The 144179-nt window shown below is 40.0% G+C and overlaps 1 protein-coding gene across 1 annotated transcript; it reads left to right on the forward strand.

The window, feature by feature from the left end:
* The first annotated feature begins 7979 nt into the window (after nucleotides 1–7979).
* PLA2G4A (phospholipase A2 group IVA) lies at nucleotides 7980–93845 on the forward strand. Its single transcript, XM_087733616.1, has 19 exons — nucleotides 7980–8112; nucleotides 25198–25296; nucleotides 25462–25602; nucleotides 32626–32707; nucleotides 48974–49122; nucleotides 52761–52874; nucleotides 56181–56218; nucleotides 58382–58523; nucleotides 67281–67417; nucleotides 71307–71529; nucleotides 72965–73079; nucleotides 77904–78041; nucleotides 78364–78456; nucleotides 80980–81051; nucleotides 83033–83275; nucleotides 88383–88567; nucleotides 91043–91238; nucleotides 91454–91611; nucleotides 92628–93845. The coding sequence occupies exons 3-19, from the start codon at nucleotides 25570–25572 to the stop codon at nucleotides 92757–92759; spliced, it is 2250 nt and encodes a 749-aa protein (XP_087589742.1). The 5' UTR covers nucleotides 7980–8112; nucleotides 25198–25296; nucleotides 25462–25569; the 3' UTR covers nucleotides 92760–93845.
* The last annotated feature ends 50334 nt before the right edge of the window (nucleotides 93846–144179 follow it).

Consider the following 144179-nt stretch of genomic DNA (forward strand, 5'->3'; position numbering starts at 1 on the left):
GTGTTCAGTTTTTGTAACTGAGAGTGGTAACCAGTGGAACCTCTTGCTGCAGCCTGTGCTATTTAATATATTCATTCAGCAAAAAAAAAGTTTAATAGTGAAGGAACCAGCTTTGCAGCTAACAGAATTATTCCGTGTAGCTAGAACTGCAGTACATATACACAGATGTAGATCCAAATTCAGTATTACTGTTTCGGAGGAGAGCTGGTCATCACTGTGGCTAGCTCAGCAGTCAGCAAAAAGCAAGTAGGAAGTTAAAAATAGTTAGGAAAGAAACAGAAAACAAGCAAAACCCTTGTTACTGTATGAACTCACAGTTAGCCTATGTTTTGAATGGCGCATGTCATTCTACTTGGCCATCTTACGAAGAATATAGAAAACAGAAAATGTAAATGAAAGACCAGTGACTTATGCACCTCAAGAAAAGAACTAAACAAACATAGATTCTTCAGCTTGGAAACGAGGTGACAGACAAAATTACAGGAAATTACTCGCTGTTACAGCACGAAAACTCAGCTTCAGCCAGTAAATGACCAACCTGTAGACAAACAAACAAAAGAAAGTAAGCTTTCTATCGACTCAAATTGTGGAATTTCTAGACATAGGAAGGTACAGAGACTGAAGGTATTCCATCAAAAAGATTACACAGATATGATAAGAGTTATATCCACAGACAGCTATTTAAAAATCATGGTCCTGGTGCAACCCCAAGGGGAGGAAGTGCCTAGTTTGCACATTGCTGTCAGGGAAAGGAGCACGTTACACCCTTTCTGGTTCCTACATTTTTTCCTTAAGTTCCACTACTGGTCACAGTTGAAGACAAGATACTGGGCAAGAAGGAAGGTGGGAAATTGCAGTGAGGACAGCAGATCTTCAGAATAATGAACTCCATACCATTCATGTTGTTAAAATGATTTTTTTTTGTCTATTCCTTCTTTTTGTGACTGATTTTTGTTTAGACCGAGGCAACTTTATTTACTTCTATAATGTAAATGGTACTCCAGGGTATAATTTAATAAAATATTTGGTCCTGTACTCATCTTTTTTAAAATGAATGCTTTTAAGTGGTTCTATTATAAATAAGATCAGCTTAATGTATAATTATTCTAATTTGTTGAAAAGTCACATGATTTTCCTGTCAAGCATGTGGCAAAGAAGCTAGTAATACTGTGTATGAGTTTTATATGATGTAAAAGTACCTTGAAACATCAACTGCTGTGAGATTACTTAAACTGACCTGGTAGCTCACAAACTGGCTATGTGGAGAGTTCAGCTGGCCCTTTGGGTTGCACTGATTCGGGGGGAATCCAAGTGATGTGTCACTTTGTGATAGACATGGCTGTTCACCAGTTCAGGATCCAATGTGAAGTAGAACAGCTCTGCCTGCGGGGAGGGGATCGAGAAGATGGAGCCAGGTCCTTCACAGTGATACATGCCAGGGAGACGTTAGACAATGGGTGTGAGTTGAAGCAAGAGGTGTGCAGAATGGATCTAAAGAGAAACTTTTCCTCCACAATGACAGTCCAGCCACGGCACAGGCTGCCCAGAGAGGTTGTGCCATCTCTGTCCTTGGAGCTTTTCAAGTTCCCACTGGATCAAGCCCTGGGCAACCTGGTCTGACCCCAGAGCTGCCTCTGCTTTGAGCAGGAGGTTGGACTTTCCAGCCAGAGTTATCCTACGATCCTATCATTTTATGAAGTCAGACATTATAGACATAATAGTAGACAATTACAGAGACAAACTGCTTTCTTAATATGAAGGTTTCACCTGATGTGCTGTACTTCAAGCTCTCAGAAGATATTTCAGGATTGCAGGATTGTGTCTGAAACCTGCTGTTATTTTAGCCCTTCATGTTTGTTTCCATAACTGCCATGGGTGACTTGACCACAACCCCAGAAAACCACTGTGTAGGTGGAAGAAGGGACAGAAAGAAGGGGTCTGCCAAGGAATCAGACACCTGGGCAGAATTCCCTTCGGGTGCAAATTTTCCTCATTTGCAGTGGAAAGTCCTCCAGAATGATTAGTTATTTTTTAAGTGACAGGGGAAACGTTTGCATGTGGATGTGAGGGAGTAAGTACAGAGGGAAACTGGCTTAGAGGAAATTTCACTTTTCTGCTGTACTGATATGTCTGATAAATTGTCTTACAGGAGCAAACTGGAAATTAAGAGTGCATTTATTCTGCCAAATGTCAATGATAGGAGGCACTGGATAGCTGCTGCTAGCTGAAAATCCAGCTTTAGGCAGGGACCCAGCTACACTATTTCAGGTTATGCAATTGATAAGCAAATGGCTATTTGTCACTAGAAGCAATCTTAATAGCATTGTAAATCTTCAATTTTTCCCCACTGTGGCGTTATATACAATGGATTAAATTATTTTCACTACAGAGAGATATTTTATCTTGACAAGAGTGAATGTCTCAGGCCTCATGGAGGCCTCAGGAACGTGGAGCAGGAGGTAGTCCTCTGTGGAATAGCTGAGGTTTGTAAGCATGATCAAAGAGTGATTTTTTTCTGATACATTGTGAAGTGTCTGTGTTTAAAAATGACTGGAAGAAAACACTGGCTTTGTGTTAAGCATCTGGCAAAATATCCCTTTTTGTTTACTTAGTTGCTTGTTTGTCCTAATATGCCCAGTCTCACTTTTCCATGGTTTGCCTGAAGTTGTGACTGAGCTTTGACGCTCTTGAGCAGGACACAAAACCGGCCTCTGTAATTTGTCATAGCTTCCCTTAGAAGTCTGCTTCAGAATAGACCTTTGTCTGCTTTGTACTTCACAATGCCATTTTCCACACTCTCTAATTGCCTCACCGCAGTTCATGGCTTGTTTCCACTGTGGACCAGCCTGTCAGGGAGAAAAGCTAAGGAGGCAGCTTGTGGTCTGGGGGCTCTGGCAGATCGAAACATACATACAGCACGTGTTGATCAGTGGAAGGCAGCAGTGATATCTCGCACTGTGGGGTATTGCAGAATGAACAGCAGCAGCAGGTAGTTGTTAGTGGGTTGAAATAATCTGAAATAAACAAAAGCATAACATAAAAGAGAATGGAAGGAGGTTTCTTAACCCATATCATTCAGAGCTTAGTTGATGAGGCACCCCACAAAATCTTACACAGGTGAGGTGAGTAAGGAGCTGCAGTGTGTGGGGAAGAATGAGAGATGGGGGAAGGCATCTGCTAAACTTTTGTCACAAGAAAAAAAATGTCATGAAACCTTACCTGTAATTTTCTTGAAGAAATAGGATTAAGACCAAAAATAACTTTCATAATATTATATGAAATAACAGGAACAGTCATAATGTAAAAGAAAGCTTTTCATTTCTTCTTGCGTCAAAAGAAGGGAAGAGGAATTTTTGCTTGCTAGTTAGTCAGCTCCTTATCAGGAGTCTGCGTTATTTCCTTGGACAGGGAGAAATTGGAGTTTTGCTACTCAGAACTAAGTCAGGGAGCTTTGGCAGAAATACTGGAGTTCCCCTGTTTGTTGGGTTTTGTGTTTATTTTTGCATTTGCTATCTGTAAAGCCACAAAGAAAGAATATAACCAGAGCCATACCCTGGGAATTGTGTTTTGCATAAATTTAAAATGCCAGGATAGAGAGTTGGAGATTAAGTCTCAATTTGCAGATAACCCTTCCTTGGCACAATTCAGGGACAGCTAATCAAGCCTGTCAGCAACATGTGGCTCCACAGAAGTTTGCATGTGGCTGGAGCAGGATTGTACCAGGATGGAGATGCCTGGGAGAAAGCTGAGCAACAAGACATAGCTCATACCTGGGCTGGAGTGGTGGGAGAGGTGCATATGTCTCACCTCTGAGACATATGCACCTTCTGGAAACTCTGCCTCTCCAGCATTCAGCAGTATGTAGTACACATCTTGGACACTTCAAAATAAGAAAATTTGGGGGATTTAGAGCACAGGAAAGGTGGTCATAGCCGTAGCCTTGCCAAATCAATCACCAGTCAAAGGGAAGAAAGTAACTAACTTGCTAAGAGCAATCATATTCATACCTTTTGTCATTTCTACATGTCTCAAGACCATTAGTGAGCTCTTCTGACACATTTTAAAGAGTCCTTTCCTACCAAAAGATGAGTTGATGGTGATCTTCAGACAGTAGTTGACTTGGAAGACAAAGGGACCTGAATAATGACACCATTGTGGTTTTGCTGCATTTTTCTGCTTAATGTTCCCTCAAATAGGCACGATGAGGAAGTGAGTGAAGAGGTTGTCCACATCAAGTAAGTGCTTTCTGAGCTGGCAGTCCTAGGTTTGCTTTCTAAACATAAACTTGCCCTTCTTTGTGACAGCACTTGCAGGACAGCACTTTCCTACCATGCCTTTTTTCCTTAAAAGATGAGACAGAAAACTAGGTTAAAAGTAATGGCCAGAGTTGCTCAGCTCTTGCAGTGCATCATAGCAGGAGACCAGTAAGATGATGGAGAAAATGAGGTTTCTGGCTTGCATTGCTGTGCACCGAGGAGTGGCTTGCTGTCCTCTAGTTGTGGCTACCAGTTTACCACACATTAAGGAACCTTGTTAACAGAATGTGAATGCCACTTATTTACCTCTCACTTGTGGAAGTGTACCCTTTGGTTTTCTGTGCTTTGAGGAGGTCCTAGTTGAGTCATTTAAGCCATTTTTTTCTTTTATCTCTGCTTTTTTTATGGCCACATTTTTCAAAGAAGTGAGTTCCTATTTACACACTAAGTATGTGCAAAGCCCCAGCAAATTCCATCATAAAACTTAAAACTGGGTATTTGGAAAGAGCTTGATGTCAACATCAAAGTGAAACTCAGTCTCATCTTTTGATGTCTCTAGAGAAGAACGGGCTTCTTTGAGATCTGTTGAGAGCACTAGTTATGGGCAAGCAGCAGCTGAGGTTCAAGCCTGTCAGGTTCTCCCACTGACTCACTGTGAAGTCCACAAACGCAGATGGGAAGTATTTATTTGCGTGTTAATGATGCAGCAAATAATACAATACTTCAATTTATAAATATACTTCAGTATATATCAAAATACTTCAATTTTAAATCCTTTAAAGCAAAACAGAAAAAGTGTGGAAGGGAACTTTAAGGTCATCTTAAATCTTCACAAAGGGCAAAAGTCATAGCATTAATAAAAATGACTGTGTTGCCATTAAAAACAACCAAAACCAGACAGCTGCTTCCCTTAATCCCCTGCTTCCCACCTCCCCTTCCTCCAGGAAAGACCATTGCACACAGCCAAAATGCGCATCTTTTAATTTCATACGTGCTAGATGAGAAGCCAGTGGCATAATTTGAATGAGGCATGATGGGGGTTTGGTTCAGACTAAAATCTTTAATAATGCTGAAGTGTGAGGGGAAGCAGTAGCCTGACAGTGAAAAGACTTACAGTGACAAGGACTGACTCCCATGTGTGCATAAGCTCAGCTGCTTTGCATTTGTAAGCCTTAGGGTGGTAAAATACTAACTTGAAAGTCAGGTTCTGCACTGTAGAGACTTTCTTCTCACTGAGCTGAAGGATTTCTATGTGGACCAAGACAAGACACAGAGACCTTGCAGGCAGCCAGCAAGCCCATGTGTGTGTCTCTCAGTGCGGAGCCATGCAGGTACGCTAGGCTGGGCTTAGGCAGTGGAGCCATGGGTATGGGGTACTGACCCCAAATACCTCGTGTCCCTGGTAGTGTACACTGTTGGTATAGAGCTTCTGGATCCAAACTGCCTGTTTACTGATTTACCGTGAAACCAATTTAGCTATCTCTGCATTGAAGTGGGCATAATTTCATTCTGTCAGTCTCCTACTTTGATGCCTTTTTTTGTAATTCAGACCCATGGAAGGGAGAGGAAGCATCACCTGACAGTTTTAAAAAGAGATTGTGGTATGTGTTGTGTTTAATGGACTGAATTGCCATTCCTGTCCATAGCTCTGAGGATTTTGGATGCTTTTTGAGTCCTATAAACCCCTGGTGTGAGGCCCAAAGCATGCTGCTGGGTCACGGACCAGAAGGCTGGTGCTTTCCACCTGCATCGGGAAGCGGTCACAAGCTGAGGTGGCTGCATCAGGTCAGGAGATTCACACCGGTGACAGGCAGGACTCGGGCACTTCAGCCTCCCAGGCACTGCAGAGGACAGTACCGCTGCCCTAATACGCTGGGGACCAGCTGCTGAATAAGGGCTTAGCCACCATGAGCGGCTTTTCCCCTATTCCCACAGCACCCAATGCAGTGCTGCTGCAGGCACTTGGGGAGCAAATACATACAGTATTGAATAACACACATTTATCATAGAATGCTTTGGGATGGAAGGGACCTTTAAAGGTCATCTAGTCCAACCCCCTTGGAATAAGCAGGGACATCTTCACCTAGATCAGGTTGCTCAGAGCCCCATCCAGCCTGGCCTTGAATGTTTCCAAGGATGGGGCATCTACCACCTCTCTGGGCAACCCGTTCCAGTGTTTCACCACCCTCATTGTGAATAATTTTTTCCTTGTGTTCAGCCTAAATCTACCCTCCTTTAGTTTAAAACCATTACCCCTTGTCCTGTCGCAGCAGGCCTTGCTAAAAAGTCTGTCCCCATCTTTCTTGTAGGCCCCCTTTAAGTACTGAAAGGCCGCAATAAGGTCTCCCCGCAGCCTTCTCTTCTGCAGGCTGAACAACCCCAGCTCTTTCAGCCTTTCCTCATAGAAAAGGTGCTCCATCCCTCTGATCATTTTTGTGGCCCTCCTCTGGACCCTCTCCAACAGGTCCATGTCCTTCCTGTGCTGAGGACCCCAGAGCTGGACACAGCACTCCAGGTGGGGTCTCACCAGAGCAGAGTAGAGGGGCAGAATCACCTCCCTTGACCTGCTGGCCACACTTCTTTTGATGCAGCCCAGGATACAGTTGGCTTTCTGGGCTGCAAGCGCACATTGCTGGCTCATGTCCTGCCTTTCATCTATCAGTACCCATAAGTCCTTCTCCGCAGGGCTGCTCTCAATCCCTTCATCCCCCAGCCTCTATTGATATGGGGATTGCCCTGATCCATGTGCAGGACCTTGCACTTGGCCTTGTTGAACCTCATGAGGTTCACACAGGCCCACTTCTCCAGCTTGTCCAGGTCCCTCTGGGTGTCATCCCATCCCTCAGGTGTGTCGACTGCACCACTCAGCTTGGGGTCATCTGCAAACTTGCTGAGGGTGCACTCGATCTCGCTGTCTATGTCATTGATGAAGATATTGAAGAGCACTGGCCCCAGTACAGACCCCTGAGGGACACCACTTGTCACTGTTCTCCATCTGGACATTGAGCGTTGACCACTACCCTTTGGAGGTGACCATCCAGCCCGTTAGCTATCCACCGAACAGTCAGCCCATCAAATCCATATCCTTCCAATTAAGAGAGAAGGATGTTGTGGGGGACTGTGTCAAAGGCCTTACAGAAGTCCAGATAGATGACATCCATAGCTCTTCCCTTGTCCACTGATGCAGTCACTCCGTTTATTCCCACGTGAATATCCACAGATTGTCACTGCAGCAATGAAAGATGTGGATTTCTTTTTAAAGTTATTTTAATGCAAACTTCCATTTAGCTGCCTGTTAGATAAGAATTTTGGTTTTTGGTTTGTTTGTTTGTTTGGTTTTTGGTTTTTTTTTTTTTTTTTTTTTTTTTTTGGTCGCAGTCAGTACCTGGTTGCTTTCTACGGCTTCAACTTAACGCTGCTCCTGAAAAGGCCCCGCGGAGAGCCGGTATCCCCCCCAGCAGGGGCAGCAGCGCCCGTGCCGCCCGCCCGGCAGCTGCCGCCGCTCCTCTCCTCACGGGAGCGCGGGCCGCAGCCATTAGGCGGGCAGGTCGCCCTTAAGGCTGTCTGCTGCTCCTCGAGGCTGCCTTCCCTTCCGCGGAGGCTGACCGCCGCACCCCGCCATCGCCGTGCGAGCTTCCTAAGCGGCCGAAGCTAGAAAACCGTGCCAAAACTCCGCGCTTTCCCCCCACAGCCGCCTCGGCCGGCCGGCGCCTCACGCCTCCTTAAGAGGCGGTGGTCAGCTGACGGCTGGCACCTCCCCGGCCGCGCGGGTGAAAAGTGCCGTATGCCTGCAATGGGGAACGGGATCGTGCGCTAGCCCGGAGGGATGGCCGAGCCCGCGGGACCCCAGGCAACCGTAAGCGCGGTGCCTCCTTCTTACGCGCTCAACAGCGGCTCCTCCGCGGGATGGGAGGGGAGGGCTGACAGGGCAGGGGGTGCGCGACTGCTGTACCCGGCCCCGCGGGCAGGCAGGGTGCGAAGGGCCTGGGCTTAGGCGGTTGAAGCACCCGCCGGGGCGGACGAGAGCGCGGCCGTGAGGAGAGGTGCCCGCCGCCCTCTCCCGCGGCAGGGCAGGCGGCTGGTCGAACCCGCTTCTCTGCGGGACGCCGAGAAGAGCGGCCGGGGTCGGGGGAGCGCCGGGCGGCGCGGAGCGGCGTCTTCCTGCGGGTGCCGCGTCAGGCACCTGCCGCCGCGCTGCCCGCCCGGCCCTGCCTGCGCCCCGTTCCGCGCAGCGCGGTCGTGGCTGCCGAGGAAGGCGCGCTGTCCGCTCGCCTCTTTGGCAGAAACACAGTCGCTGTATGGCGTCCGCCGTCCCCAAGCGCATCCGCGCGTAAAATGAAGCTTTCATGAGGTAAAAGAAAGGCAGCGAGGGGTAAAAAAGCATTTGCGTTGCTCGCTATGTGTGCCAGAGCAGCACAACGTGTGCAGCGAGAGGTACGAGGGCATGCCTGTGGCGATCGTGCAGCAAATGGAAGGAGGGACTGCAAAAGTTACATAAACAGCATTACCCATTATCAGTTCCTGAGTCTTGGGGTGCTAGGTTCATGCTTGACTTCATCCAGTGTCACTGGAACTGATTTTGGCAACTATTACTATGAACTCTGCCATCTCATTTACTTATCCCCACATAGTATGCACGATGAAGCAATCCATTTTGAAATTTAGAGGGAAGTAAAATGATACATCTGTTAAGGAAAAATTTCACAAAATGTCTGCAACAGCAGCTTTTCTTTTGGGTCTGATATGAAAAAAATGTGCATAAGAGGTCCTGTTTGTGACTTATAACAGGCATCTGTTAGCATATATTAGAAGTATGATCACAGACTATAATTCCTTGTTTTCACGGGGCTATATGTTCCTCTTTGGGAACAAACTTGCACACTTTTACTGGTAGAGGTTAATTTGTTGTCCTGGTTGACCTCTGGTCAGTCCTGCTGCATGATTTGGAGAAGCTGCTGGCTCAGTGGTATGACCAGTTCCTGTGCTGGTGGTTGTGCTTCCCCCCCCAGTAGCTCAGTGGTGTGCATTGGTATAAACTCAGTCTCCTTCCCTTGAGCAGCCACTGAAACTGGGTTTGAACTACTGTGCTGGGCTGTGAACTGGAGCTGCTGAGGCTCCAGCATATGTTGGCTGTGTGACTGACCGCTGCAGAGCTGGTCAGAGCTCCTCTGTTGGCACATTGTGTCCTACCTTTGGGGAAAAATCCCTTTGGCCACTTGAACTGTGGAGTATGAAAGTTTCAATTTGGAGGCTTCTTGCAGATGAAGGCATGCAGATTCTGAAACTAGATAAAGATCTAATCCCAAGTGAGGAGCAATGGTGTGGGTAGGAGTTCTAACTGCAGTGGATATTGCTGGCAGGAAGGTGGTCTTCTGCACCTCAGTAGGCTCAGATACTTACTGTATATTAACTATGTAAGTTCATAGGATCAGCTTCTTTGTGGTTACTCAGAGTTGTTCAGTATACTAAGACTTTCAGAGAGAAAACGTGAACCTAAAACTGATGTGCTTATTTTATTTTCTTTCTGTTAGGGGGAAGGTTTTGATTATACAGTGTGGAGTTAAGTGGTCCTCTGCCATTGTTGTCTCTCAAAATCTCCACCTTGTCCCTTTATGACCACCTTTCTGCGCTCCCTTGTTCTGCTATGGCAGGGATACATAACAAAAGAGAAATGAAAACATTTATGCTTGAATCACTTAATTTAATCTCCTCCTGCATGGCCAGTTAATCTGCACTGGAAAAGTTTGACTCTTGGCACCAAGTGCTGTTAATGACTTGTTTTTCTGAGAAGAATTAGACAAAAAAGAAAAAAAAATCCAGTGCTGTTGCTTCACTAAGATTGCATACTTGATTTTGTCTTAACTTCAGTGTGTTTTATTGAACATAGTTATCATAAGGTGCACTTCTTGAATTTTCATGATACTTTGAATAGATTACTTTTGTCAGCTGGCCTAAAATAGCCAGAATGGGAAATGTTTCAGCCAATCTGTTTTTGCCTTAGTGTACTTCAGTGCTTAGCTTTTAGTCATACATAGGGGAAAATGAGTATGGAGTGAGCCCTGACTATTTCCTTCAGAGGTATTCCTGCAAAGCCATTGAGCAGGCTTCACTGCTATTTTGGGTAACCTCTACTCTCTTCCTTGGCATGTTTTCCTGACAATACCAAGGGACTGAATCCAGTGCAATGACTTTCTAGGGGCACATCTCTTCGAATCTGTTTTAATTGACATGCAATATTCAGGTATGTGGCAACTTCTGTGACTTGCATATAGATTGGAAGAGGACAGCATTGGCAGTAGAACTGAAGCCATTCTAGATACTTGGGAACTGTGAATTCAAATTGAATTGAGTTAGGTGACCGGCTTGGACTGGAAAATAACAGGGACAGACTTGCATAGCAGCCAGAGAAGGAGGTGTCTCCTGCTTGTACCCAGAAGTTCAAGCATATGACGACTACAAAATACAAGAAAATACTTAGTTTCCCATGGAAACTTTCTAGAACAACAGGTAGAAGCTTAGAATACAGTATGGCCCATGGTTAGTGTGTGGAGTTGAGAGATGGGAGATTAAGTTCAAATTTATACTTTACCTGATACAAAATACTGATGTGGATCAAAGTCTCCTTATCCTTCAGGACAGTATCCTAACAAGGGGAATGACCTTGAGGGAGCAAAACCGAATTTTTAACTAACTGTTTACTTGACATTCATGGGGAAGCCCACGTTTCAGTGGTTGCTCTGAAGAGAAGTACACATCAAAAATATGTGTGACTTACAGTCTGGATGTGGTTTAACCAATAAAGTCAAGTATTTTCCTACACCTCTGGTTCAGCTGGTGTTTCAGCTCCTAGCTAAAGCCTGGGGGACCAGTCATGAGACACATTTTTAAACTTGAGTTTACAATGGGTCTGTTTTTGTTTCATTTGTCTCTTTCTAAACAGAACCTCCATGTAATTTGTGGAAGGATTTGTCTTTGACTTCATGGGCAGTGGCAGCAGAATTGGCTATCATCTTTCTCAGAGGTGATGAACTCTCTCGTGTGTGTTTGCCATGCCTCAGTGATATAACTGCGTCTTTCTCACTAGCCATAAAAATAAATCCCAGAACCTGTCTTAGTAATGGAAATGATCTCATTGCTGCCCTAGGTTATAATAACGTGATGCAGTAACAGAATACTTTCAAAAGAACTTTCTCTTTTTTTAAAAAAAACAACAAAAAAAAAAAAAAACGCAACAAAAAAGACCCAAACCACCCTGGTATTCAGACTTTCCTGATGGCTTTCATTTACTGTTTACCTCAGAGAAATGATATGAATTTCCTGACTGTACCAGTTTCCAGTAGCCTGTGTGTCAATGTCTGGAGCAGTATTACTCAGCCCGTGGTACAGGGATGGGGAGTGGTCTGTAGGACATGTGAAAGTGGTCCACAAAGCAGGAGCAAACAAAGCACCAAGAAGCCCCCCCAATTTTTTTTTTTTTTTAAACAGGTTGTGGGGAAAGTAAAAGTAACTAATGAACATTTAAACTTCAGCCTAATTTTTTAAAATAGAAAATATTGTGGCAGTACTGCAAGAGAGAATTTGTGGACTTTCCTTAGAAAGATCAAGTAGTTCTTCAGCTTTAAAGTATTGTATGGAATGAGATGATTTCTATAAAAAATAAGATCACAGTGTTGGTGAGGGGAAAAATATCAGACATATATTGATAGATGATGGGGCCATCACTGTACAGATTTTACTCATTTTCTCTGATGTTCATAATGAAATCCATGGGCTGTTGCCAGTGGTAACTCTCAAGCCTGTGTTGGTCCTGTAACAATTGTTGGGTGGGCAGGGGCACAGACACTGGAGTTTTTCTCCCAATACATTTTCTTTTCCCAGAAAGGCAGTTGCTGAGATGACACTTTCCATCTTAGCTCATGATTTAGCTGCATGCTGGGGCTTCCAAGACTGTCAGTGTGTGTAGTTGCGGAAGCTTTTGGGTTCTGGACTGACAAATACAGACATAGTAGAAGTTGCTGTGTGAGTGAGTTGCCCAGACTCTTCAAGTAATCCCTGGAGGAAAAACAGGCACTTCCAGGATAAAATTAACATGATCCTAAAGCAGATATCCAACAGGCCACATAAATTAGGTGCTAGGAGCGCCTCTATCTCTCCACTAGCTAAGCACAGATGCAGACTTTTATACTGTAGGCGTTTGAAGTTAAGTGAGGTGAATGCTGCCTCTGGGATCTGTGTCTCTGAGCACAGTAGTCTCCTGTGCAGACTACACAGCTCTGTTTGCAAGCACTCTTTTTGAGATGCAATCTCCTTTCAAATGAGTGGTAACATTGGTAATGGTGCATCCTAAGGCTGAGTGCAAAGAGTATAGTGATTCTTTTTTCTGCTGATAACAAAATTACTTTGGCAGACACTTACAGGCTTAAGTACTAAATTAAATGTTGTTCATTGCTAATTTTCACCACCTTAGCATGCTGAAAGCATATTTTTTGACATATAAAGTAGGCTGTTCACAAACAGGAATCCTTGTCTCTCCATCATTCCAGCTTCCATTCCTAAATATGCAGATTTAGGAAGGAGACAAAGTGTAGGGTCAAAAGCTTCCACATACACAAATTCAGAACTATACATGATTTGACTCAGTCAGTTCTGTGTTTTTTGTGGTTATCTGATAGTAAAGCCATTGAACTGACTCATCTTTGATATTTATTTAATATTTTCCTTAAAATGATCTCAGCATAAATCAGTAAGACTTTTATTTCTTTTCCTACTGGTATTATCAGCCAGTTATAGCAGTGTTTATATGCCTAGCCAAGATCTGTAGGGATGTACACTTTCATAATAAATTATCCTTTTATATTTACAGTGATTATAAAGTTACATATTTATTTGCACACACACAGAGGTTATAATAAGATCTCTACAAATGTGAATTTATTGTAATAAGTGGCAGTCACAGCCCCCAAGGGATTGCATTGTAGAAGACGTGTGATGAACAAGACTGATAAGTGGAATGTTGGGGCAGATGGAGATGATGGAGTAAGACGCATGGTGAATGCATTTGTATGGGCTGTCTCATCCTTCTGGTCCATTGCATTGGCCAGACTATTTAATAGAAAGATCTGGCTTTTGGAAAGCCTTGTATGTTAAATGTGGGGTTGTTTTTGCAGTTTGTTCCCTGCCCCGCCCCCTGCCCCGCCATTACTCTGTCTGTATCTTCAGGATATAGTCTCTAAATGGGGCTTAACTACTAGAACTGTATTTCTCATGCATTTAACTTACTGCATTGTCAATCAGACACTGAAAATAAATGTCCCCAAGTAGAGGATTCATTTTGGCCTGTTCCAAAACCCATTAACATCAGTGGGAAAACAAACAACATTCATGCGGAGGAGCTCTCACTGTGGCCTGAACCATTACTTTGCATGCTCTGTCAGAAAAATTGTGCCTTTGTACTCAACATGCAAAAGTGTAACTCTATGCAAAATCAGCAGCTGCTGCCTAACGTTGCAGTTCTGTTAGGAAAAAAACCCACAGAACTACAAATAATTTTGGGGAGAAGGTGACTGTGTAGACCCTTGGAATGTAACTCATTAGAGGTTTTCTGGTCTTGTGTACCATCTTTTAAAAATAACCTATAATGGAGAATTGTAAAAGATAATGCACTTTTGAGGCACTTCTGTTCTTAAAAGTTTCATAAATACGGATGCCTGCTTAAATGAACATCTGGAATAATGATGATAACTTGGCATAGGCAATTTCTATAAAATATGAAACTAACCATTCTTATGTTGCTGTTTTGTTTGAATCCTTTTTCCTCCTAATCCAAAAAGAATTGATAATGAGTTTCTAACCGTAGCACTAAGTGCAACACCCCTTTATCTTTTGATGAAGGCATGAATCTGGTAAGTTGTCGCAACCATGGTGTTTTTGGACTGTTGTCTTATGTGGAAAAATACTTTTTCTTCATGTAACCAAAACTCTGCAACTATGAATCAAGGACAGTGCTAGTGAAAAACCTCAAGACAAACAAGAATAGTAACTTGTACAACATCTAACAGGAAGATGGTAGGAAGCAAGTCCTAGCTTTTCTTATATCCAGTTTATTTTTATGAGTTTGTGTGTGTTCAGCAGTGATACTTGAAGACTTTTTTTTTTTTTTTTTTTTTAATTTTAAACCAAGCAGTTTAAGGTTCCTGTAGGAAGTTGGTGATGTCTGTCCTTACAGTAATGAAAACCATTTTTTTTCTAATTGCAAAATCTGCCAACATCTTGTATTTCTCTGGCATTTTCCTCTTTGAATAGCACGTGCTCACACAGACCTTCCTGGTAAGTGACTGATTACATTTAACTATGACAAACTTCCAAGTATTATTTTCCTTTTTATACTTAAATTCCTTTTGCCAGGACTCCCAAATTTATTAATTTAATGAGCTCCTCAACTCTTGTGTGGCCTAGTGAATATAAGTTTAATTTTTATAAGGGTGTTTTTGATATAGAGAAATTTAAATAGCTTCTTCCTAGTCATTAAGTCAAATCTGAAGCAAAATTATGTATAAAAACCTGAAACCATGTCTCGTAGTCTCACCTTAGACATTCTCCCCTCCCAAATCCACAGTGTGGTGAAAAAATGGCCACTATAATTATGGTGAATTTTATTAGGTATTGTTGTCTGAAAAATACTAAGGCATAAGTTTTTTTTGTTTGTTTGATTTTTGGCTTATCTTTTATGTGCTTCTGAGGATTAGCTCTTGTAATTTAGGAGATGAAATAATGCAAGCATGGAAAAAGATGTTTGATATGGCTAAAGCAGAAAGAAAACAGGTTTTGTTGCTTGTAAAACTTTTTTTTCACCAGTGAATGCAAAGAGGATCATATGAACTGAGCTTGGCTTCTCCCTCCAGTTCCTTCTTCTCTTTAAAATTACTATTTTACATAGGTCTGCCTATGATCAGCTGTAACGTTGTATAAACGTTTCTGAAAGAATCTCAGAAAAAACTGACGGTGCTAAGTAGAGCAGAGCAGGACAGTGCTGGCTAACACGCTCCTGTGTGCAGGAGGAGAGCAGTGTCCTATCTGTTCTCTGCATAGTTCAGATGAAGAATTTGACCCTGAATTTTTTGCATGCTAGAGAAGAAGATATGCTTGGTTGTGGGGCAGTCCTGCTTCTTGGTATCACTCGCTATGCATAAATGAAGGGCCAGAGGAAGAACAAGCATTGGGGATGAGGGAGAACAAAATTCATATGCGTGCTCTGAAATGAGTAGTGTGGCAAGGTGAGCATTAATCTCCCCCAGCTGAGAGTGACCTGGCCACATACAGACTGGCTATTTTGAATTAACTTCAGTTTTGAGTATAGATGTGACAAACTCTCCCAAAAAGAGTCTTATTAAAACCGATGTAGTTCTTTAATAGTGGCTTTTTGCTTTGGCAAATCGACATTTTCTGAACAAAAACTCTTGTTGAAAAGTGCTTGCACATCTCCACTGGGTGTTCCTCTGTCCGGTAATATGTATCAGTCATTTTCATTTCAGCACAGAGTGGGCACATCAACTGGTGTTTTAATATGCTGAGAGAGAGTTCGAGTAGGCAAGGGAGGTAGTAAGCCCTCCATGTCTTAAGAAATAGTTAAATTGAAAGCTTAGACGGTTTGGTAAGAGAGTAGTCATAGTTCATCTAAGTTTCGCTGAACTTTCTCTGGCTGACCAATCCTCTATGCCTCAGAGAAGAGTATGAAAGTCCCCCTTATGTCCCTAATTTTGCAAAGCTATTCTAACAAGGGAATATGCAAATTTGGGGTTTCTTCCTGACTTTGCTGTCCGTTTATTTCTTGAGTCATTGTTTGTGGCTCCTTAGTGAATTAGATTGTGTTGCATTCCTGAAGGCCACATTTAAGGTCTGGGTAGCTAGCAGTTACTGCTTTTTTGTTAGTTTTGTGGGTTTTGTTCGCTTTATGTAACCATTGGTGTAGCTAACCTTTTGGAACTGGTAGAATCGGATTACAGTAAGGTTTGACATATCTTCTTGCTTATGATAAATGGAAAAATTTCCAATAATTGTATTAAATCAAAATGTTATTTTCAGTTTTAAGCCATCTCCAAAGCCTTAGTTGGTAATGTTGTGCATCTGTTAATAGTGGCTTAGATCCTTCCCCTCATCCTTTTAGGGTCTGGCTGTGTTGTTAACAGTAGCACTTGAGGTAGATGTCTAAAAATGAAGCAAGCATCACACGATTCAAAGCTTTCTTCCGAAATCTGCAGAGAAATTGTGGTAGAGCTCTTGCAGCAGCTTGGCGTTTTTGCTGTTGTTACTCTTAACTCAGTGGAAATGGTGGGGCATAAAATTCAAGCCATTTTGATGCTGCTACTATAGCCCTGGGAAAAGAGCAGGCGCAGGTACTTGGCTGGAGCACGGATGGCAGAGATCACCAGGGAACAGACAGCACCTCAGAAAAGTCGTGAGAAGCATGGTACAGAAAGAGGAAGCTCCAGAAGGGGCAGAATAACGTGCCACTTCCTTGTGCAGTCGCCAAGCAGGAAGATAGCTTGCTGCTTACCCTCTCGTGCTGGGAGAGGAGGCCTGCGGAGGAGGTGCTACAGTCTTACTTGAATATGTAGAGAAAATCAAAACACCTGAATAAATGCTTTGCTGATGTAAGTTTGGCTTCAAACGCAAGCTGGTAACTCGGGAGCTGTTTTGTAACTGCTCAAATCCGGCACTGATGGCCCCACTGGCTAGAGGCGTGGCTGCATGGGGATAGGCAGGCTTTGCCCCAGGCTGTTTTTGGCTTTGCCTGGAAGCTGCGTGTTAGATACGAGAACATCAACGGTATTGATGCACTTTCTATTGCAAAAGTGTCCCACTGCAGACTTCTCAGGAAAATGGATAGGGCAGTTGGGCTATCCTGCTAGGTCTAGTATTTATTTATTAAATCAGATGATTATAAAATTGTTTATATATGAAAAATGCAAAGAAATCTTTCATAGTGTAAGCTTACCACTTAGTTTCTCCTCTCAAGAATATAATATACGCAGTAGGGATGTTTACATTTGCCTTTGTGTCTATGTGTTTGTGTCTAAAATGTAGGTTTATATTACTTAAACTCCAGCTTGGCAATAACCATAAAATATTTCCATACAAATTCCACTCATATTATTTAAAAGAGGCTGAAAAATCTCACCTTCAGAAGTTTGTTCATGACTACTTTTACTAGAAAGTCCTGACAAATTCCTTGAGTCACTCTAACTACTTTGTCATGCTTTTAATGTTATAATCATATAGACCAAAGGAAGTCCAGCACAATTGTCCCCTTTATTGCAGACAGTGACCAGAGCTTGTATTTTGAGTGAATAGTCCAAAACCAGAACATGAAAGCTGTAATGTTGAGTCACGCTGTACAGACACTATGAGTGTAAGATGACGAAATACACCTTTTGTGTGCAGTCCTTTCTCCATCCCTGCAGTGCCAGCATGACAGTAGCCTGTGTGTGCTGGCTGGCATTACAGTTGGCACTGAAATGCCAGGAAATTCAGAGAAAAAAAAGAGCAGTTTAGATAACTTGCTCTGGATACGAATTGAATTGAAAAATAATTTTAAAAGATATTTAAAGGAAATGTTTGCCTAACTTTCTGCTAAATTTGTTTTATTGTTGACGTGCATTACCTGAACAGAAGCCAGCTGTTAATTTCACCAGCTCCTTGCATTTTTAGCTATTGTTGTGGTTGTTCTTTTGTGTGTAACCGCTGCATAACTATAATGCAGAAGGATTGTCATCTGCAATTGAAGCCTGAGAGCATTGGACAGCTTTGTATGCTTGTCTCTTCCCCAAAAAGTCAGACATAAATACTTAAATAAAATTTATTCTAATATTTTTCCCTGGAGTTTTTTTATTTTAAACCATCCCTATTTTACAGCAGGGAAGCAAAAGAAGGAATGAAGGCATAGATAAGCTAAAGATATGTAAGAACCAAACTGTCATTATTTTAATAAAGTCTTTAAAAGGTGTTGGCCCAGAAATATTTAGAAGTTGGATGACATCCCTGTTGTCACCAAGGGAGAGTGAGGGGTTTGGATTGAGATCTTTGGAGTGTATATCTAGTGCCCTAAAACATTTGGCAACAGTTCTTTCCACAGTACCAATGAGACTTCTTAAAGGGGGTTCCTGGAGGTTTTGGCAGGCAACAGCTCTCGGCCAGCACACTGCTGCACTGTAGAGGAAATGGAAAGTTTTGTCAAAAATCCAGGCAAGAATGGAATGCAGGGGAGTTTTTTTCTTGTCTTCCCTTCACCTAAGTTTTAAAGGAATGTGTTCAACAAACATCTCTGTCCAGTCAGGTGTTGCACTTGAGATGTGTATAATTTAATTTTAGAAGTTAAATTATTTAAGTGTTTTCATTTTTGGCAACACTTTTAAAGCTGCCGCTGGTATTGAGTTTTTATATTTCGGAGAGCCTGGCTTGACATCTCAAACATGCTAGGTAGTTGGGGTACCCGTTATCTTGAAGTATGAGTTTTTGTTCTCTGCTGCCTTAAGTTTGGCTTCCAAAAGTAAGAATACCCTTAAACTTTTTATCTATGACAGTTATTAATTTATTTGTGGAATAATTAAATTCCAAAATCCTAATGTACAGAAATGCTGGGCATTTTTTAATCTTGCCTTTTTTTAATTGCAGTGTGCATGTAACAAATAGCCTGCATAGATGATCTTCTTGAAATGATTTAAATAATAGGTGTACTTGACTAGTGTACTATAATTGTTTTTATGGGGAATATATCGTAAAAAATCTTTTTTCATGCGACTTCCATCAGATTTTCCACATTCTTCTTTGGTCTTTGGCCTTCTTGCTGGAAAAACAAGCTAGCTGGTTCCTACATAAGCTACAGGGAGCCTGACCTATACAGTGGTGATTACTGATCAGCAGCCTGACGTTTTTTGACAAATTTTGAGACTCTGCTGTCTAAACTATCTGTCTTGTGGTTTGGATTTCTGTAGAAAAAAGGCAGTGATCTTGGCCATTTTTAAAGAATGTTCTTGGAGGTCCCTCAGCTGAGGTTTTTTTTTTTTTTTCTCTACACGCAAGGCTGTGTTTTATTGCTAGTGCAATTTCAATTGAAGTAAAATATAAGACATTGGAGAAAAGTTATGTAAAGGCATAAACTCAAGGAACTCTTTCATTCTCAGAATAAATTAATTCCTTACTTTGAATTTACTCAGTCCCACTTTCTTATATTTTTGCAAGTTCCCCGTACAGTAAAATCATGTATGATGTCATGGCTCTTTCTTGTAACCTCTTGCAGACCGTTGCAGTGAGTGTTTCTTGTTAACTCTCCTTTGCGTAAGCAGTATACCATCAAGCCCTGAATCAGTTGCCTCTTCCTTCAGGCCTGTAGTTAGTGTTCATGGTGAAAATACAGTATTTGGCTAGATAGGAAATGTACTGGGAACTTCTATGACTGATGTGAAATAGGTGCAGGTATTCAGGCAGAAACGCTTCCAGCCTCTTGAATATTCCTGTTGGTAAGGTCATTCCTTGCAGAATATAAGATAGGAATTTTTTTTTTCTCTTGGACTAAATCTAGCTTAATTTTATTACGGGAGCAAGTCTCATTTCCCCTGACTCACCAAGTCTTGTGTCCTGGTACAGGAGATTATTATAACATGGAGCTCTTCAGGAGGTGCTAGGCAGCAGTATATAGAGAACTGGCCTGATTATTTTACCACTTCTGTTTTCCTTGCTTTTGGCCTCTAAAGTAGCCTTCAGCACTAGATAAGGTATAAATTTACCTTGCTCAAGACTTCTGTGATGTTTCCAGAGTTTCAGCCCTGCTAGGATATTTTATAGCGCTCTCCTTCCATTGAAAGGAAATCTTAGTTACTCTGTGTCACCTATAGTTTCAGTAATTGCTTTACAGGCTGACAGGTCTTCTTTCAAAAAGATTGATGGTCTTTTCATCTGTTATGTCCTCTTTAGCAGGAAGTCAGATGTGGTTTCCCAATCTTAAAATCTCCTGTCTATGCTGTGTCAACTTCCTTGCCAAACCTCACCCCAGAGCATCCTCCAGAAATGTGGCACAAAGGTCGAGCTTTTTGCTCTTCTGCTCAGAATCCTTCCTTCCACCCATGTTCTCTTAGCATGGGAAGAACAGTCGTTGCACATCAGCCAAGCATATACTTTTTCATTTGTGATGAAAATGGAGTGATGGGTTCTCTACACAGGGTAAGAGGTAAACCTTGTTTCTTGTGTGGGAAGACCTAAATTAAGAAATAACATTACAGTGTTTTTCCAGGATGCTAGGCAAAATCATGTAGAAACAGATTATTTCTGTTATACAATAGCAGGATCAATCTGTAACCAAATAAAATTCTGTAATCTGATTTGATAAAAATGGATGCTGACATTCATACCAAAAGCCTGAGTCAATACTTAGCTTGTTCTGTACCCCTTACTGTTGTCATATTAGGTTGAGCATTAATGACTGTACCGATGAGTCGCACTTATTCACTTATTTTTTTTTAATTGTCCGTGTCTTTAATTTTTAGGAAGAATTGGCCAGCTTGATGTAAACAGTCTCCCTTTTATGATTTTTCTTACTGTCTTGAGGATGTGTTCTGGTGGCGATATTTATACTGTGTTGTGCTTTACTCATTTTCAGAGCTTTTCCGCTCCGTGAGACTAACTGTGGAGTAAGCTCATACTCAGCATGAAATGGGAAAATCTCATTATTCTTCTTGTCCTTTGTCCTCAATATATCCTGTAAAATGGAATTATCTATGGGAATTTACTGGATCAAGACTAAGAATGAAAGCGTTCCAGTAATAATCTCTAACCATGGGTGTGTAACTTCTTTTTGTGGAATTGCTCTGTTATTGTTGGTCTTTGGATACTTTATCCATTTCAGTCTGTCACCTCAAGTGAAAATGAGCTAAGATCACAGAAGAGTCTTGATTTAAACAGTGATCCACTTATCCGCTAATAGCTTGTCACTTTTGATGCCTGGAACTGTGCCTAACAATTAAATGCTCTGGGGCTGACAAAAGTAGAGTTCACTTTTGGGTGTAAGTGAGATTTAGGAACTTAGCAGAAAGCTGTCTCTGTGTAACATGACTAAGCTAAACTACGGCCTACTCAAGAGGCTATGTTTGCTATGATGTTTTGTAAGCTTGGACAATTTGTAAACTTGGACATTTGTCAATAAAACATCAAGAAATATATTGTTAATCACTCTGGCCAGCTTAGTTAATTCTGGTGATACTGTATGAATTGACAGAATTTATGCTTGTGTTGTTGCAGAGGCACTGCATGTGAGGTGCTTTGCTAGTCCTTTAGGAAGAAATGCTATCAGCCCTGGGAACAGCACAGTTCACAGATGATGTAATACCACCAGATAGCAGGGAAACAAAACAATACATGTTAATAACACTAAAGTGTCCTTGAAGATCTGCTTAGAGGTGCTGCTTCCCCTGTAATCTGTCAAGGGCTGGCCTGCCATCAGCTTCAACTCAAGTTCAGTTCTTTGTATGCACTTGTGCTACAGTCCTTAGTTAGTTGATGATTTTTCCATTAGGCTTTGTGGGATGGACAGTGTATAGTGGCAGTGTTAAGTGAGATAATGTTGCGATCACGGCTCTATTTACTGCAAATGTTTGAAGTAAACATTCTTCAAGACTTTCCCTGCGGCTCTTGGTAAGTGTAATAGGTAGCTACTGTTAGTACTGTATTTTGGCTCCTGTGCCACATTGAGACTTTAGATATAGAAATATATTAGTGTGCTTAACCCAAACTCCATTGATAACGTAGTGCAAGCTTGCAAAGGGCGTGCTGTAATTTTATTAGGGTCAAGTAACTCCAATTTGAATTAAATCCACTGTAAACGACGTAAGTATTCGTCACTTATACATATATGTCTGCTACCACTTCAGATGTCCTTCTGGCTTCTGGCAGAGCATGGATACCTGTCCATCTGCCAGCCCCAGGGTGCCGTAGGTATGCTCACGTCTGAAATGGCACTGGATGCCTGTCTTTGGATACATGCCTCAGTTTATCACATCCTGAAAGACAGCAAACCAAGAGCTCCAATTTGGAGTAATACCAGCATGACTAGGGCTGGGATCCATCATGCTGTTGGTTGGAACTGTGTGGAAAATCAGGATATTAGGCTTTGTGTATTACATCAGGGTCTACTTGGTCCCTGGCCCCCTTTTCTCCCTATCCAGAGACTCTGCCTGTGTATCTTTAGCTTGCAGTTTGTGCATGTGTGTTTGTGATACAGTTGTTACTTATGTGATTGCATATTTGTCTGTCTGCATGATCCTTGCCTCATTCAACATGGAGGACAGATGGTGCTCAGGGATTCATTATGGCTCTGTAGTCAGAGAGACTGTTGTTTGCAGGATCGCAAATGTGTTTCCTGCAGATGTTGAAATAAATGGGGCAGGGGGTTATAGGAAAAGAGAGGATGATCTCATGTCTAAGCCACTCATCCAGTTGAATGATGATCCGGAGAACTGGAACTCTGCCTCTAGGACGCTGGACAAATAACTCAAAGCAGGCTGCTTGTCCTAGGCCTAATTCATTTTCTTATTTCCACAGATAGAGCAGTATCTTCAGCTTAGTTTCGTGTATCTTCTCAAAATGAGCGTGGTTACTTGTTGATAGTTGACTGTGCAGTTAGGGGAAATGGTGTATTTTCTGTTTTATGACTTAGAAATTTCCTCGTCATTACAGTGGTTGGATAGCCCTCACTGTTCCCTTTTCTTGATTCCCTTTGAAGTTTGTAACACTTCCTCAAAAACTGATATGGCAGGGCTTGTTTACCAAGGTTCTTCAATGTCCTACTTCAAGTAGGACAGAAAGTAAAATAAACTGGAATGTAACAAACCAGCGATACAATATGCCTATTAACACAATGCTACTTCCCTGCCATCTGCCTGTTTATCCTACTGCTGAATTTGGCTGATAGAATTTTAATAAAAATAAGTCTTTGCAATTATTATTACAGTAGCAGAAATAATGGTGGATTTGTGTGTTAGAGATCTTCCTTTAAGTCCGAAAAGGTACTTGCTTTCTGTGATAAAGATGGCTTGTACCTATTGCCCTGGCATTGAGCTGCCTTGAATGAAAACTATGAACTGAATGTATGTTAGTCTTTCTTATTCAGACTTCCTTAGATAAAAACAAATAAATAAAACCAGGGTAATTTCTCGTCTCAAGCTATTGTTAGGGCTGGCAGGATCAAAGAAGGGATATTGTAATATTCTAGTGATCATAATAAAACAAAATTTTTATGGAAATGCCTGCATATAATTGCTCAAGAGCAAGGGTTTTGGGAGTGACATAAATCATAATTCTTTAGGGTTTATTCTGCCCTTTCAAAATTGGGGATTAGGAATCATTTCCTTGAGACCAAGCCCCTTGCCCTGCCTCTCCTACCTCCCCCTCCCCGGGTGCTTTTTTTCTTTGAACTCTGAAGCTTCTGCTGATGGTTTGGGTCTGACTGTCGTCCAGCTGAATCTGAGAACTGATCTTGTCCAGCAGTTTCTGTGTTTTTTTTTTTTTTTTTAGAGATGCAGAAAGGAATAACCTCTCTTAATATATTTTACTTTGATGGTTGGAAACAATTTTGAAGTTTAAGGCCTCCGGTGGCCCCTGATTTTGGTAGAAATCTTCACAAAGTGTTTGGAAATGTCCTGGTTTCGGCTGGGATAGAGTTAATTTCCTTCCTAGTAGTTGGTATAGTGCTCTGTTTTGGATTTACTGTGAGAATAATGTTGATAACACACTGATGTTTTAGTTGTTGCTAAGTAGTACTTACACTAAATCAAGGACTTTTCAGCTTCTCATGCTGTACTGACTGAGAAGGCTGGAGATGCACAAGAAGCTGGGAGGGGGCACAGCCAGGACAGCTGACCCAAACTGGCGAAAGGGATATGCCATACCATATGATGTCATGCTCAGTATGTAAACTAGGGGAAACCTGGCTGCTCAGGACCTGGCTGGGTATCGGTTGGGAGGTGGTGAGCAACTGCATCGTGTGTCACTTGCTTTATATATTCTATTATTGTTATTATTACTATTTTACTTTATCTCAATTATGAAACTGTTCTTATCTCAACCCATGAGTTTTCTCACTTTTACTCTTCTGATTCTCTCCCCCATCCCACCGGGGTGGGAGTGAGCGAGCAGCTGTGCGGTGCTCAGTTGCCAGCTGGGGTTAAACCATGACAAGGAAACAGTGGCCTATGAAGAACCTGTTTAAATCCTGCCAGCTCGTTTGCAGTTTGCCCATTAAAGCCTTTTGTGGATCTCTGTAGACAGCTGGGGTGGCCAGGGAGGTTATACACAGTTTCAGCTGGAATTCCTTTCCCAGGTTTACAGAGGGCACTATGGCTGCTTGTTTATAGTTAAATAAGCAGCTGCCAAATGAATTCTCCTGTGCTGTTGCTGCAGATTAGATGCTGGAATTGGTTTTCCATTATTGTCTTAGATGTAGCTAGGTGCAACTTTAGGAATTTGCTGTTTGTGGAAAAAGCTTTCAAAATGAAGGTGGTATGAAAAGCTGCATTAAAATGGCTAAAGGGGTCTTTACTATGGAGGGTTGCAATTGTCTGGTGCAAGTTGCTGACAATCGTGCTTGTGCTGTCCAACTGGCTATTCAGTTCTAAAAGTCATGTCCCTCAGTGTGAGTGCAGGACTTATCCTTGTACCTCATCTTGTACAGGGAGGAGGATACAAAGAGGAACTTCACCTCTATCCTGTCCTGACCATGTAAGCATCTTAATATAGAAGCAAAGCATGGGAACCAAGAATTTGTCACTACAGTAAAAAGGCTGTTAACTAAACGTGGATTTCTTTTTTTAACTAGGATTGTAATGCATGGAAGCATATACATTTGAATGTATGTAAAGGTTAAATATAATTGCTCTATTCTTTTTTTTATCTCTAGAGCTGCTAGAACTACTTGGATGACTGGAATTCAAGTTATTTCGTTTATGCTCTTACCCTGAGGTAGAGGAAATAAGCACAAGAAATTTCTCTGGTTCAGGCAAGTAAATATCTCTACCTCCATAGCTTATATGAAATTAAGTTCTTGGTAAACAAATCAATTGTGGGAACCATCCTAAAGTGGAGGAACTCGTTTGCTCTGTTACAAAATACAGTTTTAAAAGAACATAAGAAATTTAATTATATTTTTTTCATTATTTCATAGTTAAAGGATCTGTCATACTGAACTCTGCTTTGAAAAACTGGGAAGCCTCTTCCGTGTAGAATTGAAATAGACATTTGACAGTTGTCTTGAATAAATACTAAGGCAAAAATGTCTGTCATAGATCCTTATCAACACATTGTGGTAAGTAGCTTTGAATCTTCCATGTATGCTGTCTTGTATAATATATACTGTCTTGTATAATGTATCCTATTAGAAGTTACTCTAAATAAGCACACAGCATTAGCATTATCACTAATTCCTTAAAGAAATGGTAAATGTGGTTAGAGCAAATTTCTTCAGAAATTTATTTGAATGAAATTTGAAAGATTCAAGTTAGGTTTTTGAAAATTGGAGTGTAGTTGCTCATGTGTAAGTCAAAATGGAATATGGGCTCCTAACAGCCTCATGGGTATGATGTCGTAGGGTATCGTTCTAAAGGACTTGCCTGTTCAAAGTGTTTCATCAAAATGCCAGTAGTTGACTATTTCATACAAGTTTTTTCACACACTGATTGTCAAACTGAACTGTAGTCTACAAAAGTAACATCATGTGTCTAACTTTCTCCCTTAAAGTACAGGGGTTTTTTTTCGTACAATTCTAGTTACTGAATAACTCCTTTCCCTTTTCATCAGTATGGATAGAGGGATAAGTTGGCAATTTTGGATATTTAGATCTTAATCCAGTGTGTATCAGTGATGTCGATTCAAAGAGAATCTTCAAAATACAGCCTGCAAACTCTAGGTAAAGGTTAGTGAAATGATCTGTGCTGTTCAACAACACACTGCTGCCAGTGCTTCTGCTCCCTCCATCCAGCTGTATTCCAATGTTCCTGCTGCATCCCTTGTACAAGCTCTCAAACGTATCTGATCAGAGTGAGCCAATCAACCTCGCTGATGTGGCAGAAAAATAGTTCAAAAGATTAGTTCTCTGCTGTCAGAGCTGGCCCAAGGGAAGGAGGGTACAACCATGTGAGCACAACCCGTGTAAGTAGAGAAAGAGGGGCAAGGGAAGGAGAAGGGAAATGGGAACAGAACTGCCCTTTGTATGGCAAGCCAGTGGAGTGGCTCAGCAGCTTGTTGAACACTGGCTTTTGGCTGGAATATTCACACATACCTTTGCCTGAGCAACCTTCCAAAGTAAACACTGAAATCACACTTCCCGCTCGAACTGAAATCCTGAAACAAGCTGGGTGTGTTCATATCAAGCACTTTTCGTAACAGTCCCAGAATCTCACAGCAGGAAAAGTGATATGTACTCTCAAAGGTAGTTATCATACACTTGTCATAATGTTGAACTTCTGTGTTGCTAAAAATACAGCGTGTGCTTCCTTGAAACGATTTCTTATCAATTATGTGGTTTCTACCCCACACAGTCACATCCTTTACATGACTTTGCAGCCAGCAGATGTCAAACTTGTGTTTTGCTCACTCTGTAGTTCTGTGAACGCTGCTGCGAAGACAAGTTTCGGGTTGATGGCTGTATTTAACAGTGTTAATGCACTAACTTCTTTCTGCATCAGTGCCCTCTCCTGGATGGAATGCTTGATTTGATTTGTACCTTTATGGGAGAGGTCTCTGAGGCACTCAGTTATGTTTCATTGAATCATTCACATAAAGGATCTTTTTTGATCTCAATATATATACTATAATGAACAAAATGGAGCCTTAGAAGTATACGTAGTTACAGTCCTCTGGCAATGCTGAGCTGCTGGTGTGGGAATGTTGCTAATGCAGGAGAGGACACTTGTTAATGCAAGAGCTGATCCTATAATTGCTTGAAAAGTGAATGGAAATCTTTGAGGCTTCTTAATTTGAAAATTGAAATTGCCTGGGAAGTTTTACTAAAACATAGAACAGTCAAGGGCAGCAGGCTCATATCAATGCAAAAAATATTAATGCAAAGATCTTGAATTTTTTAATGACATCTAGTATTAAAAGACTCAAGAGTTCTGCATTTTCCAAAAGTCCTTCTGTTAACTATTATGTGTTTTCCAATCTCTTTATTTTTCTTTTTTTTCTCACTTTATGAAAAACTCAGAGGAATAAAGTAGGGCATTCACAAAGTTACTGCAGGTACAGACAGAACTGACTGTACCAAAAATGCTTCTGGATTCAGAGAATAAAGAAATAAGATGCGTAATTCATCTTCAGTTAGATTGGTATGGGGGATAAATATTATAACAATGGGAAAAATCACTTCAAGATAAAATCTGTGTGCATGCGCAAATGTTTGTCTTAATTGTAATACCCTGTGAAAGAAGAGCATCGACTTTATGAAAATCTGTTACTTAAGAAAACGTGCGAACATTTTCATTTGTCCAGCCCAATTGTCAGCTCAAGTGTCCTTAATGTTAAGGAAGTAAGAGTAATAAATACTCATTACACAATCTATCTACACCAGAGCTTCCTGATTGGTATTTTATGTGCAATTATATCTCCTGATTGAGTTACATTTTGTGACTCAGCACTCTGGGATATGAAAAATGTTATATTCAATGTATGCAAATGCCTTGCTTTCTCAGTAAGTGCAGAAAGTTCGTAGGTAAAACCCAATTGTGTTACAGGAGATCTTAGCATGTTGTTCTGTTTTGCAGTCCTGTAAGGTAATGGTGTTTATGTACATACAAATGCAGTGATATGTAAAATAGAGGAAATCAGATAATTAGGGAAATTTTACTGTGAGGAAAAAAAGCAGTCAAAGGTGGGAGAGGAACAAAGGAGGCAGGAGGAGTTAGAAGGGATGGAGAGCTGTGGTGTGCGAACAAGAGATACTGAACCATTGCTGTGCAGGATGCTTGGAAAACCTTGTGGATTGAACCAGTAAAGAGTGAATACTGTCCACAGGAGTTTCCCTAATTCAGAAAACCCGTGTTCAGACAGGGTATATTGAAAACTATTTTTTTTCTCTTTTCTCTAAATTTTTGGAGAAAGAGAAAGTGAAATGAAACAGGTATGTAAAGCTAAGTTGCTTTGGATGATAGGATTTAGGTTTTTGAGTTAATTGTGAGCTTCTGGAATTTTTAACCTGGCTTAGGTTTTTAAAGGTATGCAGATGTTGCTCCACTCAGTGTTGCAACATTTAAGTGATTTATATACCATCATCCATTTTTCAGAAGTAATTGAGGAGTTGGCAATGTACAGATTTTTATCAAGGCTTCAGGTGAACATAAGTCACTTTAGAAAATGCAGCTTAGTCATCTAAACTAACAAGGGCTGGATTTATAAAAGTATTCAGCGTCAATACATTTCTTATGGTATTTTCAGGGAGCATCTAGCTTCTTTAGAACTCAGTCTTTCCAAAAACTAACCAAAAAACGCTTCTGAAAGTTGTGCTAGCTGTTAATAGGGACATTTAGGTCTCTTAATACCCTTAGAAACTGTATCCTAAGTGGAAAATTGCCTTAATTTCCGATTGCACTTAAGTTGCATGAAAAACATTTATTTTAGAGTAAGAAAAGATCTAGACTTTTGAGCTTCCTGTGTTTATCTGTGTATTTTTTTTTTTTACTAAGAGAGAACGTTTATTTTAGTAGTTGCAAATTTCTTCCAAGCGTGTGATTATGGCCAAATATTAATAACTCTATAATTATAAGCCTCAGTGTGTTATTTTGGGTGAGGCACGGGGAAAGAAGATAATGTTTTTCTGTTTTGCCAAACCTCTGGATACTTACATTCATTTCAGAGGATACCAGATCTTAAACCAGACTTAACTTTCTTGACAGAACAACAGCTGAAATAATGGGGTTTGCTGCTTAAGTCAATAAAAAGCACTTCTCACCATAGTATTAGCAAAACAACATTGACTTATAACAGAAAGTAATGATGATCTCTATATTGCTCTAAAGAGAATACATTATAAGTGGTAGCTTGGCCTTGTTTTGATGGTAGGCATTTTATTTAGGCACATGAGTTTCATGAGTAGGACTAGGAGATCCCAGAAAACTACTTTACAGAAGTGCTTTTTGTCAGTGAGCATCTTGTAGTATCCCCATTTTACAGCCAGGATGCTGGGGCACCAGAATTGCACACGAGTTCCACATAGCAGCTGAGAACTAAATCCAGCATTCCCATGTTCCATACTTGTAACTTAATTATAACTCCATCGTCCTCTTTGTTGCTAAATGTTCGGTGATCTCTGATTTGTGGTCTCTAGTGAGGACAGGCTCTTTCTTAACAGCTCAGAATAAGGAGAAGGTTGGTGTGTTTGTACTTTGGGCTATTTCTCTTAATTATAAGGTTGTGTATGACAAAGGAACTACATCAGTCTGTGTGAACAAACTCTGGGGCCAACGCTGCATTGTGAAACCAACACTTCAGCCATCTATGTGTATGTGAAGGTGGCACACACTGATAAAACAGTTTTGAGCACTATCAAGAAGCAAACTGAAAACAAGGGACAGTGAGAGTCATTGTTTTCTGCAGATTCACAGCTTGTAAAAATTCTTGAAGCAGGGTAAATGACAGGACTGGGGTAACTTTATGTAGCTGTGTTCACAGTAGTACCAGCTGTTCCCACATACCTGCTAAAATCCCCATTTATCCTGCTGTGATGGAAAACTCTGGACTTCTGCCATGTGGCAGAGGCAGAAGTTTGTTCAGAGAGAAGTCCCATCCTCCTTCCCATTCATCCATCCACTCTTGGAACCTGTGATGCAAAAGGTGATGGATGTCAGGAAATCTGTATGTCTTCATGTCAGCACAAGGCAGGCTGTTAAACAGGTGTTGCTTCTTAACAACTTTGAATTCTCACATCTAAACTCTTTCAGTTGGGTTTGATACTTTTGAGGTGAGTTAACAGTCCTGGCTGAGAGAATCGATTAGAGTCTAGATTCCATTTTTACTGCGGTTGGTGAACCACTTGCTGTGCAATGACAATTTCAGTATACCACTTGTAACAGTTTACATTGCCACAGTTTTCCCCCTGCCTGCTTACTTGTTCTTTGAACCAGACAACTCCTACAGCTTACAGGGGAAAAATTACAGAGTTGAAATTTACTGCTGGGCAGACTATCATGAAATGAGCCTCCAGCAGTTGTCACAACATGTGGGTGATTACACCCTTAATAAAGACGCAACAATTCAGTGTCTGGGTCAGCCAGTGTCTGCAGTGAAGTCATACCCTCAGTATCACTGTGGGCATTTTCTCCTAGTTATTTTTGCCATGGTGATGTGGCTATGTCTTTGCAGACCTCTAGACTACAGACTTCTGGAGGAATTTGTTGGTATCATTTGCATTGTTTTTTTAATGTGTCGTGACTCAACTGTTACTTGAGCATTCACAAGCCACTTTTGCTGTCTTTAGAAGATTGATTTTGGCTTTTTTTCTTTTTTTGAGAATATAACCTATAGGAAACTGTCGGTTTTCTTTTTTTTTTTTTTTTTTTTTTTTGTTCGTTTGTTTATTTGTATTAGAGGGATCCAGTTTGGTTCTAGTCTCTGGGTGTAAGTATGTTGTACATGTAAAATAATAAGGCTTGGCTCAAGCAACCAGTACTGAAATATTTATGAGAACCACCTGAAGGCCCCTATAAAGTCGAGCAGTTGAAGCAGCAGTAGTTTAAATGGAGGCATGTGCCACTGTTGAAAACTAAGCCACGTATGGATTGAAGGGTTTTGTTGGCTTATCTGTTTGTTCCTTTAAAAAAGGGGTTAAAAAAAAAAAAAAAAAGGGAAATATCCAGATGAAAACATAGCAAGAAAACACAGCAAGAAAACACCAGGCACGGCATCAATAAGCATGTTCCATGCCCCATATCAACGGTATTGTCTATCATTTTAAATAAATGTCAATGAATTTCCTGATTCTGGTACTTCCCTCTTTTCCTTCTGATTGTAATATGATCTTTAATATTTGGTTGTTTTGGTCCTAATGACTGATAAGCAGTGTTTATTTTAATGTATTTCACAAAGTTAATGAGTGGTTAGGAAAAGATAGAAAATATCACTGTTTCAATTTCAGAAATGGAAACCTGAGGTAGGAGTGTATCACTGTGTATGATAGGTGACTACCTGAGGGAGGTGTGCTTTTGATACAGTGGCTTGAGCTGTAAGAGCCAGGCAGCTTGGGCCTGATGCTCTTTGTAGAGGCAGAGCTCAGGTGTGAGGTGGTCCCCTCCCAGTGCCTGAGTTTCTGTTGCAGGAGAGTGAGCTGGTGCTCTCCAGGTTGTACCAGCATGTGAGTCAATGTCTCTAGGCACTGTGGGCAGTCAGGGAGCTTGAGTGTCTTAAGACTGGCTTTAAGATAGCAGTGTAGATGTAAGTGCTGAGAGGCAATTGTATGAGACCTGATCCTGGCTCTAATACATAAAACTTATCCACAAGCTTTGTACTGTGTCCCTGTAAAGGCCAATGTTGTCTGCCTTGCAATATGCAGTGGTGATTCTCATGATGGTATTCAGTAGGTTGGTCAAACTTAATGCTATGTAGATAAAGTAACAACAGATGTGAGTTACTGACCTTTTTTCATTAAGGTTTTTACTTTTGTTTCTTAATTTCACACCTTTTTCTCCTTCCCTAGTTCATTCAAGACAGACCTGCTCTTAGAAAGGCAGCTCCTGCTGTGTGCTTGGGCTTTGCTGGAAACAGGAGGATCCAGAAACTGCATGAAATTTGCCTGTGAATGTTTTAACAGCTTGCTTTTCACCTTCCCTCCATTGTCTTAAGGACACTTGCACTTCGTATATTGATGTGTACTGAAAAGGTGTATTCAATGCATTACTAACTATATCCCTTGCATATGCAGTATGCATATATCTGTTCCAGAACGTATACTTTGAAATAATTGCACCCATTCTTTTTACTAGGGGAAGGCAATTACAAAGACAAGCACGCTGTAAAATAGCCCCCTTTTTATTTTTTTCTTACCATACCAAGTTGTTGCTGGCTGACTAAATGCCTTAAAGCAGGTTCTGTAGAGAGGAGGAGTGTTATTCATTGAGATTAGTAGGTGTGACTGCAGGAAAATCAAACAACCCTAGTATAAGGTTTGACCTTTCAGTAAAGCTACAGGGTGCAGTTCAGCTTTGAGATGCTCTATCCAGTATGAGTTTCACTTACGTTTTGACTGGGTGATTTCTTTCTCTCAGTTTTTGGACAAAATGAAACCTATTTTGATAGATGTTTTTTGATTCTGGAGCTTAATCACCTCTAACTCTCTGACTTCCAGGTGGAACACCAGTATTCACACATATTCACTGTGACAGTAAGAAAAGCCACAAATGTCACAAAAGGAGCGATTGGTGACATGCGTGAGTATTTCTTTCTATTTTGTCTCTTCTAGGAGACTGCTGTAGGCAGGGGCAGATGACACATCAAAGCTTCTCATGAATTAAATGATTGTTAGTGGGTTGGTGTTGTTTTTTTTTTTTTTTTTTTTTCTTGCTTGGTAAAGCTAGGGCAATGTACCCATTTCATTGCACACTCACTCTAACTCAGAAAGCAGATTTGCCGCTCCTTCTTTCCATTGATCCAAGAAAGCTGAATGAGTTGTAAACAATTTGCCTACAAGCAGGCAACACCTACACTTAGTTTTTTGGCTTAGTCGGAAGTGCTGTTCTGAGTGTAGTGAAACTGGCAATTGCTGTATCTTCAAAAGGCTGTGGTTTGGTGGTGGGAACACTTAAAAAGAAAGAAGCCCAGAGCTCTGCTGAGTCAATGTAGTAAGAAGAAAAGAAGAAAAAAAAAAAATCCAAAACAGATAAGCAGATCGCATGGTGGAGAGCTATATAAGACACCAGTACTTCTTCCGCATTCTGTTAGCCTTCTGAGCCTCTGGACTTAGTAGCTGAACAGGAAACCACTAGGAAGAATGACCTGTGAAAACTCTTGTCTGCTTTTAAGGGGGGAAAAGGGAGGGAATAATATATTGACTGAATCTGTAAAAAGAATATTCCCCCTTCCTTGATTATGACTGTTTTGCTGTCAGATCATCTCTCTCTTTCCCGGGTGCTTCATGCAGAGCGTTGCATAGCCCAGAACTTGCAGGCTGGGGCTGGGAGGATGAGTGTTGTGCTTCTCTCCTGTTCTCTCATAAAGCTCATTTGACATGCAATTGTTTTTTTCCCAGCGCACTCCTGGAAATAGCTTTCAGGTCAAGCTACAGCAGCTGCTCTGACACACAGCTTTGCTTCAATGGGTTAATAGGGGTTTTTTGTAATTAATGTCTACTGTTGATATTAAACTTGTGGGGTAAATGGGAGGGACAGTTGGAAGGGGAATGTTCAAGAGCCCCAGGTATGAGGGGAGCCCTGGCAGAAGGGGAGAAGAAGGAACTGGGAATCTAGCATCTACTGTGGGGTGAAGGAAAGGAGCACACAGAGAAGATGCAGTGGCGTGTTACCCTGGTGGCCTCTGTGAGAGGATCTCTATGTAAGAATACCTCGGGAAAAGTGCTGTAAAGAGTAGAACAAGGGGAACACAGGTTTGTGTGTGTAAGAAGATGGGTTAAATGGAAAGACACAGGTTCTCAGACACGGAGGTCTCTGGCATGAGACAGCATGGGGAACATGTGAAGGGAAGAAAGGGGGTTGAAATGGGGACCCCATAATAAGATATGATATTGAGGGGAGTATGGAAAGGGTGAAGAAAGCCAGAAGACCATGGCATTATTCCCTACCCCCCTGACAAGTATGGTCTTGTAGTATAAATTCCAAATATTATCTATCAATATAATTGAATTTTTTTTTCCCCCAGAGAAAACTTTCTATCTTACCAAATCATCAAACCCAAAAAGCTACTCAGGAAGAACTTTTTATTTTGATAAAACCTGACAGAATTATGCTCAAGGGCCACTGAAACCTGCTTGGTTTTCTGTCTGAGGCAACTACTAGTACTCTGTAGCCTGAGGCACCTGCAGTCTGAGGCATCTCTGAGTGAGCTTCCAAGTTCCTGGGGCTTGTTCTTGGAGTCCTGGCAAATCCCCCAAAGTGAAAAAAAACAGATTGTTGCTTCTGTTCTTATTTTTGGAAAATGAAAAAATTTTTCAGTTCCCATGTATATACAAAACTTGGTGTGTTGGAGCCTGGAAGCTATTTGATCAAATCATTAGTCATGTTAATTACTTAAGAAAGGTGAATGAATCTGAGTGGTGGAGGGTCTTTATAGTTGATTGTGCCAGCCAATTTATATTTTATTTTTTTTTTCATTTGATTTGCCAAAACCGTAACTTGTTGAAGAACTTTTCTTGAACTTTTTTTGAACTTTTTTACTTTGGGTTTCTGAACTCAAGGAGAGGATTCACTACCAGGCAGGGTGGCTGTGATACATAATATAAGATGCCTTGGTTGGGGTGGGTACATGAGTGTTGCTCTCCCATGATGGACACTACCAAGCTGTTGACTGTCCTGGTGGGTTTCTCCTAATTCATTCTGTTGTTGCTCCAGTTTGTGTAGACAGTGACTGCTCTGTGGGCAAGAGAGGTAATTTTACATTGTGGTGGTGATGGAGGTCCTAGGGAACATAAGAGATTGTGTATAATGTTTTGCTTTTCTTCTTTTTTCTGTATCAGTCTTTCCAAGACTTTCTGGAATAGCTGTGAAAGATCTGAGTAAATCTAAGTTTATTAAATACGTGGAAGAGCTTATGAACCGAATGAGGTTCAACAGGCCCCAGTGTAAGGTCCTGCAGCTGGGTCGAGGCAATCCCAGACATGAGTACAGACTGGGAGAAGAACTTATTGAGAGCAGCCACGCAGAGAAGGAATTGGGGGTCCTGGTGGATGAAAAGCTGGGTATCAGCCAGCAATGTGCACTAGCAGCCCAGAAAGCCAGCTGTATCCTGGGCTGCATCAGAAGAGGCGTGGCCAGCAGGTCGAGGGAGGTGATTCTCCCCCTCTACTCTGCCCTCATGAGACCCCACCTAGAGTATTGCATCCAGTTCTGGAGCCCTCAGCACAAGAAAGATGTGGACCTTTTAGAACGGATCCAGAGGAGGGCCACAAAGATGATCAGAGGGCTGGAGCGCCTCTGCTATGAAGACAGACTGAGAGAGCTGGGGGGTTGTTCAGCCTGGAGAAGAGAAGGCTCTGGGGAGACCTTATAGTGGCCTTCCAGTACTTAAAGGGGGCTTATATAAAAGAGGGGGAGAGACTCTTTATAAGGGCAGATTGCCATAAGACAAAGGGGAATGGTTTCAAACTGAAAGAGGGGAAATTTAGATTAGGTGTTAGGAAAAAATTCTTTACTCAGAGGGAGGTGAGGCACTGGAAGAGGTTGCCCAGAGAGGTTATGGATGCCCCGTCCCTGGCAGTGTTCAAGGCCAGGTTGGATGGGGCCCTGGGCAACCTGGTCTAGTGGGTGGCATCCCTGCCCATGGCAGGGGGGTTGGAGTTAGATGATCTTTAAGGTCCCTTCCAGCCCAAGCCATTCTATGATATAATTTTGCAGTTTGTGTGATATTTTTCATCTTAAGGATTTGAGATCTACCTCTGCTCAAGGAGTTTTAGATGAGAGGTCTAGTGTGCATGGTGCCCCAACTCTGTGGGTGGGCATGGAGGGCCTGACTTCTCTGGCATGGTTATCCACACATCTGTCTCCTCAAGCCTAGGCTGGGGAGATATGCAGTATTTTAAGCAAGTTTTTCAAGATTTCTTGAGCTCTTCATTAATGGAGAGCACAAATGGTTCTGTCATCCTTAAAACTAGGTAATCGATGCCCACTACACTGTAACTTCCCCAGGCAATGTGTTTCCTTGAGTGAACAGTTCACGCACACAGTACTACTAATTCAAGACATATTTTTAGTGTCCCAGCTGATCTGGGTGGCTGGAACAACAGAGAAAGGTGGTGCTAGGATAGTTTCCAGCCCTCTATTTTTATTTTATTTGGCTGAGATTTCCCATTGTCTCTGTAAGCTTTAAAACTTTTGTAGAGTGATCTGACAAAGACAAGCAATCAAATCTGAATCTGGGTAATACCAGGATATGAGTAGCTAAGCTACAGTAGCTGCTTTTGTTTCTCACTGATAAAGCACATCAAAATAAATGAAAATGGCAATAATTGCATCATAGAAATTTTCCATGCAAATGCTTTTCATATATGAAGGAAATTAGTGTACTTATACCAGTTTGTCATTCTGTGAATGTATGTGTGTGTATGATAAATGAGAATTACTGTAAGAACACATGGCCCAGGATGTTGGGGGGGGAGGGGGGAGGGTGTTGAGAGTAGACTCCTTCTTTCCCAGGAGTTCATTTAAGCCCCTTCTTATTTCAGGTATCTGCCCATTTACTGTTGCCTTCATATAGTAGTACTTCCTTTACTGATTTCACTTGTTTTAATTTTATGGTGTCCCGTTCAAGGTGACTCTCACACTCTAGTCACTATCCTATCAACATCCAATTGATGCAGCTCTATCTTTACAAAAGATTCACATTTTGTTTTAGTGACTGCTGCTCTAATAGCTGTGCTCAACTCTTCTGGCTAAGTCTTTTTACAGGCTGGAAGATTTGACATGAGTAACAGCAGCAGATGTGTGGTGGGTTGACCTTGACTGGCTGCCAGATGCCCACCAAGCCGCACTACTACCCCCCCCTCCATCAGCAGGATGGGGGGAGAAAATACGATGAAAAGCTCTCATGGGTCAAGATGAGGACATGGAGATCACTTACTTATTACCATCACAGGCAAAACAGACTCAATTTGAGGAAATTACTTTAATCTATTGCCAATTAATTGTAACAGAGTAGGATAGTTGGAAATGAAACTAAATACACCTTCGCCCCTCCACCTCCCTTCTTCCCAGGCTCAACTTCACTCCTGACTCTTCTGCATCCTCTCCCCAGGCGATGCAGGGGGATAGGGAATGGGGGCTGTAGTCAATTCATAACACGTTGTCTCTGCTGCTCCTTATTCCTCATGCTTTTCCCCTGCTCTGGCGTGGGGTCCCTCCCACAGCATAAAGTCCTTCACAACCTTCTCCAATGTGGGTCCTTCCCATGGGCTGCAGTCCTTCAAGAACTGCTCCAGCATAGGTCCCTTCTGTGGCGTACAGTCTTCAGGAACATACTGCTCCAGCATGGGTCCCCCAAGGGCCACAGTTCCTGCTAGAAAATGGGCTCCTGTGTGGGCTGCTTTCCATGGGCTGCAGCTCCTGCCAGGAGCCTGCTCCTGTAAGGGTTCTACATGGGCTGCGGCTTCCTTCAGGGCACATCTGCCTGCTCCAGTGTGGCATCCTCCATGGGCTTCAGTGTGGATCTCTTCTCCACCATGGCCCTGCATGGGCTGCAGGGGGACAACCTGCGTCACTATGGGGGAATCTCTACTCCAGCGTCTGGAGCACCTCCTCTTCTTCACTGACTTGGTATCTGCATAGTTACTTCTCTCGCATTTTTTCCTTCCTCTCTCACAGCTGCTGCACTGTGTCTTTTACCATTTCTTAAATATGTTATCACAGAGGTACTACTAGGGCTGCTGATGAGCTCAGCTTTGGCTAGCAGCTGGTCCATCTTGGAGCCAGCTAAAGCTGGCTCTGTCTGATATGGGGGCAGCTTCTGGTATTTTCTCACAGAAGCCACCCCTGCAGTCCCCCTACCCCCCTGCTGCCCAAAACCTGCCACATAAACTCAATACAAGATGGAATATCTCAAAATCTGCATGTTTTTGGCAAGGATTTAATTATCTTAATTGCTTAGCTTTCTGCTTGTCTCAGGGGTCAATAGACTTTGTAAAACCACTTCTTTGACTGGAGCTTTTGGAAAAGACCTTGCCTTCAGTCCAGTGAGTTCTTGCATAGTGGATGTTTAGTTTTGAATCTACTCCAGATACCACACCATACTGTAGAGTCTTTCCTTATTTCCATGACAGTACAAGAACTTGTAGAAAAAGACCAGAATCCCAAACTGCAGCATTCCAAAAGAGAAATATTTGCAAACTGTGGTTCTTTTTTTCTGTAGGATCTGTCCCTGTCTGGATTTTCAAGAGGCTTGGTGGGCCAAAGGAAGCATCATAAAATTTGTCTTACATCTTTAAAGATCTATTTTTCTTTAAGTATGCTGGCTTTCAAAACAATTGGTAGCATCTACAAAGGAAACTAGTTGTATGACTCTACTCTTAATGATTACTAATCTTGCTTAATCCTGTTTTGAATTTTCAGCTTTTACTTGCTTCACCTACTTTTGGTGTTATGATGATAAACAGTGTAATTCCAGACAGTTTTAAGGAAAAAGTATTTTCCTAAAAATAAAAACATTTGAAGTTTGGATAGCTTGTGGCACTGGTACTCAGCTTTGATCCCAGTTTCTGTCCACCCACTTGGAATTAAGGATGCATTGCCACTGTAGTTAGGCTTGCTCAGATAAACAAGTTAAAGTAGTGGGAGCGCTTCTGTCAACAGAGCTCAACCCTGTTTGCAAAACGTGCTAACACAGAGGTGGAAAGCAGCTTCTATTAGTGCATGCTGCCGCAACCAGCGATAGACGTCCCCTGCAAGTTAAGGAGATGTTCTTCCACTGAGGCAGTGTCACTGATGTGCTTCCTGATTGCCTCCTGCTTCTCCAAAGGGAACTCCAAAGGAGCTGTGACAGTGTGGGATGAGTGTGCACCTTTTCCCTGCCTGCAGCACCAGCCTGGCCTTGGTGGCTAGGAGCTGCTTCAGCAATGTGGAGGGAAAGGAGGTGATGTCCAGTGCAGTTTCAGTCACCGTTTCTCTCTTCACACACCTTTACCCTGGAATTGTGTTCACTTTCAGCCATAGCTCTTGGTGTTGAAGCTGGCTCGTGTAAAGCCAGAGTCACAGTAGTCTAGTGCAGTTTAGGTACACATATGCAATGTTTTAAACCTGAGCTATCTGAAAGAGAAGGAGTTGGAGATTTGCCTGCTTGTGTTAGAGCAGGAGCAGAACAGTTTGTGTTACAGCAGATCATTCAGGACTAATCCAGCTGTTCTCTGTATCACAGCTGGCTGGTCTTGCACCCTGACTTAGCTACAGTATACTTAATTTAACTGTTGAAGTGTCATCAGATAATGCTCTTCCTGCAAGGCTGTGAAGCAGGACCTGGTTTTTGGAAGGGACCTTCAAGAGGAAAACAAGCCAAACTCCTCCCCTTTGCCAGCCTAACAACCTGGAAAAAGTAGGTCAGAGTTGGCCAACCTTTCAAGTCCTACAAGCTGCACATGCAGATCTTCATGTGGCCAGGAGCCATAAGATGTACTATATGCCTAACAGAGCAAAGCAGAGGGGGAACGCTGAAAGTATTCTCGCAGGAAGGAGATAGAAGTGTTCCCATTTGGACCCATGCTGCTCCAGTCTCTGCTAGGGTGGCCTGGATGGGCAACTGAGTCTCAGGATGGCCAAGATCTGTGGGCTTCAGCAACCCCTTTTGATATGACTCTTCCCAACAGCCCTTGTACCAGCCCTACTGTTGGCTGTGTCCTGTAGTGGTCCATGCTCCATCGCCAACCATAGCAGCTGACTGGCTCTAGAGCCATAGGCTGGTACTGAAACATGTATCCTTAAAAGATGTGTATCTTCAAAAATGAAAAATACTAGTAACAACTGCTCATGATATGTCTACTGCAGATGACAGTCTAACACTGAGGCAACTGTAGACTAGATTTCAGTTTCCTTGACACATGCAATGTTTTTGCCCTGTTATAGGGTTAGCCAGAAGCAATGCTGGGAGGTGAAAGTCATGTTGGTAATAGGCTGGTGTGTTCCACAGTGAAACTGATCTAGAAAATGCTGCTCTTTCCCGTTGCAAAAATACCTTTTGGATGAGAACCAAATTCTGTCTCTGGACACTTGCCATGCAGTTACTGAGGCAGGGACTGTTTCTGTAAAATGTTAGTGAAAACTTGTTTTTGTTGTAGAGGAAGGCTCTCCTGTTACTGTGTTACACTGTAATGATAACCTCAAAGCAGTTGTGCTGGTTTAGACCAAGGATCCATCTTGCCTGATATTCTGGTTGGAGGACCTCCTTGTCTCCGTGCCCTTGCCATGCTGTGATGAACTCCAGCCCCAGGAGAAGGGAGCTTGATGGTGACTGGCAACTGTTCTGTTTCATGTGCTGTCATGTATCCAGGCAGAACTTCGTGGTGGGGCTCTCCTGCAGGGAGTTGTGGACACCACTGTGTCTCCAGTTTGAGCTTTTCACTCCTTCCATTTAGGAGGGGTCTCCCTTCTTCTGTTCCATTTGTCCTCTGTAATAATTTGATTTCTTTTTTTCTTTTTCCTCCTCCTTTTTCCTCCTCCTTTTTCCTCTTTTCATCCCACTTCCTGGGGAGGGCTTTGAAGTTGTGTTAGGGTTGGGCTAATGCCTGATCCTAAGGGAGAATCAGGAAGAACATCAGTCATAGTCAGATGCAAAGGAAAAGCACGAACAGGGTAAGCACATGATACTTTCCTCTGATCCTCTCCAAGTACTAAGCTGTCTTCAGTAAGGGACTGTCTGAGCTGGATGTGCTTCTGATGTAATTAGTAGCCCTCACTGAGTTTCTCTTCCATAAACTTCACTGGTTTTCCTTGAATCTACATAAGTCTTCTCATCCACAGCTCCTTTGATAAGGAGTTCTGCGGGTTGCTATCTACTGCATGAAGAATACTTTTAATTTGTTTTGAAAATGGATTTTTAAAAGTGTGATTTGGGGCATGCTCTGGTTACTTGCATTTTGCAGGTTGCTGACTGTCCCATGTATCAGTCTATACCAAAGAAAAGTTCTTATGCATAAATAAATGTGCTAATTTCTATATTTGTGACTGAATGTGTTCTGAAGGGGAGGAAAAAAAAAATCATTTCATCTTCATCACTATGGAAAGGAACACTTTTGTAACGCCTGCCACTAAAAACTATGCTCTACCAAAGCATCCGGCCAACAGTGTTATAGGACAGTTGCAATACAGGAAGTGTCTGCTTAATGCTAGGTTGTGCCATGCTTAGTTGGACAGATTAACTCAGATGCACAATCATCCCTTTCCCTTTATGGACCTGTTAACATTGGTGTGCATATGCTGTTCTGACTAAGTGCTTCATAATCCATTCTTCAGTCAGGTAAGTGAAATTCCTGTAATAACCTGACTGAGCAGTGAGGTTGGGGCAGACTCAATTCACAGGTGTCACTTTATTTTTGAGTTTTCTGTAACTGATTGCAGTAGCAATGATGATGGTTTTACTAAGATGTGATGTTTATGTAGCCAGCCTGAGCCTATACATAGCTACAGCTCTGCCTGGTTAGGACAGCTCCAGGTTTTTAAAATGCTCCTGACAGTTGTCTGAATTAAAAAGTCGAGGGAAGAGCCTCTTCTCACTCAAAGGCCTGGAGGCTGCACTTCAGCAATACAATAAATCAAGCTCTAGGGCTGCTGGTAGAGGACCAAAACCTCTGAAGCCTCATGATACCAAACACAGATCCAGTGTAAACTTGTTCTGCGTGTTCAGAAAACATTGCCAGTTTAAATTTGTATTAGCAGACTTTATGCCAGACTAGGAATAATCTATACTCCATCAGCTAACATAAATCTGGAATAAAAGTCATATTGTGGATTTTGAGTAATTTACCTGGAATGTGATGATATGCATAAACCTACTCTAGACCGAATTATCACTGCCCAGATCTGGCATTACCATGGACCCACAATCATAGCTGAACTAGGCAGCCACACCGCCTGTTCCTTCTCTCCTGCTTGTGTCTTTGTTGGCAGAGTGAACGTTTTGCTAGTTTAACACTGAAAAAGCTCTTAAGAACTAGCCATTTCAATTAATTAAAACAAAACAAAACAAAACCCCTTAGATTCTGGCACACTACTAGAAAACCAGATTTTTCTCTGGGCTATTGCAAGCTAATGTTTTAGTCACTTTTCACTGCTGTCTGTCTGTAAAGGGAACTGTACAGATAACCTAAAGAAGTGAATATTTTTTTGGTCTTGCTACTTCTACAAATTCGCTTTGAACCTACTGAAGGGTTCAGCTGACTTGTTTGGGTTTTTTTTTTTTTTTTCCTTTCAAGGCTGGATCAGTGAAACTACTAGTGGTGTCCCACCCCAGTAAACTGTGTGGTAGTGCACAGCCTGTGCTGGAAGTTCAGTTCTTTCCTTCACTTAAGTAACGCCAGAGATGAAAAGCACTGTAATACAAGGCACTAATAATGTCTAATAAATGTGTTACCCAATCACAGGATTTCTCATAGCATAGCTGCTGCTTTGGGAGCTGCCCTGCTTCACTTGTAGTCACCTTCCGCTCATGAAATCTCACACTGCATCATCCGCTTTGCAAAATCCCTCTTGAATATGAAGGCCAAAATCCCTGGTGTTCCCTGTAGTACCTTAAACACAGGCAGCAAATAACCTATCACCTCCTCTTTGGGACCCCTTACTGGTAATCTCTCTGTGTACTCATGGATATTTTAGGTTCCCTGTGGCCTTCTGGCATGTCTCCAGACTCTTAGTCTAGCATCTGTATTACTGCTAGACTATGAATTCGTCTGTTTGAAGACTCTCATAAGTATTTTCTCCGAATGTATGGGAGGCCTGAATTTATAGTGGACTCAGCTACAGTCCCCTTTGAAAATGGAAATTCGGAATGTATCTAAAAAGACATATCAAAAGTTCGGCCTTGTTGCTGTTAGGTGCTGCAATGTTTTATGGTATTGAATGGAGGGCTTGTGATTGTGCAGTTGCAGTACTTTTTAATGCAAAGATTACCTAAGAGAGTGACATGATGCATTTATATGTGGCAGCCTGACACAGCCAGTTCTGCTCCTGGCATTCCCGGGTTCCACCTCTTCAGGCAGGAGAAGAACTTCTTGGTTTCCAAAATCACACCGCCAGCCTCTGCAACAGAGACTCTACATACTTATTTGTTGCCTGTGAATTGGCAGGGAGGGTACACCAAGCCAATGTCTTACCCTGAGCACCCAGCAGCCTAATCAGACTGTTAACCATCCCCTCCATCCCGTCACGCAGCCAGGTAGCGTTGCTGGCTGCTCTATGGGGAACCTTGTGGCTCTGCCTTTTTTCTATTCCTCCTTGCCTGTCTGATACTGAATTAATTAATCAATTATTGGTGCCTATGTTCTCCTGAACACAGGAGATATCTTTTTTTAGGCCCTTGTGTTAGTCTGTCCTTTCACTAACGTGCAGCAAAGCGAGGGTAAGCCAAACCTAATAATTGATCTATTTGTTAATATGTTGTTTGGAAAACATTAGTTATTTGGGAATTATTGATATGTGACAATTATTGATAAGTACTGTTTTTAAGAATTCCCTTTTGTAAAACTGGAAAACCGCATTAAACTGGGAAAAAACATGATTTCAAAATTCATTACATTTTCACCTGACTGTGGCAGAGAGATCCAGTTGTGTTTCCATGCCACTATGAAGCATATTGTCCAGTGAGCCCCATAAAAATCACTATTTGAATAAAAATTCAGTCATTATTTTTAAACACACATCAAAATTATGTTTCTGGCCTAGGAAGAAGAAAATGGAGCTCATGCTATGCTGGTTTACTGTGATCGATACTAGTTAGTGTTCAACCCATTGAAGGTACCTTCGTGCCCCCTGCTTCAGGTTTCTGTAGGGAAACGGTAGGTTTAATAACTTCCATAAAATTCAGAGGAGCCCTGCAGCCAGACAGCAGCGAGTATGTGCTGCATAGCCTGCTCAAGCTCCCTTCCTCAGCCAGAACTGCTTGTGCATAAGGCACAGCTGGCATTTTTTAGCTTCCTTCCCCTTGGAGGAGAAGGAGGTAGTCCAGCAATTCCTGTTATTAGCTTGGCCTCAGTCAGATGGCTCAGCTGCACGTAACTTCATGCTAATCAAGTTTTACTGTAGTGTAATAAGCCAAAAAAATGGTGAAAGTAGACAAAGATGGTCATTCAGGACTTAGTAAGATTTTATGAATGGGGTTGCACTTAATGATGGAGGATGTTGGCTAGCCAGAAGGCAGAAAACTCCAATGAACCAAACTAAAATAGTTCTTTAAGGAAGTTCTGCCATGTACTTGCTGGAATATTCCTGTAATTGCATAAACATGGTATCTGGAGATCACAGGTCCAAAAAATCTGGACCCAGATTTACTTTCTATAATGGTGATGCATATATTAACTGAAATGAAAGTTAATATACTTTTATTTAACATCCATTATGGTCACAAATGTTTATGACATGCTCATGTGGAAAAAAAGGACAAATTCTTATGGTGCAGAATTCTTTTGTAGCAAACCAGATTTTGGAATACTTTAAGAACTTTGTATTTCTTTCAACTTTTGATGGAAAAATGAGATAAACTTTAATGTATGATGGTAGTGGCTTCATCCTTGGTATTTTATATTCAAACAGGCTTTCTATAGTTTCTTTATGTCCATTATGCTATTGAAATTATTGAAATTGGAATGACTGAAATATAAATTATATGTCTGAAATATTAATTATATTAATATGGGGGCCTGATGACAGTCATCTCACCAAATTAGTAACATAAGATCAAATGGTTTCCAGTCATTGTAGAAAATTTAACAGGTTTCTTTAATAGATTGCTTAAAGCATTACTCATTTTTAATGTGAAAATTATTGATCCTAATTACTGTCCATTGTGTGTTTCACTTCATGATTCATAATGTAATTTACACATAGAATTCTATAGCAATTACTTAACCAGGAGATAAATCAAATGAGGAAAAGTCATTAAATCCTTACTTCCTACCTCTCAGCCATTTCTTAAGTCAATGTGTTTAAAAATCAACACTTTAGATGCTGATGTTATTGGATATCTGTCTTCAACCCCTGGAGATTTGGTGGATGCTGTAAATCTTACAACAGGATTATTATGAACGTTTTGTTAATTACATTTGTAATTCATCTAGCTATAAGCTGCTAATTGCAGGACCCTCTGTTAGTTCCATTGACATCAATGCTGAAACTCTTAATTTTATTTTTAGCGTAAAGGTGGGGTTTTAGACACACTTGTACTTAATTGTCAGTTCATATTCATTTTTTCCTGAGAAATACTAATGGAGTCTGGTCCCTCTATTCCAGAGCGTTATCTGTGTCATTATGTATGAAGCTCTGTGACACTGGGAGAAGTATGACATTTTAGTTGCATGCACATGTTGAGGCACTTACTGTAAATAGTCAAAGAGTGCCAGGAAGAGAGGAATATGGAATCATCCCATATAGTTACTGTCTTATGGTAGTGCATGTGTCCATTTGCAAACCTTCCAAGTTTTCCATTTGCAAACCTTCCAAACTTTGCCTACGTTAAAAAGTTGAGATGCGCTGCAGATAGCTAGCCCACAAATTATGGAGGAGTCATGCGAGAATGCTTGCGCAAAGAATAGCCTGGAGCCTAGCTGAGCTGTGTAGAAACTTCGTTTTCTTCAGAAGTGTCCCGAGGAAGAAGTACATATTCTTACACATTGCTTCTTTTGAAAAGCCCATGGTTGCTATTTCAAGTAGGCTGCTAAAATAAAAAAGCAGTTCCATGACAGCATTGTCTCTACATAGATAATTCTCTTGTATTGATTGTACTCGCAAAACATCAGCTTTTGACCCATAAGCCATTTCATAAAGATGCTTCCTTTTAAAATCAAAATACAGATAACAGCAGTGATCAAGCTACTTTTCACTTACATTTTCAGATTTTTTTTTTTTTTTTTAAAACATACCTGGCAAATCAACTAGCAAAAACACAAACAGGAATAAATACATCCATGCAAAAGGATACACACTCTGTCTGTTTTATCTGCATTTGATAACTTTAATGTTTTGAAATACATTAAGTGAATACTTTTGTGTTACTTGCCAGTTTGCTGGTAGCTGGTTTTTGGTCCCCAACCTATAAGGAGTAAGATTTTGATTACTATATTATAGCTTAATGCAGTATCTTAATCGGAGTACACAGTCTTCTAGTATTTTTCCTCTTCATCTGAAGAAGGAAGTTATAAAAGACTAGATTTTCATTTTCTTAATTGAAAATAGCACAAAATAAACTTTAAAACATGAAAGGACAGATTATTAAGTCTTTGCCTCGGGTTAAAAAAGATAATAAAGGCAGGGAGTGAGGAGGCGGCTTGGCAATACTGATCACGAAGACTGATTTTTCTAAGTTTAGTTGTTCTGTGCCTTGGGTTTAGTTTCTGTTTCAACACCTATTTGGAGTCTGTCTGGTAGGAAGTTAGTAATGGCATCTGTGTGCCAGCTGTGCAGTGGTATGGTGTTTCCACATGCTTCAGGATTTTGAATACAGATAGGAAGCCATTTACTGTTTGTGTTTAAAAGAAAAAATTAGAGTTTTGTAACTTAGAGCTGATCACATAATCACATAAAAAATTGAATGGAAAGGAAAGCATTGACTTTTTGCCCAGAACACTGTTCAGCACCAGTATTTTGGTTAAAAACCAAGCTTTTGTAGGCAAGTTCAGTCTCTTGACAGAGCAAGTCTGTAGAGTTTATTGCCAAAGTAGTGCTCCATGTCCAAACTTGCCAGATGACATCTTGTCATTGCTGATTTCGTTAGATATTTTGCTGTTTAGTTTCAAGGGGCCTTGATTCCCTTCTTTCTGGCACAATTTTGGATAGTAATTCAAGGGAGCTAATGTATTCAGTAAAAGTTGGCAATTAGTTACATCTGCTAGTGAGAAAACATTTAAAAAACACTTGGGGGTTGATCCCCCTGTTCCCCGACTTCAAATAAGAGACAAGATCAGATATAAATATTTAGAAGCTAATAAAGATTGCTATTTAAAGGCTTTCCACACTGATACCCAACTTTAAATGGCTGCTTCCTAATTACACAGGTAGCAGTGTGACCTGCCAAGTCATAGCAATTAGCTAAGCCCCACAGATATAACACTGTGTAAAACTCCCTGAGAAGTTCTGGGAAGTGTTGTAGCAGTCCAAGGAAATTCTCACACAGTGAAATCTTTGAATCACAAAGTCTATTTACATATGAAATTTTAAGTGAGGGAGCCTGAGTCTAAGACTAGGTTTGTTTACTGTCCCTAAAGGTTCCCTAGCAGAGGAATACTTAATTGAAAGCATGACCCTTGCATGTTATTCTGCGACTCCAGAGATACTTGAAGCACTTCGTGGATAAGTTCAGTATGTTTTATGTTTGGCAATGGCATCAAAAGGTGCGTTAGGTCTGGCTGATGTTTCCCACTAGAATTGCCGGGAGCCCAAATGTTTTGAGTTTTCATTCCGTTCTGCCCTGGTACACATACAGAACCTCCTGAGTCGTTTCAAAAAGCCTTTTTTTTGGTTGTTTGGTTGTTTTTTTTTCCAAAAGACAATTGATTCCCATTTGAAAGTATCAAACATTTTGTTTTGCTCTTTTCCTCCTTCTCCCAGCTGAAATGACTATGTGGTTCTGGGCCTCAGTGATCTCAGTGATAACGTTTAATTGAAATCCAAGAGTCTCTAAAAACATTTGGCTTTGTTGAAAAAAGTATCTTTAGACTTAAAGTGTGTACACTTAAAGCGCATACAAGGAGGAATGTTCAGACCTGTTTTACCTAGTAATGGGTTTTAATCTCTTTCAAAAAGAAACCTTTAAGGCAAGGATTCTTGTTTAAGGTGGGTATTCTATTTGCTTGAAATTGTTTTGCTAAAGCAGAGGAAAGACTTTGAAGAGAGGGTGCTGGAAAGATGTGCATGTTTTTCCGCAGCAGAGCAGGTGGCTTTCACCAAAACCACAGAAATAACTTCCCATGCTTTCCTGTGAAGCATCTGAGCAATGTTTTAGAGAAATCTGTAAAGGACTACATCAGCCTTGGCCCAATTCGACAGAAAAAAAATCTCGTTGGACATAAAAAAATTACATGCTTTAACTGGTTGGAAAGGTAGGATTTTTAGGGCTGCCAACAATGCATTCTTTGCCCTCAGGAATGGCTATTATTAGACATATCAGATACGTTTTGTCAGCATATATTTTTCTGCCACTGATAATTCTGATTAGCTATAGTTGGCATACGTTTCTATACTTTCAGTTAGTGTTCTGTGCGATTGTTATTCAAATATACTGTGTAAATAAGATCTTGATTCTGTGGTGACGTCCACAAAGCTCTGGTGATTGCAGTGGCTTCAGATTTGAACAGGTCTCCTTATGCTGTGTTTAGCAGTACATAAGTGGCTTGACTGATTTCCTTTATGATTGCCAAACCAGCAAAGGTGAAAGAGGATCCAAAACTGTATACCAAGCTGCTTGTTTGTTGTGGAATACTTACTTCTGTGACACAAGCCAAAGTAATTAAAGGCTAGAAAGAGAGGAAGGGGTAAGAGCTTTTAAAAATAATTACCACTGCCTAGTAGAAGTATACATATTTCCAATAAACTTGAATCGGTCCCAGTGCCATTCTGTTTGTTGAAGGCTTTTCTCCTCCCCTCTTAAAAGCATAATGGTCTGTTTCTTTTTGGGAGATTGTTAATATAATTTTATCATTCATGTCATTATATTCATTTAATTTATATAGTTGAATATTTTTCTGTCATAGACGATGAGGTGATCTGTGGTTTCACATAATTGTGTTGATTATTACAACCCAAACTTGAGTTTTATTTAACTTGAACATCGGTTTTGCTCTGTAGTTGACACTCCAGATCCCTATGTGGAGCTGTTCATCCCGTCAGCCCCTGATTGCAGGAAGAGAACGAAACATTTCAATAACGATGTGAATCCTGTGTGGAATGAGACCTTTGAGTTCATTTTGGACCCCAACCAAGAGAATGTTCTTGAGGTAAATCACGTGGCTGAGCTGCATCTGTGAAAATGGAAGTAGTACAATGTCTGTAAGATTAAAATAACAGTAGCTTCTACATGTATGGCATCTGCTGTCTCAAGATTTCAACTTTTTTTTAAACATTAAAGGCTGTTTTTTGCCTTTAGGCATGGCGCTAAGCAAGAGGTGTTGTATAAATTGTATTATTCAAGGAGTAGCCTTGAGAGTCATTGTGAGATATGCCTCTGAGTCATCTCTCGGACTGCTCCTGAGGGCTAGTAGCTTACTATTCTTCACATCAGCCATAAATTATTTTCTCCTTGCTTCCTACACTGATTCAACTATTATGAACAGTGAATAGCTGGGGGTAAAGTCAAGTCTCTGCCCATTCCCTGCGTCTCCCCAAGGAGACAGAAAGCAGAAGCACGGTTCTGCTTTCTCCTCTATGCCTGGAGCCAAGGGCTGAGTAGCCCACCCAGTGATGTTTGGGTACTCTTATTCCATGTGCAGGCTTGTTGACTAAGCCACCATTAAGTCTCGGTATGTTAAGCCTTTCTGGGTTGCGTACAAAAGGTAAGTGTTAAGTGTAACTATTTTATAAGTGGGCATGGAAAGTATTTAAGGTTATCTATAGTCCTTTGTTAGCTTGGTTCTTCGTAGGGGAAGGCCCTAACACATGTTGTCTTCTAACCCAAGCTTATGGAGTTTCAGTCTAAATTGGCCAACTGGGACAGAGGCTAAAGCCTGTGAAGCTTTTCATTGAGCTACTAACCATAATCTCTTGGAGCTAAACTGTTCAAGATCTGAAAATTGAATTGTGCTTCCTATAAGGCTCCCTGTGTTCCCTGGGAGAGGAGTAGGTTCTACAGTTCGGGGAGGAAGAATCCCATGATCAGCTCAATGGACCATGAAGAACTTATCATATGCATCCTGCATAAGAGACAACAATACTAGGGAATTCACAATAACTTCACTACAGCTTTGCAGAAAGCATATTACCCCAAAATATCTTCCACCAGGTGGACAGGTGCAACAGTCACCTGAGTTGACTAAACATTTTGGTTGTAGGCATGCAAACTGGCCGCATGAAACTTGAGAAAAGTTTGAAATCTCTGACTGAGTTCGTGCTTTCTAATAACAAGTCAGGCAAATAGATATCAGGAATTAGAAAGAGGAATGGAGTCATACTGGTTTCTTCGTGATAAAGCATTTTGGAAACAGGAAGAAGAAAAGAAGAACTTGGGTTCATCAACCTGCCTTTGTTGCAGTATGGGAAATAAAAATTTTTTCAATTTCATCTGAGAAAGCCTTAGTGGATTCTAACAGAAGTCCTGGGGCAGAGATTTTTACCTGTTTCTTTGCAGATCCTGTGCTTTTTTGGAAGATCTGAAGGAGCTACAGCTGGCTAAATAATTGATGTGATCTATAGTAGTTCTCTGATCTTCAAAAGATGAATGGAATGGTAAACTGAGCAATAGCAAATAATAGTTAAAATATAGTCCCTTGGTTTTACTGGCATTGTATAAAGACTAGGTCAGATTCTGCTTGTAGTTACACTTAGGCGGCTTCCCTAGTAATGTATGAATTTGTTGAGTACAAAATTTCGTTCAAGTATTTTTAAAGGATAAATTATTAAAGTCACAAACAGCAGCGGCCAGTGGGTTGCCTGCTGCTTTCTTGGGAACAGTACCACCTCTGATACTCTGCATCTTTATGCATTCTGATGTGAAGAAGTTGAGGTGCTGGCAAGCCATTAATTTCTTACTGTTACATGATGTCAGATATTTTTGACCATGTGGAGGCCTGGGTCATTGACCTTCCTTCTGTGGTAATAATGTGACTAGCTCATTTTCCACCAGGATAAGAACCCCCAGTTACTAAAACATCTTTTGTAATTTGGCTAATGTTTCGTAAGGTGTTTCTCAGTTTTTAGCATACTTTTATGCAGTTGTTACAAAGTACAGGGTTTTGTGAGCTGGCACGCTGTTGATTTCCAGCACAGTATGGCCATAGCATACAGCCAGGTTCTGCAAATCTCTTATCTCCTGTAACAGAACACAGCAAGACTGATTTTAAGTAGAATTTGGAAAGGTATGTTTACAATAACTAAAGGCTGTTGCTGGTTTCTAAAACACGTGCTATAAAATTCCGTGAAAATTGTCCGCAAAGAGCCAGTGATACCATGTAATAATGGTTAATTGCAGACCTGGTTGATATGTATATTTGCATACACATATATGTGGTGTTCACGGGAAGCATTCTCTTCACTGTTTAAGATACAGTGTTTAGGTTAAAACTGATGTTTGTGTTCTGCCATTGTTGTACACACACGCAGTGCCTGGCAGAGCCTTTGGATTCTGCATGGATTGCAGTGTCACAGTTCAAATCTGTGAAACCACCTCTGCACCCAAAACCTCATTGTGAATTCCCAAGCTCACACAAACTCCACAATCCTCTGGACTCCTCAGATTATTTTAATCTAGATCTTTAATTCTATCCCAAATGCAGTTTTCACTCTGAAGTGTTAGAAGCTCTCCAAAATCCCATTAAGAAATTTTTGCTATTGCTATTGGTTTTAAAAGACAGCCCTCAGAGGTTACAGCAATGGGCATAAAGGTCTGCAAGGAAACAGAAGAACGTAAATGCTATTAAAATAATGAGTTCTGTCCTAAAATACAGTTCATCATTTCAAAGGATTGCTTGTGGCACAGGATGAAAAAGATTCTTTATAGCTGAGAAGATGCTGAACCCAGATGTAGCAACCAGTTATTCAAGTGATTGTATCTTGATTCCATTTGTTTTATGCAAAAGATACAGTCCCAGCCGCAAACTTATGATATTTTAGAAGATACAATTCCACAAAGTGGAAAAAATCATAAGCCAAATGAGTTTGGAGAGTTCATTTAATGGAAACCATGTAAATGGTAATTTGAAATTCTTTCTGAACATCTTACGTGAGAACTTGGAAGGCTGCCACTGAGAAAAAAGACTGCTAGACGTAGACCCACATGTATTAGAGAAAAAGCATTGAACAGTATTCTCCGGTATCCACGTGTATCTTTGGATAGTATCACATTTTGAAAAGATATATGCTCTGACATGGAGAATATGAGAAGAGACTTGAAGATCTGGCTGGATACAGAGAAAAGCATTGTGTAATTTGGAATGCTGCACATTTTGCCAAATCATTGCTATAAAAATCTTGGTCTGTAGATACAAGGCTAGGATGTATGGATTCTGTCTTCAATGAAATGTTTTTTTGGTGTATCACATTTAAAACTATATTAGTTTCACCATGGAGAAGTTTTACTAACTGGAAATTTGAAGTAATTGTATATTTTATATGTATAATTTGAAGTTATTGTGTCTGCTTAGAAAGATGGTGAGTTTTACTGACAAAGGTGCTCAAATGAAAAACGCTTTGTAAATGATACTGTCGTACTCATGCAGCTGAATGCCTTGAAGGTGCCACCTGCACTGTGCATGAGCTTAGCCTGTTTTAAAAGAACATGTCTGTTGGCCCTGGGCGTTGACTGGGTTGGGTTAGGCCTATTCCTTTTCCATATTTTTTTTTTTTTTTTACTTTAGGCATAGGCTGTATGGAATTAAGAAGGGATTTATCGAAGTAGAATTGAATACTCATGTGTCTTTTCTAGGTTACTTTGATGGATGCCAACTATGTTATGGATGAGACTCTTGGCACATCCACATTTCTGATATCTTCTCTGAAACTGGGAGAGAAGAAGGAGGTCCAGTTAACTTTCAATGATGTAAGTTGCAACATTCATAGCTTTGCCTGTGTTTGGTGCAGCTTTGAACATGATGGAAAGTTCTTAAAAGAGCACCTGAACTGAGAGGCCTAAACTATTGTGTAGACCAGGACGTACCACATTTCAGTCCTCTGTCAGGTGTCTGAATTTTATCTATGCCCCATTCTGGTTAGATAAAGCTTCTTCACAAATCAGTAGAGGATGGTGCTTATAAAGGCTAAGTGATGTGTCCTAAGGACTCTCACTGAGTCTGATGTTACTCAGAGTATTCCCTCAGTCACTTTCTTGAAGCATAAGAAAAACATTTGGCCTGCTCTTGATACTCATCAGAAGTACATGCTCCTAGATGAAGGGAAATCCAAGACTATTTCTGATCCCATCAGTCTACCTCAGTACTATGTATATATGTGTTTTCTTAATACAGAGCTAAGTTTTGAATTCAAGAAGGGATTAAGGTATATCATGGAGGGGGTAAGGATGACAGCCTTTCAGTCAGGAAATAGCTGAATATGTGGGGGCAGAGGACGGGGTATCTCAGGTGAGGATTGTTCTCTTCATACACTGTTCTGAAGCTTATTTTCTAAGCGTTCACTGTTGTCTGTGGTTAAACACAGAGTACTGGCCTAAAGGCACTATATTTATCTTACAGTCATGCTGAGAGGAGAATTAAGCAGTGCCACTGAATGTCCCTTCTGAGACAATCCTCTTTAAAAGTCTAGTTTCAAACTTTTGCTTGCTAAATGAGTTTCTGCACCACTTGGTTCAATTTAGTTTAATGGTCTTTCTTAGCATGAGAGGCTAGGCAGATTTTGCTGGTCAGTATATTACCTCTACTACTGATGCCTGTGGCTTCTGGAAAGCTAACAGAAATTCTTTTATTATTATATGTTTCACTTTCAATAAATGGCTTATTATAACACAGCCCTAGTTAACATGCAATAATGCATTAATGTGAACGCTCTAAAAAAAGGCAGGTCCCAATTGGATTGTTCTCTTTAAACACATATACAAAACAGATGGAGTCAGTTTAATGGGGATTGTCTGCCTGCATGGTAACTCCTGGAAATGGTTGTTAAATCTGTGTGTAATTGAGCTTGTTCTGCACGTATTAAAATATCATCATTTATTAGAGTAACATATCACAGGCCATTCTGAACATAATTCAGTACTTGTAGTTATATCCATCACATTGGGTTATCTTTATATGTATATATATTGTATGCATATAATATATGTATAAATACTGTCTGCATTTCTGCTTTGGGCTGTGGTTTATTATATGCTCAGAGATCTTGATCTGCGACTGCTCTGCTGTTTTCCATGTGTTATAACTGTGGTTATAACTGTGGTTTTCCATGTGATATAAGTGTGGTTACAGCAAATAACTGGTTAAAGTCTGTTTATTGGAAATTGGAGAGTTTCATATGTAAGATTTAGCATTTATTAGGCATAGCCTTAGGGCAGTTGGAATTTTGATACCCTCATTTTTTTTCCTTTTCTTTTTTAAAGCTACTGCATTTTTTGAAGTTTCTGCATATTTATTACACTAAGTGCTTCAGTCACTTGGGCTTCCAGAGTATGGGCTGACTGCAGATGCCTAGTTCTGCCAGGCACGAGGTGAGGTAGTGAGAAAGAGCTGATGAACAGATTTTGAAAACACAGTTTACAAAGCTCATGCTAATAATATAAGGCCTTGACACATTGCAGATATGCTTTAACTTCTCATCATCACTCAGCAAAACTTGGTAGAGTACATAGGGGAAAAAAAATCAGTCAAAAAAGCCAAATACACTCTGAAATTTATAAGTAAATGGTAAGGGAACATCAAGTCAGGTTGAGCCCAGTGTAGACAATTTGTATACACAATGTGTATTCCTGAGATTTCTGTCGCGGTCTGTGTAAGATATAGAAAATAGCATGATATTTCCCTATTGGAATGTTTCACTTCAAGGGTTTATTTAATACCGTGTGCGTACATTTTTTTTCAACCATTGGATTGCTGCATGGTTTCTGAAGTGCTTTCTGAATTAGTAATATCAGGTGCTGGAGTAATGTAATTAGTACCCTGTCTTTGAGGCATTTCCGTAAATGACTCTTCACTCTGTTTCTTCATGTTCTTCCTTTGTTATTTCTTTGCCTTTTCTTTCTCCCACCACCCTCTTAATATGCCACCTCATTTACAATTCTCATTTCAAAGGGCGGGAGTGGAGTGCCAGGTTTTACCTGGCCCGTCGGCAGGTATGCAGGATGTGGGAGCCCAGAGGCAGCTTTGCACTTCCATGGCTTTAACTACTCTGTATAAGTGTCAAGCAGACATTCAGTCTGAGGTATTCTAGCTGGTGTTCTAGTTCGGTTCCTAGTGATCACATACCACAGACAAGGAGGATAATCTGTTTATAGCTAGAGGCAGAGTGAAACAAGACACTGTGTGTGAGTCTGTTACACATCTACAGGGCCGTACCAGTCTGTCGGTGGCCATTGTGTATGAGAGAGCTCAAGGAGATGAAAATGCCTGTCCGTTCTGTCTTAGTTCTAGCAACATCATACTCTTGAATTTTGTGTAACAAATGTAATTGGTGCTTTAGCCATTGTTTTTTAACCTTTTGCCTGCAGGGAACCCCTTTAAGTGCTATATGAAAGAAGAGACAAACGCATAGCTTATGAGTCAGGTAGTTCTATGTGGTCTGCAAGTGAAATCATTATGTAGTGACATTTATTAATTTATTTGCATCTTTGAGAAACTTGTAAGCAATCACTCTTCCTGGTAGATAATTTGAGTGTATTTAACTGTGGAAAGACACTTGATGGCTCATGTGGAACACAGACCAGTCATTCCCTTACAAGTCTTTGTTTCAGATACAAGTCGAGTATGAAGTTTACCCAGTGAACTGGGAAGCAAGTGGCAGATAGACTGTGGATGGCAATAGAAACAAAGGATCCTAAGTGTGTGAAGACTATTAGATCCCTTCAGGCCAAAGATGAATAGCACTGTCAAAAATTGATTGTTAGTGGAAGAATGCCAAGGCAATGGGATCTGATGAATGAAAGTCAGGACCTAGCAGCACCTGAACAGCATTTTCTACTGTATTCAGTGCTAGTGGTGTATTTTGGAATCACATTGTGTGCTTTTAAAGAAAAAGTTCCGTAGAAAAGAAACTCATTCATGTATTTCAGAAATGTCCTTCTTTTTAAAAAAAGTGATTTAAAGAAAAATTCTGACAGTAATAGTTAGTTTATGTTCCAGGTGTGTTTGTGTTTTTTTCCCTCTGTAAGTGGTGTAACCGTATTTAAATATTTCTTCTTTAGGTCACAGAAGTTACTTTGGAATTGTCTCTTGAAGTATGGTAAGTATCTTGTATTTAAAAAAAAAAGGTGGAAAATGTATTAGCAACAAAGATATTTTTTATTTTACTTCGTTTGCTAGAATTTTCTTAAAAACCTATCAGGTAAAGTGCAAAAATTCCATGTTTTAATATAGAAATACCAAGTACTGTAAAGTCAAGAGATTTTAAAATTGAGGGTTGTTTTCACATTGTAATTCTATCATTGACTTATACACCATTACTTGTACTAATAGGTGTCTTCTTTCCAGATATTTACAGGAACAAGGCCATCATACATGAATTTCTCATCCTGGTTTATATTAAGTGCTTTCCTTTTCAAGGGCTTTTTGTCTAATAAATTCACAGACATCAGGTTCAGCTGTTACCCTCATTATTTTACCTTCTATGGTAACTTTGTGTCTCATGTTAACTTTCAGCATATATGGATACTCATTACAAAGCTGCCCCTGAAATGTATTTGAATGTTAATACCATACAGTACTGAAGTCAAAGGTGGATTGGGCCAGGATTTTACCATGTGTAAAGCTAAGCAGATGCCTACCTTTTTTTTTTTCCTTTTTTTTTCTCCTCTCTAGCTGTCTTTCTCCCTCTTTCTGAGCCTATCTAGGTGAAAGACCACAAATCACCTTGAGGCATAGTCAGAAAAATATCTTTTAAGTCTAAAAATGAATTACTGAGAACAAGGCATTTAAAGAGTCTTTTTTTTGTCTGTAACTATAAATAGCAGTACTAAGCACTGTAACTGTAAATGTAGAACTCTTTCATATTGACTCCAGAGACTGACAAATATCTCTGAGGGATAATTTCTACTCATCATTTTGTACTAGTAAAGATGCATATGTGGGTGGTCTTTGAGACCACTCCTAAACCTTCCTTGTACATTGCAAATATTTCATATGTCTGACATTAAATGAACAGAAGATGCTTGGCTATGTCTTGCTGTTCTTAGGCAGTAGGCTTTGAAATATGTTAAACAAAAGGATCTGATCAAGTTCTGCTCTGTTATTCTCGGATGGCCACATGGATTTTGGATTCTGCATGGACCTCTTGTTCACGTTATCATATATACCTTCATGGAACATTTCTTCTCGTCAGTCTTTTTCCCCCCTTTTTCTTAATCCCATTATTTTATTACATAATAGGTTTCTAAAAAATCTGAGGAATTATTATCTGTGCCTAAATAGATCCATTTCACCATTGTATCTTTTTCATAAAGGACTCTTAAAAATGCTGCCTTGTAACTAACATGTCGAAGTATCTACAAACATTTTGAGCTCATCTTCATAAATACCAGAATTTCAATGAGACAGATACCAGAAAGAATTTGTACACTTCTCCTCACTGCTGTCTGCTAGAGGCAGTGCTGCTGGGAGTTATTGTAGTTCAAGCCCTTTGAATGACATACCGGCTCAGTGAGTTAACTAGCCCAAATGAGGGGACAGTTCAAATTGTTTATCCTGCCTTGATACCCAAAATGAGCAGTGGGAACTGAAGTTGTAGCTTTTATTTAAGTACAGTATTGAGGTCTTTATGCAGCCCTATGTACCTTTTTGATCACACAATTTGGGGAAAAAGCTAGAGAAAAAGGCTTAGTTTTTCCTGTGGCCAGCCAGTACAGTTTGTGCTGACATTCATACAGTTTTTGATTGTAAGACTGAATGGATAGAGAGTCAAAATTACTCTGACTTAAGAAGAGTATATGTTAGTAGGAAGTATGAAAATTTTTCGTTGCAGTTCTTTGTTCAGAGGATAAGCAGAGAATTCAAATTCTAGACTGTAGATTTATAATTGTACGTGAGTGGCGAATTCACCTGCTATATTTTAATTTAGTGTTTTTTAAGACCATGTAATATACCACTAGAAGCTGCATATCTTGTGTTTGGTTTTCACTAGTATGTGAACAATGAGGTTTCTATATAAAATGCATGTCTTAAAGACACAGTGTGCCATTGTTCTTCGCATCCATCACTCCATGGAATCAGCTGATGCAATTGTGTTGCATGAATAATCACAATCATTATTTTATTTTATTTTATTATTTTATTTCATCTTATGTAAGTTAATGAGGACTTTACTCTTACTTCCACTTATTTCCCTATGTGATACTTCTAATTCTGTTTTGAATTATGTCTTTTGTTAAAGCCTGTTTATTTTGCAAAATAGCTCTTCAACTGATCTCCGGTTCAGCATGGCTCTGTGTGATGAGGAGAAGAAATTTCGGCAACAACGAAAAGATAACATCATGCAGAGTATGAAGTCATTTCTAGGAGAGGAAAACAGCAAGAACTTGACCACTTCCCGTGATGTAAGTTTGGAGAGTTCACATCAAAATTAGTATCACCTTTGGAGTCTTGTGTTTGTCTCTCAAAGGAATGAATGAGACATATGAAGTAGAAGGGTTCAATGTAAAGACAGATGGCAGAAGCAAAACAATTTCTTAATCTTCTGTGCACGTACAGTATTTAGGCTGGAGAATAATTTTTCTTGTGCTCTAAATTTATAGATTGAAGTTTAAGGAAACAAAATCCTGTGCCAAAATGAAGCTGCACTTAAATAAGATATGCCCATTATGTGCAAAAGGACAATACTTTGTAAATGGCATCGTAGGATGGAAATCACAGCTTTTCATTTGCGCTGGCACCTTAAACAAACTGCTGTAACTTTTATCTGGTTCTCTATTGTTTTAATCCTTAGCAGGCTGTGCCTAGGTTAAAACTGGGGAAAGGAGATAAATTCAATCTTTTCATTTTGCTCTGATTCTGAATTCCATGCTTTGTTAAGGTGTTGGTTCTGAGCTGAGATCGTCATCTGAAAAATGCCTAAAGGGCATGTGAAATATCTGCTGCAAACCAAGGGTGCAGTGGCTCTGGGCATGTGCCCAACTGCAGAATCTGTCCTTGAATGCTTGATATCCAGCCTGTGCTTGTAAAATGGCCTTGGCTGTATGGCCTTCGTGTTTAAAGGATTAGGCAGGAAATGAGCTGTTGTAATGTTAGAGTCAGCTTAGAAATTATTTTCTTTTTTTCCTTTCTTCTTTTCCTTTAGCACATTTTATAGGATTAGGATTATGAAGTTTATTTCTTAGAGAATGTGAGAAACTGCAGCTTTCATTGACTGGCTGGTGCTCTGTACCAAGCCAACAGAAAGTCGAGCCAACAGATCTAGATGGACTGATGGTGGTTTGGGTCACATCAAAGTGAGGAAGGGTGCTGAACCCTATTGATCTTTTCAGTGATTTTGTAAAACACTGCATTATTTTGAGTTAATTAAGGATAGACTTGGTACAGATCCACTTGTTTTGTAGTAGCTTTTCCATCCTTCTCTTTCTTCCTTGCTTGTTCCCCGTCCTGTTCTGCTCCCAGAATTGTGACAGGAAGACTGTGTTTATGTGGAGGATGTCAAGCAATGAACAGAGTCAGTGAATTAATCTGGGTTGATTAATTCATTGATACTGATTCCTTTTGTGCATTTTTAGTATAAGCAGAATGTGATGGTCTTTTGCAGAAACTGGAACCAACACTGAAGAATTCTTTTTAAATTTCTATGAAGTTTTGAGCAGGTGGTAAACGTGTTACTGTTGTATACTTTTGAACTCTGTCTTGCATAATAAAATGTGCTTCTGTGAGCTTTCAGAGGAAGATGAAAGAATTTGACAAGTATCGTACATATTTTATTTGCAGAGATAATTATGCATATTTTGAAGGAACATTTTCAAGGTTTTTTAATTTTCAGTTCAGTTATTTTAATCTTAACACATGAAAATATTATCATAATAGATATTTGTGGATGTGACATTGGTCTGATCTTCTACAGCAGAATAATATCTTTCTCAGAAAGGAGGCAGATATTCTGCCAAGATCCAGGTAGGACTGGAATGATACTCAGTGCCTGAAGTATCAGTTCGATGCAGGTGGTATGTGTCATGAATTATTATTGAACACTAGGTAAGATTTCATGTTCTTTTTGTCATCATCTTCCCTTGGTATCCCTCACTGTCTCAAATACTGAAAGTTTATCAGTTAAATTGCATTTTCCAAGACCAGACAGTAATCTCTAATTATAGGCTTATCAAGGAAGGACTGAGGTAATGTGATCCTCCCGTTTTTCATATGCCAAATGTGTATTTTTAAGCTGACTTGTCAGAATTTTTAGCTGTTTCTAGCGATGAAAAAACCCTTTTTGTTCAAATTAAAATATAGTTTTGTCCTTATAGCCTGTCATTTTTGCTTTTATTGCTTCAGATGGGAGATAGCAGGAGGATTTATAGGATGTTTGTAGTCTTAACATGGCATCAGAAGTTGGGAGACATAATGAGGGTTCTTAGCTGCTTATGAGTCATTGTTTAATCTTAAACAAGTCACTTACTCGAAGTTCACCTAAGTTTCTTCATCTGTTAATAGCAACACATGTGCCTTGCAGGGATGCTATGAGACTTTAATACCTGTGAAATAATTATACATCCTTGGATGGAGAAGTGAGTACTTCCAGATATCCTTACTTGATCTTGAGGCACTCTCTGAAAACACAGAGGATGAGATTTCTCGTACCTGTGTTATTGCTCAGTTTATTTTTATAATTTTTGTTGCTTTAAACAATTTTCTAAAAATGCCATAATCAATTAAAGAAAACATATAGTTCTCTAAGACTCAATTTGCAGAACGATTTTTTAATAATCATCTGTGTACCCCATGGCAATTTTTTTTGCACCCCAGGTATTCTTGTCCAGATTTTGTGCACTGTGTTTCCAGGGCATTTGGATAAAAACATCTACACCAATCATTCCCAAAACAAGATCTAATATGTTTTAGCTTTTTTTGACAGATTACTGGAAAATGTGATTGAGATCGTCTTTTTTGGAGCTCGCTTTTCTTAAAACATACCTTGTTTCCCAAATTCTTTTCATTTTCATGCCCAGTTTGGTGATTAAGCAATTGGCAGTTGTTGAGACGAGGCGGCCATTGACTGAAGTAGAACTGTATTGTGCTGAGCTTGTCCACGTAGTACAGTGCCCCATGGATCCTAGAAACAGTACAGACGTATTGACAAAACACTTCATCTGCGTTGTTAAATCCTGTTCAGTGGAGTTTGTTTGGATGTTATCTAAACTGGTTTGTTCAAAACTAGCTTGAGTCCCTCAGATTGTGCCGTGCACAGGAACCATAGGAAGAAGAAAGCCATGCTGGAATGGCCTTTTGGTTGTTCAGAAGTGGGCACAACCATATAGAATTGAGTGTGGCAGTGTGGTCAGAGATTAGAGCAATGGGCTTTTGTCTCCCAAGAATTTTGAATTCAATTCACATTTTTGCTGTTGACTCACTGCATCGCTTTCTTGTGAGTCACTTACCCTTTTGGTCTAAGTTTACTAATCTGCTTGAATGGGTTTAGTACCTCTGCCCTGATTTTACTGATTATGTGCAAAAGACTTGAGGTTCAGAGTGCCCCCAAGAGTGGAGTGTGTCAGCCCCAGCCCCTGTGTACATGGAAAAGTGTGCACACCTTGGTATCCTATATTTTCTCCATTGTTTCTCAATCATGAGATGGGTTCTTGGTTCTTTACCTTTCATACTCCGTCTGCAGCTACTTCGCCCCTGCCTCTGCTCTATTTATCCTAGAGGGCAACTTGTAAGATGGGTGTATGTAATCTCAAATTTTACCATTTCTTGCCCTTAAATGTGTTGGAAACTAAATTGCAGCTAAAAAGCTGCTTTAACAAACCTACCTGCTTGGAAATGTGCTCTACCTTCCTCTCCAGAGCGGGAAAGGACTCTTAACCTTCATCACCTGACTTATGCCTACAAGTCAACTTGTATTCAGTTGGCTGAAATAAATGAATGTAGATGTGCAGTAGATGCTTCTCTTCGGTTATTTTTTTATCATTTAAAAGCTTTATTTACTGTGGGAAGCTTACTTAAGCTGCTGCCCTCTACTCTAGACCTCTTTAGTTGAATTTCATTTCTGAAAATAAACCAGTGATTGCAACTCTTCATACTTTGCTTTGGTATCAAGTGGAAATGAAGAGATACTATACATACACCTACTTCTCGGTACAGCCACCCTCCCCCAGTATAGGAATCTATGATTCCCAGGATGCCTGTGGATTAAGTATATAGGAAGCATTTGCTGTCGGGATCCTAGTGACTCTTCTCGATGCTCGTGGTTAATCCTTCTTAGAGATTTCTCTGCATCCTGAAGAAAACTCAGATTTTCCCTTATACTCATACCACTGCACTGATGAATAGATTTGTTGAATAGTGGTGCTTTGGAAGTGTTCTCACATACTTTTTTCAGGCTTACACCTGCAAACCACTATCTTCATCCTGTTGGGATTTGTCTGTGTAGGTTAATTAGGTAGTGTTTGTTAAGAGCTTTCAAAGCCTAATGTACATTATTAAATTTGTGATTAGTAATATGGCTCTTCTGTTCAAAGCAACTGCTCCATTATTGGGGTGTTGGCTTAACAAAACAGGCATGTCCTAAATCTTTACCTTTGTTTTGTCATTTTTTGATAGATAGCTATCTCTGGAGGTGCATGATGAATGCTGATGCCATTAAATACCTGTGGTTTCTATTACTAAAGCTTAACACTTATGAAGATAATCAAATAATCTTACTGCATCAAGAATAAGCAGTTTTTGTGGAATGGAAGCCTCGAGAAATGTCTCAACATATTTGGTCATTGTGCCTGGTCATTTCCACGTGACTATGCATTTTCAGTCCACAGGGGAGTTTCACAGCTTGGAGTGTGGAGTCTGCAGAAAGAAATTGAACTCAGTAGTCACATGGTTCCTTTTCGTATAACTAATCCCATCTATTGACACCTTAAATTGTGTTTCAGTGAAATTTTTGACTGATTACCAGTTTGATCAGATAGAGGCTTTCTGCACAACTGTGTAATTCTTTTTATACTTGGTAACAACCAACAGGTTGTTACCTTATCACCATTGAATAGTGGAAAATTCTTCTAGGTTTCGGAAACTGGGAACCAGGGTCCTTTGCTGAAACACTTGATAATGGTAGCAAGTTAATTTTTAGAATCACAGAATCACAGAATATCTCAAGTTGGAAAGGACCCATAAGGATCATCAAGTCCAACTCCCTGCTCCTCACAGGACCACCTAAAACTAAACCATATGACTAAACATTGTCCAGATGCTCCTTGAACTCTGACAGGCTTGCTGCCATGACCACTTCCCTGGGGAGCCTGTTCCAGTGATGGACCACCCTCTCAGTGAAGAACCTTTTCCTAATGTCCAATCTGAACTTCCCCTGACTCAGCTTCATTCCACTTCCATGTGTCCTATTGCTGGTCACCAGAAGGAGGAGATCAACACCACCCCCTCCGCTGCCCCCTTGAGGAAGTTGTAGACTCTGATTGTAGACAGTACTCGAGGTGGGGCTGCGCCAGTGCAGTGTAGAGTGGGACAGTCACCTCCCTCGAACGGCTAGCGATGCTGTGCTTGATGCACCCCAGGACAGTCAGCCCTTTTGGCTGTCGGGGCATACTTGACTCATATTCAACTTGCCATCAAACCAAACCCCCAGATTTCTTTCCGTGGGGCTGCTTTCCAGTCTCTTGTCCCCCAATTTGTATGTATAACCAGGATTACCCCATTCCAGGTGGAGAATCCGGCACTTGCTCTTGCTAAATTTCAAACGGTTGGTGATTGCCCAGCTCTCTATCCAGGTCTCTCTGTAAGGCCTCTCTACCCTTGAGGGAGTTCACCGCTCCTCCTAGTTTAGTATCATTGGCAAACTTACTTAATGTACATTCAATTCCTGCATCTAGATCATTTATAAATACATTAAAGAGTGCTGGTCCTAAAATTGAGCCCTGGGGAACCCCACTGGTGTCTGTCTGCCAGCCTAATGTAATCCCATTTACTATAACTCTTTGAGCCTGACACGTCAGCCAGTTGCTCACCCAACATATTATGGACTTGTCTAGCTGTGACATTTTGTCCAGAAGGATACTGTGAGAGACAGTATCAAAAGCTTTGCTAAAATCCAAAAAACCCACATTTACTGGATTCCCTTGGTCAACTAGATGGATGACCTTGTCATAAAAGGAAATTAAGTTAGTTAAGCAGGACTTTCCCCTCGTGAATCCGTGTTCATGCTATGTAGTAATATCAGATGTTTTTATTATAAAATGCATTTTTGAATTCGTAGCCAAAATATTATTTGCCTCCTTTCTGTTTCTGATCAGTTACTTTTACTGGTTTTAGCTCTGTCACAAAGATATCATTTGGATTAAAGCTGGTGTTTGGTTTGCTTTAAAAATTTCTGCAGTTTTGTAACTAAATAGTTTATTTAAAAACTAAATTTCATGTCTTCTCTATTTTGGATTATGGATAAAAAGGACGGTCATTCTAAAAAAATTCTGAGTGTATTTTTATTTAGAAATCTTGCTACAAGTGGCGACTTCTTCAAATAGATTCTAATTCTTCAGAAAGCAGGCAATTAGAGTTCTAAGTAACAGCATCATCAGGGCAACAACTTGCTAATGCTGAGATCTGACATGGTTTATTCACTCAGTTTATGGACTTATTGGTTGTATTTTAAGGTCTGAAGCAGTGCCACAAATCTGTGTGAGTGAACTGAACTTGAAATTCTGTACATTATTTCAGTAGACAGGAAGCTAAGGAGGGTCATAATGATAGTATTTGACTTTCACTATATATGTATATATTTTACTATTTGACCTGAAGAATCAGACAAATCAGGCATTACCTTTCTGTGCCTGTAAGGAACCTAAAATGGAGGATTCTGCACAGTAATATTATTGTGCCCTATTAGCAAGTACTATTGAATAAAAAGTATGATATAACAAAGTCATAGAAATACTGTTTGGAAGGGACCTCTGGAGGTCAGCTAGTCACAGTTTTCTCTGAAAGGAGCGCTATTGCCAACACTCAGTTTACTGCCAACAGAGAAAATTGGGGGGATTCTGCCTAGCAAGTCCCAGAACAATCCAGAGTTTAGTAAATTCCAGAGTTCAGTAAATTCCAGAGTTTAGTGTATTCCAGAGTCCTAACTCTGATGCTTACTTCCCAACCTTGGTCTGATCCTGAACTGAATCACTTTGTGAGGACTGCAACCCAAGCAGCTCCTGGTGGCCGTGTTTGCCCCTCGTTCTTTACTACTTGTGAGCAGCAGGTGAGGTACAGCGTTAGTCAGCCCCTCCAGCATTAGAAAGTTGTCACCAAGGCAGTCTGCAGACTTCCTGGATGGCTTGCACAATGGTGACCTTTCAGTGGGGGATTAAAATCCCTTGTGAGGACCACAGACAGATCAGGAGGCTGCTTCTGGTTTTTAGAGAAAGCCTTACTCACTTCATCCCATTGGTCAGCAGTCTGAATCTGACTGCCACAACATTCCTAGCATTACTTTATTTCTGCTCATGACCCAGAAACTCCCAAAAGTCATGTCTCTGGTTGCATCCTGATGTTCTGTGCAATCAAGGAACTGCTTTCTTGTAGAGCACAGCCCCCTTGCACCCTTTTTCCCCACCTGTCTTCCCAGCCTCCACCCATCCATGGCAGTGTGCCAGGCATGCATGCTGTCCCACCAAGTCTGTGTTATTCTGATTGTGTCCTAGACCTGTGACTGCACTTGAACTTCCATTTTTTCTTGTTTGATGTCTCTGTGCATCAATATAGAGACATTTGAGGTAAGCCTCTGAACACTCTTCCTTCTGAGCAGGAACCTGCAGGTCTCACTACTAGCTTTCTCTCATACATTCCTCCTGCACTTGCAGCATTTGCTCCCTTTGCTCACTTAGGTCCCCATCATTGAAGTTAGTCTAAAGTCTTCCTCATCAAATTAGCAAGTCTGTTCATGAAGGTGTTCCTCACTCTGTTGGTCAGGTGGATTCTTTATTTTCCCATGGACCATCTTCATCAGCAAGCAAGGCTTAATGGTCAAGAACCCAAGAGTCTCACTAGTGACACCACCTGAGCCTGATAGCATCTGCTTGAGCCATTCCTCTTCAAGACTGGAAAGATCAAGTCCACAGGCCACAGGCTTGTGTGCCTGTGCCCCTCATTCTTGCTCCAAGAGGAGGCAAAGCACCTCTCATCTGCTCAGGGTCTCCCCTGCTTGTGTCACTGTTGCCCACATCGATGGGCAGTGAGGAGTAGCATCTGGAAGGCCAGGTGAGACTCAGCCATTTCTCCATGCCATCATGGATCTGGAGAACGGGCAAGCAGCAAACCTCCCTAAACAATCAGTCTGGCTGGCAGGTTGGCCTGTGTCCCATAGAAGGGGGAGTCATCAGCTACCATCACTTGTCACTTTCTTATCCAGTAACCTGTGGTGTCTCGTCCAAAATCCTCCCTGACAGCATTTGTTCCTTCACTGTCACCAGGGCTCTGAACTGAGGCGAAGAGCTGCAGGTGAAAGGGGAGGCTTCTCTTGCATACCAAGTGCTTTGTTACATGCCATTTGTTTGCACCTACTGGTTGCTAATGCTCCCTAGGTACAAGATAAATAGGAAGCTGGAAGGAAGTCTGCTCTGCCCCTCCGTGAGATTTCCACTTTGGCAGACAGAGCCTCTCATGCTGCTGGCTGGTTCCTGGCTTCCCTTGCTTATGACTGGCAGTGCTCTCCTCCCATGTTGCAGTCCAAAAGTACTTCTGCCTCCAGCTCTTTGTGAAGCAGAAGGAACTGAGTAAATGATGTACAGATATTGTACATCACTCTTGAGCCCAGAGATCTGAAAAGGGGCAGGTAACTTCATGGGTGGGATTATAATACTGTTCTGTTCTACGTACAGTGTTTAAAAGTCATATCTCAAAGTACTTTATTAAAATATTTTGCCATTCTCTTACATACATACCACTAAGAGATTGCAGAATACCTTCTTTTTGGCTTGTTAGAACTTTTGTGCACAGATTTGGAAAAGCATGGGTTTCTTTTCTGTTGTGAGGATCTCTGGATGGTGACCTGTTAATTGCACGAGGCTAGTATGTGTGGCCAGTGACTGATGAATAACGTTTATTTACTACTTTTAAGTCTTTATCAGAATTGATGTGGTGATATGCTGTTCTTCTCACCTGTGCAGGTACCAGTGATAGCAATATTGGGTTCAGGAGGTGGATTTCGTGCCATGGTAGGGTTTGCCGGAGTCATGAAAGCACTTTATGAATCAGGAATTTTAGACTGTGCGACTTACATTGCTGGTCTCTCAGGATCCACGTGGTAAGGGTTTTTTCTTTTGTTTTTCTTCCGTTTTTCTTCAAGAAGTTCAAGAACCAATTTTCATGAGAGTTGACTTATTTCTAAGGTTATAATTCACAGCAAATTTTGCGCGTACGCTATCAGTACGGAAATGACATATGGAGCCAGCTCTCTTGCAGCATAGCGGTCAGCGGAGCAAGTCTGCTGGTGGAGGTGTTTCAGAATGCCTTGAAGGGTGAGGACATCTCAGTCTCTGGTGATCTGCCTAGGAGCTTTGATAGCAGGAATGGATGAAAAGAGGTGCTACACATATGCACCCATGTTTCTGTATCAACAGCCAATACTGGATATACTAGGACTGTGTAGCTGATTGTTTCATCTTAATAGCCAAAAAATTAAGAATTCAAGCCGTTGGTACAAATCCAAAATATTTTTTTGTGTTGCTTTATTTTCCTGATGAAATAAAAAAAAAATTCCTTGTGATTTGAAGATGATGACTCATTCAACCCAAAATGGATTATATCCTTTTTGGGCACTTCTCAGAGATTCTCAAAATCACTGAAAGATCTTTTGCTCCATTTCAGACTCAGTAGTCCCCTTCTTAGTGGATTTACTGGGGATATCTAGGACCTGTTCACTGATTCTTAGTGTAAGGAGATTTGGGCAGATGTATTTCAGTTTGTAGGAAAGAATACCGACTGACTGCCATGCTGCAGGGCATCCTGTTATGGATTGCCTTGTATCACTCCTATTGTCACTGTTTAATTAGAAATTACATTGTCTTTTAAAATAGTTTGTTAGTCAGATGGAGAAAAGATCTTCCAAGATGTCTCAATTAGAATGCCTTAATGAGGTAGTTACGATGTCCGCCTGTCTGACTCTGGGCATTATGAGCTCAAGGCTTTGGAGCCAGCAGAATGCTTTGAACCCCAGTATTATGTTTGCCTCTGAGAGGGTTTCTCTTCTCCCTGCCCTGTGCTATGAACCTGCAGCCTTTTGTCTTCTTGGCTTTTATAAAAATTGTCCCAAATCACAATTATGACAAATGTTAAAACTATTTGTTTTGGCATTTCTTAAATGAAATGATGTAACGTATTTAAAAGCTGTGTGGTTTTCATCAGCCAAAGCCATCTGACAAATTCAATCCAAATTTCTTAACTGTTTGGACTCCTTAACACTACATTTTTTTCATTAAGGGAAAAATTGCAGACTTTTTTTTGTTTAACTTTAAAACTTAGTTTTAATGTCAATGGATCAGGTTGCAATAGAGAATGTTACATCTTAAGAAAATTTTGAACTTTTCAAGGGAGTATCCCAGATGTCACAAAATATGATTTTATCATAACCATTTTTTTTTGTGTACCGGTTTGAATACTGGAGCTGCATCTGAATCCAGGTTACGGCCACCTAGTACTAGAAAGGTGTTCTGGATTAATTCCATCAGAGTAGCACCTAGGGAATTAGGGGACTGGAGCACATGAGAAAATGCGGCAGCTGGATTTGTTTAGCCTTGAGGAGTAGGCAGAGGTAGTGGTGGGGGGAGATCTTACGGTTATCTTCAGCTACCTAATGGGTAGCTGTAAAGAAAACAGACTCTTTTTGGAGACACACAGAGAAAGGACAAGGGGTAATGACCATAAGTTACAGCAACATAAATTTGATTAGCTATTAGGAAAATTATTTTGCAGTGAGAGTGGTCAAGCACTGGAATGTATTGCCGCATCCTTACTTGACTGGGCTGGGCAAGGTGTCGTCCTCTCTCTATCTGACTCAGTGAATACTTCCTGTGAAAGTAGAACTTGACTGAACAAAGCCCTGAGCAACCTGATCTGACTTTTAAGTTGGCTCTGCACTGAGCAGGAGGTAGGAATAGAGACCTCGAGGTTCCTTCCAGTCTAAATTACAAGATTATATGAATATCTCATTTCTTCGAGAGTAAAGGCAAAAGACTTTTGTTGGAATAGCTAAATATAAATGAGCACGGCATCTGCCTGGGATGAGTTTTATCCCCTGGTTTAACTAAGGAAGCACATGAATTTTGATTCCACACATTCTAAGGAAATACTCTGACCCCAAAGTTGTTAAATCGTTTGAAAACTTGTGTGTTTTTTTCCAATTATTTTTTACTTGTAGGAAGCTTGCTTCCCCTCTCCCAGACAGATAGAAAGCTTTCAGAATGCCAGGAGATTTTGAAATGCCAAAAGTGTCTATGAACTAGAGGAAGTTTCTCATTCAGATTGAACTATAGAAGATTGGCATCCCTGGAACATGGGTTTTCTATCACTAGTGGTTGGGGAGGCAGATTTATCACTGTCTATTGAGACACCTGGATGTACTTTTGTCAAATTGCAAAAAGTGGAAGATATAATTTGGCTGGATGAAGAGCAATTGAATAGTGCAACACAATGTGAAAAATTTTCACTGTGTTTCTAGGCAATGGTATGTAGTCCATGTTCTGAAAAGACATCAGTCAGCTGGCCATGAGGTCCTTTTTTGGGAAAATCGAGGTGTGAATACATACTTGATCTAATGTAAACCTGTAAAATCTGTATTAAAATAGCAAGAGTATCTGAACTGATTCAGTCAGGAACATACGTTGGAAATAGTTGTATTTAAACAAATTTGCTTTTGCTGTCTTGGTGATGTCACCTATTCAGACTTCCCTTGCTTGATGAATAAATAAATTGACACTTTGGCACTCCCTTTCTTTTTTTTTTTTTTTCCGTGCAGTCTATTACTTGGGAATAATGCTCTTTTCTTTCTTTTTTTTCTGAAGGGTGGAGAATTCCTTTCCTGCAGGGAGAGGCAGGTTTTTGCTTGTTCAGTCAGATGCATGCCTAACCTTGGAGCAATGCATTTACCTCCCTGATTGTTTCTGTCATCTTGCTTCAACCTTGTACAGAATTCTTCATCCTGCATTTTCCTTTTTCTGCTCACATGGAAGCTTGCTGCTGTGTTTGTTCCACCCACGAGTTGACGTGCATGCTAAGCTTTAGAGACTGTGCAAGGACTAATGAATCAAGTTCTTACATCATGCATGTGGCAGGGTTCACCATGCTGTCAAGTAAATTGCCAGGCAGTGATCTCAGGGCCAAGCTTACACAGTGTGTATCTCACTGCTATGCAGAATTTTGCCTGCGGTATGGTACGTATACCTGAGCCAGCTAATAGAACAAATAGTGAAATGAGCATCTAGTAGATTGGAACAGCCTATCTTGAGTCTTCAGCCATAGTGTTACTTAAGCCAGTGAATTACAAACCACAGTTGCCTGCATGTGTGTCTAAACTTTGTTTTGAGTAAACAAAACTTCAGTTTCCAGAGTTACTCAGTGACAAAATCAAGATTTGCCTGATAGGCCTCTTCTGAATCCTCAGACTCAATTAAATCTCTGCACAGTTAGTTATTGTGCTTCATCTTATTATGAAAACATCTAAATCCTGGAAAGCATGCTATATACTATATGTTAGGAATTTTTAAATAGTAATAATGAACTGGAGAGTGACAGAGAGAGGTACATCTTAGAGTGAAAGAACTGCATGTGTATACTTAGAGGACCTCCAGTCTGCCAAATTTAGGTACGCTGTGACAACCTGAGGAACTGTTTTTTCAGCTTATGATGATTCTGTCCATTGTCCCTTAAAGAGATAAATGAGGAACACTTTAATCTTTTACATCATACACATTAGGTAAATGTATGTTGAGCGTTTGATTGTACGCTTACATTTAGAACAGTTTGTTTAGCTTTCTGTGCCTTGAGAAAAAAGAAATTACAATTTACTTTATAAATGGTGAGTAAATTAATCTGATTTAATCAGTAATTTTATCAAATTATTTATAAGCTTATTGTGTGTTTTGGGCAGCTACATTGAACCAGGCTTGGATACTTAGAGAGCCTATTTTACATTGCAGGTACATGTCAACTTTGTATTCACACCTGGATTTTCCAGAAAAAGGACCAAAGGAGATTAATCAAGAATTGATGAACTCTGTGAGTCACAACCCACTTCTTCTGCTCACTCCTCAGAAAGTCAAACGCTACATTGAAGCACTGTGGAATAAGAAAAGCTCAGGCCAGCCTGTCACCTTCACAGATATCTTTGGAATGCTAATAGGTGAAACACTTATCCATAATGTGAGTTCATTTTTTTATGATTATTAGAGTTGTGAAATTCTTGCATAATAACCACTGCTACTATTTTTTTGAAATGACCTTGGTAACATTTAACAAAGCATGTTTAGCAATAGGAATATTTAAAGTTATAGCTGAACAGATGCTGGATAAGAAACTTAGAAAATGCTTTCCTTGCTCTGGGACATGTTTCTGAATGGTACTCATTTCTTTAAAAGCTAGGAAAACATCATGCATTCATGTGCAACAGAAATGAACTCAACTGCTGGGTACTTGCAGCAAGCTCTTAACATTGTGTAACATCCATTAAAATTACTGCTCAAGCAATTTCAACAAAAAATTACAAAATTGTATAACCTCTTTATGTACATTTTGCTATCAGAAAAGCAGCATTTGCTTAACAAAATACTAATTCCAAGGTGAAAGATCCACATCTCTATTTATTATTACTTGTTTTTCTGAAAAAAGAGACAATAGGAGGGCTTCATACTGTCGTATTTTATTATTGACAAATCCTAATGCACTGAATCAGGCTCACAGACTTCAAGTTCAAATGAGTCAGGTGAGCAGAATTTGGATTTGATCTTATCGTAAGATTGAAATGTGTTAATAGATTCACAGACTTGTTTTATACACTTGTATCTTTCATGAGTATATGTTGCCATTAGGTTTTAAACAGTAAAATACTGAAAAACAGGCAACACTGCTTTCAGTTGCTGTGATATATAGGGTGAGTTTCTGATGATGAAGGGATATTAATGATCCTGTGAGGCTGGTTAGAAGTCCCTGTTTAATAAGGAGTTAAACAAATGCACAGATGTTTAGCTTAAATCTGAACCTGACAAAATCAGTGAAAAATGGAAATAAGGCTCTTGGTTTTTCACAGATAACATCTTAGTACTATCACGTCGTAATGACTTTCAGTCTTTCGTGATTGCAGACTCCAGAATATTTTCTGGGGGAGATGCAGGTCCTTGGTTAGCAAATGTAAGCCTCTTAATAGTCCATTTGCTTTTCTTGGTTATCTTTGCTGACTTTTCAGAAACAGCACAGATTGAAAAACATTACATGATCATTAAAGGCAGTTCTGCCTAAGATGTTTTTCCTTGCTTTCATCTTTTACAGTAGCAGAGGGAAAAAACTTGTTTTGTCCAGCAATACTGTTTTCTTTTTGGCCATGTTATTTCGGATTCTGTAACACATGCTTATTTCATCTTCCTGTCATGTCTTCTCCCACTCCTTCCTTCCTGAATTGTGGATTTAAAAGGTATTCAAGCAGATTACTTCCTTCTACAAGTTCTTCTGTTCTGTTTTTCTTGGAAGTAACTGGGTTTGTCCATTTTCCTTCTCTTTGAGGATTTCAGAGATGAGTAGTCTCCCAAGTATCAGCAGGCCTTTGTAGGATCCGTTTGGACATAATGTCTTTCTTTTCATGCAGAGAATGGACACCACTTTGAGCAACATGAAAGAGAAAATCAATAATGCACAGTGTGCTCTCCCACTCTTTACATGTCTCCATGTCAAACCAGATGTCTCAGAGCTGATGTTTGCAGGTATGTTTTCAGTCTGTGTATTGAGTAACTTGTGAAAAGAAGAGAGAATCAGAGAATCAGAGAATCGTTTAGGTTGGAAAAGGCCTTTAAGATCATCAAGTCCAACTGTTAACCTAGCACTGCCAAGTCCACCACTAAACCATGTCCCTAAGCACCACGTCTACATGTCTTTTAATTATCTCCAGGGATGGTGACTCAACCACTTCCCTGGGCAGCCTGTTCCAATGCTTGACCACCCTTTCAGTGAAGAAATTTTTCCTGATACCCAATCTAAACCTCTCCTGGTGCAACTTGAGGCTGTTTCCTCTTGTCCTGTCACTTGCTACTTGTCAGAAGAGACCAACCACCACCTTGCTAAAACCTCCTTTCAGGTAGTTGTAGGGAGTGATAAAGTCTCCCCTGATCCTCCTTTTCTCCAGGCTAAACAAGCCCAGTTCCCTCAACTGCTCCTCATAAGACTTGTTCTCTAGACCCTTCACCAGCTTTGTTGCCCTTCTTTGGACACGCTCCAGCACTTCAATGTCATTCTTGTAGTGAGGGGCCCAAAACTGAACACAGTATTCAAGGTGCGGCCTCACCAGCGCCGAGTATAGGGGGACAATCACTTCCCTAGTCCTGCTCGCCATGCTATTTCTGATACAAGCCAGGATGCTGTTGGCCTTCTTGGCCAGTTAATACTTCTGAGAATAATTGTATCCTGGAACTTGATACACATTGAAGTTATTAGTCTTATGGCAAGGATTAGGAAAGAATTTGCCATGATACGAAACATTCTTCGGGGCTTAGCAAAATTTGCATTGTTATAACTGAGTACAGGGAGATTTTAATTTGTAAAAAGAATAGGAAGTTGTGATGTTGAAGGATATACCAAACAGGCACATCATAAGGACAGTTCTGATGGGTTTTAAAAGGTGATGGGGAAATGGACACCTTTGTGTTCAGCGGCTTCTGGGAATCTAACAGTAGAGTCTGATAACAAGAAGTTACTCAGGGATAAGTGATCACATACTTAGGTAGGTGGATACTTATTCAATTGGTGCAGTATTTGCACCCTGATTACAGGGTTGTGAAGAACAGGCATCAAATGTACATATTCCTCAAGGCATACCATGGAACTGAGCCTTTTCTTGGCTTTTAAGATGCATCTTTTCCTGTCCATAGAAAGACAAACAGGGTGTATTTTAGGTCAACAGCCTTTTATTTCTCTATTATTCTTGGGTTTGGAGATTTATTCTTCAACCATATTGTAGATGTTAATTTTTATTTTTTTACCTGAAAATAAGTCTTAACACAATAACAGCCTCTTTAGGTTTCTGTGAAGTGTTAAGTGGTGGCCAAGTTTTGTTCCCTATGTGTTACAATATACCTACCAATTGAAAAGAATATTGCTTATCCATGAAGTAGCTAAGTACATTGCAGGAGTCAAGACAAAAAGAAAGCTGGTGTTTCTCCAACAGCAGAAAGGTGCTTAACATTAGTATATCAAACAGGTAAAGGGAAATGTCTTCAGTCATACAGGATTATGCCTCTTTCTAAGGAGAGTGAAATTAGAATTGAACAAACAAATTGATATACTCCCTCTTTTTTACTTCTTGCACAGTGTAAATTACTGTTGGTAACACAAAAGGGGCTTTTGCTTTTGTTTATTCCATAGATTTTAATCCCATCTAGTAGCCTCAATTGATAGTGGGTCTGACTGTGCTAGATGCTGTACAAAGAAAAGGATATGTATATCTATATAGTTATATATAAGACTGAGAAGGGAAACACCAAGTCACTTGCCCAAGGTTTATAAGTCAGACATTGTATCCACATTTCCTAAAAAGATTATTTGGAAAAGTTGCTGTCAAAACTTTGTTCGTAATGGAAAATGACGTTGTAAATTAGGTTAAATTTTTCATGGGGGAGTGTCTACTTTCCTCCTTAGGAAACTGAAAACTTTTTGTTTGAAAATAAAAGTTGGTTTGTTTTTTTTTAATGAGCTTCTATTTTCTGAGACATTTTATTTGGGTTACTTATTTACCATTTTAAAAACAAAATTATCTTTAGTTAATAATGGCCTTCCCTAAGCAAGACCAGAAGCACCTGAAGGCTGGTCTAATTTCTCTAGCCTTACCAATTGGTCTAAAAAAGGTATCGCCTCTGCCAGTGGATCTTATTTTTGCTTTTTTGAGGCTATCATTTATATCATTATATAGGATGCTAGATCTTGATTGTTTCTATTGTAAGCTTTTTTTCTCCTTTTAGAACTAGACAGCTATTCTTGATGTGAAATATATAGTAAGTTTTCAACAGAAATATTTACACTTTCTTATTTACTAGATTGTAGATGTAGGTGAGATTGTTCATGTTGTTTCAAGTTGAAATGCATTAATTATATCAGATAACATTCCTTCCAGGAGCAATGGTGCAAGATTTCATGCAGCTGCTAATAGCTTTCATGCCCCAGGCTCTGCATGTTTTCCCTACCAATAGCATTTCTGACCCAGGTGGCACTGGCCATACCCAAAACTGCAGTAATCATTTTAACTGAACATAATTACAGTGATTTAGTTAAAGACCGCTTTTTTTTTTTTAAATTACGATAGCTTCTTTAATGGTAAGAAATTACCTGAAGATACTGATATCCAGTGTTAAAGAGGGGAGTGGAATTTAATGTTTGGCTTTGGTATTGCTTGCTTCCATCCCCTGACAGCCTTGTTCACCAGCTTTGCTGCTGCTGCAATACCAGACCAGTCAAAATTTGGATTTGGGGGTTTTGCTCTTGAAAGTCATTATAGTAAACTTATGTCTGTGAGAGGGTGAGTGTGTGTGTTACTCCATACCAGTAAGTGCTATGGAATTAATTTGGGAAGCAGGGCTGCCTTGATTCATAGCACTCGGATCCCAGGCTCTAGGTTTCAGAGGGATCCTTCAGTCAGTGCTTGGTTAGCCATGTTCATCACACATAGTGGATTGGGTATATAGTTTTGGTCTGCCCGCATGCAGCAAGGCTGTACTGTAAAGTGAATCTGGTCTCAGTGTGTGAGTACAGTACATTTATGTGCCCAATCCTGAATCTGCCAAATGCTTAATGTTGGCAAAATATTACCTCTCTGTCTTCTGTTCTGAGAACAGGAAAAATCTGTTGCATCTTCAGCTGGTAAGAAGCAGTGTAGAGTTGTGATCTGACTTAGATCAGGGCCACATCCAAAATGCAGTGAACAGAGCTGAGAGGCTTGACTTTAGTACATTTTGGATTAAGCCACAGCCAAGGAACTCACCCAGTTTACTGGGATATAAACATTAAGTATTTCTCTTGGTGCAGAGTTCTTGTCTCTTGGGACATTCAAGTCCTCCTCATTTAAAAGGCCACTGTCTCAAGGAGCTTCTGAAATGGCAGAAGCTAATGCTGAAGCTCTTTAATTTTAAGGCAGAAATCTTATTTCCCTAAGCAGGATATGTCATTTGAGAAATGATCTTCTTCAGTGCAAATACAAGAATGAAAGTGAATTATAGCAGATTAATTCTAATTCTAAATTTAGTTTTGCTGTCAACATGGTTCTGAATACATATCTGCCAATTCCTGTTTATATATCTAAGGGGAAATACCATTAAATTCCTGGATGGGGTCTTCAAAGGAATTTCCTTCTGTTCCAATAAATGTGAAGATTTGTGGGTGGTTTATTTGGAAAATAGGATGTTGTATTTGACTTACCATAGATAAGCATTGCCCCATGAAATGAAACTCTCAGCAGTCGTGATTAAATCTTTCCTTTTCAGGGCGAGTTAACCTTATGTTAACCTTATGGTTAACATTTCAACAGAAACACTGAATATCTTGAGGAGTGGATGACATCCTATGACCTGTAGGGCTTTTTCAAAGCTGTTTCTTTTGCCTTTCTATTTCAGAATTATTTCTGATTTGTTTACAGAAGCAGTCAAATCAATCACTACTAAAAATATAGAACATAAAATAGATGAATGGGTGAAATACTAAAAATGTAGGGTATTTTTTGTTCATATTGCTCCCTTTTTGAAATGAATTCTTTCATGTAAGCAACTCCACTGGTATCAAAGAAAATATTTCAAAATCAGCTAAAATCCGTTTTCGAACAAGGCATGCATCATAGAATGCAAAGGACTTTCTAAATTTTCTGCTAAGATCAGAAAGTGCATTTGAACATTTTTTTTCCATATTTTTATTGAGCTCTCTATTCAGTAAAATGGCATGTACTTTTAAAAATACGTTTTACATCCTTTGGTATTAATAAGTTTCTCAGCTGCCTCTCAGCTTTGCCTTTTCATATTGGCTTTTACTAGAAACTTTAGGTTTTGGTGGAATCCAAATGTCTCTCCTAGAATCTTTCATAACTTCTGTGATATTAAATAATTTTTCTGCCGCCTTTGTCACTGCCCTCTACATTTTTGGTAGGATCACAGTGAAAGAAAAGAAACTTGGAACTTAGACCCACGTTGCATTTCATGTGACAGGGAATCATATTGAAGCATGAGATGAAAAACAAATGTCATTTTGTTTATCTCATTTGTGATCACTACTTTTATAATTCTGTTTTTACAACCTCATATTGTTTCACCAAATTTTGTTGCGATAAGAGAGAATGGGAATTCCTTCTCTGCTGAGAGATTAGACTGTCCTTCATATGAAATCAAAATTGTGACTTCTGCACAAACTAAGACATATTCCTGTTGATTATTTAGGTTCCCATTTAACTAAAATTTCATTCCTTGGACAGAGGTTTCATTCATTTGTGTATTTTCATCCTCTGTTTCTATTCAGGTTGAGATTGCTAACGAAGCACAATTTTGTTTCTTATTTTGCAGACTGGGTGGAGTTCAGTCCGTATGAGATTGGTATGGCAAAGTATGGCACTTTTATGTCTCCTGATTTGTTTGGAAGCAAATTTTTTATGGGGACAGTGGTGAAGAAGTATAGTGAAAATCCTTTGCATTTCTTGATGGGTGAGTATGTGACAGAAAGAGATCTTAAAATAAAACTAATTTCAGTAGTTCATGGACAAGGGCTTTTAAATACAATCACACAAAGTGTGAGACAAAAAGTAGAGTTCTCAATTTGTTTGAAGAGATCCATTTGAAAGATTTTGCAGACATGGATTGGCATTCCCTGTTTTTTTGTTTCTGGTATGTACCTCTGTGCTTATGACTTAGCATGTTCCAAAATCAGAGGTGTGTTCAGAGAGCAAGCAACTGCTTAAGTAGTGCAGAATATGTTTTTTTTTTTCTTCTACCAGCCTCCATTCATTGTTTACTTTTTCCTTTTCAGGCGTCTGGGGCAGTGCATTTTCTATATTATTTAACAGAGTGCTTGGCGTCTCCAATTCTCAAAATAAAGGTCCCACCATGGAAGAAGAGTTAGGTAATATTAGTAAATAATTCTACTATGCAAAACAATTACTAGCAAGATTCAGTGCACTCTTACTCTGTGAAAGAATGGCACTCTGCTGGTAGTCATTTTAAGAATGTGGAATTCAAGTAACTTTAATTGCTGAAAGTGCTAGATACTGATGAGATCAAGGAAAGAGGGTTAGTAATTTTCTTTTCTTTCTTTCACTTTTGTTTCTGATCAGTATCAGAGGTACTGAAAGTCACCTGCATATATCCAGCTATTTTCATGAAATTAAAAGAATCCAACTCCCTTTTTTTATGCTGTTATGCTAGTTTTTGGAGATTAGAAGCTGACAAATACTTGGTAGTTACTTGTGTAGTCTCTTGACACTGGACTGTAATATTCAAGGGATTAGTAAAGTAAAACCAGATTTTATCATCTCTGGATTGTTAGATTGTTCCAGTCTAACCACAAGTCACCTGTTGGTATCTGATCCTTTGCTTACTAATTTAATGATTTTGGTTTCATTCCTAATGCACAAATGGCATAATGACTGTAAGGAAAGAGTTGTAGCTTTGTTTGAATAGACTTTATTGGAGAATGTATTTGATAATGAAGGGTTTATTACACTTTTTTCACATATAATTTTAAAAATATGCTTTGAAGTGGGATTAGATGTGAAAATATTAATGTGACTTCAACTACAATCTTATTACCAGAGCTGTAGATGTCCCAATGAAACCTTTGTACCACCAAAGTGAATGGCAAAATGCCAGTGGACATCGGAAGAGCCAGTGTTACACACAGCACGTATAAATCACACCTAGAAGCAGTAAATAATAAATTGTGCATGGAGGTTGCTTTAAAAAGATGTTTGATATGCAAAAATTGCATTTGTTGTTTTTGTTAACTTCCTTTTGTGGTCACTAATTTTTATTTTGACCTGTCTCCTATGTCATCACTCAAGAATTTGTATGTGTTTGTCTTTGGTGTGTGTTTGTCCATTGACAATATTTGGTATATTGAGGGCCCACTGAGTATTAAAAAGAAAAAATATTTAAGGAAAAATACATGATGACTAAGCTCTTCTATTTCTGTGGGGATTTTTATGGTGTTGTATGTAAGTCTAAGAAGGCATAATCCCCTTTAGAAAAAAAGCAACAGTGGTGGTCATCTGTACTGAGGGTAATAAAGCTGTGTTTTTTTACACGTGATATTACGGTGACTCTTCAATCTTCTCTTTCAGCCAGGTGTGCTTATAAGAATTAGATTCCAACTTAAGCAAAAAGTGCAAAGTGTAATTGCCATTGTTTTGATGCTGCATTTGGTAGAAATTACAGCATTTGTTGGAAATTACAGCCCAAAGCAGGGGTATGCCACCAGAGACCAACATCTACATTATCCTTCTGTGAGAAAAAGTAGATATTATTTAACTTTTAATGGAAAAAGCAATTAGTTGATAATATGTTCAAGTTCATTAGGAAACAACCCTCATTCAGTTTATTTTAACTGGCTTCAATTTTAAATTAGAGGTGATTCCTAGCATACATTATACTAGGGAGTAAAGGGTTTTAGTTTTCAAAAATCTTCTTTTGGATACAGTTGCATCACTGGACTTCAGTCTCTGTCTCCAGTCTCTGTAGGATATAAGCTTCCAAAATGAGACTGCTCATAAAACATTGCAAATCTACTGTATTTCAAGAAAGGCTTCCCTCCATAATTCGCGAAAATAATGTTGTCAGCCTATAATCCATTTTCACATGAATTCACCTCCACTGCAAACCTTACCCGAGGGGTGGAATGTGCTGCTTTTTCAGTACTCATTTTGACTTTGAAATAATTCCTTGAGATAGTAATTAACAGTTAACAATGACTTTGTGGTTGTTTTGGAAACAAAGCTGTTAACCCTAACAAAATGCACATTTTTGCTAGAGAAGGTCACTCATTTCTGTTTTTATTTCACTCACTTAATGTTATGAGATGAAAGCCATTGTCTTTTCTACCCGTGTAACTGCATTGGCCTTTATTTTTCACACATACTCCAGTAGAACTTTCATAACCATCTTTGCTTTTGTTTTTCCCCCACTATTTTTAAGGGTACCCATTCATACAGGTATGAATGAGGTTAAGTGTTCCTCTTTTTTAAAAAAAATTAGCAGGTAATTAACAGAAATTAACATTGTCTTCCTAGTTCACTAGGAGTTATTGAGAGGAGAGAAGCTATACATCTAAATTTTAATCAAGGTGAATGAAATGTGTCAGGTATGCGGTGCAGAGGTGAGTGGTAAGTACTGCTTTAGGATTACATTTTGTTTTCTCAGCCCTTTGGCTAATCTCCTTAGTGCAGGAGCTTTGCAAAAATTGCAGGCAAAAGCCAATATATTCTGATCAGATTCTGAATATAGAGATGCCCACAGCAGATTGAATCTCTTCAGCTGTATTTTCTATTATGAAGACTATGATAGTTTTATGACTCAAATTATTTTGAAATTCTTAGCTGTTCTGATAATTAAACCCTAGCAGTTTAAAGTAATTTTACATTTCTTTCAACAGAAAATATTAGGCTAAAGCACCTTGTAAGCAATGACAGTTCAGACAGTGAAGATGAATCACAGCATCCAAAAGGTAAGGAAATCCTCACATTTTATTTCATAGTTTACTGTTTTCATCAGCTTTTGCATAGCATGGTCAAGTTCGTGGATGTTGGTAATTAGGCATAGCTGGTTTTCCTTAGGCTTACCCATAATCTCTTATAAGTGCTCTCATTTATACCAATGATAAAACTTAATTGCCTAGCCCGAGGATCTTAAAGGAGCCAGTGGCTTAGCAAAATAGAGAAATGTTGAACAAGACACCTCAGGAGGGCCTTTGGCTTGACTTCATGGCTCATGCTCAAGCTGATGATCAAATGATTCTCTCACACATCTTCAGTCTTGGTATCAGCCCAACAGGGCTTCACAGAGGTCTGCAATTTCACATACACCCAAAAATTAGGCTAACTGAGCCAGTAATCTCCAGAAGTCTGTTGCCAGCAAGCTACTGAGCTTGGAGGCATGTTCAAATTGTTATCAGCCCAGCAAACTAACGCTATCCATTGTTTTCAGGGGTTCCTTGATCAAATATTAGTTTGTGTTTCCAGCATTCGTAGATGTCTTCTAGCACCTTTAAAATGACATCTGATACAGGAAATTCCTAGTGCTTGGCACAGTGTTTTAAACAATGCCCAAATCCAGTTTCCTAGAAGAGGCACAACCACAACGGGAGCGTTGGGCAGTGGGAAGAAAAGATCCTATTGAATATTGTCTTTAGGCATCTAAAGGACCTGGGGATTTCTGTGATTTTAGTCAGGGTCTCTGTTTTGTCTTAATAATGCTTTCTGTATTTGATGATGCTTTGGGGAACAATGACTTTCACCTGAAGAAATCGATTATGTTTTTAGCAACTAAACCAAAGATAGGAATGCAGCTCTTTGTAATTTTAGGATCTACAGGAAGAAAAGAAAGTCTTGTATGATGAGACAGTGAATTATGTAATTAGCTCAGTTAAATGATTACTTCTTCACTTCCCCTTATGTGTAAAATAATAGGGAGAGGGTGATACCACATTTTGTGTTTATTTGTGGATTCCCTGTTTAAGCACTATAGCCAACATGAAACACTACATTTCTCTCATAGTTTGTAGCCGTACTGAACAACCTACAAATCTGTAAACACGTGGTAATCCCTCTTACTTCTATAGAATATTATTGTACAGATGTTGGATCTCTAAACTTTGTGGTGTTTAATGCTTGTTTTATCTCTACGTGTATAAAAATAATCTCTTTTACAGCCTGGATTAAAGAGGCACATTTCAGTGCTGGACTTACAGTATTAAGCCTGAGCCTGAATTATCCCCTTATACAAAACACCTCAAAAAGCCAAGTTCTGACAGTACGAATGCAAGGTGACACCAATCCAAGTTATTTTTACTGCGACATCTAGCTGTAGACATCTAAGTCTGGATGTTTCATTGTACTCTTTAGTTAAGTAAAACCAGATATTGATGGTAGTCTATGGTTTACTGAAAGGATGTTTTCAGATATTTTAGAATTCCCATGCTATAGCATTCTCTTTTATGCAGTCTGACTTTGCCTTCTTAAGGAAAGCTGGTTTTCTAGCAGTCAGCAAAGGATGGAGAAGGGTGTCAATACACAGCCAGATGAATTAGGTCTACATAGAGCATGTATCTTGGTGACTCAAGTCTGTCCCCTTACCCCAGGAGAGCTTTCATTTTGGGTGCTAGAACAGATAAAGCCATATCCTCATTGCCCTTGCCATCCAGACTAGTTAAGTCCGGCTCAGGTCATCTAACATATTCTCAATCTATTTTCCTGATGGACACATTCACAGTACTATACTGCACATGAGAAGTTTTACTGGCCTATGAAGGTAAGAGGATGGTTTCTCTCCATTCCTCTGAACATTCAGTCCACAGCTCCTTTAAAGAAGGCTATGACCCAGTTCCTTTTATTTTAATAGGTCCTTTATTTTAGTAGACCCAGAAATCTTGGTTTTATACTTCATGTGTTAACTGTCTCACCATTGATTATTTTAATTTTCCTCTGCAGGCACTGAGAATGCTGAGGCAAATCAAGAATATCAGAACAGCAGCCAAGAAAGCTGGGTGCAGCGAATGCTGATGGCATTGGTGGGTGATAGTGCCCTTTTCAACACCAGGGAAGGGCGTGCTGGGAAAGTGCACAACTTCATGCTGGGATTGAACCTCAACAGCTGTTACCCGCTCTCTCCCCTGGCAGACCTTCTTACTCAGGAGTCCGTGGAGGAAGATGAACTAGATGCAGCTGTTGCAGGTTAGTTTGCAGAAAGCCTATGTTGCTGCATATTCATTAGTAAAACCAGAAACAATGAGTTCTCTGTGTGGTAACATCGAACTATGAGGTTTACAGCAGCAGGTACAGGAAGGTAGGAGAACGTTTCTGTAGCAGCAGTAGTGAGTATTGATCAGCAGCAGAGGTTATGAGGTGCCTGAGTGTCACAGAGGGCACTGCACAGTGACTTCTGTCTGCTGCCTACCTCCCATGTCCCCTGGCAGAGTGTGCAGAAGTCAGTACCTTTTGGAGGGGAGGTGGCTCTTTGTTTTGAAGGAATTGCTGGCAGAGGTGACCAAGCTGCTTTTGTGTATGGTGCCCTTCATTAAGGCCACTTTCTCACTCTCTTGGACTTCTCCAAAGGGTATCTTGTGTTGTTCCTTTTCTCTTATTGGTGCTAAGCCTTCTGGTGGAAATAAAACCTTTCACTGTCCCACTATAGGGCTTCCCTGTTGCAAAAATTTTGTAGCTCTTCTGTTGCCTTTGTCTTTGTCTTCCTCTGAAAAACCTGTGGAGGCAACACACTTCTTTATGTGTAGAGCCTTGCTTTGCTGACACCATGTTCTTCCCAGAATGTTGGAAGCAGGAATGCAGATGGAAAACAAGAATTTCAGAAAAATGTTAATTTGCAAAAGATGTTCAGTGTCTTCCCCCACTCCATGGAGTATATCGTGTCTGGGACAGTAGCTGCAGAGAATTAGGAATCATGTTTGATTAGTATTTTGAAGATTTGCTATAGACAGTGTTCATTACAATCTTCTCAATGAGAGCCAATGAATTTCTTAGTATTCTTCTGGCACTGGTGCTTTTTTTTTCTTCCTCAGTAGGCACCAGAGCACTGAGTTAAGGATGTGAGTGTCCCTATAGAAAAGTTACGTTAGAGTGAAGATGCATACTTCGTGGAGCCTCCACATACAGTTTCTGTGACACAAACTGTAATGCTTCTGGATTATTGTGGATTATTACTGACATCCATCAAACCGAGGAACTACAAACCTCTGAAAGTGGTGTTCCTCCCATGTTCTTGAGTAGCAGCACAGCATTGCCTATCATCCCTCGTAATAACAGAAGTCACTTCAGCCCTTATTTTCTATTCAGAGGAAAGAGATTGTCCTAGCTGGTCATTATGCAATAGTAAATACCAGATGTCGTTTAAAAGTTTAAGTAGCAGACGCGCTTTAATGTGTATTTGTTAATGTAACAAATCCCTTTGAGTGGTTGAATAGTAATTTCCATTTGTACTCCACTTTCTAAATATTTTTATCATCTCAGAGGTGTTTACAACTGGGTAATCTTAATATTTATAGTAGTTGTAAAAGAGGCAGGAAAGCGGGTAGTAAATTTATGGTTGGAAAAAATGACAGTTGATGAGAATTTTACATAATTAAGACATGTGGATAATCTACAGAATCAACTATCAACTTCCTGGGTTTTAATTTCAATTGAAATAAAATGCTGGTTTGACAGAACAAGCTTGCACCTCTGAGACAATTACTTTTGAGTGCCTGAAATTTCTTCAGGTAAAATGTCTGGCAAAAGCTTGACATAACTGCAATTTTTTTAGTGTTAGCTGAAGCCCACACTCATAAACCTGAACTAACAACTTAAATTAACAGCTATGAGTAGCTGCAACATTATGGTCAAGAATAGTTAAAAAACCCTTGAAATTTCAGTAGTTAATATAAAATTTAAACATTTGGTAGTGTGATTAAGTGTATCCAGATTTTAATGCTGTGGATTTTGCTAATGTATTTAAGAGCCTAGGAGCCCAGAGGAATGGATAGAAGGAAAACTTTGGTGTAAATTTCAAATATTGTATATTACCAAGGCACTGGATGCATTTAAGCTTTGAGTACTTATTCCTAACACTATCAGCTTGAGTACAGAGAGAAGTCTAAATTGCTTTAGAATTTACTTTCTCTTTATTACCAGACATTCCAAAGGAGAAATAAATGAATCGGAAAGGATATAAAGAATACTTTACATCTCCAGGTGTCTCAGACCTTCTGTAGACCCACTGAGTTGCACTGCAGAGGATGAGCTGTGGCAGACCTAAGCCGATGTTACAGTCATTACTGAGGATTGAATTTAGGGTCTGCAAGCGGATACAGAAGATATGCTTTAAAACTTTACACCCCTTGAATAATTTAATTGTAAACTCAGATTTGTTCTGTTTCTGTGCCTTTATATTACAACACACCAAAATCACTTGAGAAAATGCCAAGTGAATAACAATAGGGAAAAAATAACTCATAATCTCTACTTCCTTATTTCAATAGTTATGGAAACTCTTATAGTAGATGCACGTCAGTAGCATATGCCCTTTTCATCTCCCATACTTCCATTGAAGCTGCCATCTGTGACAATGTTTGGTCTCTAGAACATGTTCTCTTTTTTATTTCCAAACAGTTCTTAATATCTGTTTGTGTATCCAATTACTGCAAATCAGATAGGCATGCTGTACTGGTTTAACACAGAGCTGTACTCGTAAGCATCTTCTGTTTCTCCCAGTTTGCTGTTTGGTGGACTGAAAGCTTCTCGTAATATGGGTGCATCTTTCATAAAAGCAGTCTGCATGGGCTGAAAATTAATGTTCCAGGCTCTCAGAGCATAAATACTCCATTCAGTCTTCATACTGTTTGATGAATAATGATGGATTGACTTACCAGGGCTGCGTATACAGAATGATTGCCCTGGATTCATGTGTTGTAAAGTATAAAAAGAACAAAGGTTTCTTATCGAGCCCTTCAGAATAACTACAGCACCAGTTATAGAGTAGATGATGCTTCTTTTACCATCAGGGATGCTCATTGTACATTACATCTCTCCCAGGAGCAATTGCAGGCTCACCTGCAGTGTCCTGACCCACAGTTCAGTCTGCCTGCTTGCCTTGTCTCACCGGGGTATTGTGTGCCGCTTCTGGCCTCTGGCTCCAGATCCTGTGTAAATCAAGTCAAATTACATGCTGAGTCTGCCTTTAAAGTCACGTCGTTAAAATAACACTGGATTATCTTAGTCGCTTTTTGATTTCTGACCCTGTAACATGGACACAATTTGCATTTTGGAACTTTTCTTCTCAGTTCAAAGATTAGAAATTTACTTCTAAAATTAATTGTAATAAAAAGAGAAACCTTAAAGTTGAATTTCTCCTGTAATCACAGAAGACCACGACTAAAAAACAATCTATGTGGTCATTATAAATTTACTGATGGCGTTATGATGTTTTATCATTTAAAATATCATAAAATTATTATGATAAATTTGATGATAGAGTCATGAAGGCTGTAAGCAATAGGAACCATCTTGTTCTTCAATGCCTTTTTGTTAGGAGGTTTGTGTATGCAGTAACACTCCTATCACAAACATTATTATAGGTGGTACTATTCTTGTTTAAACCATCGCTGTTGACTTTCAAATTCAAATTTTGTAAAATAAGATAATACAAAACTTGAACAAAAATGTTTCTGCAATTTTTTAAAATTCTGTTGAGAACAAGGGTTAAATTATGTTTGAAATGTTGTGCTTAAAAAAGGAGGAGGAAAACAAAACTGGTTTACTTATGCTAAAAGGATCTGTAGTAAGTTTATTTTTTTTTAGCAGTGTTTTTTTAATTGTAATGAATTTGATAAACAGTAATGTATTTTCATTGATTTATTGTAATTCATGGTTATGAACTATATCTGGTTCTAAAATAGGTCTATAGCAATATTAGCCCTTTAACAATAGGCAATGATTTGAAAGTGATTTCTCCCTTAGAAATCAAGGCAAATATTGGGAAACTAGTGCCTCATTTCTTAGCAAAGTGCCCTCTAATAAATAATAATAATAATAATAACAGAAATAAAAAGTCAAAATATCTGTTTTGAGTATTTTGCTGCTCATAACAGTAATTTTTCTCATGGATCTTGAAATGATAGGAACTAGAATTTGAATTATTTTTTTCTTTTTTCATTTTTATGTATTTTCTTCACATTAAAATATCTTTTTTCAGATTACTTCCTTTGCCAATAAGTAGGTGCTAGGAAATTTAATTATACAAGAAATAATTATATTATTCTATTCAGCATTCCTTAGATTACACTGCCCTCTACAGATACGAGCATTAGTTTTACTCAAAAGGCAAAAACATGAACTGGAAATATTTTTAAGATCTAGAGCAAGAAAAGACTGTCTAAGTACTGCAGGGATCATCTTGTAGTATCCAGAGACTTGGATAAGTGCAAAGACACTTACAAAAAATTGCCTGTTGTTTCCAGAGCTGCACCCAGGGAATATTGGGGTTAAAGGGGAAACATCATCTTCTTCAGCCCTCAGGTTGGGCATTAGAGATAGGAGACTATTTTGTACTATACCATGACAGTAATAGCAGTAAGTGGCTTATATGTAATTCTGCCCAATGCTTAAATTTCAGATATGGATATGGGTTACCATTTCTTTTTGTTCCTAGGCTAGTAGTGAGTATGAGGTCATGAGATTTGGTGTAGGTTGAAAAACAAGTCATTTGACTTGGTAGTCCTAATTTTAATGGACAGAAACAGGCATAGAAAAGCATCACTCAAGAGCAGAGCCACATCAAGGCTGTTACACAAATTTCAGTTATTTGGGGAAGAGGGGCTGGGAGGGACAGGGGGTTTGGGAGGGAACCTGGGGGAAGAGGTTTGGGCAGGGGTTGTAGAACACTGAGGGGATGTACGTTAGGAATCTGTCTCTTAACATCTCATAAACCCTTTCCTTTGTGTGTGGGTTGTTAGGGATGAAGGGTTAAAGCTGGGAAGGCTAGGGTCAAACATGGGCATTTGTCCCCTTCAGTTTTGCCTCAAGCCACCTCTGCTTCTGCCTTGGGACAGGGCAAATGTGTACTTGACATACTGAGGTCCCTTCCAGCTGTGTTTATTTCCCCTCATTCTCCAGTTGTTAAGATAAGAGTTAAGGTTACACATGAGTTCATGGTATGCTTTAGCTGGGATACTGTACATTTTGAATTCTGTGGAATCTTCAGTACTTGGGGGAACACTTGAAAGCCCATCACAATTTCAGTTCTTAACTTGTGTGTTCCTGTTTTTGTTTTGTTTTCATTTGTTCTGCGCAGATCCTGATGAGTTTGAAAGGATATACGAGCCACTAGATGTGAAGAGCAAAAAGATTCATATAGTGGACAGTGGGCTCACCTTTAACCTGCCGTACCCACTTATCTTAAGACCTCAAAGAGGTGTTGATCTCATCATCTCTTTTGATTTTTCAGCGAGGCCAAGTGATTCCAGTCCTCCTTTCAAAGTAAGTTAGATAGGCCATTCCTTTCTTTGTATTCATAAATTTAAGTTGACTCAGTTGTATTCTTCCAGTCGGGTTGGTTGCACGTTTCATGGTTCCAGAAGGCCTTAGTGCTATTGTATTGACAGCATTGGAGCAATTTGTTTCCACGTCAAGGCAGAATATTGCACTCTGCCTCAGTTCCTGTTTACATGACTCACATGAGACAACTGACACAAAGAAGGCTAATATAATTTGTTTGAAGTAGTAGCTCTGTTATTTTTATGGAAGTCGTGCCTTCACACTGAATTGCAGAGTTTTATTTTATGTCAGTATTAAACAATTAAGCAAGCCATTTACCTTTGTGCTAGTGCTCTAGCTTTGTACAGCTGTTCTCCTCTGTGATGCTATGATGTAAATGAATAGTTTTCTGTCATCATCTTGCAGAAATGTGTCTCAGTCACTCAGGTATTGCTAAATATGTAACATTTTGGAAGTGGGGCTAACTGTTCATTTACATCTCACTAGGATCTCAGTATACATCTCACATCATCCCAGTACTGGTTTAAGTAAGATTCCTAAATCCATTCAGGCAAGAGCAAAGCAACCCCGGAAAAATCCAGCAGGTGTGGAAAGCACAGTTGTCGTTCTGTATGACCTGTACAACCTATGCATTCAGACAGCTCCAACTGATCAGAAAAGTTTAATGTTGGATCATTTTTTAGCTAACACAGAAAAAGCTGCTCTTACAAGACTTATTGTGAGGTACTCAAAATGGAGGCAATATGTATGTGTAACCCATGTGGATTTTAAAAAATTATTTTTAAGGAAACCAAAAAAGCTTGCCTGTTTGAGAAACAATTGGCATCCTTTGTTGCTTTACAGAGAAATTTCAGTTAAAACAAACAGAGTATTTTTTTCCTTCCTCTTGTTATCAAGGGACAAAACCCCAAAACAACTTTAGAAAGTAACAGCAGTAGCAAAATGAACTCTAGATCAGTGCTGTCAAATGCAAAAAAACCCCAAGCTTCAGGAGAATAAAAAGGAGTAACTTCTGTAATCTCTAGGTCTCTTGGGGACTACCTGGAAGAGTAGAGCACTGAGAAGACTCGTACTAGTGCTGAGATCCTTCATTTGTCCTTAATTGACTGAATCCCACAGTCTGTTTCTTCTTTTAATTTTCTATTTGTTTAAGAATTTGTCTCCTTTTTTGTCATGACTGAGTATTTTCCCTGTCAGCTGAATTTGCTGATACAGCACTGCCATCTCCTCTGAAACATCTTCTTTTTCCTCCGGCTATGTTGTATTCTGCACGTGGAGTCTGTGCAAAAGGCTGTGTATGGTCATCTCTGTTACTCTTAATGTTGGACTGTCTGTCTTCATCAGGTGCAATTTTCTATGCCGTTTTGGGGAACATAACATGACATGGAGAGATTGGTGGGAAGTCAAATGATATCCTGAAGGTTTTTCTGTAAACTCTAATTTCAAAAAGGCAAAATCCTTTTACTCAAGAAAAAATAGTGGGAAAATTAAATGGTGCCTTAGGTTTTCATGAAGCCACCGTTGAAGGGAATGGTTCATTATTTCCAAAGCGCAAATATATGTATAATAAAAAGGTGACGTGCCTCCAGCTAATACACAGGTATAATCCACAAGCAGAGGCTGTGTGCTAATGGCCTAAAGGACAGAAACCAGTTTTGTTTAGTGACTGTGCAATCCCATTGGTTCTACTTGCATTACAAAGAGTAAATGCCAGTTCAAGAGTTGGCTGGTATCTATGGTAGCGCTCTAATACACTTTTATTACTCCAACACACTGGGAAATCAGCCAGCTGAAGTCAATGACTCTACTCTTTTTTTATCATTTTACACCCACTGTCTTTTAATCTCTTGTGTATCCAAAACAGTTGCCCAAAGAAGGGTCCTATTTCATTCAAAACCAAGATTAAAGATGTTGACCTTCCCTCTCCTCCTTCTCACACACCCCTATTACATGCTTTTGAGTCATTATTTACAGATTATTTTGTTTACTGAGTTGTCACGAGTCAAAAAAAGCCTGTTTTCCAGACTTACTTCTTCACTTAGCATGCTTTCAAATGCTGGTCTGTGCTATGATGTGACTCTGAACATAACAACGTGTGGATTGGTGTTTATTAACTCTCATTGGTTTCCATAGCACTGATACTCAGTTTGCAAGTAAAATTACGGATGGTTTTTTCTAGCTGTCAGCTCTGTAAATTCACCCAAAGATTTATGTGACAGACCAGCTCTTTCCTTCCTGTGAATCATCGCAGGTGGTGAAGACTGGGCAGGCTGAATTAGGTGCTCAGTTTGCCATACTGAGTTGTTTATACAAAGGTTGACTTGTTCAGTTTTTCTGCCATAAAGAAGCGTGAGTTAATAAAACTGCTTCTAGTAACCAATCTGACTTGTGTCTCTACATAAAATCTCACTTTGCAGCGGATGCTTATATGCACCTAAGTCTTTGTTATCTTTTCAGGAAATTTTGCTTGCTGAAAAATGGGCCAAAATGAACAAGCTTCCTTTCCCAAAAATAGACCCAAATGTATTTGATCGAGAGGGCATGAAGGAGTGCTATGTTTTCAAACCAAAGGATACGTCTTCGGAGAAAGACTGTCCAACTATTATCCATTTTGTTTTGGCCAACATCAACTTCCGGAAGTACAAAGCTCCAGGTGAGCACACAGTTTCTGATGCTAAATCTAGCTTTCTAGATCCTTTGAAGCTTTATAAAGACATGGTGATTATATCCTAGAAATGTTTTGTCTCTGAAATAACTCTTAAGTCTATCTTGAGTAGTTAGGGATTTCAAAAGAGCCATTAAAAAATAAGATGGTAAGTCCTCAGACCTAACATTTAGATTGTGTTTTTGTATGTGTTCTGTATGCAGGCGTTCCAAGAGAAACACAGGAAGAGAAGGATTTTGCAGACTTTGACATTTTTGATGATCCGAATACACCATTCTCTACCTTCAACTTTCAGTACTCCAATGAAGCTTTCAAGAGGCTTCATGATCTAATGGAGTTCAACACCCTGAATAACATAGATGTACGTATGCCAGTGTGGAAGGGGCTTAAAGGCTCTAGATTTTTAAAGGGGAAAGTAGATGATGTGAGTAAAGCCCTAAATCTGCCTTACAGAAGGTACAGGGATTTACTTCAATGTTTTCCTGATTGTTATGACATACAAAGTGCTTCCTGCATTTAGTTGTGCCCCTTGCTATTCTCAAAGTTGTGGCTGGATCAAAGCCCATTATGGTTAGTGGAAAAAATCTGTTTTATTTAATGAGGGCTGGAGTATACCCTAGGTAAGTTCATATTCTTTTTAATTTGGTTCCTGTGTTTTTTTTGTCATTTTACCATCAAAAGTCCTGCAGGATAACTGAGCAAACGTGTCTGCACAGGATGTAGACATCATGTTCAGGATTTTATACTCAGTTCTTTATGCTGATTTTCTAACTGGAGAAAAAGGAAAATGGAAAATTTTTGTAAAGATCTCTGGAAATGTCTTTATCAACTAACTCAGTAATAATTATTTTTAATTTATACTAGCTGTAACACGAGTCCATGATCCCAGCATCCATAGAGTGACTTGCCATATTCACAAGTGTAAATGATCATGCCAGATAAAGAAATGATTTTTTTTTTCCCAATATAGTGAACAAATCTTGTTACTTCAGGACAAAGGAAGCAAAAGTGAAGATTCAGTCTTTCTCACGATAATAATTATTATCTATATCCTTTAAGTATGGATTTTATCAATATTTGATTTACCTTTCAGAATTGCATTGGGACTCGGTTTAAATGGTGTGTTTTCTTGTATGACTTCTTTGACGTTGGTGGAGTGCTGTCATATCTTTATATATTAACTACATTAAAATCATTGTTTTATACAATCAAGTAAATAGTATTCATAGTAATACTCAGCAATCACTTTGTTCAATGATGGAGCCGTGATAAAAGCAGGAGCAACAGTTGTTAACATGTGAAGGGGTCTTTCCTATCCGTTAATAAATCATTAAAATGTTAGTTATTTCCCTGAATGACATGTTCACTGTTTTCCAGGTGATCAAGCAAGCTATGATGGAAAGCATTGAATACAGAAAAGAGAATCCATCTCGCTGCTCCGTGTCTCTTAGCAGTGTGGAAGCAAGGAGATTCTTTAATAAGAACAATCTTAACAACAACCATACGTAGAGGATGCAGCATAGGTCCCACTCTTTCAAGAAGCTGGTTCTATCTTTATAACTGGAGTCAAAAAGACATTATCAGAGCATCACTGCTCCTGTACAGGGCTGTGCAAAACTCCTGAAAACATGTTCTTGTGAATTTTCAAGTTTCAATATAATTTTGTACTTCTTTTTTTAAACTAAAAACATTGAAAACATTTCAGTATGCTGATATCCTTACTTTAAAAACAATGGAATTAGTTTACTTTGACTATGGTCATTGGGTTCAGTGTCTTATTTTTTTCTTACAAAATTGTAAACACTGGTTTCTCATAGTGGGGCAATTGTCTGATTTTTAATTGACGTGAACTGGGCATATCTTGAAATGTAAGATGGAATTAGAAACACGACAGAATAAAACTTTAATAACACAGACAATATGTGTACCTGGGCTTGGGCCCAGATTCCACTCTGCTTTGTATCAATGAGAAGATTTCCTCTGACTTTGGTTTGAAAAGTCATTAATTGCTAACTCCTACTAGGCAACAGCAGCTCCCTAGTATATTTTGTCACTTGTCTGCTTGCTAGCTCTGTTAAGGTTGATTTCTTATACTGGAAGGGGTTTTGCTCACTAATAACCATTGGCTACATGGGCCTTACCAAAACTCCATCATCAAGCTGTGTTTCAGATTTCACTTTTCTTGCATGAGTGGTGTCACTTAAAAAAAAAAGAAAACCAAAAACCAACAAACTTTTGATAACAAACAGATATCAAAGAAATGGGGTTTATATGTCTTTGATATTATAAGTAGGATCCTCAGCTGGTTATTAATGCTAGTAGAGCTTTTGTAACTCGTGCTAAGAGGGATCTGCTCTGAATCTTTTAATCTCAAATATTTTCACAAAAATTGAAGTCTACTTTACTACTGTTCAAGAATGTATGTATCCACTCAGCAAAAAATCCAGCCTGTTATATTTTCTTTTGCTCTTTTGTTCCACAAAACTACATTGCTTGAATTCTTGAACTAGTAGAACCTGTGTGTTAAATTATTGTTAGTTCATGTATTTCTGACCAAAGTGTTTATACATAAATTAAAAGTGATTTTGCATTTGATCATGATTAAAAGCGTCACATTTCTGCAAAGGGACAGTGGCAATGTTTACTGGGGATAGATAAAACATTCCTAGGTAACAATGTGAAGTAGTTTATGTGTTAAGGGCTATTTTAAAAAATAAATTTTTAGTACGTTGAATAATGAAAGACCGTGCATAGACACAGATTATTTTAGTACCATCTCAACAAGCGTTGAGATAACTCTGCAAACGCGTAGAAAAATGCAGTCGCACCTCTGAAAACTTCCAGCCTCCTTTGAAATAATGTAATCAGCAAGCGTGTAACATGGGAAAGAGCAAAAGAAACTGATGAGGTCACTGATGGCCTTGCAGTGTGTGCAACGTCTCGGAGTCACACGTTTTCAGGGTGCTTGGCTGGCTTGTTTCATTTTTTTAAAGTTCGTGGGATTAACTCTCAGCACATGTGCCTGGCAGTCCCAGCAGTTGTTTCTTAGCTGCTTTCTTCTAGGGTTTGAAGAAGATGGCGGGGGCTGAATAGTTTAGTTCAAGGCGAGATTGCTGTCTCTGAGAGTTAATGCAGAAGAGCATACAAAGGTGTTTCCAGAAGTGAGAGGGAAAAAACACATCCCCAGCTGCCCTGCAGGTTGCTTGTCCAGCACTCCACAGCAGATGGAGAAGAAAAGCACACCTTTCGCTAAGAATATCATCATGGTGAAAACAAAGCACATTTTAAGTAGGATTATTTGCAGTGTTGTGGTCAGAAGGCACACGTGTTTCTCTTCAAGAGCTATAAGTGGAATTTTGGTCTCAAGATTACTGTTGATGTTAATGGGGTTCCAATTTCACCCTCTATCTTTCTGATAGGGCTGTCAGGATCCTAGCAAATGCAAAGATTATGGTTGTGATGAATGCCATCACTGTGCACAGTCTGTTTGAAAACATAGCTGATCTTTTGTTTGATAGTTTTTCTGACAAACAGTTTTTACAGTAACGGTTTGTTTATCAGAGTTTATTGCCAATTCAGTGGCTGTTCCTTTTATTGTGAATTATTGACCTATTTTTAATTGCTAAAATCTATAAGCCCATGGGAAGGGAAGTAATTATAATGCATTTCTTTTAACAGCCACTGCATCATCCCTCCTTAAATCTACATGCAATGTTATGTGATTAATAACATTTTCTGTATTGATTAATAGGTTTTATTTCTGTTCGAGTTAGTGCATGTTTAAAAACAGGAGAGAAAATAAGAGTAACTTATCTTAGTGCTGCATAATTTAAACATTTTCAATAAATTTTTGAATACAGGAAGAAACTGGTACTGTTATTTTATTGTAATATTTTCTTTTTAATTTTTTTCCCTTTTGTTAACATAATATTTGTATTTTTATTTTATTATATGTACCTACTCTGTTTTATTGAAGTGTTTTATCATGCTTTATACAGTTTATATTATCACAGTGTTATCAGACAATAAAAACCTAAAACATAACTATATTTGGCACCTACTGTTTTCAGACAGTTTATTTTGATCATTTATATGACATTCTCACTTTTATTGTGAAGAGATGTGGGACAGCTCACAAAAAGGAAATTAAAGGTTTTGCTTGTTAGTCTTTCTTTTTAGTTTAGATGTTAAAACTACAACTTTTTTTGAGCAGTTCAGGGTGTGGGGACAGCACATCCATTTTTATTCCTACTGATATATTTTGGTATCAGCACTCTGCCAGATATTTTGTGCTATTCTGTTAAGAGCTACTACAGCGAATTACAGTACGGGTTTGGGTGTTGGGTCTTTGCTGCCTTTAATCTCAGATTTCTTAAAAAGCAGGTCAAGGAGGGAAGTGCCTGTTCAGATCAAATAGCTGCTGGCCTGTTGCTTCTGTTTGCTGAAAACAGGGAGCAGTGTGTCATTTGCAGGTGCTTCAAAATGCAAGGGCATCATTCTGATAGAAAGTGTGTAAATATTTTTCTCCCATTACTGTACAGCAAATAAGGCTAAAAGTCAGCTACGACCAATAGGTCTGAGAGTAAAATGTTAGAGGCATCAAAAGCTTGGGGTCTGATACGTATATGGGGGGAATAACAAGTGTCTCAATATGCCCAAATTCTCTTGAGCCAACACTGCTGAGACGTTGCACTGTTGTAGGTACCAGCGTGCGTTTTCCTCATTGTGGAGCAGACTGTCTGCTAGGGCAGGAGTCCCTCCTCCGCTGCTGAAATCAAATTTGTCATAAAAAAACCTAGTTCTAACTTTTTCAAGCATTTGAAGTGTCTTGGGCTCCCCAGAAGCTCACTGGGAAGTTCATAAGTGTAATTCCACTATAGTCTCAAACAAAAAAACCTCTCTTACTTCTGTGTCCATAAGATTCTAATGGAAAAATCCATTTTATTGTAATCAGAAACTTAGAAATTGAAACCTTATTTCAGTTCAGCTGCAGAGCAGAATACTAGGACATTATATTAAAAATGACTTAAAAGGTGAATAATAATGCAGAAAAAAACATTTTTTCCTTAGCCGAAAGAGTTAGACCTTTGTTTCTCATTTTGCCTTCCTTCAGTCCCTAGTTCATCTGTTTTATGCCTGCAATATTTTTTTCCAAGCAAACGTATTATACCTAGAAGGTGGTAAAAGGTGGGTTTAGAGAATGAATTATTTCAGATGTCAGAAATTATTTTAGGTGATCCTTGCAGGATATGGAAGTGCCATCGTGCTATCCCAGAGTGACTGCGAAGAGCTCAGCCTTGCAGGTAAGCATAGCTCCTGAAAAGCAGATGTGGACTATGTGTCTGTCCCACTCCAGGGGAAGCCTGGCACCAAACCTGGCCCTTGAGGTTGCATGTCTTTTCTGTAGGACCTTTGGGCAGTCTCCAGCTGCTGGGATAGGTATCTGAAATCTCTGCTTGTGTTTTTTATTTAGCAGCGGAAGCGAATGCTCAGAATAAAATCCTATGACCTCAAGAGTGTTTGCATCAGTAAGAAGAAAATTCATTTTGGCAGGGAAACGGCGCCGCAAAGAACGTGCTGTGGGATGAAACTTGAGAAGTCAGTGTAAACGAGCTGCAGTATTCTCTTTAACACAGCCCAGATCACCCACAGATCTCTGCCTTTAGACCACCAATAGGCTCGTTTTTCAGGGGAGTTGTTCAGCCGCTCTGTACGCACAAATGGACATGAGAGCAGTAACACTGAGGAGCGAGTTGTGCAACCACATTCATTTACATAACACGTTTGCTCTGATGCTCACTCAAAGAAAAAGCGTGTAGTTGTTTCCTGAAGCTGTAAATTCACCCATCACTCTTACTGCTTTTGTACTTCACATACGGGCTAGATTTGTGTATTGAAGTGACTCATCCAATTAAGTTATATACACTGGCCTTTCTCACGCTAGGTAAAAGGCTAGGTAAAAAGTAAAAACCGTCAGAGTTCACAGGCAAGGAATTCCCCATGACAACAAAAACATGAGACTATTTTGCATGCGAAGAACAGGCAGTGCAGCAATGAAGTTGACAGAGTGACTTGTTAACCTTTAGACTAACCAAAAAATACAATATTCGGTACAACAGGAACAGGAATTCCTTATGTCACCATTTAACCCTTGAGTGCCAAGCCACACTAACAGAAATTAGGGACCAAAGGCCAAGCCAAAAAACTGTTGTCTTTCGGTTTTATCAGATGTATGGGAATAGAAAAAGAGAACTCTGAAGGCAGGAGACCCCAGCATGGGAGGAGAGACCTGGACCCCAGGGGCACCGCAAATACAGCCGGGTCCAAGAAATAGATACCCTGGGGGTAAACGGGGTGCTGAAAGGGAAACCCCAGCCATGACAGGGTCACCAGGCAGTTGTGCAAGGGCTGGGGCAGAGGAACGTCTGATGTCTGCAGAGGGGAACCGTCCTGCCAGTGCTTTGGGCTTCCCTGCAACTCCATCTGTGCCAGGAGTCATCAGCCCCATTGATGAGGTCTTCCTGAGACCTGCCAGAAAAACCTCAGGGAACTGAACCTTGACCAAACTTTATGTTCAAAAAATATTTTCCCTTTAATCAGAGCAATGGTCTTCCAGTGCTTCCTCCTTGAGGCCTGTGGCCAAACTAGAAACATAAACCTGAACACTTTGGGATGGTTTTGGCCCTTGTGTTTCCCTCTAATTCTCAGCCTGATGTATTTTTTTAGGCAAGTCAAAAGTGAGCAGGGAAAAATAGGCAGCTCCATTCTCATTTGGGTGTGAAACTGTAACTTCTGCCGTTGCAGAAGGAGCTACATAGGTAAAGTTATACAATTTCTTTGTTACCATTTTCTAATTTAGCTTCATATCTCCTCCTTGCCCAACTTCTTGGACAGGGTCATGGGGATGCATGTCTGGGGCCAGTGCTTGCTCTGCACAGGAGATGGAAACTTGCCTCTTCTTTAATGCAGGTCATTAAATGCTTAAGATGAGGAAGTTAATGTAGGAGGCATATTCCACATCCAGCTTGTGCTAAACACACATTATAGACATTTTGTTGCCAACACATTGTTTAGGGTGTGTTCTGGAAAATATGAAACAGAATTAACATGATGACATTAAAAGAAATTGAGGCAACTATTTTGCCAGTGTGTTTGGGAACTAGAAACACTGATACGTTGCAGCTGTAGATTTAATACAAATCCTTCCTTCTGGTCCAGTTTTGCTAAACCCTGGGGATTTGCTACAGGACATTTTTGTATTACGGTCAAACACTGTTTGTGGCACTAACTAATCCATGCTAGCTGTTAGCAGAAATAGACACAGGCTGGGCAGCTGAGCTATAGTATCCGCGTACCAGCAGATGTGGATGTGAAAGTCCTTCTGTCTGTTTGTAGCCCCAGGGCTCTCGCTTTTGGGCAGGACACCGTGGGCGATGGCTGTGGTGGAGCCACAATCTCATTTGCCTGTGGATCTTGGGTCGGGATGAGCGAATGTGGTGGGAGCAGACACTGAGACGAGGTTGGAATCAGCGGGCAAAGAAACCCATTGGTGCTAAAGTGGGATGCATGCCGTGGGCTGTCTCCGAAGTTTGTTTTTGCCATCCTGTTGCAGCACCCACAGCTGATGATGAAGGCTGGGAGGAACCAACAGCCCGACAGCCTGCAGAGTGTTTAGTATTTTTCCATTTGCCTAATAAAGCTGATGGAAAACACCAGTTAAGAAGTTTTGCCTTCAGTAACGTCTTCCCATTTTAAAGTGGTGCTCATTTGACCTTGGGGAGGTCCAAAAAATTACTAATATGCTGATTAACTCTTGTTTGCCATATTTCTCTCAGTTTCAAGTCTCTTCTAACAGCTTGTTTAAAGCCAGTTTTTCCCCCCATCCTTAAGTGGAGAAGCCTCTTCCGAGCAGGTTTAGAGCAGGTTTCAATAACCCACTGGACCGTAGACCTTCGTCTGTTACTGCATGCCCCTGTGTTCTTTCTCTTTTGGGACAAGGGCTTGCCAGAAAATAAATGGGAGAATCATTTGGCATCTGAAATCCTCACTGTGTCTTTATTGATTGCTTCCTTTTCTTCTTTTATTTTTATTTTCAAGCCCGAGCCATTTCTTCCTTAGTCAGATGTGCTATGCCAAGCAAACGCTGTTTGTCAACAAGTAGGTGGTGACCCTAGGATTGATGGTGTGCCGACAGCATGTATGTCATGGGAAGATTGTGCAGTCACGGGCTTTGGCGGCAAGACGCAGAAGCTGTTCACCAGTGTTGCATGTTCTTAATTCCCCAAAAGGAATATCCGTGCTCTCTTTTCCTTGCCACCTTCCATGGCACTTCTGAAACAAGATATGGAAATGACACCTGGATTGGTGAGACGCCTGTAATTAGTAAGCTTCATTAAGTCACTAATGGGTAATGGTTGCATCCAGCAGTAAAGGAGATCATGAAAACCGTGGGTCGCATTATCAAATATGACTAATAGAAGTAGCAAAAGGTCACAGCTGATTTTTCTTTATTCCACAGAAGAACAGCTTAAAATTCAGCTTGCTTCCCTGCCCACCCCAACACTCTCATCTTCCCGCTGCAGCCGTCTGCTTGGATGTACTGCATGAGAGCAGGTGGGCAGTTAGTGTCTGCTGAGATGCTGTTCTCCAGGTCAGCGCAAGGGCCAGGCGTGTTTTGCCTTTTTCTGATTTAGTTACATGAAGCTTTGTAACAGAGATGTGAGCTGGGATAGCCAGAACATCCAGCAGTAGGGTGCGGGGTGGTGTGATGGAGCATCAGGCAGCTGCCTGGTAGCTCCAGATATGGCTATGGCAAAAAAAAACAAAACAAAACAAAAACAACAAAAAAGGTTTCTGGTTCACTGGAAGTTTTGATGTTTTGCAACTTGCTTTCAGTATGGAAAATACCAAAGAAAAGGAAAAACATCTGGCTGGCACGCTGTCCCTGCGGCCACTCTGGAAGCAGCCATTCCCCATAATTCTGTTGCTGTTTCCAGCTCCCCCGATGAGCTACTGGAGCTGTGGCATCCCCTGCCCTGATCCGGACCCTTTGGGTGCTGCTCCTGCACCACAGCCCAGGGCCAGGGACTGGCTATGGCGCTGATCCTTCCCTACACTAAATCATCAAAAACAAGGTGTTTCAGTGGAATATGTGTAAATAGCTGTGTCCCAAAAGTCTCCAGGCTACAAGGAGCTAAAGGCAGGGCAGTGCGTGAGAAGGATCCCCTCATTCACTCTACCTGTTGTAGATAAAACCCTGCCATTTGCAGAGCGCTTTGGATGATTTCTTTTCACCCATATTCCACAAAAATATAAGAGACTATAATACACCATTACTCACCTTAGACTTTATATTTGCCAAGTGGAAGCATATGGGGGAAATAAGACAATTGTCTTTTTCACAAATCCTATCTCTTCCCCATCCCCTTCTGGGTTTCAAGCCGGCTTGGAAAAATAGAAATCTTCCCTTTACATCCAGCTGCCATGAAGCAAGATGTTTGGGTGTTTGAAACTATTTTAAAAGGTCTCCACCAACTGGTTGAAATACAAGAAATACAATCTTCTAGATGAAAAACACAGGCATTTATACAGTTAAATATATATATATTTAAAATTTATGTTCAACTTATGAGCTGTCATTGCTCAGGAGCAAACCCAACTCACTTTTCTTCTCATCCCTGTGGGCCAGTGCATGTTTCCAGGTAAAGGAAATATTAGAAGTAAAAAGGATCATTGCCCTGATGTTTAGTTTATGTGTCAGTAAAGGCAGGAGAGTAACAGGGTCGCGGTTTGTCTTTTTGCTTGTAAATGATTTGGTACCAGTAGCGAGAAGGGTGCGTTGCGCATGCAGCAAAATGTCATGGAAGTGACCTTCTGGGTTTAATAAAAAATTAGCTAAAAACTGGGAGGAAATGAAAAATAGGAAAACAGTGAGGGATACCAATTTGCCTAGTGTGTGCTTTACACACTAACAGATGTAGAAAGCCTCCCTCCATCTTGAAGGCTGTAGACTCAGGTGTTTCATACAGCATATACTTTAACATAGATGTTTTTCTTCTAAGCAATGGTAACTTGCTGCCCATGATATCAGCCAAATTTCAATCAATTTGAATGAAAATTCAAAGGCACAGACTTTAGTCTACAATTCTGTTTTACACTAAAACCAGCCATTCTTTCTTCTGCCATGAGTTCCCATTCTGTTGAACCAAGGCAGTTCTGACCTGTCCCTGACACGGCATAACCCAGGCAGTGAGCTGTCTTTAATCAGTGTCTTTTTTTATTTTTTTCATGTAATGCTTTGTTTTTAAAGCACACTTTGGTGCACTGATTCGAAAGGATTTACCAGGAGAGGTTTGGACCGGACCAATGACATGGCTGATATACAGAGGAGAAAACAGGTCAGCTAATGTCAACGGAGCTGATATTGAAATAAAATAAGCCCAGCAGCATGGTGCTTTGTTCTGCGGCCTGAATTGTAACATGTAAATGGGGGTACATGAAGGCTGTCAGAGCACTTAAGTGACAGGTGGTGGCTTCCCTTCATTGGCCAGCCACTGTAATCTGGTCAACAGGGACCACATCTGTCATCTAAACAACATCCACCAGATATTGTTTTATTTCTTAAACAGAAGTTAACAGGAAGGAGGGAATGCAAAGAAAGGCAAGCTGTAAACCCAGTGGCTCCTTCTGTGCGTGTAGCTGGAAGGGTGAAGCGCAAGGTTCTTCTTGCAAAAATACACATAGTGGCCGCTAAGCTGGAAAAACATGCACAGGAAAGTATGCACAGAAAAGTTGCTAACTTGAACCTTGCATATAGACCTGAAGAGAATTTGCTATTTTAACTTTTGTTTCCTTTCAAATCAGAATGAGCAGTTGGAGACCTGTAGCTGAACCACTTCTAAACTTTGGTAAAGGTTTAACACTTCACTCAAATGTAAAATTTTGACATTTATGGTGTTCTATAGTGTAATGAAAGCCAACTTTTCCACTATGTTGTGTAATGTAGTAAATGTCACACTGAAAAATTCAACTTCATTGAAAAGTCTTTTTATAATTGCCCATGATGTTGTAAGATGCACTTAGCAAAAATGCGTTGACTTAATGGATACAACAGAATCAAGGTTTTCTGATGGCAAACCATCACAGTGGAAAACAGACTTTGCTAATATTTTCCCAGTTCCCTGTGTGGCAGGATACTGAGGGAAGCTCTTGCAAAGCACGAAACTTTGTCTTATGAACGTACAGGTAATACCCAAGTAATGGTCTTTTGCCTTCTAAGTAAACACAGTTGATTTAGGAAAAATAAAAATAATTTAAAAATCCAGCCTTCATCTCCCAGCAGAAGGAGGAAACGGGGCTCAAGTGTCTCTCTGACTCTAGCTTTATCTCCTTCGGTGTTTGCATCACCACCAGCCTCCCCCCTCTTCACTGCTGTAGGGTGATGTTTCTTAGCAGAGCGATGTAATCCTGTGCGGTAAGGACAGTCCTGGGGAGTGATGTGCTGCTGCCCAGAAAGCCTGGGCAAGTACAACCCTTGCTCATCCCACAGAGGTCATAAAGCCCTTCCCCAAATGGGGACACACAGACAGAACATGGTGCTAAATGCTGTGATTTATTAACTCAGTAAATGGGGATTTAATGATTCATGAGATTTCTCCTGGATGCACAAACACACTTTTTGCAGGACATTAACACTAAGTGCCTCTGAGCAATCTGGTTGCCTGTCAGGTGAGGAGGATGTGACCTGCTGTACCCAAAAGAGTCTTTTCCAGGAAGGACAGGCCGCCGCAGAATCAGTCTGTTAGGACGCAAAAAAGCTAATTAACCTTGGAATAGAAATTATTTCAGTGTAAAACTGAACAGGTTTCAGTTTTCCTTTACAGTAGGGCATGTCTGCCAATTTGTCATAAGATTTTTTTCAGCAATCTTATCCCAAAATGTTTTCTATTTCTCAGTGATATCACAATAAAAATAATTGTAAATCTACTTATTTGTGCAATAGAATTATGTATATAGATATGAGACATTCCTGAATGAAGTCTTGAATAGCTTTATGTTTTATGGAGTCTGTAGTTATGTTTAAGGAAAACACGGAGAAGACACTGTCAGTGCCTCCATGCACTAAGCCTCTGAGCTTACCCTGGTTCGCTCCACCTGTAGATGCTGTTCAAGACTGTTAGTTTAGCTAGTTAGTTAACGTATGGTTATTTGCCAAGTAACTTACATATCAGTCCACCCACTTCATAGCGGTCTGTGGCTATAAAAAAACCCTTGTCAGCCTGCAACTCATATTATGAACAAGGACGACAGTGTGTGAAAATAAAAAGAAAATAAACCTCTGCTTCTAAGAGAAGGAAAATTCAGATTTCCAATGGTTTTGTGGCAGTGACAAATCAAGGAAAAACTGCTGGCTCTTTCTTTTATCTAGTAGGAATTGCAGTGAGTCAGTATCCACACAGGAGAGTGGCCTTGGCTGTGTTGTTGAAAACTGCAGCGCGTGATCCTCGTGCTGCCTGGGCCATCAGTGTACACGTGTCTCAGGTTCCTCCCATATCTGCATGTGGGCCACTGAAGGACAGTTGTGTCCTCTGGGGTTTCTGCTTGTGTTTTACGTCTAATAAACTCCTATGCCACTGTTGTGTTACAAATGGGTTCATAGTAGTTTAGGGTGAATTGCAGCCATAGGCAAAAAAAAAAAAAAAACAAAACAGACAACCTAGGACGTCTACGCACCAAGTGAGTCAATTCCTGTGATAAGTCACTGCTGAGGATTTGGTCTTAGAAATGGTAAGTAAATCCATGGGGAACAGGGCTTCCTTCACAGGGTCACTAATATTTTGCTCCATGCCTTATCGTTTTTCTTGCCTTTAGGTATTTTCAGCTGTAAAGACCTAACAGATAGATTGATAACATATTATTATGTATCACTCTGGTCTGAGTAGGCAAGAAAGAAAATGAGATTCTGTCGTTGGACTTAATTTTGACACATAAGAATTTTATATGTACATCCATCCATCCATCCATATATTTATAGCAGTTGTTCTTTAGAAGTGACAGATTCAACATAACATTCAAAATGTGTTGGATTTAATATCAGATGGTGGAGGAACCCCTGGCTTTTTGTGGGCTTTGGGTTGTGTCTTGGGCAATGCCTTCTGGATGTGCTCTAGTACAGGTTGAGTACTACATACTATACTTTCATACATAAAGTCTGTTGGTTAGTTGTTTAAAAAAAAAGAGATTGGTTCAGATGTAGTATAGACTATTTACATGCACTGATAATATGATGGGAGGTTTGATCTCAAACCCTTTTTTTTACCAGTAGTAAACATTCCTGTCACTATTTCCTAAACTTGCTTGCTCTTCTCTCCCATCTTTATTTTCCCCTGCTTCTGATCCCATGAAGGCTATGAGGGTTGAATATACCACCTAGTGGTCTCTGGGACTTTTTCCATTTTATAAGCAGTAGGTGAAAATCTCTGAATAAATATATACTTTATCAGAATTTCATAGTGAGGGGAGTCACACAGATGCAGGGATGGGGGGAAGAGAAAGAGGAACCAAGATATATCAAGCAAAAGAGAATAAATTTCAGCATGTCTTCCCCACACACAGCCATAGGTATCTCTAACAGCTGGACATCCATCAAAACACTAAAGTAAGTCATCCTGCCCTTTTTTTCTAGCTGTTAGCTAGTAATGCTTTCAAACTCCCCAGTTCCTCAGCCAAACAGGAAAACTAATTAGCCATCGTGTTTTTCCCAGGTGTGTACAGCATTGTTTTAAGTCTCCAACCCAGAACTAAACAAACGTTTAGTTCCTTCTTAGTTAATATTTACCCTTGCAAATAATGCTGTGATTATTTCACAGGTTGTCTTGTAATAGTTACCTGTTTTATTTTCTCTTCCTGACAACGAATTACAAAATCCTGAGGCTGGAAGACAACTAAAATATTGTATGAAACTGTAGCTCATATTCATCTGGATTTCTGCTTAAGGACAGTTACACTAGGATCTGTATTTTTATCCAAAACAATCTCTCTCCAATTAATAGCTAATTTGTTTTGGAATTCATCAAATAAGTCCATAATAAGAATTGTTTCAGAATTTAAGGAAATATTCAGAATTGTGTAAAAACTACTAGAAATGTCTCCAAAGGTCATGAATTTTGTAAGGGTGAGGAATTTTAACAATTAACAGTTCCTTGTTTTAGAATTAATACAGCGTATTTTTATTTGATATAAAAAGAAAAAAGAGTCCAGAGAAAGTTTTGTCAGTCCAAATAGGTTAATTTAAATTTTATGTCTGGAAAGTCTTAATTCCATATAATCTCACTTGGTAAGAGTTTGAACTGATTAGGTTGTTGAAGGTAAGGCTTGGTGCTGCAATCCCATGTGGTTAAGGTTCTGCAAACACTTAACCAAAATGATGGCCATGGAAGGAGTAACAACATATTAAACTTTTTCCTGAGTTACTTTTACAGACCTTTGACTTGAAGATGAGGCTTGTTCACCCACATGGACTACTGTTGTTATTGCAGTGAAGCTGTTAATTAAAGTCAGTTTTAGCTCTAAAATGGATGTGAACGTGAATTTGCAAGTTAAGTCTCATCCTGTCCCCATCCTATAGAGGGAAAACCAAGTAGCATTTCTGCAGGTATTGGCTGCTTGCAGGGGCCTGTCTGGGTATGTGGCTCTCTGGAGAAGACCACTTCCCAGATGGGAACTTGTCCTCCCATCACGAAGCCAATATCAGTTGTTGGCTGTTTTGCATCTGGCTGCAGAAATGGGGTCATTTCAGGGGGAGCTGGAAATGATCCTGGTTGGCAAAGAAGTCACTGGACTCCTCTGTGTGCTGGCGCATTGTTTGTCATTGCTGTTGAGGATGAAGCAAGAGAGCAGTAGGGTCAGACCCACGTTGTGGTTGGGGCTGTGCCCTGTGTCTCATGAGCTGAGAGCTGCTGCTTTAGTGCTGAGCTGGGCCCAAAAACCTTTCCTCTTTTGGGCTGTGTGGGCTGACTGGTGTTAATGCAAATGCTACCTATGCTGTATATAAACCCCTACTTGGGTTAGTCCATCAGTGTGGACACAAAATCCATCTAGTGGCCCAGAAGTCCAATATTTTTTCACTGTTTCTCCTTTATAAGTTCTGCCAGACCCTGTGTTTGTAGCAATGCCCAAATTTTGCTCCTTTTCCTCTTAAACAAAATGATTCAGCCATACTACATTAGTTGCTTGAAGATCTGTCCAGTTGGCCCTTTCAAAAGTGTTCAACTGTCCTCTGTATGTTGTCATCTAAATCAGAATGATAGGAAAGATAAGGCAGACCCAGTAATACAGTGTGGGAAAAAATACATTACCATAAAGACTTTTCATTCTGGTTGGTGAAGTGTTTAAATTCACATGTCATTTTTGTGAGTATTTTGAAGAAATTTGTTTATATCTGTTACAGTGCTTGGCACTCACAGTAAATGGTGTAAATAAATACAGAGCATGCACTGTGTTGGATAAGAGGTTAATTTTCCCATGCTTGAAGAATCTCCTAGTGAAGACGGAGGGTGCTCTTCTAAAGTAATTTATGCTTAGGAGAAAAATGTAGAAGGCACGAAAAGTGGTAGAGTTTTCCACTGATTGCTTGCTAGTAAGAAGATCAAGCAAATTACAAAGGCAGCTGGAGGTTACTTTAGACATAAGTCAAAAAAAGTGTACTATAAGAAATGGAAGAATATAATAGTTTTTTTGCCACATAACTACATGCATGAAAGACTCTCTTTTTAAGTGAAATAATTCAACTGTGTTATTAAGTGTCATGGGGAGAATAAATATATTCTCCCGTTTGCAGAATTTCCTGTTAAATCAGTACCTTGCTGGCAAACTAGCTACTTATATCTGTGTTGGTTTTTACCGTCATCGCATGAAGATTGCCCGTTGTGCTAACGGCTTTTGAGTCTGTTGTTATCCTGCTGTTAGGTAGAGAGCAATTGAAGGGGAAAAAGAAGAAAAAAACCGTACACCATGCAGGCAGAGAAAAAAACCTAAGCAGTAGGATGAAAAGCAACCCATAGACTTCACAGGAATTATGTATAAAGGAAAGAAGACTCTGTGGCTGTATTTGACTTTACTGCTCCACTGTCTTGCTATTATGCCGTGAAAATAGTTTATTTAAAACACTTACAGCACTCCATATGGAACATGGCTTTAAAGCAGGTGTATGCAGCATGAAGCCTACAGCGTGAAACCTCCAGAGCTCTTTTTCCCTCTTCAAGAGACAGAAGAAGGTCCAATGGGTTCAGTGCAGAATGAAATCTCGGAGTTTTCTCAAAAGCATGTTTAAATATTTGCAGCCCCCCCCCCCTTTTTTTTTCTTTTTTTGGCAAGTGACAGCTATGAGGAAGACTGCTATGAATCTAGACAAATACAGTTTAATAAGGTTAAAGCTTCAGCTCCTTTCCCTTGATAAAATCATGGAGTGGATTTACGGGATGTTTCCCTTGTTGTTAATTGGCGTTAAGCTTGGTATGTCCTTCATTTGTGTTCAGAAAAGCTTTAATACAAGCAGCTATAGAAAAATCAGCCCATAATAGTTATAGATCTTAGTCAGTGACTGGGTACTCTGAAGTACTGGCTTATCAGTCTCTCAAAATCCTGCAAATATTTTGTTTATTTGTATAAAAATCTATTTTTTAAATGCTTATATTGTGTAAGCCTCAGTGAAATCTCTTGACAGTGAATTTCATAGACAAATTTTAACCAGACCCTCCCCACATTCTCTTCTTTGTTAAGAAGTTATATACTTTGTTAAGAAGTTATATACTTTGTTAAGAAGTTAAATACTTGTGCTTTGATTTGTTTAGCTTTATTAATTTCTACACTAAAAGGTTTCTTTTTCTCCCTCTGGGAATATACTGAAGATGCAAGTCAGGCCAGTTGCCTGTCCTTTCACCTCCCCTATTCAGGAAAACCAAAGCACATGGTGATGGAGATTTCCCCATGGTTGGTTAGCAGCAGAGCCCACAAGGTTACGTTATACTGTTTCATGTTTTCCACCCTGTTACTAATGAATTCTAAATGTTGAACTCTATTTTCTGACATTACCTTGAAAGGTCTTTCTTTTTGCCAATGTATTTTGTGCATCTACTTTTATCTTATCCTTGAATGCTCCTGTTAGCTGTTTGTCCCTGAACTGGACTATATGTAAATAAATTTTACCCAGCTACATCCATATTGCAATGCCATGGTATAGAAATGCAAGACTTGTGATCAAGACATCAAGAGTAATCCAAACTTCAAGATAGTATAGTCAAAATCTTTGAATCTCCAGTAATTTGTGCTTAAAATGTGAATATTGGATATTCACTTCTAACTTTAAACTTGAGAAATTTCAGCTTAATGAAATTGGAAAAGGGACTGGAAAAACCTATAGGAGTTTTTATTATGGAATTTTGCATATACCGTGTTCAAATATTCTTCTAAGGGGTGTATACAACTGAAGCTGGGGCCAGTAGAAGAAGTCAAGAGCCTGTCTTGAATAATCAATCAATCAGCAAAGATTGTGGGAAAAGGAGCAAATTTCTTATTTGGGGTATTCAAGGCTATAGTAACCCGAGATATAGGTGCCTGGAGCCTGAGGAGTCGGGAAAGCTGCCGAATCGAGGCTGGAAAGGGCTGTTCATCTTTTTATACAGTTTATCAAAAATCTGCCAGGTTCTGATACTTGTTTTTCACCTGCCTTGATAACCCTGATCCGAGCAGCATTCTGCTGGGCAGTTCCCCTACCTAAAACCAGTCTCGCAGGCATCTACTGGTTTCTGGGCGCCACCTCTTGGTGGCTGGGGATGGATCATTGCTTCTGCTAGGCTTGTGAAGCTCTTGTTCGCAACCTGCACTGTTAATTTCACACTGGACTTTCAAGAAAATAAAACAAATGTAATGCAAATGAGAACCTTACATTATTCACGATTTGGTTAAAAGCAGAGCAATATTACAACAGTGCACTACAACGCAGTCTTCAAGTAGGTTTTCTCCTGTGAAGACTGGCAGCAAAACTTGCTGGTGTTAGTGAGAGCTGGATCATGGTTGTGTGATTTCAACGCATTTTCCACATCCTGCTTTTGAGCTTCACTATAGAATGCTGAGATCTGAGGCATGTGGTCAGGTCTCCTCCATTTGGTATTGAACATAGGGCTGATGGATGGGCTCTGAGGAAAAAGTTCTGAGGAAAGCCATGAATGTAAGTGACGGCAGTTCATTTGAAGCATCCCTCCAGCATCAGCTGGAAGTTTACTAACAGCATACCAAGGAAATGAGAAAAACCTGCATGTCCAAAATCAATTCCAAGATTGCCTCTGTAAACCACACATTTGTGAGCGGAAACAGAATCTAATGTTTTGGATCAGATCAGGTTTGTCTGGTTGGCTGTTTTGTTTGTTTGTTTTATTATTGTGGGAGTTTTTAGTCCCTAAGACTAGCCCGTGCCAGATCTTTCAAAGAAACCCACTATACCCTACAGGGAGAAAGTAGTCTGGTGTGAAAACATCAAAGGATGAGATTCAGCATCCTTTTTATTAACTCACAGAAGCAGAGATGCAGTTCTCCATTGTCTTTCTTTTCATGCATCCAAACTCTTACGCAACTGATTAAAGTTTCAATAATCGATTAAGACAATGCATTTCAGTTCCTTTGTTATTTCCTACTGGAAACCAGACTTCCCCAGCATGATATGTGTTGGAGGGTTTTACATGACTGTCTGCAAGCCCCCGGTGGCACTCGGAGAGAAGACTGAGCAGATGGTGATGGCTTTCCCTTGGGATCCCACGTTAACATTTGGATGAAAATCTCAATCGTTAGTTCCTTAATGTTAAGTGCTTGAGTGACTCTTTGGACGTTATCTGAAGAACTGCAAATGAAGGAGGTCTGCATAACCACGGGTGGGATGGAAGGTGAGCATTTTAGCTTAAAATGAACCTTTCTGCCCTGTACCTGCATTATCTCAGCCATTGCAGTATCTGAGCCCTTGAATGTCATCATCCTTTGAGCCTTCTCATCAGACAGGTTCACCTCCCCGTTCTAAAACTAAGTGCACTTTACTGACTAATTAAGAGACTTGTGCCTTCGGGCTAGTTTCTACCTTTAAAGGGCAGGAATTGCAGCACTATTAGTGGTGCTAATTAGATAAATAACTGTTTTGTAGCCTGCCTCAAGTCCTTGAAAGAGGAGCAGAAATGGAAGGAGTTAACTGCTGCTGCTTTTTACAACAGGGATTTGTGTTACAAAGCTCTAGGAATGATTTGCTGGCTTACGGTCTGCCTCTGTTTGCAAGTTTTATGATGCCACCCAGGATTAACTAATTTTGCCATTAAAGGCAGATAAAATGATAAAACTAAAAAGCAGTCTGTAAATTCCAGCAACAAGAGGTGCCAACCTCTGTGTTTTGTAGTGGATGGGACTTTGACATTTTTATGTTCCTCTTTATTTGCAGTTTGGCTCTAGCTGGGGGAGGCAACATTAATTGCCAGGAGGTGGAGAGAGAATAGCGCAACTAATAACAACATGAGTTTATAGGACTGTGGGATAGTTTGGAAAAGGACAAGGATATTCCTTCATATTAGCCTATCTTAATCAGGTATCAAGGAATCATTAAAAGAAGCAATATAAAGTTTTAAAGGAATGGAGGAAAGCCAACAAATATTTAAAGAGTAAGGTGGAAAGTCCAGGTAGTGAAGGAAAATAAAAAAGTAATGGGATTAAGCTGCACCAGTGAAAATCTAGTGTAAATGTTCCCCCCATGCATGCCCTCCCCCCCCCAGCAGTCTTCATTCCTCTCACGGGTATGACTTGAGCATCCATCACATCTGAGAACAGCCCCAGATTTTACAACCAGAAGTGGAATTGCTTTTAGCCCTACAAAACCTATGGCTGTATTTCATCGCAGGGTACCTACACCCTGCGATTGGAGAGGTCAAGCACTGCTCCCTCCATGCTCCGAAGGTGGGCAGCAAACTGCAGGGTTTTGTTTGCTGAAGGGCTCAGATGAGCTGTGTTCATCACGGTGGTGTTATTTACGTGCAGCAGACCACCACCTGCATGCTCTGAAGAAGGCTGGGTAAGCTGATGCTTTCCTCTTGGCACAGCTTGCAGTGACAACATTGTTTTTTGTGGGTTTTTCCCCATTTAGAAGACATTTAGCAGAACTCTGCTCAGTTATGCCCAGAGTCGGTATGATCATTAAGAAGGAAAGGAACTGGAAATTGGTACATCTCTGACTGGTCAATCATTTACTCTTATTACAGCTTGAATTAAGTAGGACAGCAATACCAGCATGACAGGAGCAAAACACTAGGGAATAAAGTACCAGGGTTTGGTTATTTTTTTTTTTTTTTCCTAAAATGAAAATGCGATGATCTGTGCCTCCCCCATCCACTCCCCAGCCAAATAAAGGACTTTATTTCAAGTGCATAATGATGACTGTCAGCTCTAGAAAATATTCTCTTACTCACTGTTTTCCACTGCCACAGTCATAATTCAAGGAACCAGCTTTGTTCCATAAAAGTAAAATTGCGAGTGGATTATGCTTGGAGTTGAATTTTGAGGCATGAATTGCAGACTGGTTTTCATCAACAGAAAGGAGCTTGCAGGGATCATTACTCACCTTGGGTAATGTAATTTATTTACTCTTGTAATCTGAGCTAGGTACCAAAACCAGAAGAGAGTTTATATAACTCTAAAACATTCATGATGAACCAGCCTGTTCAGCCATGTTATGCTATGGGCCACCCCTTAGGATGGCCTTACACATGTGGCATTGCCTGTTTTCCATATGGTATCTTAGGGACCTGTATTCTTCTTGTCTGTCTGGTACATGCAAAAGTTGTGAGGCTCAGAGGGATCTTTCTCTCTGTGCACCCAGATACTCATAAGGTTTCTAACACTGCAGTATCTTGTTTCTGAGTATTTGATTTTATCCTCCTCTAGCTCTTGTGTCATAAGCAGTAAAACTGGAATTATTCCATCAAATCTCCTTGTCTTTTTCCTTACCTAGAAAACCAAAGGTTTTCCTTGGTGGGGTCAGGGAGCAGGGGGAGAAGAAAAAGACAACGGAAAGAAAAGAAAAACAGGTAGAAATTGAGTTTGCTAAAAATAAAAAAATGTGTTTCCTGTTTTCTCTCCTATTTGGTAGGAGCCTAGAAACAAGCTGAAATGAAATCACTAATTTTAATTGTTTAATCTGGAGATTAAAAAGCTATCTGAATGCAAAAATTTCATTTGAAAGAGAAGTTCCATGTAAATTTAATATATTGTCCATGTTGAACAAATGAGAGTCGAGGCACAGGCTGCGGAAATTAATTAGCTAATATGGGATTCTGAAAGTCTGCATGTATATCTGGGTGTATATCCTGGGCCTAATACAGACTATAATTTTATTCTACTCATTTATTACCATGAGGGGTAAGTCAGGGAAAACTGAAAGTGGCTCACAGGACGGTTTAACTGATTAGTGTTTTGATCTGATCTTGCAAAGTTGAATTTTGAAGGAATACTTTTATAAGTATCCCAAGAAGTCAATATGGATGTACAAAATGCTCTGAAAATGCTCTGAATTTCCCTTTCTAATTTTAACCTCAGTTTTGACCATGGGTAATTATTTTAATACAAACAATAAATGGGAAAAAATAGATTAGTATTGAAAGATGCAGTCTGTAGTCCAAGTAAGCAGTAAGTAACAAACTGAATTACTCTTAAGAAATTTTTCTTTTACCGATAACATCAACTCATAATATCTTGTTCAAAATTACATTTTTATCTCTTTGAGGGGAGGGAGTCAGAAAGATTGAGACAGGAATGATGCTAATGTGTCACTTTGGGTTCTAGCAAGCCTTCACTGAATACTGGGATATAGATACCTTCGGATAAATTCTCATTTGCACATTTATGTTGCTAAATTGGTCTTATAGTAAAAGAGAATTTAGCCTCTTCTAGATATCATATCTATCTTTAAAGCTAGAGGAGCAAAATGTGACACACTTTTGTCCCTCAGGGCTGCAAAGCATTTTAGCTGAAGAACACCGAATATTAAGTCGGATGGTCCTAAAATGGAGTGTTTGGGAATTTTGCTTTCAAGGCTGTATTATTAGTCAGGCCCCGGTTTGCATGAAGTACCTGAGGCTGCCTCCAAGGTAATATAAAGCTTTATTGCTTTCTCAGTGAATGGAGTGGTGGAGAAACTCTCTGCAGGAATATATTTACTTGCAATTTGCTTGGTTAGCATACTGTAGCATGCAATTTATTTATTTTTTGGGGGGGAAATGAAAAGAGCATGCAGACTCTTCCCAGTGCCTCTTGCTCCAGGTAGTACTTAACTTCAGTGCTGTTATTGACCTCTTTCTTTCAGTAACTCGGTCCTCAGGAGTTCCCCAGGCCCAGCACATTTGTGCAGTGGATCCCTGGGCACCCCTGCTTGAAGAGCTATATTATATCGAGGTGAGAGCCAGTCTGCCTCACGGGGCCCTGCTGGCCGGCGTAGCTGATTTCTATTTCTGAATGCCACTTCCAGTTTATTCCTGGTAATAAAATTTTTGTGGCAAACTTAATGAAGTTTTTCTTACATTTGGAAAATTAAAAAAAAAAATAGTAAACGCTTATTCAGAGCTAGTCTAATATATTTTCAGGGATGACAGGAAGAGAGTAGAGGGAAGGGAAAGACACCTAATGCGTTATGAGCTGGTGGGGGAAACCAGACTGCAGAGGTCTGACTTCTCCAACAATGAGAAACTACCCAGAAGCAACAAATCCCACCATCAATTTAATCAGCTCACAATTCTCGATGTATTTAAGAGTTAGCATAAGACCACAATAGGTGGGATTCAGTTTCCAGGAGAAGCTGCCAGAAGCTGGTAATCATGTTAAAACACATACAGAGCAGATACCAGTCCTTCTGAATGCTTCCTTTATCACAGCTGGAAACTTTGCAGAAGGAGCTAGAGCAAAACCTGAAGTGAGCAACAACAAACATTTAGGAAGATGAATAAATGAACCTAAATCTGATGGTCCCACAAAATTTGCCCCAGAGAGGGCGAGCTGAGTTATTCAAATATAGTTTTTTAGATCTTTAAATAAATTTCAAATAACCATTAATAACAGTTGGTTGGGAGGTTCAGAGAAGTGTCTGGAGTGAGTAGAAAGGAAGTCTTAAATTGCCAAAAGACTGAAGGAAACTAAATATCAGATCTACTGGTAGTAAATTAGCAATGCTTCGTTTCATGTGTAAATAAAAGAAATGTAGTATTTCCTCTAGAGCTTGTGGTTTTCTTTCTAGTTCTTCACCAGGAGGTACCAGCAGGAAGGAAGCTTCCTGCTATGAGCTCTCTAAGTAATGTGAGAGTCCAATACGCTGTAGAGCAGTCTTGATGGTATACCAGTGAAATTGCTGTAGGAATTACTGTATTCTTAGTAAATGGTTATCAGAGCAGTGTGTCTGCACTTGTCTATGTGTATGTGTACCTTCTAATGGATCACTCTGTTTACAGAGTGCACCATTCAGTGACACTAGAACAAGGATGTTTGTGCAAGTAGCTTGTGCTGATAACCTGTTAGCACACAAAAAATAGAAGATAATAGCAGAGGGCCCCCAAGATACAAGCACGAGATGCTACAGAGGCCTTGGGAGTGCAGGGCACAGAATAGTAACTACTTGTAAACATGCACCATGAGTGGTCATTACTGGTCCTTAAAGGATGTAACCATGGACGCAGGATAAAGCTGATTTTAGGTATAACAAAGGGAACAAAGAACAAGTATCCAACATACAGTTACTCTACCATATACAGTAAAATTTGATATAATATGGAATTTATACACCAAAGAGGAGAGAGCAAGTAAGCAAACCATTAGGGAAGTCATAAAAATAACCTATGCAGACTCAAGAGTGAAGAGGAAGAAATCCCATTGTCACCATTATAATCCTCCTGGTGAGGAGTGTGGCATGCTGATGACAATTTAATGACATTCAGTGAAGGGTGGGTATAACACCAGAGAAAGGGGTAGCTGTGAGAAAGTTTTGCCTGTATAAATTTTAATTATATCATCATTGCAAAAAAGCTGTTATAATTGGATACTTTGCACTATAAATGCTCGTATAATTGTAATTGGACTAACAATAATTCTTGGATTAGACTGTCAAGACTTTAATTAGACTATCAATAAATTCTTGGCCCTGAATATCAGGCTCACATAGGTTGGGTAGGGTGTTGTTTGAGTCGTCTGCCCTTGAAGTCTGTTGTAATATCTGGATACAACAATATGTATGATGGATAAAGGGCCTTTTCGTGATCTTTCAGAATAAACAGAAAAAGTGGTACAAGTGATTTGTTAAAACTAGATATGTCACTACTAATATAATAGTTAAAAGACGTTATTCCTGAAAATGTTAGTATTTGTGACCCATTCCTCTAAAACAGGGTGATTATAAGGCTAGCCAGGATGAAACACCTAAAAGAACCTAGTGAAGACTGTCATCCTGGGCAGCTGACAGCTAAGGGAGCTACTTGACTGTAAAGAACAAAATTTGAAGACAAAAGAAAAAACAACAAGCTTTATGAAAGTTTGAGCAGTCAGACAGCTGTAATAGGTGGTTGTCTCTTGAGCATGTACTAAGAGTACTGAAAGAGTTAGAGGGAACAGACCCAATACCTTCACATCTTCATTGAACCTATCTGCTAAAGCTATATGATTGTAGGGGCTTTAAAATTCAGCTACACATTAATATGCATGATAATGTTGAGGATTATACATTTTTCAGCCAGTGGGGACAAATGGAGTATAGATAGTGGAAAATCTTTTTGCTGGGCTGAATAAAATTCTCTTAGGTGGACTGAATTTCATTCCAGCTGATTGCTATTGCACCACTTTCAGCAAAGAAACTGCAAGTCCAGCTGTAGAAATTTCCTTTAAATTGTAGCCAAGGTGAAGCAAAAGGCCTGGAGGCAACTGGCTTTCAGTGGAGATGTAGTTTTCTCTGGGCAGAAGTCGTGATAACAGCTACATGTTTAGGTAGGCTTTCAGTAAAGGAAGAGATAAGGATTGCTTGAATTCTGCGTGAGAAAAGGTTCCTGGGAGGATTTTTGCTGCTGAAGCCTTTATGAATCTGAAACATTTGGATACTGGTTCTCAAAAAGGAGCTGTGGGGCACAAAGTGAGCTCCTACTTTTAGTAAACGTGTAAGAAAAGAAGAAAGTTATGAAGGAGGAGAAGGTGACCTCCCAAAGCTCATATTGGATGTCTTCAAGCACAGTGACAGTCAAAGAAGGTTGCAGATCCAGTCAAATTAATTTGTTTTGAGGAAACAGGAAGTTGTTTTTCCTATTCAGAAAGACAGAGTTTGTATTGTACGGCCAAGCTTATTGCTGAGTTTTAGTGAAAACTGACTCTGATATAAAAGCTACCTCCAAAGTAAAAAAACCTCAAAGTGTCCTTTCAAGAAAAGAAAACAACTTTCAGATAATATAAGAAAAAAAGACTAACAAAAATATCCAAACTGAAATGTTTCACATTTGGCTTTCTAAAATGTTAAATTTTCCAATATCTGTTTTTTAATCTGGTTTCCTGATTAAAATGGTGATTTTCAGATAATTTGTTACAAGAGTTGATGCTTTTCCATCTCTTCTCATCAGAGATGAGACTTCAGCAGGTAGCTGAGACAGATGAACAGTGCCTTTCCCATTGCTAACTGTTGACTCTGAGAGAACAGAGAAATAAAATTCACCTTGTTTCCCTTGCCTGAGTTTCCAAGGTTTCAGACCATGCTATAAGACCGCAATTAATAAAGTTGGCTTCCTCTTAGGAAGACTGCAAGTTTGCAGTTCAGTTGCTGCTCCCTGGATAAAACATTTTGCCAAAGAATGAGACCACCTCTATACAAAATAGAGTTTCCCTTGCTTTGAGAGTATTTCCAGATGGGTTTGTCTGCACTAGCATATTGCCTATGTAAAATAATGTACTGAGACTCTGTAACTTAAGGGAACTACTCTTTTTGGTACTTGAGTGCAAAAGCTGGGTGCAGGTGGACTGATTTTAGCATCTCCTCCAAGCTCTCCCTTCCTGCAGCCCATCGTCCTCTCCCCACCTGCTGTGAGGTTTGCAATTTTTTTGGTGTGTGTGTGGTTAATTTACCTCTCTTGCCAGCAGAAATGCCAAAGCATCCCATTTAAATTTGGCAAAGTGGCAGTGAGATTTGACTAGGGCTGTTTAAGTAGGTGTATGCATATATTTTAAAAAAAGGGGGAGGGGGTAAGGGCATACCCTTATTTTCTCCTTAAATCTGTTTCCATTCCTAATGGTGAACGTGGAGCCGCAATGTCCTGCTGTGGAAGTTTCTCCCACATCCACTAGATGTTACTGTTGCTCTGTAGAAGGGCATTATAGCAGCTATATTAAATTCCTGACCAAACCTCTGTAACTGAGTGTATGGAGCTCGTTCTGTGTCAAACCCTTCCCCATCACCAACAAACTCTTCCCCCATAATTTACTTTTTCGATTGTTACTGGCACATGTAGAATTTACAAAATTGTCACTTAAGAGTAGAAAGTGACAATTTCCTTCTAAATCTCCTAGTTGTGGAGACCTCTCTTGTCTTTTTTCTAAGCACATTAAATACATCCAGTAATGGCAACACTTTAAAGAGCAAACCAGCAAAAAGTAAGGCTATCCTTTTTAACTCTTCCATGAGTTTATGACTTCAATCCTGCGAAGTATTACTAATGAGCTTTACATTCTCTATTATTAGTATGGGAATTAAAGGAATATGTTGTGAAGTTTGTCATTAATTTTAACTTTGGGTTCTCATGTTTTCATCTTTTTTTTTTGTTGTTGTTTTGTTACATTAGCACTTAGGAAAATTTAAAGAGAATTATTGTGTCTTTGCAGCTCTTCTGTTATGTTTGTCCTCCCTCTTTCCCCTCATTTAAGGATACAGCCAAATGAGCAGAGCTAGTGCAAGCCTATCTGCTTACTTCAGTCCTGTCACACATGGTCATGGCTTCCACTGCACCAGCTTCAGTGCTTTAGTCATGCTGTCATTAATCCAGCAGAAAACCAACCCAGAAAAACCCCTGCAAATCTAGAAAAAAGCTGCAAATCTTTCTGCTGAAGAAGCAAGCTTTGTGGTGGACAAACACTAGGAGGCGTGAGACAGGATCCCATCCTCCATCTCCTTGAGGGTTTTGCTCTCCACTGGCATTTAAAGAGCTCCAGCGGCTGGCTGAGGACAGTAGGAAGCAGCTCCTGGAGTGAGGTGGGAAGGAGTGAGCCTATTGCTTTTGGCACTGTTGACTTTCTAGATAGGCTGAGCCCTAATTCATTGTAAAGCTCCTGAGTTTTACCTCACAAGCTTGACTTCTACCCTGTTTCCTTCCATCTGTTTAGGACACCCTCAGCAAAACATGCTAGTGGAGAAAGTCATAACTAGGCTTTCAATCTACTATCACACTGGGGAGTTTAGGGAGGGTAAACCATCCACATATCCTGATGAATGGCCCCAAAATTGTTTCATGCTGTCTGGAGGCTCAGGAATGTGATGTTGAACTGATTATCCTTAAATACAAATCAATGTCTATCTCTGCAACCAAAACATTAGGGAATAGCAGCAGCTTCTCAGGTTGTTCAGGGACTCAATGTGCAGAGAGATACTGGCCTTAGCAGGGTTAAGCTGTTTAAAACCCAGATTGCATTCCTGTATCAGACTTGCTGGGTGGCTTCAGCCTTGCCTTGCCTCTCCAGTCTTACTTTTTAGTCACTGCACCAGTCCTTCATTATCAGTGTGTGCAATGACCAGGAAAAAGGGCTTGTAGGCTCAGCTGAGTGTGGCACAAATGTTAATTAATAATAGACAACTTATGCTGTGGAAGAGCTGGTTGTGCTCAGTTTTGAATGTTCTTTTCAAAGACCAGAAAAGGCATGTACACCAAACCCTTCATCCAGCTCCTCAGAGGATGGTGGTTGTTTCAAAGCTGTTAAGCAACTTTGGACAAAAGCCACAAAATGTCTCCCTTATTAGCCATGACTACATATGTATGGTGTAAAGCCTGTGGTCACGTGTACATGCTTTCAGACGAAAACTGCAAATTTCTCAAAGCAAATCCTGATGGCTTTAGTTCCTGTTCCTAGTTATTTCTGCATGCACTATTTTAAAATGTTTATATACAGTCTAATTAATCTGAAGTTTTTAATAAATTTTAACTGTCTGTAGTAACAGCTCAATAAATTGGCTTGATCAAGCCAACCATATCTCTTGCAGAAACTATTTAATGTCTGGTAGCTTTAGGAGAGAGGTCACGGGCAGATGTGATTTGGCTGATTGATCCTTGGATGCAGAGGCTGCGATGGAGGTGGACAAGCAGAGCAGCCTGGGAGCGCTTGTCCTGCCCCAGCCCAGGCTGTGCTGGCTCTGCCTGTGACTTTCTGTGTCTGGCAGAGAAGGGTCAGAGCAAGATCATGATGTTGAACTGTCTTTTGAAATTAGATGGGAATTTCTTTCCCATGAAACTCATTCGGGGAAAAAGAGGTAGGGCTCACGGTCATCCATGGTGCAGGAGACCTTGGTACAGCTTTCTCTTCTATCTGAAAGGTTTTCAACTCATGTGTCCAAGAAGAGTGCCTTCATCAGTAGGTTGGTTCTCTCTTCTACTGCCTGCAAGCTTAATTTCCCTTGGGGTAACCTTAATATGAATATTAGTTGAAGGTCACCATGACAGTGGTATCAAAGGCATTCAATTTCTTAAATTCTTTTCGAAAGGACAGAAAAATATTCACATGCCAAACAGTTCTACTGGGTTACCAGCCCCAAATAATTAATATTTACTGGGGTGAGAGAAGTGCTGAGCATGACCCAACTGGTCAGAGCTCTTCCTGGTTTCACCCTGTAGTAACGAGTTGCACAATGACTCTGGCATGAGCTCAAGAGCGTGTTACAACAGCTTCCTTTCATCTCTACAACAACTTGGCAAGCGTGAACCAAGAATGTGGACAAGTTTCTCTGCTTACATGTTGTGTTTAGGCAACACTTCAGGGTGTGCTTCTCCCAGCTTAAGATATGGAAAGTGTTGAAAACCCTTCAGTTTCTTCCCTTGTAAAATATTAATTCCTCTTTTTGTTATCTGGCTGAGAGTCCAATTCTCTTCTGAATGCTCCAGGGAAAAATCTATGCAAAACTGCTGGATCTCTTCCCATTACCAGTCATTTACTTCCTTCAGAAGATCATGAAATATAAGAAAGAAAATAAAATAGAGCAATTCAGAGATGCTCTTTTATATCAGAAACACTTCCCTTTTCTCTTCCTAACCGCTTGTCTCACCTGTGTCTGATTGCACAGTGCACATGGCTGTACGCACTGAGAACAGCACATCTGCAGTTGCTGAACTGACCAATACAGTCTCAGTTGCCCCCAGAAGAACAAATTGTGTGACTTTGGAGAGAGTGCCTTGTGGATGCAGACTGGTGAGCCTTTTTCAGGCTGTTATTCCTTTGCTTTTCCTGAGGCTTTTACTGCATGTGGCCATTCCAAATCATCCCAGAGGGTATTTTATACAGGGTGTAAATATTATAATATGATAAATAAGGAGTTTGATATTTTGAAGTTGTGTACTTTCATGTAGCTGTTCTGTGGGTATAATCTTCATTTGGTTTGGTTTGGTTTGCTTTGGTTTGTGTCAGGAATTGGAACAGGATGGGAATTTTGTTGCTACAGATGGTGCCTTGACAGAAAACTTTGATCTAGTACAAATGGAACTGAAAATTCAAGTTATGCCCACAGGCTTAAAAGAAGATGATCCAAATCAGTAATGCAGCAGGTGTTCGCCATTTGTAATGTCTGTTCCCTCATTCAGGCAATAGCAAGCATCCTATCAGTTCTGGGACTTGTGCAGCTTTGGCTCTGACGTATCAATGTCAGCAACACTTTTTATTTTCTCTAAAAGGTAACATCTCTGCATACAATTTAACTAGGGTCCAACCTGAATGTCAGTCAAGGCTTTTCTATTCTTTGTCTGTCCTTTTGTAACAACTCATTTTCCACCTGAAATGAATGTATTGAGCTTTACTGGTGCCTCTACTTAGGATCATCCTTATTTAAAATCCTTGACCGCAAGCTTCAACAACTCTTGGCTCTGTTATTTAGAAGCCATGAAGTATCTTGATGGTCTTGGCTAGCTTGCTGTTCCCTCTTCATGAATTAAAGGGAAAGTTTGAGAAGAATTAAATTCCCTTGAATCTGCACAGGAAGCATATCTGCATATTGTCAGGGTAAGGGAGAGTAACCCAAAGATTTCAGGAAGTCATCATGTTATTGAGTTATGACTAAACTGGTTCAAGTAATTATGTAAACCTTTTTTAAAATTTTCTAGATAAAAGAGCTGTGATTGGTTTTATGTTTTTCTAGCATTGTACCATAGTAAAATGTGTACTGCCTTCCAAAGCAAACGCAACGTCGGTCTTGGTGCCTCACTGAAGTTTATTTTAGATGGTAATGGTAGCAGATTTGCAAACTTCAGGTTAGTTATGCCACATTTTTGGTATGGAAGAATGGAATTTCTTACAACAAGGTTCACCCCATGTCAGATAATATTTGCTCACATTTGACCTCAGTGATAATAACGGAAAGTTTCTGAACCCTGTGTTTTGTTCAGAAGTCCCCCTATGCCAACAATTCTTCCTAACTCTAGTATAAAACAATATGTTTCATTTAATAAATGAAGGGACAAGACTATGAGGAAATATTCTGACCATTTAGTTTAACTTTTAATAAAAAGAGGGGATAGAATGTATCTATTTTTTTAAAAAAAGCTTTTTTGAAAATATTTAGGTATAAAAATTTCTGGGATCATTTGAAAGTGCCACCACCAGAACTGTTAAAATGCCTTAATTTGTCTGATGGCTGTTCTTGTATCTTTGGGCCTTCTCATAGATTTTTTGGCTAAAATTGAAGAGTCCAATGCCACAGATAAATTCCTCATATTGATGTTTATAGATCATGATTAAATCTTCTTTTGACTTAAATCTTCTTTTGTTTAAACTAAGACGACTGAAGTCTTGGACTCTTTCAATGTGAAGTAAACTTCCAAAATCTCTGATTTGTCAGTAAACTTTTTGAATCTTATGCGTCAACACAAGATGGGGTTTGCTGTTTGTTGGCTCTGCCATCTACTTACAGATGTACAATTTTATGTTTCTCCATATATATAAGAGTGCTGCTTGCTTTACCTGGTCTTCTAAAGATTAATGTGAGTCTTTCATGTTTTCCCCCACCCCATTCTTTGTTTCCCCTGCAAGATTTAGTGAGGATATGATGGAAAGTTTTCCTTCCTCATATCACTAATAAAAACATGAAAAATTGCAATTAATCCTTGTGGGATCCTGCTGAAAACACTCCCATTCAATTCTGTGCCCTTTCTGCTTTACAGTGATATTTCAAAAGCTGCCAGGTAGCTATGTAGCAGCTGCCACGATGATTTTTTTGTAGTACCAGTTACTTTATCAAATCACCCATGCTACTTAATCAAGACTTTCCGATAAGGAAACACATGGATACTTCAGTTACAGATACTTACATCTTCCAGCACTCCTATGGAGTGCATGGATATTGCTAGGTTAGTCACAGAGCAGAGGAAGCTGTCTGAAGTGCATGGGAAGTCTGTGCCTGGGAGAGAACAGAAACTCCCTCCACTTGTTTTCAGTCAGATTTCCCAGTCAAAATCAAGATCCTCCTACTTAATAACTGAACCTGTGTCCAGTACAAAAGAGGCATGGGCATACTGCAGAGTCCAGACAAGGGATATAAAGATGATTAAGGTGCTAGAGCATCTCTCCTATGAGGAAAGGCTGAGAGAGTTGGGACTGTTCAGCTTGGAGAAGAGAAGGCTCAGAGGGGAACTCATCAGTGTATATAAATACCTCAAGGGATGGCACGAAGAAGGTGGAGACAGGCTCTTTTTGGTGGCAAAGGGCACGAATTGAAACACAGGAGGTTTTCACTGAATATCAGGAAATACTTTTTTACTGTGAGGTTGACCAAGCCTTGGCACAGGTTGCCCAGAGAGGTTGTGTCTACACAACCCTGGATGTATTCAAAAGTCATCTGGACATGGTCCTGGGCAACTGACTCTAGGTGGCCCTACTTGAGGGGTGTTAGACCAGATGACCTCCAGAGGTCCCTGCCAACCTCAACCATTCTGTGATTCTGTGAATATCCCTGAAGTTTAGTGCATCCATTCTTTAATTCCCTACTTTTTCTATTTAAGTATGTTCAGCTCTTATTTGTGCTCTCTCATACTCTCTGATAAGCAATTAGAGGAATGAAAGCTGATGACCCTGGGTTAGAGGTCACATGTTCCTTTGACCTGACTGACACACACACACAAGCTGTCTTTAGAAAATAAACAGCCTCCTACCCCAAAAAACCTACAGAGCAGCAACACTTCCTACAGTATTGAGGCACAACACAGATTTGAGTTTGCAATGATTTTTTGGATGTGAAGACTCAAAGATTCAGGGCAATGCCCTGGCTTGCTTACATTGACGAAATGTGTGCTGCTGACTTTAAAACGATGTTTCAGCCTTTTTGCAAAGATTTACTGGAGGGGGTGTGTGTATATGTGTAATAGTTGTCTAAGAGGTTTTCATCTGCGCTGCTTCATTAGCTGAAATTAGTACAATTAAATTGGTTCTGGGTTATGCTGTGTGGTTGTAGCTGTGAGGTCCTTCCTGTTCAGACCCAAATCTGCTTCTTGTAGAGGTATAATACTCTAACACTTACATGAAGTGTGTTCATGAAATCTGGGTCTCTGCAATAGAAGCTCCATCTTGCAAAACAATGTGTCCTCCAGCCATGATGTATGAGGAACCACCTCCACCATGCCCATGCATTAGCCAGGCTACTCATGTGTGCACAGCTAAATATATGTATGTAGTGCAGGCCTGTATGTATGTAGTGAGTCTGGGTATCAGCAGAAACTTCAGGTAAAATCAAATGCTTTGCAAACTGCTTTGCTTGTGTTCTTGTTTTGTATTGCCTCATATACAGTTAATTTGAAAGAGATAGAGAACTATAGCTTTTAAATCATCCTAGTGATGATTGTTTTACCCTTGAATGCCCCAAAAATGAAGTTAGGTTTACTATCTCCACCATGGCCTCATATTGCATTTTCAGCTTAGAAAAACTCTCTGATATCAAAATTAGAGCCAGAGGGAAACTTAGTTTTCTGTGTAGATTTGTTTTTGCATAATTGTAATGAAAAACTGAATACATTATTTACATGATGTAGTAGCCATCCGTTCGTAAAGAAAAGGTCCCAAAAGCCAGCTGACAAAGATGAGAGTTGGTTAAATTGCTATTGTGTCCACATAATGGTTGGTTTGCCCAAATGCTCCCATTTGTCACCTATGCATGGATGCATTCCTGTGAGATGGAGGGAATTTCTTGCCAGTGCCTTCCAGTGATCACATGCTACTATGGACAGAATTTCTTCTTTGGACAGTTATTGCTACTTGGAATCTGGGATTTTATTGCAGATATGGGAAAGAACTGTCAAAAACAATGTGAAAACCAAACCACAGAGGGTGGAGACAGGTTTTCCGAGGAGTGGAGAAGCACACGCAGTGGGAATCAGTGCAATGAAGGATAAATCATAGTGAATATAAACATTTAAATGAACCATACTATTGCTTGAGGTTTCCCAAGAAAGTGAAACAAGAAAATGTCCTGAAACCGGTAAAGGAGACTGTAAAGTCAGTGGTGTGTCTGTCTAGGCATGGAATTCACTGTGTGATTTTTTTTCAGTGTGCCTCCGCTATTTATTATTCAGAGGACACTATGCAAATGGTTGGTATTAGCATTTTAACACATAGCCTTGTTGAACTTGAAAAGAATACACTGAAGCCTATGAATGCAAAACAGAGATTTTCTCATCATTCGCCCCTATCCTGTTGTACCTCGTATTTGCAAATTATTTTGCACAAACATGGACAGGAGAGAATGTCTAATATTGGAAGTTGTCATGATGGTGCTTTTTTTCCCAAACTGTGCTACCAAAGGTATTTGTTTACCAGGAGGATATTTATCCTTAAATGCTTGATTTGCAGTTGAAAGATGAATCAAAAGTCTCAGTGGATTTCCTAGTGGACAGCTCCTCATAGACAGGAAAAAAGTCCTACAAGGTATGGTATGAATTGGCCATCTTGCCAATAGTCTTGTCTGAGAATATCAAAGCTTCACCTGCAGACAAAAATGTCTTCTTATCACTGTAAATTATTTATATACATTTTGGTAGTCCATACAAATTCCAATCCTATAGAGAAATGTAGAGTAATGGTCCAGTATAACAAATTCAGAATAATTCCTCACCTCTTACGTCAGCTTAATGGAAAGCCTACCATAGGTACAGAAGTTGCACTTGGTTTCAGAAAACACAAAAATGCCAACCTTGTTTTGACTGCACTACATAGATACTGCAGTATGCATGTAAAGGTGCTGGTTTAAAAAAACCCAAACTTCCACAATCTATTCTAGTTTTTGGAAGGAGAATAAATAATATATTGACAGGTATACAGCATAGGTATACGTATGTAGTTTTAACACATGTAGAGTTGTAATTTAACTACTGTATAGGTTTTATATCATGCCTTTGAACATATTGTAAAACAGATGCAGGAATTGTGCAGAGAGTGGACCAGTAAAGGAATGGAGCTACATAGCTCTTAGACGTGGTCATGCACATCAGGAAGAAATCGTTTTCCACAGTCTGAAAAAAATGTTTGTATAAATCCATTGCTCTGTGTTGATTAACTCAAAACATAAATTGTTGAGCTGGCCTTTATTTGCAAAACCAGTAAGCATTTTTCTTGAAAGACCAAGACTTTAGAAATGCTACCTGGTACTCGACATATTGCTGTCATAAGAGAAAAATGCAGTTTTAAAATGTAAAGTGGGGCCCTCCTGAAAAATCCCGAAATGTCTCAGATGATGAAAGTTATAATTTATGAGACAAGGGGTAGGACTGGCAAGCAGACACCGAGGAGACATGGTTGCCCTGTCATGGTTTCAGATATGATTCTTGAAAGGACAGAACAGCTGACCTACATCTCTTTGAGTTTAAGTATGTTGATGAGTAGTTTAGATAAACAAGGATAAAACTCCTTTAATCTGCCAGAATGTTATTTGATTTCTTGATGTTTTAAGAAGAATTCCTTCTGTTTTGGTCTGACTGTTAAAACTAAGTTGCCTAGGTAACACAGAAAATGAAAACTGTTAGTATGCATCTGTGGTGCTCAGCGTGACTCGGTGATCTGACAAACAAATGTGGTCCAAGGAAAAGCAGCCTTTCATTGCATGGTTAGATTTATTTTGCTGAGTGCTGAAGTCTGCAGAGCTGCAAGATAAAAAAAGGACAGAGAAATCAACCTTCTTCACTCCAGCATGGCTTTTATCTCACGCTAAGTATGAGGGTCTTAACAGCCCCGTTTTCCTTTGTATTATAAGTTCTTTTCTACAGTTAATCTCCTTCAAATTTCTTAGCAGTTGATTAACCTTCTTTTTTCATGACACAGAGGAAAACCAATATAAAAACTTGATAGCTCAAATTCAGTTTTATTTTTGGAAAAGCCTTAAAAAAACTGTTAAATGAGGCTACAGGTTGAGGCTGAACACCACCCCGTCCTTGCCATGCTTTATTTTTAGAAACTCCTGTTCTGGGCTTTGCCATTCGTACCTCAGATCTGATCTAACTGTTGAAGACAAAGAACTGCTCTGGCTGTTTCTCAGAGGGATAATCTCTTATGCTGAGAAAACCTTTAGACTTAATTAAGACAGTTTTATCATTCCTGTGGACTTCCAGAATGGCAAAAAAAGGCCCTATTAATGCTCAGAAACTCTCGCTATTCTAATCCAGTGATATTAAACAGAGGTTTATTTCAGTCAAGGTAACAACCCTTTCCAAGTGGGAATTGTTTTGCACAGAGCTGTGGATTATTCTTTTATCTCCTCTATAGATATAACTCCAAAACTTACTGTAAAAATAATTATTTTTACACCTCAAAAGTGGTACTAAGTTCAAGACCCCGAATGAGCTGTCATTTGGAAAGTATAAATATCCTCTGAGTTTATCTCTTCTAAGGCTATTTTATTTTTATAACTATTTAACAAGAAGTGTAAAGATACGCATCTGATCAAAGAAAGCCCCCTGATATTTTATGCAATGTGTCTTCCTTTGACTAGAACAAAAAATAGATCTGAGACTACTTTAATCTGTTGAAAGCAGAACTGTACTTACAGTATGCATCAGATCTCAATTGTTTGAAGTGACTTAGGATTTTCTCATGACATGACATTGTTTTACTTCATTGTTCATGTACTTAAGATAAAAGAAAATCATTATTATTTTAAAGTTAACACAAAGAAAGTAGTCATGATCAACACCAAAGATTTCCAGTTCCTTGTCTGTAGGTTTTCTGGATGCTTTTTTGAGTGGGTCTGTGTATACTTTTTATGTACAGTTATATATTTATGTTAAATTACTAGTATAATACCTTATGGTACTAAAGAGCTGGAGGACAATCCTGTACAAACATCCAAACCTCTTTCAGGTCTTCACTTTGGTTTGCAAATTTGCGCTTGAATTCTTGCAGAAAGATGCTCTGTGAGATTACTAGTGTTTTCTATTGACTGGAGTTTATACACCAATTGGGCAAGAAGTTTTCAGTAAAAGGAAGAAATTATGGACTTTAGAAGCTTACTTTTGACTTGAGATTGCTCAGCAATGCTTGTTCAGTAATCAGTGTCTATTTTACTGCTTCTCAAGAAGAGGAATTTGGAGGCCTTTGCCTTCCAGTTTACCATATGGATGTCCTGGTTTCAGCTGGGATAGAGTTAATTTTCTTCTTGGTAGCCGGTACGGGGCTGTGTTTTGGGTTTAGGATGAGAACAATGTCGATGATACATTGATGTTTTATTCTTGCTAAGTAGCTGCTAAGCCGTGCTCACACTGGTCAAGGACCTTTCAGCTTCCCACGCTCTGCCGTGTTCACAAGAAGCTGGGAGGGGGCACAACCAGGACAGCTGACCCAGACTGGCTATTCCATACCATGTGACGTCATGCTCAGTATATGAGCAGGGGGAGTTGGTCGGGGGAGGGGCAACGATCGCTGCTTGGGGGACACTGGGCGTGATGGCGTTTGTCTTCCCAAGTAACCCTTACGCGTGATGGAGCCCTGCTGTCCCGGGTATGGCCGAACACCTGCCTGCTGATGGGAAGTAGTGAATGAATTCCTTGTTTTGCTTTGTTTGTGTGCACGGTTTTTGCTTTGCCTATTTAACTGTTCTAATTTATTTTACTTCAATTATTAATCTGTTATCTCAACCCACGAGTTTTCTCCCTTTTACCCTTCTGATTCTCTCCCCCATCCCACCAAGGGGGCAGTGAGCGAGTGGCTGTGTGGTGCTTAGTTGCCAGCTGGGGTTAAACCACGACAATGGAGCATCCAATTACTGATGTGAAATTGTGAGATTCTTTTTGTGTTTTGAAAGTTTTTACAAATTTTCAGGTATCTTACTTTCTGAAAGATGGATTTAATATGTGGGCAGTTTATTTTGAGTCATTGGTCTAATACGTGTCCTATCTCTATTGCTTCTACCTCTCCCAGGGATCTAAAGGCAAACCTGTCATTTATGTTTCCTTTCAATCTCTCCTGACTAGTTCTTCTGGTATAGCATGTCACACAAGCAGAAGCTCCTGTGCAGCTTTCCTAGTGGGTCTAGGTGTTTGACTCCATGTTACAGACTAAGTGAAGCATTAGCTTTCACCTTGATACCCAGCAGCTCAAGCCCAAGTCCCATCCTGGATTGTGTCAGATTACTAGCAAAGGGTTTTGGTGGGAGGAGGCTAATGGAAATGGCATGGAGGTTGCACTACTGAGGGATGCAGGAGGATGTGAGGGGAAGCTGAGGCCAGTCTGGCTAAGTTTGCCTGGGACTTGGCTACATCCCCATTAATGTCATCCTGCCATGGACCCTAGAGGAGCTGTCGTGTGTTGCCTGTAAGACAGAGCTGCTGTATCTCCTGCTTTTTATGTTACATATTTCTTACGGTTTTGGATCATGATAAGAACTAGATACACTGCTCATAATGCTGGGAATGTCAGCTACTGCTTCTCAAGGCTCTCTCCTTCCTCGTCCCTCATTTTCTTCATCAGTCCTTCATTTGAACCAGTCATTTCGTCCTGAATAAATATTTCTTAACAGACCCTTCCTTGAAACTTGTACCCTCCAGTGAGAAGTTCTGATCTCAAAAGATCTGCAGTGAAGGAAGGCATTTTCCCAAAAAACTCTTGATTTGCTTTGCTCTATATTTGCTCCTTGATCTATATCTTAGTAGCCTTTAATCACAGGTTGTTGCCTTACAAAACAGTCTGCAAGGTCTCTGTCTGCCTGAGACAGGGACACTGCCTCCTGTTTCATGACAGTGGTTTACTTTGTGGACAATGACTTGTTCATATCCAGTCTTTGAGCCATCCCAATCTGTTTGCTGCTGACATCAAAGGGAAAGACCTATTTTTGGTGTCGTTGTGCCAGCTGGAGTCCACCATCTCGGCCAGTCCTAGCTGTTAAACATTATTCCTCCTCTACAACTGCCTGTGTAAGGACTTTCTGACCTGCCTCAATCAAAATTTGCTGTAACTTATGCTATTTAAGTAGTTTAATTCCAGGTCTTTGCTAAATTCTATGGGTTGGAGAGGGAGAAGAGAGAAGTACTGGGGGATGAAAGTCTCTTCAGCTGCACAATTATAATAAAATAAGAACATATGAAGACCAGTTAAGTTTCCTTCCCTGCACCTTGTCTAGGGAAGCAATGCCTGGCTGATCCAGTAAGCTTTAGCATTTCTGTTTTGATCTACTTCAGCTATTATTACATAAGGTTTTTAACATGGGAATTCTTCCCAATAAGGAAGTAATTATAATCACAGACTGAAACATTTAATGGAACAACAATCACATTTTTATTTATTTTTTATTGCAAGCATGTTTCTCTCCTGAGTTTTGAAAGATGTTGCTACATCCTCTTCAATCACAGAAAGGAATGAGCCATGACATTTCTTTTTAATGAAAATGCTGATCTACTGTTTATCTTCATAGAACTAATGAAAACTTTCAAAGGCTGACTTGGTTGAATACATTTATGGTTTAGCCTGTGAAATGTAGTGCTTGTGAGAAGTTTGATATCCTTTTTCATGTTTAGGTTGATTTTTAAAAGCAGGGGAGAGTTCAGCCTGCTTAGTATTTCATCTCTTCCTGGGTCTTCACTGACTTGTGATAGATAGTTTTATACGGTGAGAAAACCTGAGTGTTGGGCAGTGAAGCAAGTCTGCTAGGGATGTTTCAAATGATATTTTTCCTGCCAAAAGGGAAGCAGTGTTCAGGTTTATAGAAGGGGATGGATCATCCAAGATGACAACTCCTGTGCCGTTTGTTGTTTGTTTTTTTTTCCAAGGTCTTCCAGTATGGTTCCTGTTTTGTTTTGTTTTGTTTTGTTTTTTTTTTTTTTTTATGGAGGACAATATAGTAGAGAGACAAAACCTGTTTTTCCCAGCTCTCCCTCAATGCACAAGGAAAATTTGGTTATTCTCTCCCTCTTCTTCAGAAAGATCATGTCCCTGGCAGCTCCGTCTCCCATCCTTCTTCCCTGCTGATGCTTCTTGGAAGGATGGTGGGGATTAGAAGGATGGCAAAGTCCATCGTCTGTCCACATGCCTCTCTCAGCTGAACCTGCTCTGGATTCTTTGGGAACTGGGACACCTCAAGACATGCTCTTTGCGTCGTGTCTCCCTACGCCGTACTTCACTGTGCAGAAGGAGGCAAGGGCAATGCCATGATCGCAGCTCCTCTAACAGTTAACATCAAATCTCTCAAATGAGACAGTTTCCTTAAGATGTTCATAGTTGGTTTAAAAAAGAATATTTAAGTGTTCAGCAACAGATAACATTCTGCTGCTTGCAATAATGTAGTGGAATACATCAATACAACAGCATTTGCTCAGGGACCAATGTAAAGAGTGCTATTTAATATCTAATGTTAGTTGGCCTAGTTGTTCACAGAGAGTGGGTTTTCAATAAACAAAACATTTACCATGATAATGATACAGCAAACACACACTGTGCCAAATGACTGTTAAAAATAATTTGTGGTTGGCATGGGAAAATTGCCATTTGTATGTTGCATAACAATACTCCTTTTAATGGTAGGTACCCAGAGTACCTGCGATTGTTTGGATTCTGTTCAAATAAGTGCTTTCATAGCCAATTACCAAATATTCACTGGGAAAATGAAAAAAATGGTATGTTTTGTATCCTTCTGGCTTAAATTTCAAAGCTTCCACACTTAAAAAATTTACCAAGGATGAACTATAGATTTAGAAACCTTACAGAAATTTTAAAAAAATAACCAGCAAAGTCAGCGCAAAAGGGAGAGAAATCCTTCCTGCAAGTTCACGATCCCTCCCTCCCCCTTATTTCAGCATATTTCCATTTAGAAACATTTTTTTGGTGTAGTTTAAATTCTTTCTGAATCAATTTAAACTAACTGCAACAACTTGGGGTACTACCTTTAAAGGAACATGCAGGTTTTAGTATCTCTTTTCCTTTATCCAGAATATGTCCTTGAACTTAAACTTTCTCATGCAAATAGGTATGTCATGAGACTTTTTAGACTTTCAACATTCAAAGAAAAACTTATGTTTCTAATTTTTCAGTTCTAGCAGTTTAACTTGCTTTAGGTGATTTCAGTTTATGCCTCTGTGTTGTCCACATAATTAGAAATGTTTTCCTTCCTTTTTGTTCTTTCCTCTTCTCTTTTCCTATATTAAATTTTGCTGTAGTAGATTTTATTATTTGTGTATGTTGTCAGGGTAGCTTTTCTACTAGATGTGGTTGGAAGCAACTAGAATGAGATTCAGCCAGGCTGGGTCCCTTGATACCCATTTTATGAACACTGTACTTTCAGTCAATGATGCAAAGTTAAAATACACTAGCTCTTTAGATGGCAAGCAGAAACCTATTAGTTCCTTGAAGATTTACCCTTGCTGGAAAATATGAGCAGTATAAGCATATAAGCAATGTAGCCCTGTAGCCACATTTCCCCCTCATTTACTGAATAATGGGAGCAGAAAGCTCCCCCAGATTTTTGAATTTTCAAGCTGTGGGGTTTTCTATCATATAAATCTGCAGTTATGGCATTGTACAATTCCTGGTTAATGTAATTGTTGCCAGGTAGAATGAGACAAGCTATTGCACTTTCCTGCTTTTTTATCTGCTTTCTGGTTCACTCCTGGTATCACATCCACCAATGCAATAATTCACATAGCTTCTTGAATATCAGAAGACCAACACCAGAGACAACTGGACATTTCCTAGCTGCATCCAGATTTAACTGCCACACCAAAAAGGGGTGGGTGACCAGAACAATCAAACAGTCTACACTTATGTAGACCAAATACTAAGGTATGCTCCCCTTTAATGATAACAAGACAGTACTTACATATGTAGCAGTACATATGTGGGATAGCAGTGTGATCCATTCTGCTCCTCCAGTTCTGAAGAAAAAACTCAGTGCAGTTTGTTATAGTTTTAGATACCCAATCTAGAGGTAGCTTCACCTGTGCGGTTTGTATAGTCAGCTTTTATGCATGGATCAATTATGTGCTTCCCTACACAAGGTTAATTGGTTTGCAACAGAAGGTTTCTCTTTTCTTAGATAACATGTCCATTCAAGTTGCCATCCATCAGTGTCTTTTCTCTTAAATGACCTGTTTCTCTTTTGACTATCAATTTTAGTATAATTTTCTTCAGATAGAGGTCAATATTCTTTTAAGACATAATTGTCTTGCTCCTATTTCCAGATGTGGTTCCACATGGCCTTAAAACATTTTTGTTCACGCATACATTCTTACTTCAGGATTTCTAGATTTCTCAGCCCTGAACATTCAAATTACATAAGCCAAGACAAAAGAATATCTTTTGGTATAGGTATGTTATATTATATAGATACAAATTATATAGATATGTATTGTATTACACATATAATACCTTTCTAAGTACTTGCTATTCACATCTTAACAAGCATCTGGTTATGGCAATGTTATTGGTACAGGTAACAGTCAGTGACCTGCTTCTCCACCTAGATGACCACAATTCTATGGGGACAGATGGGATCCACCCAAGGATACTGAGGGAGCTGGCGGAGGGGCTCGCCAAGCCACTTTCCATCATTTACCAGCAGTCCTGGTCAACCGGGAAGGTACCAGCTGACCGGAAGTTAGTTAATATGACACCCATCTACAAAAAGGGTCAGAAGGAGGATCTGAGGAACTACAGGCCTGTCAGCCTGACCTCGGTGCTGGGGAAGGCCATGGAGCAGATCATCTTGAGTGCTATTATGCGGCATGTGCGGGACAATCAGGGGATCAGGCCCAGCCAGCATGGGTTTATGAAAAGGAGGTGCTGCTTCACTAACCTGGTCTCCTTCTATGACAAGGTGACCTGCTTGGTGGATGAGGGGAAGGCTGTGGATGTTGTCTACTTGGATTTTAGTAAGACCTTTGACACTGTCTCCCACAGCATTCTCCTAGAGAAACTGTCTCACGACTTGGATAAGTGCACTCTGCGCTGGGTTAAAAACTGGCTGGATGGCCGAGCCCAGAGAGTGGTGGTGAATGGAGTCCAATCCAGTTGGCGACCAGTCACAAGTGGTGTTCCCCAGGGCTCAGTATTGGGGCTAGTCCTGTTCAACATCTTCATTGGTGATCTGGATGAGGGGATTGAGTGCACCCTCAGTAAGTTTGCTGACGACACCAAGTTAAGTGGAAGCATTGATCTGCTGGAGGGTAGGAAGGCCCTACAGAGGGACCTGGACAGGCTGGATCGATGGGCCGAGGCCAATTATATGAGGTTCAACAAGGCTAAGTGCCGGGTCCTGCACTTTGGTCACAACAACCCCATGCAACCCTACAGGTTTGGGGAGGAGTGGCTGGAGAGCTGCCTGCTGGAAAAGGACCTGGGGGTGCTGGTTGACAGCCAGTTGAACATGAGCCAGCAGTGTGCTCAGGTGGCCAAGAGGGCCAATGGCATCCTGGCTTGTATCAGGAATAGTGTGGCCAGCAGAACCAGCGTGGTGATAGTGCCCCTGTACTCGGCATTGGTGAGGCCGCACCTCGAGTACTGTGTTCAGTTTTGGGCCCCTCACTACAAGAAGGACATCGAGGTGCTGGAGTGTGTCCAGAGAAGGGCAACGAAGTTGGTGAAAGGTCTAGAGAACAAGTCTTATGAGGATCGGCTGAGGGAACTGGGGTTGTTTAGTTTGGAGAAGAGGAGGCTGAGGGGTGACCTTATTGCTCTCTACAGCTACCTGAAAAGAGGTTGTACAAGGTGGGGGTCGGTCTCTTCTCCCAAGTAAGAAGAGTTAGGACGAGAGGAAATGGCCTCAAGCTGTGCCAGGGGAAGTTTAGGTTGCATATTAGGAAAAACTTCTTCACTGAAAGGGTAGTCAGGCATTGGAACAGGCTGCCCAGGGAAGTGGTTGAGTCTCCATCCTTGGAGGTATTTAAAAGACAGATAGACGTGGTGCTTGAGGACATGGCTTAGTGGTCAACTTGGCAGTGCTAGGTTAACAGTTGGATTCAATGATCTTAAGGGTCTTTTCCAACCTAAATGATTCTATGATTCTATGATTCTATTAGATACCTTTATTTAAACGCATTTGACTTTCTTCAGACTACAAAACCCTTTCATACGCTTCCTGCCTATTCTGCTGTGCTCAGTTACAGCAGCTGTCTTGTACCTCTATCTCCAAGAGTACATATGAACCTATCAAAGTGGTAAAGGAGATTTTTGAACTGCATGGTGTTACACACAAGTCATAATTTAGCTAATTATTACCAGTTTTGCTTATTGTCTCTAAATAACTCCAGAGGAAAAACTTAAAGAAAGTAAAAGTGCCTTTAGATTGGACAGGTTCAGCCCATTTTATGCAAGATGGCAATTCACTGTAAATATAGTCCTGCTGCAAACCATGACAAAACTGCCAGACCGCCAGACCACCAGACTGCAGTCTAACTTGCAATTAGTAATATACAAAGAACAGTTTCATCACAATAATTTGGCATAAGAAGTCTAGTTTAAAAATCCTAGTTTTGTGGCCTAAGGTACTAATCCAAAGCAGTATTGCTGCTAGGATCTGACCCCACTCCAGTGTTTTTTTCTAGCAAATATGTATTTTGAATATGTCCATATTAAATATACACATAACATATATTTCTCTCTGTTATTACTTCTCTTTTATGTTAAGTTTTGCACTGGTATTTGCTGCTGTCATACAGTAAATTATCTTTCTACTATAGATTAACAAAGCCGCAATACTCGATGCCATGGGCAAATCATGATGTATCTACACTCATAGATTAGGGTGGCAATGAATGATGACTGCTTTGCAAAGCAGAATGTCAAATTGATTACATATTGCAATAGCTGGAATACAAAGCATCCTTCTAAAAAGACATAATACTTTATGTTGGTTTTGCCCTTGGAGAATACTTTTTTTACAAGTGAGGTAGAGGGAATTCTGATGGGATTAATAGCTCTACCGATGACATGAACTCTACTGCAAGGTATGCCAAATTCTGTCCTTGTCCAATGAGAAATCACCCCTGTTTAAAATTTACTGTTTTTGTCTTGCTCTAAAATGGTATTTCCTTTTGTACAAAGGGTGCTGCACCCAGTCGCATATATGTGGTAATACGCTAAGATGGATATCCTTTGGTCTACATAGAGAGAACAAATATAACTCCTAAAGTTAAATTAAGTAGTTAAGGACCTTAGGCATCCTAGTGCACCTTGCAAGTTCAGATTAGCCTACACATGTTTTCACTGAGGTCATTGACTAAACTCCAGACACCTAAGGGGAAGCAGAATGTGACACCTCACTTGGGTGAAACTAAGAGTGGACCAAGACGGTCCTCTGCTTCTGTGACAGCAAGAAAATTCTACCTTTTCTGGGGTCCTTTGTGCTCCACGAGTCCTAATTTTTGAAGTTAGGAAAATAAACCCTTATCCAGAATCACTCCAGATCTAGAAAACCAAAAAATGGTTTTTAAGATAGTTATTTCTTTTCTCTCTTTTGGAATATTCTCAAAATTCCAGCAAAATCCAGCAGTCCAGCTTGTACAGTCTCCTGAAGTCCTGGATTTATGCCTTATTTGGCATATATTCCCTTCATCCTGGTCACTACACAAGTAGTCATCCTTGCTTTTACGTGATCCTGTTGAGGGTCCATTAGTAGATTAGATATGTAAGATTTTTTTTCATGATGTGATGTCAGTTGACAAAAGGATAATGTTAATATAGAAGGGAGTGGACATTTCTGCCTAAATAAGAAGTAGAATTTTCATCCCCCTTTTTAATTAATTTCAATAAACAGTTTAAAAAATGAAACACAAAACATAACAAGGGAAAAATACTTTTTACAAATCATCCTTGAATTTAGGGCTTTTTACATAAGGTAATGTAAAGTGTAAAGTATAAAGTACAAGTGAATGGCAAAGTAGCAGCAAATCTCTAGAGCAGGCTCACATTACATTTTTTATGAAAACGATACGATGCAAACAAGTATACATAGCTGATTAATAATTAGTGGATCTGATTTGCATTTGTACACGAAATCACCCTTATACAATTCTAGAACAATACAGTAATTATAAAAATTTAGCTTTAGGGCTACAACAATGTAAAGGCACTTAAGTGTAAATATAAATTGGGACCAATATGCTTCTTCTAGTTAGGTTATCAGCCAGAGCCTGAGTTTCAATATCCATTTTGGCTCTTCTTCACATTCAGAAGACACTCCCCAGGGGAATATCAGAGGTGGTTTTTGTAAGTATGGTGGATGGCTGTCCCCCCACCTCAGTCCCAATTTCTTGTCCTGATTTAAATCTTCCATTTGGAGAGAGAGCAGGTAACCAACTGCATGACACTTTGCTTCCAAAGCTTTCCACAACTCCTACCAAATATTTATGGCAGCGATATGAGTTTGAATGCATCTTCCACTCTTCCCACTGCCCCCTTACAACAACCCTATTTGGAAGAGATTTTGTAAGAAAAAAATATAAATATAGGTCAGGATACAGTTTAGCCAAAAGATGGTGCTAACATATCTGGGGAGTTGGTTAGCCAAAACTCTGCAGGGAAATGATAAAACTTGTGATGACGTAAATGTGCTGCAAAGAGACATACATTTTAAACAATGAATGAGCATTCATATTTACTGTATGGCATTGTGAATGTAAACAATTAAATTTTTACAGATAACAATCAGCTTCTATAAATGGATTATTAGATATTAACAGCTTAGTGGTATATTTCAGTGTTAAATAGGATAAATGAAAACATACTTGCATAGTAACCTTTAAATTTTGCAATTATATTGCAATTCCTGTGACTGGCCTCTCTTCCCATTTAAAAAAATAAAAATAATTGAAACAGTGCAGAAGATACCAGAAACATATAAGTAGGATAAAGAGACAAACTGTACTTTTTGCCTAACCATATTTGCATGTTTACTTCAATTTATATTAGGTTAGATTTAACCTCTAAAATCTTGACATTTTCCAGAATCATCAGCAAATGATGCTGGTTAAATGTTGGGAGATGTATTTTGCTGGTGACAGTGCTGAAAGTATGGTTGGGCAGTTGTGATAGAGACAGAAAGTGACTAATAGAAATATGAAGCTTTCCCAGTTTTGTTAATAAAGAAATCCACAAGAATTCTTCTAGCCTGCATTTAAGCAAAAACTCACCAGGTAATTCAATGGTGGAGTTATTCCCTTATCTCCTTCCCCAGCATATGTACGCCATAATCTTTGAATGTGCAAAGATTGTGAGGTGGGTATGCGTGTGTTGAGCACAGTGCCTGAGGGAAGGGGAGGCAGTACTACAAATCATATTATTTCCCAGCAATGGATCTTCAGTGAGAACGCTAAAACCCATGAGTATCTCACTTCATTCGTGAATTTAGATGCAACACAGTTTTTGAAATCCTACTAAGTTACAGATTTCCAAAAGACAAAAGTTTCCCCGTAATATTAGAGAATATAACTGTTGTTTGTTGGCAGAGACTTGCAGACTCTCAAAATTACTATGGATTTGAGTTCTTCCTATGTCCTCTAAGAACTCTGCTGTCAAAAACTAGAGAAGAAATTATTGGCATAACTTATTCACTCTGCCACTTCTTCATCTCCCCTCCCTACATCACTAAGTTATTCCTGACAAACAGCAGATCCTTCAAGCTTGTAAAATACTTCTCCAAGTGTACATTTTACTTTTTAATTTTACAAGAATGCGCTACATTTAAAGCAGTTTAAAACATAATCTTGGGGAAATGCTCCTCCTCTCTCACGCACTGCACTGAAGTTCCTTATTTCTCTGCCCAATTCTTATTTTTGATGACCAGGAACTGGTGTAGAGTCTCCGTGTTGACAGAAAAAACAGGGAAATCTTTTGTGGAAAAACAATTCTTCCATATTCTTTTATCCACTTGCATTTTAGGGGCAGTCCTCCTTCCTGACTGCGTGGGCAATACCCTCCATACCAGTAGACTATTTAGAAATTGTGCAATGCATTGTTTGGTTTTACTGCTGATTTTCAAGTTAATGCTTTAAACTGTAGAACTGTTGTTCTCAAGGTGGGATCATGTCTATTGCAATCCTCTGTAGTGGGAAGCCTGTGGGTAAAAGACGTTTTTTGCCACCTGTGAGGGTCCGAGGTGAAAAGAGCAGAAGGTGGTAACCTCACCAGCCAAGCCAGCACAGTGGGGGCTGGCCAATGCTACGTATTTAAGGATGTACTGAGTTAGGATCATGCTATTTAGTCTTTTTCTGCAATGTTGAGTTGTGACATGAGAGTACTCCTTGCAGTTGGGATGGAGTTTTAAGCATCTTTTGTTTGTAGGGCTGATCTTTAATTTTGATAACGTTCCTAGTTATTCTAACAGGCAAATGAAAAAATCCAGCTGAATTTTTCATGTGTTTTTTCATAACGTTGCTTTGGTTGTTAAATGGTGTCAGCAGCTTCTTGGACATGGTTGCTGTACTCCTTTTATTTGACAAGAGGGAAAACATAGTAACAGTTTCAGAATCTCCTGATCCCTTACTCTCAGCAGGTACATAACCCCCGGAGTTGGTCACAAACTAAATGGAATAAAAAATTACGACCCATTTTTGAAAATTTTGGCAGCATGACTCTGTTTTTGGCTTGGTTATCACTTTGACTCAAGGTTTTAATTAATTGTTGCATTTTTGAAAGGGAAGATGAAAGGGCAGACAAATAATCTTGAGTTTTCTTAACTTTCAAGGATGCAATGTGGTCAAATAGTATAGACTGAGCTGTTTTGTGGTAGTGGCTCACAACTTTTCCAGATTCCTGGCCTACACTAAGAGCAAAAGTTCTATGTATTTAGCAAAATAGCTAATTGTTAAATTTGACTGAAATTCAAACATATATCATGTACCTGTATTTTCCTGCAAATCTGTGTGTTAAGTCAAGCTGACAAGGTTCAGGAGGTGATAGTTTTACACCTTACTTTTTACTCTCTTTCTGCAAGTGTGACCATAATTGTTATTTCTGTTTTGTTTACTTTGCAAACATGTTGATCTTTAAATGTAACATCTGGTGATAAATATAAGTAAAAATGCTTCTACAGCTTCACATCAGGTTTTTGTCCAATGCACAGAAACTGCCTTCAACATCTATATCCTTGTCAGTGTTATTAATGGAAGAAAGAATTTGTGTGGAACAAATGTTTGCTTTTCCTCATTATCCCCCCACAGGAATTGTTATCACAAATGGGCAACAGAAAAAATATTAAGCATCAGAAAAGAAAATGTGAAGGGATATTTTGGGCTTTAAAACTTGTATATTGCAGAGTCTAAAAATACTCAAGACCATATTTTTCCTGACTGTAAAGGGTAGAAACTTTTCCATCTGACTTTTCACAGACCAAGTCAAATGCTTATAATAGAAAATAAACACAAATTCTTAAACAGTTTGGAAATTGAAAAGGTTGATTTTCTTTACATATATGGCAGTTCATTGGGATAAAGAAACCATAAACACGCACTACTAGAAATGGCGTGTAGTATTTTCTTATGATGGAGTGACTACCTCAGTAGATAAGGGAAGAGCTACGGATGTCATCTATCTGGACTTCTATAGGGCCTTTGACATAGGCCCACACAACATCATTCTCTCTAAATTGGAGAGATATGGATTTGATGGGTGGACTGTTCCATGGATGAGGAATTGCCTGGATGGTCGCATCCGGAAGGTAGCAGTCAACATCTCAATGTCCAGATGGAGATCAGTGACAAGTGGTGTCTCTCAGGAGTCCATATGGGGACCGGTACTGTTTAGTACCTTCATCAATGACATAGTGGGATCAAGTGCACCCTCAGCAAGTTTGCTGACAACACCAAGCTGAGTGATGCAGTAGACACACCTGAGGGATGGGATGCCATCCAGAGGGACCTGGACAGGGTGGAGAAGTAGGCCCATGTGAACCTCATGAGGTTCAACGAGGCCAAGTGCAAGGTCCTGCACATGGATCAGGCCAATCCCCATATCAATAGAGGCTGGGGGATGAAGGGATTGAGAGCAGCCCCACAGAGAAGGACTTGGGGGTACTGGTGGATGAAAGGCAGGACATGAGCCGGCAATGTGCGCTTGCAGCCCAGAAAGCCAACTGTATCCTGGGCTGCATCAAAAGAAGTGTGGCCATCAGGTCAAGGGAGGTGATTCTGCCACTCTACTCTGCTCTGGTGAGACCCTACCTGGAGGACTGCGTCCAGCTTTGGGGTCCTCAGTAGATGAACGACATGGACCTGTTAGAGCAGGTCCAGAGCAGGGCCACAAAAATGATCAGAGGGATGAAACACCTCTCCTATGAGGAAAGGCTGAGAGAGTTGGGGTTATTCAGCCTGGGGAAGAGAAGGCTCCAGGGAGACCTTATTTGCAGCTTTTCAATATTTAGGGGGGGCTTATAAGAAAGATGGGGACAGACTTTTTTGTAGGGACTGTTACAATAAGACAAAGGCTAATTGTTTTAAACTAAAAGGGGTTAGATTTAGACTAGATATAAAGAAGAAATTTTTTATGATGATGGTGGTGAAACACTGGAACGGGTTGCCCAGAGAGGTGGTAGATGCCCCATCCCTGGAAACATTCAAGGTCAGGTTGGACGGGGCTCTGAGCAACCTGATCTGGTTGAAGATGTCCCTGCTTATTACTAAGGGGGTTGGACTAGATGACCTTTAAAGTTCCCTTCCAAGCCAAACTATTCTATGACTCTGTGATTTCCAGAAATTGCAAAATGAAAGCAGAATGACGTATAGAATTTAAGTCAAGATGTGCTGTAGACTTTTTGAATGAAATTATGGCTGAATAATACTCCTGCAATTCTATCTTAGGGCTTTTACCCACTTTATTTAAATATTCTTACTTTTAAAAAGAGTACAATTGCCTGCATAAGTTGATTTTTTTTTTAATTACTGTAGGTCTCTGGCAAGTTTCTTTCATCAGAAATTTTGGAATTTGCCTGAGTTTATGTTGCGTTATACCTACCTAGTTTCATTATGATTTATGAGGGAGGAGTGAATTGCTCTTTTTTCCTGTGTGCTGAAGCTCTCCTCGCTGTATCCTGCTCTTCTGCAGACTGATCTGGAAGAGAAACATGTGCTTGGTCTTTTTGCACAAATGAAACGGAGTACCAGAAAATTCATGTGGGAAATGAGCAATGTATATGCACAGCCATTTGCACAGACTTATAGGTAGCATTGATTCCTGTATATTAGATTGTATTTAAGCTGGTTTAGAAAATAAAAATGGTGACAGTTCATGTAAAGAGATTTTTGTTGTTGTTGTTCAGAGGTAGTTGTAACTGTAGAGTTGATTTACACCCGTACCTGTGAACACACAGAGAGAGCATTTTTGCATCCTTGACATTTTTATGATTTTTTTTAAGGTCAGGTGCAGATGTGTGTACTGAGAGAGAGGGGGATGAAATAGTAACCAAAATCTGTTAAAATGACATTCTGACATTTTATTAGATCCAATTATGTCCATTTGTCCTGAGAATTAGTGCATTTTATATAATACCGTATTATTCATAGAATCATAGAATGGTTTGGGTTGGAAGGGACCTTAAAGATCATCCAGTTCCAACCCCCCTGCCATGAGCAGGGACACCTTCCACTAGACCAGGTTGCTCAAAGCCCCATCCAGCCTGGCCTTGAACACTTCCAGGGACGGGGCATCCACAGCTTCTCTGGGCAACCTCTTCCAGTGCCTCACCACCCTCATAGTAAAGAACTTCTTCCTTATATCCAACCTAAATCTACCCACTTTCAGTTTAAAGCCATTACCCCTTGTCCTATCACTATGCTCCCTTGTAAAAACTGCCTCTCCAGCTTTCTTATAAGCTCCCTTCACGTACTGAAAGGCTGCTCTAAGGTCTCCCCGGAGCCTTCTCTTCTCCAGGCTGAATAACCCCAACTCTCTCAGCCTGTCCTCATAGGAGAGGTGTTCCATCCCTCTGACCATTGTTGTGGCCCTCCTCTGGACCTTCTCCAACAGGTCCATGTCCTTCTTATGTTGGGGGGCCCAGAGCTGAATGCAGTACTCCAGGTGGGGTCTCACCAGAGCGGAATAGAGGGGGAGAATCACCTCCCTCAGTCTGCTGGTCACACTTCTTTTGATGCAGCCCAGGATACAATTGGCTTTCTGGGCTGCAAGTGCACATTGCCAGTTCATGTCCAATTTGCCACCCCACTGGTATCCCCAAGTCCTTCTCCGCAGGGCTCCTCTCAAGCCATTCTCTGCCCAGCCTGTATCTGTGCTTGGGATTGCCCTGACCCATGTGCAGGACCTTGCATTTGGCCTTGTTGAACTTCATGAAGTTTGCACAGGCCCACCTCTCCAGCCTGTCCAGGTCCCTCTGGATGGCATCCCTACCCTCCAGTGTGTTGACCACACCACACAGCTTGGTATCGTCAGCAAGCTTGCTGAGGGCACACTCAATCCCACTGTCCATGTTACCGACAAAGATGTTAAACAGTGCCGGTCCCAATACTGACCCCTGAGGAATGCCGCTCGTCACTGATCTCCACTTGGACATCGAGCCGTTGACTGCAACTCTTTGAGTGCAACCATCCAGCCAATTCCTTATCTAGTGTGTGGTCCATCCATTGGATCCATGTCTCTCCAATTTAGAAACAAGGATGTCATGTGGGACAGTGTCAAATGCTTTGCACAAGTCCAGGTAGATGACATTTGTTGCTCTTCCCTTATCCACCAGCACTGTCACCGCATTGCAGAAGGCCACCAAATTTGTCAGGCACAATTTGCCCTTAGTGAAGCCATGTTGGCTGTCACCAGGCACTCCTTATTTTCCATGTGCCTTAGCATAGTTTCCAGGAGGATCTGCTCCATGATCTTGCTGGGCACAGAGGTGAGGCTGACTGGCCTGTAGTTCCCTGGGTTTTCCTTTTTTCCTTTTTTGAAAATGGGGGTTATGTTTCCCCTTTTCCAGTCAGGGGGAACTTCACTGGACTGCCACGACTTCTCAAATATGATGGATAGTGGCTTAGCAACTTCATCTGTCAGTTCCTTTAGGACCCACAGATGCATCTCATCAGGCCCCATGAACTTGGGCACCTTCAGGTTCCTTAGATGGTCTCGAACCTGATCTTCTGCTACAGTGGGCAGTTCTTCATTCTCCCAGTCCCTGCCTTTGCCTTCTGCAACTTGGGTGGTATGGCTAGAGCACTTGCTGGTGAAGACTGAGGCAAAAAAGTCATTGAGGACCTC

This window comes from Nipponia nippon, unplaced genomic scaffold, assembly GCF_047370975.1.
Source record: "Nipponia nippon isolate SJK-2023a ecotype South Korea unplaced genomic scaffold, ASM4737097v1 scaffold_5, whole genome shotgun sequence".
Taxonomy (NCBI): Eukaryota; Metazoa; Chordata; class Aves; order Pelecaniformes; family Threskiornithidae; genus Nipponia; species Nipponia nippon.

Coding starts and splice junctions, on each gene's coding strand:
- PLA2G4A (XM_087733616.1), top strand. CDS start 25,570: ATGTCTGTCATAGATCCTTATCAACACATTGTG. Junction 49,123..52,760: donor ACCAAGAGAATGTTCTTGAG/GTAAATCACGTG, acceptor TGTCTTTTCTAG/GTTACTTTGATGGATGCCAA. Junction 58,524..67,280: donor ACTTGACCACTTCCCGTGAT/GTAAGTTTGGAG, acceptor TCACCTGTGCAG/GTACCAGTGATAGCAATATT.